The 127098-nt window shown below is 40.0% G+C and overlaps 3 protein-coding genes and 1 long non-coding RNA gene across 4 annotated transcripts; 3 read left to right on the top strand and 1 right to left on the bottom strand.

The window, feature by feature from the left end:
• Positions 1-8179: 8179 nt before the first annotated feature.
• LOC139461878 (retinal homeobox protein Rx1-like) lies at positions 8180-42700 on the top strand. Its single transcript, XM_071243359.1, has 4 exons — positions 8180-8458; positions 10657-10976; positions 36807-36944; positions 41870-42700. The coding sequence occupies exons 1-4, from the start codon at positions 8263-8265 to the stop codon at positions 42179-42181; spliced, it is 966 nt and encodes a 321-aa protein (XP_071099460.1). The 5' UTR covers positions 8180-8262; the 3' UTR covers positions 42182-42700.
• Positions 42701-56296: 13596 nt separating this feature from the next.
• Positions 56297-84904, top strand: LOC139462336 (uncharacterized). The gene is made up of 11 exons (XM_071243987.1): positions 56297-56370; positions 62555-63761; positions 69963-70169; positions 71479-71648; positions 72062-72224; positions 79584-79732; positions 80330-80468; positions 81303-81473; positions 81841-82001; positions 82419-82644; positions 84200-84904. The coding sequence occupies exons 2-11, from the start codon at positions 62724-62726 to the stop codon at positions 84491-84493; spliced, it is 2718 nt and encodes a 905-aa protein (XP_071100088.1). The 5' UTR covers positions 56297-56370; positions 62555-62723; the 3' UTR covers positions 84494-84904.
• A 3448-nt stretch (positions 84905-88352) lies between these two features.
• LOC139461877 (uncharacterized) lies at positions 88353-94641 on the bottom strand. Its single transcript, XR_011653003.1, has 3 exons — positions 94604-94641; positions 91949-92058; positions 88353-88805 (listed from the first exon to the last, which is right to left on the bottom strand). It is a non-coding gene; the product is annotated as an uncharacterized lncRNA (long non-coding RNA).
• Positions 94642-103665: 9024 nt separating this feature from the next.
• LOC139462335 (lipopolysaccharide-induced tumor necrosis factor-alpha factor homolog) lies at positions 103666-117363 on the top strand. The gene is made up of 4 exons (XM_071243986.1): positions 103666-103754; positions 113885-114116; positions 115137-115302; positions 116208-117363. The coding sequence occupies exons 2-4, from the start codon at positions 113906-113908 to the stop codon at positions 116314-116316; spliced, it is 486 nt and encodes a 161-aa protein (XP_071100087.1). The 5' UTR covers positions 103666-103754; positions 113885-113905; the 3' UTR covers positions 116317-117363.
• The last annotated feature ends 9735 nt before the right edge of the window (positions 117364-127098 follow it).

Here is a 127098-nt window from a genome sequence, read left to right as displayed (position 1 = left end):
AATATAATTCATGCGGACATAAATGAATATGCAACAGAAATACAAAGCCACAAAAACATTTCCATAACCACACGAATTATTTGTCCATTGTGCGATTCCTAATATATCATGTGTTTATGAATCACTATCAAATAGTGAGTATACAAGGTGTATCGGAAAATGTGAGCGTATCCTGTCCCACCCGTGGTACCTGTCACAAACACAAGCAGAAGCAAGTCAATTGTTCGCCTAAAAAACAGGATCATATGGTACAAAATAGGGAATTTCATCCAACACAAATTACTGTCCACTACAGACAGAATATATTTTCGGTCACTGCTTTAAGAAATACATGTTTTTTTCTCTGAAAGGACAAGCCGAACAATATATCTTTTTCACAGCAGTAAGTGTGCCCAGCGAACAATTATTTTTGTGTGTGTACATCCTGATGAAAATAATCAAAATTGTTTCCGTACATTCCAGTGAAGCTTAATGCACCAGATTATTTAATGATCTGACCTTAATATGTTCCATCGCAGTATCAATGATAAGGATTCCTGGACGACGATACTTTGACTTACAGTACTTTGTTTTAGATGGCATTCCCTATTTTCCCAATTGTATCTAACAACATTAACAATGATGTATTAACCTGGATTTCATACCTCCTGTTCTTATACGAATTGAAGCCTGCCTGTATATAATATTAAATCTCAGTTCAGACATTGAGTACGAAAGTAAAAGTACGAACGGTATTTTGTTGAGGCCTAGTTCTATGTGGTTCCACTGAGCCCCAACAAAGGCTTATATTAAAAGGCATGTTATACACTTAACGCATGTTGCATTTATTTATAAAATCGCTTTGAATTTATTTTTTATCCCCATAGCATTTTAATTAATGTTTCTGTACTTGTAACATACTTAACAAAAAGTTAGGAATCATGAATATTTGTTTGAATAATATAGTTGTCGTAAAGAGCACACAGTTTCATACCTCATATTTTATTATTCCTATGTTTTGTCCAGAATATATGTGTATATGTAACAACTGAAATGTACACTTTTTTGACATAAATATACCATAGTGTTTCATTGCGCTTGTTGTATAAATGCATGTTTGGTATTCATATTGTAATGTTTTCCATCTGTAAATTACCAATTATCAGAAATGAATCTCCGTACGTACCAATCGTATGTGTTATTATAAAGAAAGAAACTATACAACAATGCCTCCTTGAAATATATGTTGAAGAAATTAATCCCTACCCTAATGTTTGGACGTGTATTGGCAGATCTTACTTGGAAATCGTTTTACAGTTTTATAAACGTAAGCATGTTGTTTACAAACATAACCTTGACATGATTTTGATCAGTTTGCCAACATGATTATAAATTAGATTTAATGTAACTGTTGTTCATTGAAATAAAAAATCAACACTACTCCACTTTTTATTTTTTTGTTGTCTTTCCATGATACACTAAAATGATTCTCAGGAGAATATTTAAATAGAATGACATCACTGATTATCCCCATCAAATGTTGAGAAGTATATTAAACGCCCCGATTAAAGCAGTAATGATATAACAGACGTTAAACAGTAGCGACAGTTGTGGGAACAACTGAACTAGAACTGGAATATAAGTGTATTTCCGTGACAGTTGATGTAAGGCTTGTGCTATATTTCAGTGGGGACGAATGGACGCAGGAATCGAAAAGGTAGTTATAGTAACCAGAAAGTATAAATTGGACCAATATTTTAAGTCGACAGCCGAACCCGTTGCAGTATCGTCTGTTAAAACATCACACGACAATACCCCTTTGTGCTACTGGATACGATTAAGTCCACTTTGGGTAACTCCTGGCCAATTATGAAAACAGGCTATTCATCATAGAACCGTCAAGGAAACATATACATGTCCCCGACTGTTCAAATCCTCACATAGCCCAGTATCGTTTTCAACACTTGAAGAAAAAGATAAATTTAGAAAGCCAATAAAGTTAGAAATCAAACAGAGAGGAAATCGTATAGTAGCATTTGTAAATCAAAGGGTCAGGAAGGCTGGCTTGAGATCTCAGAATTTCTCTCAATTCTTCTGTCGAGGTCGACGCCATGCTGCGAAGATGCAGGGTCGTCCTGGCATAATTGGTTTATCTGGAAGATTTTGCAATAGAAAGTCAGCTTGGGGTCACTGATAAGACAGCCGGGACTTGGAGTCTCAAAACATTGAAAACTATCCTTTGCTTTCGTTTGCCAAACTTTCTCAGGGCTTTGGTGAGTTTCGGTTGTTTTCGGCGAGATATTCGTCATGACGGCAGGCGATACGCGCTTGACCTTGGGGTCAGCACCTCTATTTGATGTCTGGCAACACGAAATATTAATAAAAATCAATAAAATATGATCCCTGTGTACGCATGGCTTGAGATTTTTGTTTTGGTTAATTAGGATGGTTGAGATTTCCCTAGATTTTGTGTATAGCCAGTTGACACTCAGATGACGTTTTCCGAAGCAGCCATGAACGGAAGTCGTCTGCTGCGTAACAAAAGCGGATTGCGCATGCCACGGATTAACCCTTGTTGGCGTAAAGAATATAAGATTGTTATCACGGCGTTCCGGGGGATCAAGAAGTTAATCATCCGGCTGTAAAAAGGGAAAGTAATGCTTGCACATGTTTTCTGGATGTCAAAAACTGCAATACCCGTGTCTGCTTACATGATGTTTGTGTAATTTAGTGAGGAAATGTGAACCTTAAAATGGACGAAAATAGATATAAAAAATAAGATAAAAGTTGAACTAGTTCATTTTGTATATGCATGATAAGCCGAAGCCTTTTTTCAAAATGACACCATTTATTTCAAGTAACATGGGTATCATTTAAGATTTTGGTATGTTAAAAAACGGGTTTTTTAAAAATAAAATGTAACATTAGATACGTTTCAGCGCATACCGATTTAACGGATGTGTATTCTACATATTAGTAAATCAGTAAAATAACAAAGTCGGTGTCATGAACATGACCAGGTTAATATTCCTGTATTGGGAGTCAATATGTACATGTAATATTTCCTTACAAGTGAATGAGTGAATATGGTTTTACGCCACTTTTAGCAATATTCCAGCAATAGCACGGTGGGGGACACCAGAAATGGGCTTCACACATTGTACCCATGTGAGGAATCGAACCCGGGTCTTTGGTGAGACGAGCGAAAGCTTTAGCCACTAGACTACCCCAACGACCCTTGAATGAGCTGTATGTAGTACTCTTTGTGTGCATAAAGCGACAAAAAAACCTTCATACAGTCTCGGATGATTTTTTGTTACTCTGAATCCTTATGCATAGATCTAAATATAACACAGATGAAACTGTCTTTTATTTCTATCTCAGGTAAATCAGTGGAAGGGAATGGGCAATTCGACCATTATTGAACGATACCAGGTCATCTATATTCAATCCTATTGAAATTCTACAAAGACATAGATAAAAGTTTCTTTTATACGAATAATATAATTATGTATGAACTTGAAAATAATTCTTACTAACATAAATGAATATGCAACAGAAATACATGTACAAAGAGACCAAAACATTTCCATAATCACACGAAATATTTGTCAATTGTGTGTTTCCTAATATATCATGTGTTTATCACTATCAAATAGTGATTATACAAGGTGTATCGGAAAATGTGAGCGTATCCTGCCCCACCCGTGGTACCTGTCACAAACACAAGCAAAAGCAAGTCAATTCTTCACACAAAAATACAGGATCATATGGTACAAAATAGGGAATGCCATCTAAAACAAAGTACTTTAACGTCAAACCATCGTTCGTTCAGGAGTCCTGATAATTGATACTGCGAGGGAACATTTTAAGGTCAGATAATTAAATAATCTGGTGCATTAAGCTTCACTGGAATGTCCGAGAACAATTTTGATTATTTTTATCAGAATGTACACACAAAAATAATTGTTCGCTGGGCACACTGACTGCTGTGAAAAAGATATATAGTTCGGCTTGTCTTTTCAGAGAAAAAACATGTATTTCCTAAAGCAGTGACCGAAAATATATTCTGTCTGTAGTGGACAGTAATTTGTGTTGGATGAAATTCCGTATTTTGTACCATATGATCCTGTTTTTTTAGGCGAACAATTGACTTGCTTTTGCTTGTGTTTGTGACAGGTACCACGGGTGGGACAGGGTACGCTCACATTTTCCGATACACCTTGTATAATCACTATTTGATAGTGATTCATAAACACATGATATATTAGGAATCGCACAATGGTCAAATAATTCGTGTGGTTATGGAAATGTTTTTGTGGCTTTGTATTTCTGTTGCATATTCATTTATGTCCGCATGAATTATATTCAAGTTCATACATAAATCTGTCTGTAGCAGACATCCAACCACCTCCCCTGCAAGAATATCCAATGGTCGGCATTCAGTACGCGTTCTGAACCTCGTCCTTGGTTATACCGTTATGTTTGCTTATTTCTTGTGTACTGAACACAGAGGCGGTGATGGTTGTTGATGATTACACGCCAAATGGTGGAAGGTGCAACAGTGAACACGGACACGAAAAGTTTAGTTCACGAAACCAACATAGATGATGTTTTGTTTGTTTGTTTGTTGTTTAACGCCACACTCGGTAACATTCCAGCTATATGACGGCGGTCAGTAAATGATCGAGTCTGGACCGGACAGTCCAGTGATTGACCCCATGAGCATCGATCCACGCAATTGGGATTCGATGACATGCATCAACCAAGTCAGCGAGACTGACCACCCGAGCCCGTTAGTCGCCTCTTACGACAAGCATAGTCGCCTTTCACGGCAAGCCTGGGTTGCTGAAGACCTATTCTACCCCGGATCTTCACGGGTCGCTACATAGATGATAAACCCTGATAGTAATGTACGCTGTTATCATAGAGAGTAAACATACAATAGTCATGTATAGTTATATGTTTTAGTGACACAAATACGAATAAAGTTGTGTACACTCAACTGAAGTTAGGAAGATGGCAATTAATTTGTCTAAACATTAATTTGTTTTGTGCTGAACATCCTACAGTAAACCTCTATATATCTATATATCAGAGTATATAGTATAATACCTCTGTACAAGCTCTGAACAATACCGGGTTTATCTCTATCATGTCATAGGTATATCATTTCTACAGATCACCCGATATCAGTTATTAGGAATTTAGTTTGAAAACAATATAAATATTACTTCAGCATTCTTGAAAAATATTCAAGAATTTCGAAAATCATCCTGCACAATGTGTATGAAAAGTACCAGTAGCACCACTAAATGAGATAGGCACAGACACAACTGTACCTGTAAATGTTACAAGTGACTTTAGAGAAACTACTTACAAATGTTCTGGTAACACTTAATGAATTTAAATCGTACTAACACAAACCCAATCATTTTCGGGATATTTGAAATGACACATTCCTCTTAACATCCACAATACCAGTTTAGAACGAGTACACTATATCTATCATATCATATTTTTCTCTTGGATACCTTTTGTATGCTTGTATTTTGGGCCAGTGGCCTTATACTGAATACATTGTGGTATCTGTCCGTTTGCCTGTCTGTCTGACTGTCAGACATTATATCTCGAGATAGTTTTACGTTGTGTGACCATATATAATATCATGATAACTCATCATGGATTGAAAAAAATGATATATTATACCTTACACAGTGTATGTCTTAATAATATGTCACATTTTCGGAAATATTAACAACAATTATGAACAATCATATGCAAAAAGTATGTATAAGTCTAGATTGATAATTAAACCTCCGAAAAGTTCATTTTCATTCTTAAGCCCTGTACCCATTCCTCGAAAGACTAAAATATCTTCACAATCGGAACATATAAAACCAGAGTAATAATACTTCAATTTCAAAGACAAGTGCCATTATATTCAAGAAAAGTGGATACGAAGAAATACAATATTTCTGAAATAAAATTATATTCATCCCGCAAATCCATCTTTAGCCACTGTTGCCATTTCTTTGTTGATGTAAGGTGGCCATTTGGACTTTTCCTCAGCAAAAGAACAGGATACAACTTCCATTAGTACGGCTTTTAGGAAAGCGCCACATAGCTTAGGGACCACACGTACTGTCCTCCTTGCCTTCTCTGTGGACTTTTAAGTCTCTGACCTTTGTTTGTTTCTCGCATATTTTCCTTTATTAAATGCCTGAGTGTGAATTGAGCGTGCATTAAAAATAATTTCAATACGTCATATACGGTTTTAAGTCAAAATGTTACAAGACTGCAGAAGAATGTCAAATGTTCTTTGAAGCTAGACGACGCGCATGTATAACAATATCAGTTTATGAATTCAGATTTGATGAAATGCGAAGCAAATTATAAATGAATTGTTTCCAAAGCTTTCTTGTGTAAAACGATCTGCAAGATTGTAATTGTAATACCTATGTTATAATTTCATTCAATTATTACATAGTGATGAAAAACGTGAATGTTATTAATATAATCAGAATATATAATGTATATTAAACGTCCCTGCACCACATCATCCTCATCCTCATCCTCATCCTCATCCTCCTCACGCAAATGCCGTTTAAGATTCATTAAAAAATATATTTAAAATATATCAAAATTTTAATAAGTAGAACCAACCAAAACATATCGTTCAGATACATATGTCTTCGAACAATTCATTTGTACGATATCGTAGATAAGCAAGGAATTCTACAAATATTCTGGAAATATTGGTGAGAATTGGATCCCCTTCTCCCTACCCCCGTATCCCCTTGATGGACTCTGACATTTCTCCCGTGTTCCCCTGCGTTCTTGAGGGGGGGATCCATATTGTGAAGTGCCTATGTAAATATCACTGGTTTTACGTTATGTTTACACAGAATAAGTTATGAGAATGGAAATTATACACCATATCCTCAACTTCTGTCTGTCTCGTGTCCTCTTGGAAAGTGTGTTCCCGTCTCTGTACAACTCTGTTAAACATGCTTGTGAATGTGTTAATGTTATTTTTTATCCTATATTTTATTATTTCGCACTGTGGGTTCGTTTAGATACAAGGAAAGGTGTAGGGGTTCGTTACGTTAAAAAAAAATTTTCAGAGCGCACAGGTGTAAGGATAATAATGTAAACATATGTAAAGTGCATTAAAAAAACCACTACCAAGCGTATTGGGTAAAGTGAATGTAATTACTGTTTAAAATGTTTATATGCACGCGTTCATTCGTCCAATCTGGATGGATTGGTGAAAAAGTCGTCAGATAATAATATCATTATTATTATTACTTACGATGTTCTTTAACCCAACGTTTTTTTAATAATTCCAAGCATGAATTCCAGTTTGAAATATGTGCCACTAAAAGCTTTTAAAGTCTTCATTAAACTCAGTTCACATTTTACATCAGAAATCCTCATAATCATACCAGTAATATTTTTAAACATAAATCTAGACACGATGGCCAACTGTTTTAATTTGATAATTCCTTAGCATTCTCATATCACAAAATGTGGAGCATTGTGGCGAGGACATGACTGCATCCTGATATTGGAGACTACGAGACATTTTTTGTGGGAGACGTCAGTGTTTTTTTACAGATTTTCTGGAACTCATTACTTCAAAGGAAATCAATGCCGTTCAGAAATTATGGTTTTTGCAAGTTGTGTGTGGTAGGGCCGAGGGATGTTTGTAAACTTTTCCCCGACCCATACGCGAGCAAAATAAAAATAAAATTATCCCCCAGTTTCAACTTTTACAACCAGGCGTTCCTTTCTCAGGAGTATCAACAAGTTGGAGGCCTCTTCAACTCAATTTAGCCAAAGACAAAACAAGTTATTACCGCCCTATTACGATAAAGGTCCCAGGCGTGTCTGTTTTCAAAACTATAAACCATGTTTTCAAAACATCACAGATTATATGCATAGCACCTTGGAAGAATAACCGACGAAGTCATCGCATCTTTTTATCTTTCGCAGATTCCCAAAATTTCCAAAATCATCTTCAATCAGATGGGAAATGCTGCGAATCAAAACAACACAACGACCGCCCGCTGCCGGGACCTCATTCATATTCATGAGCTAGGGGGCGTGGCTCCGGAAGTGGCGGTAATATGAATGAGCGAGCAAGGGGAGGGTTCAAGCCAGCCGGGAATCTGATAGGTTTAAAGAAGGAGCTCAACCGTACAGCGAATATTATCTTATTAAGAAACGTCCCCAACTTGGAGTAAGTTTAGCTAGTGTTGCTTGCGACGAAAACACGGGATGACTACCGCTCAGAACTTGATCAAACCCGAAAAAGTTTACACTTCTTTCGGAAGCGCTATTGGCACCGACAGTGCAGAGGAGTACTTGGCCTCATCGACCCGACTCGTGGACTCAGCGCAACGTCCTAGTACGTATAACCAACACTCCATTGACGATATACTTGGAAACAGAAGAGGCGAGGATTTAGACCGAGGTATGTGGGTGGTGTTTATGGGAGTTGATATTGCTCTTTTTCCCGTTTTTCTGTCTTTTTCCCGTTTTCCTGTCTTAATTAGAAACCCCTGGATATTTTTTTTCGGGGTTTTCTATCGCCTTTGTACTTCCTGTTTGTCAAAGAATTGCCATTATTACCTAGCAACTAATATTTTAAATAGTATTGGAACTTGAATTTGAATATCATTCGTAGCCATGTCAACAGTGTTCATAAGTCCTTGCAAAGTATTACCTGGTATATATTTATTGACAAAATCAATTATATCGTTAACAAAAGCTAAATCTGTGTTAAATAAAGAATGATATCGGAAATACACAATGTCTTATAGGATAGTATATATATCACATAATGTCCAGATAGTATAAGTGGTTTTAACAGTATTAATTTGCCTACAACAATTGCTTGTATTTGAAGTTCGTCCCTCAAGTTGAATATCGTAAATCAATCCACTATAACAACGTCATTAATGTGACTCAACTATTATATAAATCAATCTAGCAAGTGATGTAATTAGTGTATCTAGAAGTGTACAAATTAACATACTAGGCTTCCGCCAGATGTGGTATGAAGGGGGGTACGACAAGGTTCTCTCCTGGGGGCCTAATTATCATGATCACTTATCAGATGAAGTGGTGTTATTGTGAAGTTATCACTCTCTAAACAGGTCATCCGACCCGCACACTGCTATTTAGGACCATTTTCAACTGTAATGACTTTCTGAACCTTGCATGATATCTTTATTGAAACAAGGCGATGAAATTTCTGAGGGGGATTCCGATAACAACGCTGTCATCGCTTTGTGATGCGGATTTGTTTATGTCTCTATTGGCTTATCACGCTGGTAGTATTTGTCTAATACTGAATAATAGCATTCCCAGGACAAGGACTTACCAATAGAATAATACACATCCCCAAAGTAGTATTTTAAAATTCATATTTTATAGATGCAGACACTTAAGGATGTTAATATCGCTTCAATTATGTTATTTAGAGATGTTTCTGTGGGGAAAATAATGACAAACACAAGAGCAATCATTCACTCAACATTGACCATTGAGTATCTCATGTTAATATTTTCCGAATCATATATAATTATATTTGTTTTGTATTAATGTAATAATAATTTAATACATTGGCATATTAAATAAGTATCTAAGTCATGACAAAGAGTCCATTTACAGAATTAGATGAGCAATTTAACAGTTTATAAGGTTATGTTCAAAACAAAAGTACTAACTCGTGAAATCCAATTGACATACAAATATGTTTTCCAATTAAATATATCCAATCTATTATTTGATTTGTTTTATATAATTATCTTTGTGCTGTCTTATTATATACGCCTTAGAAAAGCGTTAAAAAAATCTATATCAATAATATACATGTCAATAATCCATTAAAAGCAATTACCGCATTGGTGTGAACGCTTTTTTGTTTAACATATTTGCTTCTTAGCGGAATTTAAATTTGAATATAAGGATATTACTTTCGCAATGATGGTATAATAGTAAACATTACAGTACTCAAAAACATTGAACCAAGCAAAACTTGATCGGTGTAGAACTTAAGTTATTCGACATTTCTGAATATGTAAACAGGTAAATGATATTTGAAAATTATTTGTACACATCTACGACAAAATGTAAATACGTGAATAATAAAAACTTGTTGAAATATAAACGATCAATTATTCGTATGGGTACAAATAATTATATAAAAAGCAGTTGTGTTATTGGTATGAACTCTCCGAGATCTGGTCAGGATGTGTTAATGGTATCGTTGCAACCACTCCACCTCAGTATGAATTGACACCGCCAACAAAGTACAGTTAATAATACAGTGATCAAATTTCTAATACAATAAATTGTATCACACGGGGAAACCCATTATTCACGATTTTCTTTACAACATCATAAAATGCTCCTCACATTCTACAGGCTATAAATAAATAACGACAAAGTCATATATAAGTAATTATAAAATGGTGAACAAATGAATCTTATGGTTGAGGCAAGTCTGACAAAACGAAAACAAATAGGTTAAGCCTTATAATCTTCTTTTATGACATTGTCAACTTGACTTAGCAGATAACTAAACGTGAAATATAAATAAATCAGATATCTTTCCAGTGTAAAATCTAGAAATGAATACAAAATTTCTTCTGTTTTTAATTCCAGATATGGACGATTCCGGAGACTTATCAAAACTCCAGAACGGAGATGTGTCTAGTTTAAAGAGCGAGGGCTCTCCGGATTGTTCCAAGGACGATCTGAGCGACAATGACAAGAGTTTGGAAGATAAAGGGGGTCTCTCCAATTCCGAGGATAACCAGGATGATGGCCCGGACTCCAAGCGGAAAAAGCGACGGAACAGGACAACATTCACCAGTTTCCAGTTGGAAGAGATGGAGCGTGTTTTCCAGAAGACCCATTACCCCGATGTGTACGCCCGGGAACAACTCGCCCTTCGCTGCAGCCTCACGGAGGCTAGAGTACAGGTAGGTTTATACTTGTAGATGAAATCAAAAGCCTCAATCGTTTGAAAATACTTAAACAGGTTTAGTCCAAAAGACATTGAAGTGAACGGCTCTTATACGCTTAATTTTTGTTATGTATATTGTGACATTTTAAATCTATTCCCAAAACAATAAAAGCGATCCGGATTTTTTTGGATGAATATGTTTTTAATCGGGGACCAAATTACACAGGTGAGATCGATAAACGATGATATATATATATATATATATATATATATATATATATATATATATATATATATATATATATACATATATACATATATATATATATATATATATATATTTATTTATTTATTTATATACGGTCTGAGTTACCTGTTTAGTCATATCATTTAATTATTAAATTAAAGTCATATTACTAAAATAGGATATTTCAAATGAAAAAAATTAACGCCTTTATATAGGTGTTACAATAATCACGTCCATTAGTTTCGGGTAAGATGTTCCCAGCTGTTGCGCCGAGATAATCGTCAAAGGGTAAAAATTATTTAATAGATAATAATTATTTTTAATGTCTGAAATTTATATTCGGTCAGTGTTTGCCATATTCAATGCAGTTTCACTTCATTTCCAAAACAAAGTACATGAATGCATATCGTAAAAACAATATTAATCATACTGGAAAAGAAAGGAAAACAGCAACAGATATTGGGTGGGTATATTGATTAAAATAATTAGTTTTTTTAACAAATGTTGTGAAAAAAAGGTTTCAGTTCAAATAACTCAGCAACCAATTATTCGGATGACGGAACATTCTTTAGAGTATCAATTAGTTTGTATTATCGATTTGAACACTGTTGTTCCGTCATTCAATACCTTTTACAAAGACACATGACATCATTGAAGGCGTTCTATATATAAACTGTATGTTTTTTAAACAGATTCTTTTATTGTAGTTTTTTTATTTGCATACATGTCTCAATTATATCCAGCTCCAAGAAAACAAAAACTGAATACTGTCAGCATAATATTTTTTTGGTAACGATAAGGAGTAAAACATTTACACATATAAATAATAAGTGAAGCCTAATCTCCCATAAAATCAGTTATACGGACTCAGCTTCTAACAAGCTTCCTAATGGTTATAAACATGTTCTGTAGCTTTTATTCTGTGTCCCTGCAGATGGACTAACGACGTTTTTACATCTGAATCATCTTGTGGAGTATGTTTGGCGCTATGATTGGGAATACACGAGATGGGATACCAAACATAACTGTCGGCATAATCTGCCGTCTTTACCAGCACGTTCTTATCTTATTGCAGACATCAAGTCTTTTCTGTTGTTTTATTTGATCACTTTTTTAATGCAACTCAAGACATAAGAATGTACTAATAGTCATTTTGAAACGCGCCCAAACCAAAATGTCTTGTCCTGTAGAACTGAGTCTAGACGTTTGAACACCTGGTTTTAATTATCACTCACCCCCGGGCCGACAGCCCCACCCCCGCTGCGTTAACCAGGGGGCTAGATGGGTTGCTTTCCCATAAGCCATGCGTGATTCATCAGTGTTAAATACTACATTCATTATACAAGTGACGGTGCTGTATATTTAAAAACTATCTCCAATGCTGATGCCAGAGCATGTGATCATATATCTATACTAGTAATTGTTTATAATTCTAATTTATATGTTGCCAGGATACTTGACGGGGAAGTCGTAATTATTAATATAAATAGACAAAATATATGTTTAAGGCAAAACACTATATTTATGTGAGAAGAGTTCTGTTTAAAATTATATTTACATACAGTGAATAAAAAAGTTAGGAATCATGGATATTTGGGGGGATATTTTTATAGTGAAAACCGCGCACAGAATTTCATAAAAATATTCACAGTCCCCAACTGTCTTTGTTCAGTGTATATAATCCTCATTCATGCAACTTCTGTGTGTTGAAATTGACAAGAAATGTACAGTATAAGTAGCCAGTTTAAAGTTGAATGACAGAGATTCGTATGAGAAATATGTCACCGAAATGTGGGTCAGGCACATATGAACATAGAAATGTGTTATCGTTCACATAAAACGAATATCAGAAAGGCCCACCTTAAACAATACCTACGTAGGAATCATGATTGCAAGTGACAATGTCTCAAATCTCTTTATCCCCGAGTTTGACGTTAATTGAATTAAGATTATTATCAATGAAATTCACAACACATGTGGTCCTATCGAAATCCGCAACTTCCGCTGATTGACATTTGAGCGACAGCCTATGTCACATCAAACAGGGGTGAAATGTACATGGGCTCCGATACCGTCTAAAGATGAAGATGAAAAGTTGCAAAATGTAAAATTATGTGTAAAGCAGCTGAAAGATATTCACCCTGAGACGATGCTATACATGAATAAATATTCATATACTGCGAGTGTTTTCAATATACCTTTACCTTAAATAACACTGTATGTAACATTATTTTAAATTTGATTTTATGTGACATTTTCAGCATAAATACATTTAACAGTGAAAATAATATTCATACAACGATTTATGGATATATTTACCAAAACATTTCAAAACACTAGTGACCGTATATAACATATTGATATTGATGTATTGAAAGACAAACGGCTTTCAGAAACTTTTTTTAATGCAACTCCCATAAATTCCATCAAAGGGACTAACAGTATACGAAGCGTATTCCGAGGTAAATAAACATGGCTTCATAACTGCACTGTAGATACACTTGGGTCACTTTCACCATAACTACGCATCAAAGGTTCCATGAACACAAATGACCCATAAAGTCTGGAGTGAGTGAGTGAGTATGGTTTTACGCCGCTTTTAGAAATATTCCAGCAATATCACGGCGGTGGGCATCAGTCTAGAAGTCTCCATATTGTCGTTCACCAGTAACGTGTGGATGCCCCATACTTACAAAAATGCTTATACAACATAAAAACAGTACAGAAAAAAAGACAGGTGGGGGATTTTGTATTCGGAATTATATTCATATTTCAAAATTTCAATATCGACCCGTCCGGCCAACTTCTATAGAAACTTTCACACAGAAAGGGAACACATTACCTACCTACGTTATTTACCCTATCGTTCTTGTAATATCTACATCAAGGAAATGATTGTTTAATGTAATAGACACTTAGTTAGAGAGGTATCGTGGAGATAACAAGTAGTGGGTAAGAATATAAATAATATACAACTAACGTACGATTCGTGCATAGACCTGCATCTACCCATCAATATAACGCAGACATTCGTGTGTTTTTAACCAAAGGAGCAACTGTGTATTTTAGCGCAAGACTTCTGTATTGACCCTTCGTTATGGAGGCCAGCAAAAGAACCGTAAACCCTTCTTATTGCAAAACTTCGTGTTTTAAAATGTATATATAATCTCTTACATCGCTCTCAGATTATTCTCTCGGGTGTCAAACAACATTCAAAAACGTTTTATCACAATAGCAAGATGGTTAAAACAATAGTCTTGTTTCTTGATTTTTGTTATAAAAAACAATAATTCATGATTTAATAGAATGATGCGATGCAAAGGTACATACGTGTATATAAGGAATGAACAGACACAATAGCTTGTGCATATTAATTAAAAGTACTTCCGATTGTGCATGGTCTGCGTAGACTCGAATACATTATTTTATTTATTTTATTTTATTTTATTTTATTTTATTTTATTTTATTTTATCTTTTTATATTTTATTTCTTTATTCATTTTTTTCGTGAAGCGTCAATTACATATAAGCTGTACACATTGTAAGAATCTAATTATTATTTGAACGCAGAATATCAGCGCTAATAGTGGGTATTCTATTGCAACGGAAAATAAGATCATTTGCAGACAGATCACAATAATAATGAAGAAGGGTAGTCTGCTGAGGGTAGACTCTTATCATGTCTCAATAATCTAATTTGTTCAGATATTGCTCCAAAATAAAGAGCCTGGAGATATTGCCTAGTTTTGAAATACCCCTAATCGAAAACAGTTGAACCGAATACAGTATCCAAGAGGCAAACTCTTTCAAAGTTGCTGACTTTTCCAAATTAGATTAATTTGATAGTTTTATTTTCACATAAAAGATTATTGTGAAAGGCTACCGGGCGTTTTACGACATTCCGAAAGCCGGATCAAGTATCACGGAAATTGCCGAGATGCGAAACGATGGTTGTAAATTTTTCGGGACGCTTTACATTTGATGACTCTGCGCATCATAGGACATCCGGGCCCTTAAAGCAGACGATCGCCATGTCACAGACGATTGCACCCCAAGCAGCCGTAATAACATCAATAAACGACCATACGACGTCATGCGGTTTAATTGTTTCAATGTCTGATTTGACATGTACACCTATTTAAAACACATGTTTCGGGAGCAGTTGATTGAGCAACGAGCATGAACGAAAACAACCGCATGTGACTCAAAAACAGCGTTAACAGTGAACACCTTGCCATAAGTTTAAGACAAGTCTGAGGCTCATTCAGAAACTGTTTATCGCATATTGCTGGTCAAGTAATCGTCTGTTTGTAATCACAGTAACTGCAATCTACATATGTAGACTTTTCAACGAAAAACAGTTGATGCTGATCGAAATGGGGGCTAGGAAAATATTTCAAAACTTTAAATTCATTCGACACTGAATACCATAAAGTGAGAAAACTGTCGTCAGGTATATGAATGGCAGATCATTCCTCCATGGAAATAAACCCTATCTCACCAGTGATTGGTAGTTACGAAACCACAAATCTTATATTCATCACGGTCAGATTGTAAATATGAGTATTTTTTGTCTAATTATTTTTCTTCTCAACTTCTTCTACTTGGGATTCGATGGATAGGGCATCGAACACAGGCCCCAAATTAGGTTGAACAAAAGGGACACATTTAAGGGCAGGACATGCTTCCCCTTTTCACGAACACCCGGTGTCCATGCAGATTTTCAGTGATCCAACTATTATAATTAGCGCCGCTATTTTGCCCTTTGTGCCCTGGCGTTAACGTTTAATGTTTAGAAATAGATAGAATGTCTCAGGAACATACCTGAAAGTTCTTAACTGCAGCATTGTGCACATGCAATAATAAACGTACTCGTCACCCAAAATAACATGGAACATGATCCTACATTGACAATATGCATGTGTCTCAGTCCTATAATGGCACAATGGGGTTGTCTCTAAGCCGAAACAGTAAGCCACCCTACATATACAGTAATGTAAGGGCATGGTGTTCAATCCCAGATAGAAGGCAACAAATATAGTGTATGCATGTGTAGTATTACTGATTTCCTAATATTAACTTCAGTATTTCAACGTCTAGGCAAGAACAACAACGAACAAATGCATCGACATATGTGAACAGTGCATTAGCTGTATAATGACATGTTTTCAAAAGAAGTTTGTTAAAAAAGTGAAAATGTCAATCCAGAAAACGGACACATATTACACCTTATAAAAAAACAACGGAAACGCACACGTATAAAATGACACATTAATTCTCAGAAAAATAAACCTGTGGCTATGGATTAAAGCCGAGGACAATCGATGCCTAAGTTTTCGCCCACCAAAAAAGTCACTTAAAATCGCTTTAGTGTTAGGGAGTCTATTAACCATTTAAAAACCGGAGGAAACTAACATTAACAAAAACAAACAGCGGCGGATCTAGTTCCACGCGGCTCGAGCTTTGTGATAAGCATCGAAAGATAAGATTCAATTAGCGTGTATAAGCGCGGCGCGGCTGGAACGCGCATTCTGTCGGATATGCAATTCTAAAAAGCTGTCTGTCAGTTTTTTTTGTATTGAGGAAATCTATGGATTCTGTGATGTATTTGAACTTATTGGACTATCTACACAAAACTAATTCTAGGAATTATACGCTTTGAATACAAAACTAGATATCGACAATAACCCTCATGTGTGTATGTATGGATGGATGTGTGTTAAGTGGTTTTCTTATGTAATTTCATCACTTGATGTTCCACTGTAGAATAGATGTAGATTTCATTCAGTGGTCCATTCATATAGTTTACACAGCTATTTTGCCCTTTACGCCAAATGGAATTTGTTTCGGCGGGCAATAAGAATGGTTATTCCTTTGCATTGACTTTTTATGTTTACACACCTTTGAGTGAGAAGTCAATTTGAGATAACTCGTTCCAACATACATGTGCTATCGAATTCTAGTTCCGTGATTGGCTACTCCATGGTGATGACCTAAGGTCAGATTATTACGGACTACTTCCTGATTGTAATTCATTGACGCGTTATCCTTGCTTCAGTCGAATTGACGTACGTCTGTGTCGAAACACTTAGAGTTTTAGAGTGTTGATGGATGTTCTTTCATCTTACTTAGTGTGCATTATCGTCATCGCCTTGATAATCCACAGATATAAGGGTAACTTTTTCTTGGCGGGTGACACAAGGTATGAGTAGTAAGTAGTAAACCGAGAGACGTCTCACTTGACTGTTGTATTGTGTATTAATGCGCGACTGCGATACTGAAAATAGACAAAATGTGCATCGATTCGATGCTAAAATGGTGCGATTTAGGGTGTGTAAGAAACAAATTACTGCACATGTTTCTGTTTTATATCGTTTATCTTACAACGAGTTGTTTCAAAACGTATCTAACGAGGGAAGCAATTCGTTGTAAGATAAATGGTATCTGACAGACACTCGTTTAGTAATCTGTATGTATATTATTTTGGAATCGTGCCGGTTTAAAAGAAAAAGACAACGTTAAAAAATACCATTAAATGGAGTGCAATAATATTGTCATTTACCATTCGATAGATTTTAATGAACAGTAATGCATATCAAACTATCAGATAGTTTTTCACCCCGGTGATACAGAAAATGCGAAATAAAACGCCCGCTTTTCAAATATACCTTTATCAGACATATCAAAACATGATTTAAGTACAAAAAGTCCCATTTTGATTGGTTCATGTGAGGAATATTGACCAATCAGAACCATCCATTTTGATATCTGCATTGGGAGAGACTGGTTCCTATCAGTAGCACATGGTAGCTACATGGTGGACTGGAGAAAAACCCAGTTTACATGCCCCTGTGTTTAGGGGAATCTTTGGCTACTGACTGGAACAAGATGTTGCTAATAAGCCCTGCCAGGCTGATATTTTCGAGAGAATTCACCCAAATTTACATTGTTTGCTTTTAATCAAAAATCCTGCCGCGACCATGTTGAAACAGCGTTCGGGTCTTTACGTATGCTCTCGGTGACCTTCGGCTCTAAACAAACACGTAATAGTTTGTTTTCAGGGGAATAGTGCTCGATGACTCACGTGACAACTTATTTTCACACATGAGGAAAATATCCAATTCTTACATGTACAACTGATGGTGTTATGCTTGTTCGGCTGTGACAATGTTAAGACGGTGGGCGGACGCGGGGTTAATACAGATTTTTAAGAAGAAAAACCGAGTAAATTGTTTTCCTGAAAATTCTATTGTGTTAACTTTTGTTTAAAGTCTTTTTTCTATTGTTTGTAAACGAAATAACGAGCTTGATGTATATATTGTTTCCACGATGCCTTCCGAAATAGTATTTATTTTTCAGAATATTTTGTCGAATTGTTCACAAGGATTTGTATGTAAATGTAATTTGATATCTTGTTTTGCATGTGATTTTTTTTTGGAAGTATTAAAAACTAAAATATAATCGAAGAAAGCGTTTTCATTTGAACTTTTTTTACATTTTCATTAAGATAACATAATGTACAAAAGCCCAAAAGATGTGTTACGTTCATTCAAAATAGGTTCATAAAAAAATATATTTTGTGGAATTAAAACAAGAATATCAATATGATATTATTTATCCGCATATATTAATACAAATAGAGACGTGGTGAGTTGTGTGCCTTTCAAACTGTTTACTGAACAACAAGAACATGGCATGTACGCATAGACTTCCATTTTGAAATAAAACTGATATAGGAATAATTCTAGATCTCACAACGCAACATGCGGTTATGATTGAGTGCCGCATTAAACCCGTTCAACTTAAGAAGGTACCCCGACATATTGGTGTGGCGAGCCGAAACCTTTTTACGATCTAATTTTGGTGATTTGTTCAGACATATGGCGACAATGGCTTCAAAGCCCAAACAGGATCATGTGAACTTTCGATCTTTCGCGTATAGTAATCAACGAGCTTCAAAGAAAGTTTGGTTTCATATCAAAACTGAGAGCACGGGCCACGACGTCCATTTGCAGGCCTAAAACCGAACACTTATCTAAATTCCAAACCCCCACGAAGTCTGCCATACAGACGTATATACATATCTGAGTTGAAATGACATATCATATCCATTCCCCTAGTTTTCTGGGCTACATGGGGTGCCGGAAAATTGAAATGACTCCTTTTTCTTTGTAGGATATGTTATGTCTTGGGTGTATTTGGTTTTGCTGTTGCGTTTTATCTGTGGTTTGATACTTGTTATATAGCATGTGATGATTGTTCTCTTATTTGATAAAAAAAACAAGTTTGTATTAACACTATAAAAGTCATCACTGATATCTTGCGATACTGCAAAGGTGGTTATTTACGGCTCTGTGGCACGCACGCGCACACACCAACACACCAACACACACATATACATACATATCTCAATCCTTTATTATTGAATGTTATTGTCTTTTGGAGTAAAGGCATCCTTCTGCAGTATGAGAAAGGATTGTTTCTTAAAAAAGAAGTATCCTGAAGTATTTTGCTCTTATCACTTATGAAATGAGCAAATGCTTTATAAAAATGAGTATTCGTTAATAACGCATCTTTAAAAGATAGTCAAAGATAGACAGACGTAAGTCTGGTGTTTGTTTATCATATTTGAAACCAGTTTTTTCTAAAGTTTACAGTTTGATAAATATTATTTGTGTTGTGTGTTGAGCCATCCACAAGAACTTATATCATTTCTTTTATATGTGACGTATTTATGCAACAACGTTAATACTAAAAGCCTAATCCTGCCCCTATTTGTGGGTGTAAAATGTTTAGATTAAATATAACTCAATGAACAGTATTTCTTTCGCGATGAAAGCCATTCATTCAACATTACTACAGCTAAATCATGCTTGCAACACAGAAAACTATACAGGAAAAAGTATTTTCCTAAAAACAAACGCTTTCCGCGTTAACGAACTCCCGTCTACAGTAAACTGGAGATAATGTAATGCCGATGCCAAAACTTGCTTCATGGAAACTCAAATATTATTTTTTGAATTAACCTGGTGACCATGTGAGCTGGGTCAGCCGTGTGACCCCACCCCTCCCCCTAGACTTCTTCCCCCAGGCCAGATGTGGACCATGTCTAAAGGTGGGACCACCGGCTAACTATAGTCACATGGGCTTCGAACCGAGCCTGTGTTTTTCTTTTGCTGGCAGTGCGGATCAGGCCAGTGTTTAACCCAGGTTCGGGATAATGAACAAACAAAGACAACCCAAATCCAATCACTGGTCCCCCTTTTACAACGTTTAAACACATAGACACATGGGGTTCACACATGTGCACGTGGAAATCGTGTTACGGTGGTTGTAGGGCATTCATATCGAACCAAAGATAAGTGTTGAGTAGGTAAGATAGCGTCAAGATGAAGAGGTTTCTGCATCTATTGGAGTAAATACATACAACGCCATCTGCATCTATTTGAGTAAATACATACAAAGCCATCAGAGAATGAAGTGGAGATTTGAATCAACTGCATTTTTATTATCTCAAAGTCACTAATTAAGAAGCCAAAATTGATGAAAATGCGATGGATATAAGAAGATTGTATTAAATATTGTTCACAATGAAAAGCAATCGGTAAAAAGACAAAGCAGAAGAAATTAATATTTTCATACCTATATTGATATGTTCAAACCCAAAACTATTTGAACTAAATTCTCGGTACAAGAAACACTATCATTTATCGTGTCCTGATAACGTTGGTAAGATGTAAAATATCCTTGGATATTGCTAATGTTTTTCATGATTTGCTTGTCATCTGTGACCTCTTTACCATCAGCTCTATGGGTCGCAACCTTTATAACATTTCTGTCTTGGTGTGTTTCTGAATCTTCTGGGGGGTGGGGGTGGGTGAGTGGGCACGGGTGGCCCAGTCGTCTAAGGCGCTGCGATTTGCTGTGCAGAGTTGCGTCCCTGGGGCACGCCAGAAACCTATGATTGTGGGTTCGAATCCCGGTTCGCCCCGATTATGTTTCTAGGTTTGTCAGCACCATACCCGTGCTCGTGGGTTTCACCGAAGTGGTAAACGTCTGAGACCTGCATCACTTCGGGGTTTCCTCCCACATTAAGCTGACACGCCGTGATATAACTGGAATACTGTTAAAAGCGGCGTTAAACCAAACTCACTCACTCACTCTGAATCGTCTGGTGCACCTTCAGAAAATAACGATACGCATCCACAAAGAATACAGTAGTCAGTGCACACTGAAGTACTTATTTCATAACGATTACCAATGTTAGTTTGATTTTGGTAAGTAAATGTACAATGATACCTTAATCGGAAAATAGCCAAGCTCTGTCAAAACATGGCGTAGCGCTAAATGAAGACGAATTCTCTAATCAACGGAAAGGACACCCCAAGAACAAAGCACAGAAATCCTCGTCACGACTGCCCACTTCATTATCATATTTGCCACTAAGACCAAATTAAAGACATAAATATCAAACATATATAATCCAACAATTTTCTCATTCTCTAACATTTTTCAAACACGTTTCAACCTTTGGAAATGATATATCGTTTTTGCCAAGAGAAACATATTTAACACTCTTCCTGTAATGGGTGTTTTACAGTCTCTGAGAATGCCATAGACCAAGGCTAGTCACCAAAGACGTCGAGTTCTGATTAACCTCTTATGAGGTTACGTACAAGTACATAAAGAGTAGGAAAGAAAATTATCTGGAAATTGAATTAAATAAATTACCTTTTCGCTCGTAAAAAAGCCATATATTACTTAAAGCATGGAGGCTTTCGCGTATGCTTCGCCATTTGGATCTTTAGGGAACTGTTTCTATGTATATTTATAAGGACAATAAGAATTCTGCTAAACATATTCCTCAACATCTGTTTTGTTATTTTAAATGTACAACTGACATGACTGATATAGTGTTCAAAACATTGTTTATGCCCAAACTGTAACTGTTACGTAAATATAAAACGTCAAGGCCAGATACTACCAGTCTCGATTATCCAACGAAGCAGATTCTAATTGGGCGTAACAGGCAAAATAACGGATCACAGAAGATCAGCGAAGACACCAGGTGTTTGCGAAAAGGGAAAGTAAAGTAAACATAATGCTTGTTTCCTATAATTAAGCCATATAAAAGATAGTACGAAATATACGCCTGAAAACACAACGATTTTCAACATCCGTTATCTTGAGGTATGGCAATGCGACAAATATCCTATTTTCTTAAAGCGTGTATAAATATATATTAGCGATTATTAGAGATCTATTAGAGAAAATGCTTTTGTAAATTAGCTCCAAACATGTAGTTTTTTAACATTGCTATAGTCATTGTTTATACCTCGTTCTCATCTGTGACAACACTATCGGCATACTAAGCTCAATATAGCGTCTGTCTACAGCATGTTCCTGCAACGTGCTCAACATGGTAATAATCTGCCCCTATCTCGCAGGCAACGGGGGACTATCACCCCGATCATGCCTATTTACTACGGAAAGTCTCGTTAATGGCTTCAGAATACAGGCCCAACCGGAATGAATGGAAAACATTAGAGATCCGATGCATTTTTCAGAACTTATTTCCTTATATATTGTTTCCTTCGCTTGCCACTTGACGGTGTTTGATGTTGATTTCCAGGGCAATAAATGCGGAGTTGGTTTTGATTTTTAGAATTTGCGTAACATATTAGGAGAGGTGATGCACCGAATGCCATAGAGCACAAGGACTGCCTTTAACGTCATCGACACCGGAAGTCCAGGATACATGTTCACCAATTAGCGCTTGTTTGTTCTTGGAATCCTTTTGTAGACATCTTATATGTACACAGATGTATGTACGTGTGTGTCGGAACTATAAACAGGCAGTATTTGAGGTACACGATACAGACAGTAAGTGTTTAACAGTGTGAACAGTATTTCATTTATGTCAAGGCGTTTCAAGTTTGATATGGGAATAGAGACTGTGATGAAAATGTGGATTGAAAAAGTGGATAATATTACCCAAATACGAAAAATAATTTAAATTAATTTTAGTTGAAATATTGCTTCTTTATTTAAAACTACACATATTTGACATGTAAGATATAGTATATATAAGTTTAAACGTACACGTTTAAGTTTTCTACACCTGAAGAGCTGTTGAACGGCGAAAGATCTTGCGTGTTAAAGAAATTTTGACAAAAACGAATATCTGGACTTTGCTTTTGTATGTTTAATGCGTATACACCTATAGAAATCACTTTATATATTAGAAAATTTACAAGGACAAGTACGTCTCTGGTATTTACGTATCAAACAAGTTGCAGTACAATCCAGCGTGAATTTATGAAGACGTCGACGTTATGCTTCAGATGGTAACATCTTCCAACTCCCGTCTGTAAGAGTAATGTCATTTTGATGAAATCCTTAAGCCAGACAGTTTGTCAGTCATCATCCAGTAATCTGGGGCCACAAACGGGAAACCATAACGCTCCATACTGTGGAGTTGTGTAGTGTTTTTTTCGAGGAGTGTCTTAATAGTCTGGTTTGAAGATTTATGTCATTTTGAGTATTATTACCTTAATGCCTTATGTAGGAGTCGGTTGAATGGGCCTGAACGTCATATTGCCACGACCTGGCTGAACGAAGTAGGGGTTAGGAAGATGGCTCCAGTGGGGTTTAAGGTGTTCTTCTCTGGACTCCACTAAAACCGATCTGTCCTTAAGCATTATTGCTCTAAGTGTCCCATTGATCAGAGGACGCTGAAAGTGAAACACACCATACTCTGTCCACTGTCATTAACCCCTGACAGGTCAACGTTATAAATGCAGAAATAATAAGTGCATGACGACCCGTTACTTTCAACATCAAAGACAACATATATATTTATCAAACTAACTCATTCGTAGAAAGCTTTTTATGCAGGAACGGGCAACACTCCAGTGGAAAAGCTATGTTACGTTTTGACGTATGTGTTGTAGGTGATTCGTTGTTCTGAACAGCACTGAGAGAGATGTAACAAGAATAAATTAGATTAAGGTAGTAATTGGGTGCAATCGACGTGAAATGCAATGTTGTTTTGAGTTTGAAAATTAGATTACATCCCCCCTTGACCGCGCTGTTTCCCCCGTAGAATCCCCCATCTACTGCTGGCGTTCACGAGATTCCATCACTTTGGATCATAGCTGCTTCCAGGTATCGCTATCTGTCGCTCTTTGAAGATTCTGACAACTCTGTTAACGTCTAGCTCTACCGTCTTGCCCCGAATAAAGATTAGTGTTGTTTCACTGGAATTAAATTTAACCCTTTTCGCGAACACCTGGTGTCATCACTGATTTTCAGTGATCCATTCATATAATTTTCACCGCGATTTGGCTGTTTTGTCCAATGGAATCTGTTCTCTTGCTTTCACGTTTTATATTTTCTTCCTGTCCTTAATTTGTTTCTTAAATGTACCTACATTTGAATTTGCTATTTCCTGGTTCATGTTAAGTCGAGAATAACATTAAAAACTTGAACATGCATGCGGGCAATTCATAACATGCACTTTGCGATAGTGTTGAGTATGACATTGTACGCTTACGTTGAGAAAAACATTTTGGGCTGTTGAGCATTATACTCTTAGGTTAGGGTGAGTTGAGTTTAAATTGAGTATAACATTTGGGATATAAGCTGAATCAGACATGGGATGTCTACGTTGATTACGGCGTTCAACAGCAGAGGGAACCCTAACTGGCTTGCTTTTTAGTTCGGCTCTTGTAAATATTAAAACTGCTCATTTGGGTAACACGGCGTAGCGTTTACGTGGATTATAACATTCACGGGTTTCGGTTAAACGTATCAGTCGGATCGGTCTCAGCACTTTCTATAAAATGCAATGTTGACTTATACATCTCATATATGACTGTTCAAGTGAAAGTTCACATACAGTTAGGTTTCTATCTGAACGCAGACCGTCGCAATAAAACACAATCGAAAACAGTGATGATGTTAACGTGACGTGTCCTCCGCGTGGTCACTGGACGTTTATAGCACGTCAGTCAGTTAAACGCTTTAATGACGGTCTTTAAGTGCCACAATTAATCATTACCAGCAAACACACGGATTTTAATTCTTTGCACCGCGTTCACTTCTCATTAAATGATTTTTTAATGATTTATTAGAATAATCAAAAGTCTACTTCATACATGGTTACATAAAGAAAAATCAACCTTCAAATTCAAAAAAATATTCCCAAAACGAATTCTATAAATCTCAAAATATTTAGAAATAAAAAAGTAAAGTACAATCCGGCAAGCACATTCTCAGCCCCACCAAATTACTCATAACATTAAAAGCTACACCCCAACTCCTACAGCAAGTTTTACGGTGTCCGTCAGACCTTCCCTGCAAGTTATGCCTAACCCGGCTTACAGGAAGCTGATATGTTTATTTATATTGTGTTCTGAGAAGGCTCATTGCTTGTGATATTCTGTGCATCTTCCCCCCAGTCAAAGTGTAAATCCCGTTGGTTACACAGAAAACACCATGCAACGCATTCAGAGGCATAATTGTCTGTGTGGTGTTATTAAAGCTGTAAGGAAAATATGCTTGAAATATATTTTGGGAGATTAGTAGATGTTTGGTGCCTCACTAGTACAAACAACGATATGCTTAAGTAGACATCTGTGTTTATATTTGTGTTTATTGGGTGACTTTCAGGCCCGGGTTACAAACAATCTGTACATCAAAGACCAGATAAATTAGGTGAATTTGAGATTCCGAACTCCTAACATCGCAAACGCTTTTTTCTTACTGATTGGGTAAATGAATACATATTTTAGAATATATTTATATACAAATTTATTCGTTTGTTTTTGCATTCACAAATAAAATATCACGCCCAAAGTAGCTAATAATGACAATAGACAGTGAAGGGTATCAAAAACAAATGTTCATTTTAGAACACAAACAAAAACTAAAATAAGTAATATTTAATGAGTCACGAGAAACCACGATCTCCCTTTGCAAAATCACATTGTTCTCTTGAAACATCCCTTACAGATATTTCATACGCCAGTCTCTATTTTCTCAAATAATAAAATTCAAAACCGATGGAATGTAACTTTTTGCTTTAAAAAGCCTTTTACAACGAGGATATATTTCAATTATTCGTATCTTTCTTCCATCCCTTTTCTAAATGTTTCTTAAGCGTCGACGGGACGGTGACGTTGTTTATACAAGCAACTTTCCCCTTCCTGAGACCGAGGGAATTCTCTCCGGGGACGAACCTCTTTGGTACGGGCAAGTCTCATGGCACTACGTAGGGCCTTGCCTTGCGCATGAAGGCCCACGAGGCCAGGGGAGGTCAGGTTTGGAGATTGGGAGACTGTAGGTCCTTAGGACACGTGTGTTATGATCCGGACGTCCGGAAAAGCCTGAGACTCTACCGAAGGAAAATCCAGCACACATGGTTTCTGCTTTGGCTTGAATGTTGGCGATTTTTGGCGTAGATGTTTTCAAAACAGAGGATTCTAGAGCTTACTGTTCATAACGATGTAGATATCGTTTCGCAGCATGACAAGGTTAACAAGAGTGGAAAACGAGCACCAAAAACAGATATCAATTGTGTCTTTATATGTGTCGTTTAAGTATTGATACATGTATAGATCCAAAGAAATAATATTTTTTCTTGCGCCTTCTGTTTGATTTAGTATCTCTCAAAAATCATATTCAATGTTATTATGTTGTATTTCAAGACCATCCCTTTGTTTTAATTAATTTAGCCTATGGTACTGGTAAACGACTCGTTAATGTTAATGTATTCTTTACTTTCAATGTATTAATAACAAATACATTGTATAAAGTATATGACGTTTCGAGAATGAGTTACACTGTTAGCTCATGATAAATATAATCAATTTGTCAAAAGCTAATACTTTAACCATCAGGCTACCCCACCGCCCGCTTCAGCAACAGAGAACAGAGACTTACGTAATATCGGACTTTTCTCCCACATTAAGCTGGCACGTTGTATAACTGAAATACATTAAAGCGGCGTTAAACCCAACTCACTAAATCATTCTTGTTCAACCAGGTTTCCGTGTTTCAAATAACCAAGAACACAAAGGGAGACAACTCTTCTTCATCGACCCTTTTAATGAATTTAAAGTATTTACAGTCTCATCCCGATTAAGAACATAATGGAAAGCCCGGAGTATATTTTCTCTAACACAAAACTCATCATGTGTACTTTCATGTACAGCTACACATTTCGTCAAAACAGGATTATTTAACTTTGTAATGAATTCTTACGCTACATTCAAATATTAAATCATATTTTGATCTAATTAAGTAAACAACATCGAGTTGTAAGGGTTTTCCACACTGCACATTTCGTTTCCAGTTTCAAACCCCTGTGTTGAAAATCTGAATGAAAACATGCTTAAACAAACAAGTCATTCAAGAAGTCTTATTTTCGTTCAGTGACCTTGTGCAGTTTCAACCTAATCGACATATTCTTTCGACCGTTCACATAAGAAAGCCATTTCCTGTACAGCCAAAACCAAGATTGTGCCTCAACCACACACGCGTCAACATAATGTTCCCATTCTTGCCGCTTTCAAATATCCGATTGGCAAACATAAAATATATATCGTTTGACTATGAATCCGCTCCTTTCATCATCTGTGACTATAATTAAGAGTAATTTAATTAAAGAACATCTATCGTTATTTTTGGATGTAATTTTGTAGCTTTTGGCGTCAAGATGGCTGCCTTTTCCGAGTCTCGCCGCCTTTTCTCCGATCTCACGTGGCGTGAGCGAGATTTGTTAGGGAGTGTTCATTTTCGCTGCTGGCACTATCGCCGGTTTTTGCCAAATGGATTGTAGAAAAGCAAATTATGAAACCATGGGGTAGAAGCGAACATTACATAACACTGCGGCGTTTATAGACGCGCGATATGTACACGGATGCTTCAATGTGTGTGTTTCGCTTGCGATATGCCAAACTGTTTAAAGTCCTATGGGGGAATCATTTCTTTCTTTGATGTTTGCAATTTTTTGGCTGTTGTTGACTGTTTAGATTATCTTTAAATGATACGAGCGCATGTTCCTTGGAACCCACAACGAACACCGGGATATATATTGCGCTTAGTGTGTTGGAACAAGCCATCAAATTTGTACTAAGTTCACATCAGCTTGTGCAGATAAACATACACATCCACAGTTATGAATTATTTCATTAATAACATTTATTTACACAGAAATGATCCAGCTGTAATGTATTTTCATTTATTTACTTAATGGATAGATTAAACCTTTTGAATTTGACTAGATCTCAATCAAAGAAACAAAAATAAATTTCATCTATGTAATCTCATTTGGAAAATATGGCTTTTCATTACAAAAACATAAAAATTTAAGGTTATCACTTTTAAGTGCAATTGTGTGGTTTATGAATGGCTTAATACATAATGTTTGATTAAAATCGCGCCAAAGACAAATTAATGTTTTGAACCCATTTTCTTTTTCAAATCACACTTAGTGACGGGTGAATATGCAATGTTATCCCAGTGTAATCGGTATGTGGATTCCCATAACTGACCACGAAAAAACACACTCATTAAGAAAATAACCACACAGACACTTTCAATCTATGAAACAATAAATATGAATGCATACAACTTTGAAGACTGTATACAACACACATACAGAACATCACATTGCAAATTGTTTAAATCATTCCCAAGCGTATGTTTCCCATAATATCAAAGGCTCTCAACTCTGACAGAAGAAATTGTAGAAAATGCAATATTTCTGTTTCAAAAGCAAATATTTTCTTTGATATGAGGAGCTTATAGAAGAGGACGAATTCGCTTCAGAATGCGAATACAGTGAAAGACGCCTTGTTTCGAGTCGAGCAGACGATTTCCTGTTTCTCGCCTCGTCTAGTAGCAGACGAGATGAAACTTCAAGTGGTTGATGTAACCTTCCGCAAGACCTCTTTACAGTAAGAAGATCCCTCCTCGACTTATTACAGGGAAAGTAGTTCCACATGGCTTCGGTAAATGAAGCGAAGCGAGTCTCTCTATAGGCAACTTGAAATCTCCCTACTTCAACGAATGGCTCAGGGAGAACCTTGTTTTAATTAATTGTCGGGATATGTCCACAAGAGGACTTCATGTTTAATTACGAAGATCAAAGGTGCTGCCGTTCTGAGAATATGGCGGTTGGCGGGAAAGCGGCGAAAAAATGGTTCTATTCAGAAAATATGAGCAAGAAGTGGTTTTAGATCGTAAAATATGTATAAAAACTCTCGTTCCGGCTTCGTGGATGGTATTTTCTGACGACACGATATGATGCTGTTCGTTGGGTGCGAGGAAATAAAATAAAACATGTCTGACATTTTCATATGCTGGATTGGCAATGCCGATATTGAGGCTCACGTGCACTTGAAACATTCGAGATGCAAATTGCGTGTTTTGAATGTTCTCAAAACATTACTGGGCTTTAAACATTGTAGAAAGTTTTGCTGTTTTTGCACAGTCGTATAATGGAATGATGATTTTAACAGTTTTGCGCATTAAAGTACTCACCACCATAACATAAATACACGTGTAAAGTGAAGAGGAATACTTAACTTATATTTCTGCATTTTGCAGAATTATATTGTAATGACGCATAGAATGAGGGATGGTATCTAATGACTATGCATAAAAATAACTATGCATAATCAAAATTTCCAAATGCTTGTAAGAAATAGGATATCATCTTGTCTGTATTATAACATTTGGAGTAGCGACATATGAAGCTATCAATATATAACAAAAACATGTGTGTCACGAAAATGTATGTGAATTATTCATTTTTCACTTTTTTCAACAGAATCTAGCAAAAAATGTTTTCAATTTAAAATTCCATGTCTTGATTTAAATATGTTTTAATTTGGTATACAATATAACAATAAAATACTTGAAAGTTTGTGTTATATACATATAAACTGCAATTTTGTCATCCAATAATTCATTTGAAGTTACAAATTAATATTTTACATATTTACAAAATGTTATTTTGTCGTTTTTACAACGTTCACACTCTTAAATCGTTTCTGTTTTATTTCTCTCATATCTCTTTGTCGGTATTTACATTTAATTAGGTCTTGTTACATCTTAAGGGAAGAATACTCCTTCATTTCAATTAACGATAGTGTCTCATTCAAACTCTTATCATAAAAAGATCAGCCAAGGAAATTAACACGTAATTGATTTTCCGTATCTTTACCACTCCGTTTTATAAACATCTCGGTGTTCGTTTCAGTTGTGGATTTCACTTATCGGACCAATCAAACTGTTAATAGACTGACCAGGGCGTCATGCCGTGCGCGTGACAGAAAGGGCCATCCACGCGTCTGCCAAGGGTGGAGATAGAGGCGAAATTTGATAATCTTGTTCCGTTTTGGGGCTCAATTTTCCCGTTTTTGTTGAAACCTACACGTGGTTAGTGGATGTAAATTTCATGTATGTACATAGCTGCCACTCAGACCCCCCTGGCTGATATGTTGTCACATGTGTTAAGACAGATCAGATTAGGGAGATAATCCAACTGAAATATCTAAAAATATAATTAGGTTAGGACCACCTTGGTGTTTAAATGACACACCAATGAAAGTTTTGTAAAATATAAAATTTTCAATCCTTCAGTTGTTTTCTTTCTTTTTTTCATCTACCGGTATAAAACGTGAATTATTGACGCATGAACATACACAGTATGAATTAAACCTTAAACGACGATGTTAATCTATGAATTCACTTTCATTAATCAATTACTGGAATTCTACAAAATTATTTCTATAAAATACGCTAAAGGGGAATTATCACCAATGTCGTTATCGCGGTCTCATTATTTTAGATCAATTTATATATTAACAAGTTGCACCATATTGTATTTTATACTCAATATATGAACCGTTATGCAAATAACGAGCGAACACATGGTGTCATCACCGATCTTCAGTGATCCGTTCGAATACTTTTCACCGCTAATTTTGCCTTTTACGCATGGAACGTTTGGATAATCGAGACTGGTTATTTTCTGGCGTTGGCGTTTGATATTTGTTAGCATAATATGCATATACAGGACTTATCAGTATTTTTTAATAAGCAAAATATCAAGTTAATATATATTCTCCGTGCAGTTGGGCTTGGTGGTTACATGAAGGTTTAAATATGGAAATGTTCTCTATGTCCGTCTATAGATTAGAAATTCTCATATACGTACCATGTGCGTGAAATCATAAGCTTAAACGATATATGTAATATATGCAAACATGCATATAACTGTAACTCACTCACTGATATATGCACACTATGCACAAATGCACTTTGTCTTAATTCCCTGTATAATTAGAACGCGTTCAACAAATATTTTTTAATTTAGATTACGTAGTGAAGAAATAATATGCAAATTAGGACCACATGTGAACATATTTAAAGCCACATTTTCATCTATGAAAATTACATGTTATCATTATGGGGAGGATCCTTTTAAAAAAAATGTATTAATAACATATGCTAAGATCAACTTATTGAGAAGGTTTAAGACTGCTGCATGAGAATATTTCCAGCTTGACGAGGCATAACGGTTTATATTTGAATACATAATTATATTTTTGAATTAACTAAATTATGTCTATTTCACAATTTACCAATGACAACACATTGGGATAAATATAAATCAATTACACACGTAAATATAACCGTTACGTATAATTGATCTATATTCCCCAAGTTTACTTTGAAATGCAATACATTACAAACACGCGTGTGAGTGGAGTGTGTTTTTCGCAACACCTGCTGTCATCACTGTTTTTCAGTGATCTATCTAAAAATTTAATCACTATTTTATCTTTTACGCTAAATGGAATCTGTTTCGGCTGTTATTCTGATTATTCACTAGCGTTTTGTTTTTTAAATATTATTTTTAATATATGCATTACAATAAATTCATACAGAAAGGTGTATGATACGTCATGCTTTCCTACAAAAAAACAAATGAGTCTGATGTACGTACATCATACTTTGTAATAGCCTTGCAATAACCCAAACGTATAAGTAATAGTTAATACATGTGTTCTGTCAATATAACCAGCATGGACTTGATGATGGTTGGTCGGGAGAATCCTATACCGGAGACTTGTTCTTCAGGCTCCGCTATCCCCCTCCCCTGTATCGACGTCCGACCCACCCCACCCCCACAGATAGACCGACTATCTAACCACCACAGGAATTAAATGTTATAAACGCCGGCCACGTGCTTTCCACCCTTCCATATACACTACAGAGTCCGCACATGTAACGGTGACCTTTTAAACGGAAGACAACGCAAAGCCGGCCCGTTAGCACCTCTCTACGTTACGGAATTAGACGGGACACGTGCAAAGTAAATAAATAGCATAAGCGCATTTATTTTAAAAGAAAACAAACGGCTGGTTAGCTGTCAATTATCGTGTTAATTTGATACCTGAGGAGGGAAATCAGTTTCACATGTACATAGCCTTTTATCGCGTGTACTACATCATTGATGACCTGGGTATGAGTAGACAATGATATAGGTTACTGATGTATATAGCATGCAGATAGCTTGTTGATAGCACGACATGAAAAAGAGATGTTACTGGATGTACGTACAAGCCCTCCTTGTTTGTCTTCTATATGGTTTGTACATAACGGGAAACTAGAGACGTTGCATTGCCTTGTTTTTGTGCTTGTTTGTTGTTTAACGCCGCACTCAGCAATATTACAGCTATATTACGGCGGTATGTAAATATTCGAGTCTGGACCAGACATTCCAGTGATTGACATCACCACTCGATCCCGTTAGTCGCCTTTTACGACAAGCATAGTCGCCTTTTGCGGCAAGCATTGGATCTTCACGGGTCTTGCATTGCCTGAATGCATTTATTGATTAATGAAATGTAATATCCTGGAAAAGGTGTTACATACACGTTGAGTTGTATCATGCAGATGCTGAATACAATCCACGAAAGCAGAATGCAATGTCACAATAGCCTACAATAAAATGATCTATTTTATCATTACTAATACATTAATCTTATACCCAATTAGGTCTAATGCAGACGCTATACAATTTCACGAAGCTATGTATATGAACGATACGTATCTATAGTCTCAATAAATACTGTATTCTAACTGTTTCTTGTTGGAATATAGAAAACCGGATTAATGTCTCGGGCATATGTTATTTTCTTATGTCTGACTTATTTCATTTACTTCTAGCAATTAACACTTTTGTCGAATAACTTACTTTGTAAATTTAATTGTTTTGGACTTTATTTCGAAAGTAATTGGGTCGGTTGGGTAGCCCAGATTTCAAAACGATCGCTCGTCACGCCGAAGGCCCGGGTTCGATTCTCCACATGGTTCAATATGTAAAGCCCATTCGTAATATTGCTAAAATATTGCTATAATCGGCGTAAAACCACAATCAACACTCACAAACTCAAAAGAACTTGATGATAGTTGTTGGGTGTAATTGAAAAACTAATCAACGCTACACAAAATGTAGGGAACGATAGCATGCTATACGATAGTCTCTGTACTTTGGTAGATGATGTATGTATGTGTTACTTTTCATATCTGACTCACAAAAAACAACATCAATACGAGTCAGTGTATGTGCTAACGCGTACCGCTCTTAATGCAGTAGATACTCATTAGCACCAAGCGTTTAGGCAAGCTATAAGTAGTTTTAACATATCGCGTCATCTGGACCTATATCACCCTTACCTCTCCTCGACAATTACTTCTACGGATAACCATCATACTATGCAGCCTATTCCCTAATATACAAGTATTTTGATGTATACAAATAGGCATTTGGAAGTTATGAGATCATGAAGACATCACACTTGTATGGATAACAGTTTCTTCATTGTTCGAAACAATGTTTCAGGGCTTCTTTTTGCCCCTTCCTCAGGTGTGTGCATGGACAACAGCCAGACATGCACCTGGTGAGAGGGCAAGAAGTTGACCTGAAACGTTGTTAAAACACCAAAGAAGCTTCCATCTATAGTGGTGTGATATCTTAATGTCCATCCATTAAAACACTGTCTGGTACAATGTACCCCAATGTTTTCCATATCATAAAGTCATACTGACGCATTCAACTAATAAAGAAGAGTAATATATCAAAATGAAATTAGATGTCCATTCATTTAAGCTTTGTATGTGCAATAATTGGGGTTAATTTGGGTTTGCAACACGTTCAAATACTTTTATCTATAGCTACAAAGTTGACACAATTTCTGGATAACAACTTTTTTTATTTACTGTAAAGGCGACGTTTCTGTATATATCGGTTATGTTATCCATAAATTGTGTCTCTTTTGTCATCCGTCAACACCTAAGTAATGCCTACCAAACAATGCTTTCATCTAACTGTTAATATGGAGATCCCGGTTTGGGGAAGCTATTAACGGTACATTTGAACAATGATGAAATGATTGCATGGTCATTAGTTACAGCATCTGCAGCTTGAGAGCAACACTATCTGCGGATGAACATGATGCTGTGTCTATCTAGCCCCTGTATGCTTCATTTCGCTAATAACGTCTCACCAGCATGGCCAGTTTGGGATAATTAGGAACCAGACAGTCCGTAACAAATTTGTCTGAATATTTTTATGTGAGAAAATGTGACTTTGTATCATTTTTAATTCATTGAGTGACTTTATTAAAAAGTTCGTAACATAGTACTCAAACCTGTCCTTTCGTAGAGAAACTCTACACTCCAATAGTGCAGCCGCTGATACGGGGACGCCGAAAATGGGCTTCATACATCCCCACTTCAATGAAAATGTATAATCTACAATTTACAAGTTTCATCAAGTGTTGCAATTGAAGCAAATTAATCTTCAAACTTGTAAACTTACAACGTAATCAAAGAAAGCCTCGGCTTACATTGAACACTATGTACGCAGGGTGGACAAATCAAACGGCCAACCGACCCCTGGTCAATTGACCGGAAGGGATGATAAGCATTGTAATAGGCCACTGCCTGTTGACTGCTCTCATGGACATAACGTGTCTGGAACACGGGTTTAACGTTTCTGGAATGTCAGGAATGGTGAACTGTCTAGACAGTCATATATCCCCCAAAGTATTGAAGAAGACTAACAAGACTGTTTAGCATGTAAAGTTCTGATTATATATATATATATAGTCATAATATAATGTGTTACTGTAATCATTTCTCCCTGAAGATAAAACTGAAACATGTAGGAGAGCAATTCGTGTGATGTGAATATTTTGTGATTTTCTGTATACAAGTGCTACTGTATGTGTGTGTGTGTGTGTGTGTGTGTGTGTGTGTGTGTGTGTGTGTGTGTGTGTGTGTGTGTGTGTGTGCGTGCGTGCGCGCGTGCGCGTTATGAACTGAAGCAGTTTATCTGGCAGCGGGAGTCATAAATAAAACCAAAAACTAAAAATTATAACTACAGTTATGGATATTTATCACAAACTAAAAATATAGGCAGGAATCTATATATGTTATCATTTACGTGAACTGTTTTTAAAGCTTTAAAGATTTCCCATTTTGTGAGACTTCCACCCTCAATGAAATATAATATATACGATATGAAATATAACACATACGATATGAAATATAACACATACGATATGAAATATAACACATACGATATGAAATATAACACATACGATATGAAATTGTTTTTCATTACCCAGCGTACATTAGTTTCATGAGTTGGATGAATTATTTCCATAACAATTTTAAAACTCAAATACAATAAAATATATTTTGTAAATATCTTTTCATTACCGTTTATGGTAACTTGCGATGTATCATAAATAAAGATAAATAAGGGTGAATTAATGTATTATCAAATACATTTTATGTACTTTTCTTGCATATTTTGGTCAGCATTTACTATTAAACATTGTCTCGAAAATATTATTCATAGCTATGTATCTAATAAGTTGTGTTTTCCTTTCGTTTAAGAAATAATATTTTCACTTCACCGCCACAATACTGTTTTAATGACAACACCTTCCCATCTGGTAATTAAGCTATTTATTTCATATCCAGGTTTTCATTTTATCCAGCCTGAGTATCGTTTACGAACAGATTTCCCTTACAAACTCCAGTTAAACATGTACACGTTATTCTACACCTGGTATCATTACTATTTGATAGTGATTCATAAACACATGCTCGTGATATAGACGGAATCGTACAACAGACTCTTATGAGATCTCTTCTGGTTATGTAAAGGGTTTTGTTGCTTTTATTAACAATGGCCCCGAAACCGATTAATTTTTTTTATCTCTGTTCTGGAGGTGGATATTCATATTCCGTACAGAGATAAACCCCGCCATGTGTCAAGATCATACTGTTAAAGTTATGAAGAGACACAAAATCAGTAAGACTTATTGGGTCCGATATTTTTGTATCTCTGTCCACATGGTGTTGCATGTTTATTTTTTAAGAGACTAAATCAATCCATTTTTCGTTCAGATAAATAATTTGAGTACACAATTTCTCATAATCATGGAAATGGTTTTGTTTCTTCTATTTTTTAGAGCATTTCTTAAATGTCTTTTTCTTTTGTAGGTGTGGTTCCAAAACAGGCGAGCCAAATGGCGGAAGCGAGAGAGGTTTGGTCAGTTACAGACTATGCGGGCGATGGCGACTGCAGCTACACATGGCTACGACATGCCTCTCACACCCAGGCACGACACCTACACTCAGGTAGGTCACATGGTAGGAAACTTAACTCTCATTGGATCCTGTCATTACTTCCGTTAGTCACATGTCCAGATCTGAAACACTGATTGGTTGAAAATGAAAGAGGTGACTATCGTTTGTTGAAGAGAAATCCGGAAACGTGACGTGTCTTTGACAAATCTGGCGTGACTTCCGTTTGCGTTTTGTGACGGTCTTGCCCTCTGACACGTAAAGGTCATCCCAAACAGTTTACGTCCGAGACAATGGTTTGTTCGGGCTCACATAAAAAAGACCGTTTGGTTGGTGATACAGTTGTACTCGATCGACAGGGTGATGTAAAAGTGCTACGTTACGAACAGAACACGATATTATATATATATATATATTGGGAAGTTCGGCGGTTAATGCGTTAGGTCATTACGCCTAGTACCCATGTTCGATTCCCCAGATTTGTACAAAGTGCGAAGCCTATCTAGGCATATTAAAGCCTATAAATGCATTCACAGCTGCCTTGACTTAATAGAATCGGCTAATTAACATGTAATGTCGCATTGGTAATATTTTAGCCGCTTGACATAATTCATACTTGTATAAGCAACGGTTACGATCATTCTAGACCACTAGAATAAGTGAGCAAAATATATTTCTAAGAGAGCTCAAAATGTCATTAACAAACAGTTTCATTTAAACTGTCACTACACGAAAAGAATTTACACGATGACACTCGGTGTTCACAAGCTGGAGGTGCATATGCATAGTCCGTGATAAACCCCGCCATGTGTCAAAATCATACTATTAGTAAAGTTATATATATTGGAAGTTGTTTCCGTTTTTGCCCAGCCTGATTATCGTTTACGAACAGATTTAAACATGTACACGTTATTTTACACCTGGTGTCATCACTATTGGATAGTGATTCATAAACACATGCTCGTGATATAGACGGAATCGTACAATGGACTCTTATGTGATCTCTTCTGGTTATGTAAAGGGTTTTGTTGCTTTTTTTAACAATGGCCCCGAAACCGATTTATTTTTTATCTCTGTTCTGGAGGTGGATATTCATATTCCGTACAGAGATAAACCCAGCCATGTGTCAAGATCATACTATTAGTAAAGTTATGAGTAAGTGAGTGAGTGAGTATGGTTTCACGCCGCTTTTAGCAATATTCCAGCAATATCACGGCGGGGGACACCAGAAATGGGCTTCACACATTGTACCCATGTCGGAATTCGAACACGGGTCTTCGGCGTGACGAGCGAACGCTTTAACCACTGGGCTACCCGACCGCCCCCGTAAAGTTATGAAGAGACACAAAATCAATGAGACTTATTGGGTCTCCCATATATATAAATATCGACTTAAGACAGGCACGTATCAACACAATAAACTGCCGGGCGAATAAAGGTATATACATTGACCAAAGTTGAATATGACCGAAAATATAAAACAAAACGTTATTAGGCTTAAAACAGTCGCCGAAACACTGCAAACCTTAGGTCCAAAACGCAACTTTGATACCCGTATCAAATACATCACCATCGAATATCCATTTCTTGTTTGTTTCATTTGAGCTACTATGCAATATGGATGCATACTTTCTTTTCCTGGCAGTTTAGAATCAAGTTCGGCAAGAAGCTTTTTATTTATCACGTACAACGAAAGATTACTTGAAAGTAAAAGCGAGACATATCTTATCTGTATCTGATCGTTTGTCTTCCACGAGCGTTTCGTGCAAGTTGGTGTAGACCGTTCACGTCGATTCAATTAGTCTAGTGGCATTTAGAGATGAAAGTTGTCCAACAACCATTTAATCTTCGTGGGATTACATTTTTTAGACACACTCAGTTATTATTTTACAGTTAGCATGGACATATATTTGTTTATCATCCTCGATGTAATGCGGAATTAATTTATGTATTACTTGAATGTAATACTTGATAAAAAAATGAGGTAAATGAAAGCCACAAACCTTTTTTAATAATCATAAGGAATCTCTGCTAAAAGCTCAGTCCATTGTACGATTCCGACTATATCAAAATTATGTGTTTAGGACTCACGATATAGTTACGCCAGTTAAAGTGATGGCGCATACAAAGTACATACAAAATGCCCAAGGAACTGAAAACCATATATTCCTCCGATACGTTGAATATTTAGGAACTGTGTGACACAGTATGAGTGTTCCATTACCTGCACGGCGTCGTGTTAGCAATAACCTCACGTGTAGAGAACATGGTCCTGAATTGTGGAAAATCTGCCTCCGCTTAATTTTAAAATATTTTTCACATTACAGTCATAATATACACCATCGCACGTGGATCGTGACTTAACCGATATCAAGAGACAAACCTCCAATTCTATTCATGAAATACACACACCAAATCCACGCACCTGTCTCACGATAGGACTTGAAGCACTTGTATAGTCAATTTCACGCCACTTATGTTCAAATGAAAGCAAACAACATCAAATGTATACTGTTTATACTCCCCGTAGCGAAGAATAATAATCAATTTCATATTAAATGAAATATGACAATTTAATTGGCAGAAATAAGCACAATATGTCAATCATCCCCTGACGATTACCGCTCCACCTCCAAATGCAATCCAGACCCCGGGTGTTTGTATACGGCCACTAATTTGAAGCACTTGCAATGAAACATACAACCAATCGACAGGGCCTGCGCGAAATCTGTGTGCATTCCCTGCGGGCCATCATTATGATAAATGTATTGGCATTTCTGACAGATTCCTTGGCTGATCTTTTAGTATTTACTGAATGTAATGTTTTACTTACCGGTGGTTTAAGAACAAGATGGGTAAATAAGCAGGCAGCCGAAAGGACGACGTATTTCCTCAATGAAACTGCGTAACATCATTATGTCGATCTATTTACTTTTCTGTAAGGGTTTGAAATATATCCTAACAGCATCCATGTGTAAAGATACATCTTAGCTTTACGTCCCAAAATATGAATATGAGATTATTTTAAGGTTGAACTATCAAAAGGTACTGCACGCTATGCTCACTGCTTATAGTGTGAATTGCCTGTTGTCATATGTTGCATTGGGCTTATGACCTCCTCATGCATATATCAACCTTGAAGTCTTAATGGAATCGCACAGATGCCTTTATGATTTAATTAAAAGCTTATATGTGTTCAGGCCAGCACTTATAACGTGTTTGCTGATTCTAAAACGAAAGGCGAACTCTAGCGTCAACAATCATGTATTTCATATTAACGAATATTTAACTCTTTAGAAACATCTCTTTCGATAATTACCTGCGTCATTTTTTTAATACGACTCAATCGCGAATGAAAATTAATATTCGGTAGCATCCCGAAATTAAATATTGCTGTATAACTATAAAAATGAACCAAACCGGTACGTCATATGTTTCTAAAAGGATGTTTCTATGTAGTTCTTTGAGGTCTGTAAATGATCAAGTTTGGAGCAGGCAATCGTAAACGGACAAAGAGAAACCTATTACGTTTTTAATGTATTAGTGAATAATACCATAATTCTCTCAAATATCTTTTTTTTAAATTAATGTAAATTAAATATTTTTTTCAATATTGGTCTACCAGGTTTACTCCAAAGGCTGAATTGACTATTTGAATAGTGATGCATAATCAGTTTGACTACCGTGCGTTATATTGCCCTAATTAAAGATGTACATCATACCCAAAATTATTGACATGATAAAATTGACATGAATTTTGCATCTCGAAATTGATATATTTTTAGACTGACTACCGTTTGTAATTGTAAAAACAAAACTCATTGACGGTACTCATTGCGTGGCATATCTTTATTAATATATAACGTTGCTTTATATTTCTGTACGACGTGCTCCCCAATCCATGCCGTATTCCACCGTAACGCTTCCTGACGTCGTCGTTGTGACGGACATGAGCCCTCAGGTCTGTTGTGAAACTCGATTACAATGTTAAATCGAAATGTCCTCGCCATGTAACCTAGATTTCAACAGATTTCCACATCAATCAGCCGCGTGAAACACAAGAGAGTCTGATTGTGCCGCGATGAGCGCTAGAAATTCGTCTGACGGCTTGATTTTCAGTCCATTGTTTTGACAACGCTAGGGAAAAGGAACTGTCGAGAACTTATACCCCTGCCCCCATCCGCTAGCCACATGGCAGCCTGACCCTGGGGCAGTGGGGAACGGTCGTAGGGGAGGGGGAGGAGGGAGGCGGACACTTTGCCCCACCGTTAGAAAACGCTCGATCACAATGCCTTGGCTCCGTGCAAAAACAAACCAAGAATTCTATCAACAATACGTCTCGGTCGGAAAAATGTCAGCAAGATATGGATACAAAGCAACTAAAACTATCTGCACATTTGATATCAGAGCAAACATTGGGAGTAAAAAGGAGTTAGGGTCTTATAATGTGTGTCGACGGGCGGTAAGACCGTAGGCCTTCCGGGACAAGACGGCGTGTAGGGGGGTATCACCTGTATGTACCTAGGTGACTTCTTGCTAAAGAAAATACCTATACATAAAGGTCTGGATGGGACTACTAATCATAAAATACCTGACATGAAACGCAACACCCCTCTGCACCTTCTTGTGGCTTTGCATCTCGGAGTAACAAGCTGCTTGCAGCGGAACGTAGAAAAACCATGGATTTGTGAGAATTTTAAGTGTCATAGTTTGCCATTACCCTTCTCGGGGAAATACTTATTTAGAGCTCCCCTAGAAACACTCCGTCTCCCACTGATGCATCTTCGAGAAAACAATATGCTCTTGGGAAAATTCCCTGCATAAATTGAATGCCAAAATACACATTTACACGGTACGAAAATCATTCACTTGCTCTCAATTACACAGGTCTTGGTTAAACCCAAACAATTGAAACATGCTATATTAGTGTTCAAAATGCCAACACGGTCCTGATGGTGTTTTATTTCTTTTTTTTTCAGTTCCAACCCAACCCCTGGGCTCCTAATGGACCGCCCCAATACCCCATGACAACCATGAACCAGATGGGTGGTAACTCCTGCATGGCTCCGCAGAGTAATCTCCCTTCCTTCATGGGACTGGCTCACCAGAACGCAATGGCTTCCCAGTGTCAGGCACAGCAAGCCCAGATGCCCTTCAACCCTGCTCAAGCCCCAGTTACCCTTGACCCCTCTTTAGACACCGAACGTCGGAGTTCCAGTATTGCGGCTCTCAGACTTAAAGCGAGAGAACACAGTGTTGCATTGGGAATTCTAAGCGCTTACGGTAAATAAACTTGATCCAAGCGCAACCTGGCGCTGATTTATACAAGAAAACTCATTGACTTTTCGTCCGCGGAAACAAGCGGACCGAAACTGGACACCCTGGAAAATTTGTAAATAATATGTTAAGTTAATTCATACCCACCACGACGAACATTAATGCTGTCTGGTCAGTTAGAAGCAGACGAAATGTCGGCCAAAACTGGCGCGGGGCGGATCAAACGTTCACGTGCTGGCAGACGATAATCTTAAGGTCAAGGGTGTTACGTCTCTTCGCTTCTGCCCCATGAACTTCTGCACAAGACGAAGCGGTCAGTTTTAAAAGGGTCAGTTAGTGTCCAATTATCAAGACCTGCTAGTCCGGGTCAAGTTTCCGAGGAAGAAATTGTATCGTCTGTTCGTGGGGATGTGAGAGCGAGACTAAATTGACTTCCGGTGTTTCTGGAAAATGATTGACATGGAAGATGGATCGTGGTCAATTACTGTTTCACGTGCTATGACGTCAGAGTGATAGATATGTAAGTATATTCGTGCGAGAGGTACCCAAGACCAAGTGCAGGCCTGGCCCAACTCGTGGGAAATGTCTGTTCTGATTTGTCGAAATAAATGTCATTTGTTGAAAAACCTGACTGTCATTTCTTTTTCATTGAAGACTAAACGGTAATCCATCAACTTCTTAGGATACCTCCTACAGAGGTTAAAAGCGGGCTTTAATTCTATAAAGCCCCTTCAGTCTTTCATCTTCCCCGTACTTACGCTCACTTGGAATAAGTCTTATTCAAAACGAATCGTTGAGAATTACGGGTGTCTTTGTGCGATGATTCTATTAAGACGTGGCAGATTAAACAAGCATGGCGTTTTCAAAAGGATATTTCGAATACTGCTTGCGTCATCATTTTATTAACTACCAGTATCATGTGTTCTTATTTTTAGAAGGTTTATGAAAAATATACTTTACTGTGAACTTGATGCATTGTGTACACATACACGGAATATCACGGTGAGTGGCTATGATTACTTGTGCCTACGAATGCCACAAAGAGTAAGAAAATGGACACTGTGCATTACAAAGACACATAAGCTTTAACATGAACTATTACAACGTGTTGCAATGACAAGGCAATATTACAAGGTGTTACACTATCGAATGCTACACTGACTATCCCGTGTTACACAGACTTACAACTTGTTTCACCATCACAAGATGTTACAATGACTCACAACTTCTTACATCATCACAAGGTGTTACACTGACTCACAACGTGTTACACAGACTCACAACTTGTTACACCTTCACAAGGTGTTACACTGACTCAAAACGTGTTACACTGACTCACAACTTCTTACACCTTCACAAGTTGTTACACTGACTCACAACGTGTTACACTGACTCACAACTTCTTACACCTTCACAAGGTGTTACACTGACACACAACGTGTTACACAGACTCACAACTTGTTACACCTTCACAAGGTGTTACACTGACTCACAACGTGTTACACTGACTCAGAACTTCTTACACCTTCACAAGGTGTTACACTGACTCACAACGTGTTACACTGACTCACAACGTGCTACACTGACTCACAACGTGCTACACTGACTCACATGCTCCACTGACTCACATTGATATTATAATGACTAACACAGCGTGTTTTTAAAAATGTACCAACGTGGTAATTATCACAACATATTTCAGTTCCACACACAAAAAACGCGTCAAAATTAGTGTGATAACGTTAAAGAAAGAATACCACATTTTCCAGCGAATATACTAACGTGTAGACTGGCATATAGATCCTGAAACAACATAGCCAATGAAGCCCTTGCAAGTGTATAATAATTGGCAAGCCCATTCAGCAAAATTAGTCCATGGGCTCATTTTTATTATATTCTATTAGGAAATTTTATCAACTGATTTTTTTTCTGTAAAGTATTTTCATTTCAGAGACTAGATGTTTAGTCTAACTAACGTGTTCCAAAGAATAATACGAAGTTTTACAAAAAATATCACAACCCGTTTCAGTGCATATTGCAACATGTTACAATAATTATCACAACGTGTTTGAATTAATTCCATGTGTTCAAATGAGTACACCACATTAGCAGTGTATTGAGGTCAATATATGGATGGGTATTAACGTGTAGGTGCGTCCCCTGCCCCTCTCTGCCCTATCAAGGTGAAACTGTTGACAGTGCTGCCTGGCAACAGAAGGGACATAACTCCGGAAACGTTTAGAGCCATGCCATGATTTGTAACACGTGTAATTACGTCTGCAACATATGCAACGATCGTAATTAATTCCAGATGTTCAAATTTTAATTACTTTCCGCCCTTCCAATCCACCGATACCAATTTACCACATATCTGTGCGTGTGAGCAATGGTCAGTACGCAGGTCGACTCTGATAGTGATTTGTGCTGGAGTGAGTGAGTATAGTTTTACGACGCTTTTAGCAATATTCCAGTAGTATCACGGCGGGGGACACCAGAAATGGGCTTCACACATTGTACCCATGTCGGGAATCGAACCCGGGTCTTCGGCGTGACGAGCGAACGCTTTAACCACTTGGCTACCCGACCGCCCCGGTAGTGATTTGTAAATATTTATCCTCTCTAACATACGAATATTTACTATCAACCCACGTGACCATATCCGTGCGCGTGGGTTTTAGCAAAGTGGTATACGTTGACGGTCTGTATCACTTTGGGCCTACTTTACTCATTAAGCTGACATCGCCGTGACATAACTGGGATACTCTTCAAAGCGGCGTCATGTAGTGTATTGTTTGTTGTTAAACACCGCACTCAGCAATATTCCAGCTATATGACGGCGGTCTGTAAATAATCGAGTCTGGATCAGACAATCCAGTGATTGATATCACGAGCATCGATCTACGCAATTGGGAAATAATGACATGCATCAACCACGTCAGCGAGCTTTACCACCCGAACCCGTTAGTCGCCTCTTATGACAAGCATAGTCGCCTTTTACAGCAAGCATCAAAGGTGTTATGACCATCAATTATATTATTATTGTGGAGAGAGAGACAGAGAGAGAGAGAGAGAGAGAGAGAGAGGGAGGTTAAACAGTACATGGCAGACATGCAGGCCAAGAAGGAGAGACAGACATACAAACAGTGAAAACGGACATAGAGAGGGAAACAGTAAGTGACAGATAGACAGTGAACAAGCGAAAGAGACAGTGGGAGGCAGAGCGACAGGCAGACAGTGAGAGGATTGAGAGACAGACAGTGGGAGGGATACCGACAGGTACTAAGGGGGAGAGAACGGCATGCAGGCAGTAAGAGGAAGAGAGTGACAGACAGTGGGAGGGACTGAAAGAGAGAGAGAGACATACAGTAAATTCATAGAGACATACAGAGACAGAGTGAGAAAGAGAGAGAGAGAGGGGGGGGGGAACAGTTAGTTGCAGAGATACATACACAGAGAGAGAGAACAGTAAGTTGCAGAGAGACATACAGAGAGAGAGGGGAAAACAGTAAGTAGCAGAGAGACATACACAGAGAGAGAACAGTAAGTAGCAGAGAGACATACACAAAGAGAGAGGGGGAAAACAGTAAGTAGCAGAGAGACATACACAGAGAGAGAACAGTAAGTAGCAGAGAGACATACACACAGAGAGAGGGGGAAAACAGTAAGTTGCAGAGAGACATACAGAGAGAGAGGGAAAACAGTAAGTTGCAGAGAGAAATACAGAGAGAGAGAGAACAGTAAATTGCAGAGAAACATACAGAGAGAGAGGGAAAACAGTAAGTTGCAGAGAGACATACGGAGAGAGAGGGAAAACAGTAGATTGCAGAGAGACATACAGAGAGAGAGGGAAAACAGTAAGTTGCAGAGAGAAATACAGAGAGAGAGAGAACAGTAAATAGCAGAGAGACATACAGAGAGAGGGGGAAAACAGTAAGTTGCAGAGAAACATACAGAGAGAGAGGGAAAACAGTAAGTTGCAGAGAGAAATACAGAGAGAGAGGGAACAGTAAATTGCAGAGAGACATACAGAGAGAGTGGAAAACAGTAAGTTGCAGAGAGACATACACAGAGAGAGAGAGAGAGAGAGGGGAAACAGTAAGTTGCAGAGAGACATACAGAGAGAGGGGAAAAGAGTAAGTTGCAGAGAGATATACAGAGAGAGGGGAAAAGAGTAAGTTGCAGAGAGACATACACACACACAGAGAGAGGGGGGAAACAGTAAGTTGCAGAGAGACATACAGAGAGAGGGGAAAAGAGTAAGTTGCAGAGAGATATACAGAGAGAGGGGAAAACAGTAAGTTGCAGAGAGATATACAGAGAGAGGGGAAAACAGTAAGTTGCAGAGAGATATACAGAGAGAGGGGAAAAGAGTAAGTTGCAGAGAGAAATACAGAGAGAGGGGAAAAGAGTAAGTTGCAGAGAGATATACAGAGAGAGGGGAAAACAGTAAGTTGCAGAGAGACATACAGAGAGAGAGGGAAAACAGTAAGTTGCAGAGAGAAATACAGAGAGAGAGAGAACAGTAAGTTGCAGAGAGACATACAGAGAGAGAGGGAAAACAGTAAGTTGCAGAGAGACATACACAGAGAGAGGGAAAACAGTAAGTTGCAGAGAGACATACAGAGAGAGAGGGAAAACAGTAAGTTGCAGAGAGACATACAGAGAGAGAGAGGGAAAACAGTAAGTTGCAGAGAGAAATACACAGAGAGAGAACAGTAAATTGCAGAGAGACATACAGAGAGAGGGAGAAAACAGTAAGTTGCAGAGAGACATACAGAGAGAGTGGAAAACAGTAAGTTGCAGAGAGACATACACAGAGAGAGAGAGAGAGAGGGGAAAAGAGTAAGTTGCAGAGAGACATACACAGAGAGAGAGGGGGAAAAGAGTAAGTTGGAGAGAGACATACAGAGAGAGGGGAAAACAGTAAGTTGCAGAGAGACATACACAGAGAGAGAGAGGGGGGAAACAGTAAGTTGCAGAGAGACATGCAGAGAGAGAGAGAGAACAGTAAATTGCAGAGAGACATACAGAGGGAGAGAGAGGGGGGGGAAACAGTAAGATGCAGAGAGACATACAGAAAGAGGGATAAATCAGTAAGTTGCAGACAGAAATACACACAGAGAGAGAACAGTAAGTTGCAGAGAGACATACAGAGAGTGAGATTAGACAGACAGGCAGACAGAGGGAGAAGGCGAGAGACAGACATACACAAACACACGCACGGAAAAGTGCTGATGTAGGACAATAGCCTTGTCAGTGTATGTTCATCTGTATGGCCTTATAAGAGCCTTCAACACATCACCGTCCACAACATACCTTCAGTAAAGCAAGCAAGCCTTCATTTATCCAATGGAGATTCATTTACTAATTACGACAAATTGTAGAAATCTTGCGAAGATTCCAACTGTCGTGATCATGAAGTAACCATTCACTAAGTTATAAGTAGTTCGAGTTTTAGAGTTTCAGATCCCAAGAGGCACTGGTGGAAGATCTAATAACAACGCATGATTGATGGTCACTATCTGACGAAAAACTGAAACTACCCATAACTCTGTCCAGAGACCATATAATAGATATTATCTATTATATGGTCTCTGCTCTGTCCGAATCTTTGTTTTGATGTGAAAAGTGTAAAGAGTTATGTCTTTTACTAATACCAAATACCAATATACAATATATACTAATACCAAAGCATCATTCATACAACAGAAAATACTATTCGACCACGTTGCAAACGTGTGATTGTCATGAAGTAACCATTGACTGAGTTATCTCCCTTTGACAACGAATCTGTCGTTTAGCCTCGGATAGCATTTTGTCGAATCCATATTGAAAGGTCTGTTTTCCTGGGATTTTATTACGTTTTGCGGGAGCCGAGTGAGTTTAAAACACGCAAGCAGACGCATTCATTCATTTTAGTGGTGGGTTTTAAATAAATAAAAATTGAGACAAGTACGTTAACTCCATATCTCTGTTCGGGGAGACAGTATGTTTGAGCGTCATGAACGTGCAAATTGTCAGCGGTTTATTCATGTTTGACATGACACCTGTCGAACGACCATGAACTCACGTGAACACGTGGTAGGGTCAGAAGGTACATCACCTGATGATCGTGCAAGATATATCTCATCTGCCTCTTATGTTTTGTCTTCCACGAGCGTTTCGAGCCGCTTGTCGCAAACCTTTCATGACGATTCAATTAGTCTCGTGGCATTTACAGACGAAAGTTGTCCGAACCATTTTATCTTCGTTGGATTAGATTTTTTTCGACACTCTCAATCATTATTACACATTCAACAAGGACATATAATTATTTAGCATCCTGGGTGTAATGGGGAATTAATTTCATTTATTACTTTAATGTAATATTTGATCAGAAAATGAGGTAAATAAAAGCCACAAAACCCTTTCCATGTTCATAAAGAAATCTCTGCCAAAAGCAGAATTCATTGCACAACTATGTCATGAGCATGTGTTTATGAATCACTATCAAAAAGTAATGACATGAGGGTTCATTATTTGTTATTTTTGTCAGGTTCCTGCGCCGGATTGCTATTGTTATTCTAAATAAGGGTCGTAACTACCGCTGTCATTATCGACATTAACGTACCCACCTGAGCACGTGGAATCAACACACTAAGGACATAAGGGGGTCACGGGTGGCCCAGTCGTCTTAGGCGCTGCGATTCGCTGTGCAGAGTTGCGTCCCTTGGGCACGCAAGAAACGTATGATTGTGGGTTCGAATCCCGGTTCGCCCCGATTATGTTTCTGGGTTTGTCAGCACCATACCCGTGCTCTTGGGTTTCACCGAAGTGGTAAACGTCTGAGACCTGCATCACTTCGGACTTTCCTCAGGTTCAGAATTCTGGTTCTGAATCTCCAAACTCATTGGGGCTCCTTTTCAAATTAAATGGAGTCATTTGTTTCTAGCAGTATTTTTCAGAGACTGAGCTTTTGTATGATAAACTACATAAGAGTAGACAACTGTTTTATCATGTATTTAGAGTTTAAAAACTCCCCTGTACTTTACTTAAAACATGAAATCGATATCTCCCTCGAGTGACACGCAAGTCATTTACACATTCTAACAACATTTCAAAGAGCGTCATACGACTCTTGCTCAGAAGTTGTTTGATCAAGGTTACAACATTCAATGCCTCAGGAAAGCTTTCAAAAAGATTAACGTTAGACATGTGGAGAATATGTCCTAATGTGATGCATCAGTGACAAAAATCATGTCAGATACAATTCCCTATTTTAACCACATGTTCCCCAATAGGCATTTTTTTTTAATTTGAACAATTGATTTGCCTTTACTTGTGTTTATGACGGTGCCACCGTTGGTGCAGGATACGCTCACCTTTTCGCAAACACCTGGTATCATCACTATATGAGAGTGATTCATAAACATGTGATCATGATATGGTCGGAATCCTACAATAGACAAAGATTGGGCAGAGATTGCTTATGGTTATTGAAAGGGTTTGGTCGCTTTTATTTTATATACATAGCACTTTGTGCCGCATGACCGAGGCTCCGCAATTCGCTGTGTAGAGTTTTGCCCCTTCAGCACACAAGAAACCCAAGGGCGGATTCAGATTTTGGGGGTGTCCAAAATATCAAAATCCTTTCTCAGACACTTTTACTGTCTGCAACATGCTACATTTGGTTTTCAAAAGGGGAGGATGGGGTATGCCTGCAAGCGTGCGTGCGTGTGTCTGCTTGTACTAGTCTGGACTAACACCGAGTATATTTGGTACCATGCCGCGGTTTAACATGAACACCCCACTCATACACAGTATACTGACTCCGAGATGGCCAGTCCTTGTTTCGATACCGTCTTTTAACGTCTTTGGTATGATCCGCTCTTCGGCACTCCTATACACAAAGAGCTACATTATTTGCATACAAATATATATAAACATACAATACCGTGCAATGTTGATATATAGATGGGTTTAAAATAATGAGATCGGGATCTTTCGTGATAATGCTTCTTAGGTGTATTTTATAGTAGAATTCCAGTAATATATTTGAATTTAAAAAAAAAATAAAAATTAACATTCTATCTACCGTTAGCGGCCGCCATGTCTTCGAAAACAATTACGTGCGCCCTGTAAATTCGATTTAAATTTATTTTGAAAATTAATTGGCGTCGCCTAAAACTGGCTTATGTAAACCGAGCAGGGGTAGTCCAATAGTTGGTGTGATTGCTAGATGCGAAGATCGGTTCGAGTTTGAATCTTCACATGGTAACATTTTGACCTCAAGAGGACTCGGTATGTGTGTGTGTGTGTGTGTGTGTGTGTGTGTGTGTGTGTGTGTGTGTGTGTGTGTGTGTGTGTGTGTGTGTGTGTGTGTGTGTGTGTGTGTGTGTTTTGGAAGGGGTGTGTGTCTAACAATGAAATGACAGAGTATTGTTTTACGCCGCTTGTAACAAAGGTCCAGTCATACTTATAGGATGATGTGAATCGAACCCGTGAGACTTTAAATGAAATGAAATATATTTAGTATTCGTTCATGGAATAGAAACATTGTAATATGGCAGTATATGTTTCTGTTAAACAAGTATTGTAACTATATTAAACTGTTCCTGTTGAGCTCATTGCATTGTATTTGGACAATGGTAAGTTGTCAGGAAAGTAGTACTATTTAATGTAAGCAGTGGTGAGGAAGTTACTATATTTAGATGCTAGTCTGATGTGTAAGCATCCGGAATAGCATAGAAAAGAAACAGGTGGAATATCCTGTGGTGTGATGGCACTGTGTGGAGAGTTGGACTATATAAGTGGAGCGGGCTCGTGCCTGTCCAACCTCTCACATTCCATCACATCAAGACCAGCTTTCGTGTGAGGACCCCTCATCACACCAGATTCCCAGTCTAGGTCTTTCTCGGAAGCTTGACCACTGTCGCTGCTGGGTGAATATATTATAATCACTGACTTTTCCTGTCACCACTGCTTTTTTTATATATATACTGACCACTGCCATCATATTATATATTGCCATGGAATATTGTACTATCACTCTATTTTGTACAGTCATTGTAATTGCTGTGCAATTATTTGTATTGATTTGTAAACCAAGTTAATTATGTAATACAATTATCATTTGTATTATATCTTTTTTTGTTTATTTGTTGGTTTCACACAAAATTCTTTTACCTCGGATTTCGGGGTTAACATAATTTCTTTGATAGATGTTAATCTATCTAAAATAATGCGTTACATGACTAGGGGCGTAGGGAGGGGGATAATTCACCTACAGCCATCGTTGTAAAAAAAAAAAATTACTGATAGGAATAAATGTGATTTTAATTAAATTGAACATATTCATAGTTGTGTTAAATACATCTTCCAGTCACATGTTACTTACAATATTAATCATTTGTAATACATGCACCCAGAGCCGTACATATGTTTGTACTGACTTAACATCTTGCTGGGTCTGATGTAAAGATCCTCTATCTATAATATCTAATATCTAAAATATCAAAACGTACATACTCTATGTTGTGAGAATTTGATCATTTTCAACTGCTGAAAACTATATTTAGAAAATACTCGACACAAATTTTTATTGATTTGAAAATTTCTGGGAATATGTATCTGTATGATGAAATGAATCTGAAAAACATACCTTAGTTTGGTATTGGTTGTAAGTTGTTGACGAAATCTTCATGAAAAAATAAAATGTCAGAAAAAAATGAAAGCATTACCGATTCAGCAGAAATCATAATCGCACATTATTTTGAGTTTGGTTAAGAAATAGTAAAAAGTATCCGTTATTTGTTAAAGATAAATGCCAAATATTAGCATGCTCTAGTAATAAAAAAAAAGATTAAAATCGAAAACTGACGGTCAAAAGAAAGTTTTTTCACAATTGTGACTAAAAAAGAAACAATAAATAAATATTAAATGTATTCGATGGTGATGAATTTAGTACGGATAACATAGTTGTATTTTGGACCTGAAGTTTGCAGTGTTTTAGCGACAGTCTACAGCCTGGTAACGTTTTGATAACGTTTGTTTGATAAAGTTTTTTGGTCAAATCCAATTTTCAAAAGTATGCTTTCATATTTTGCCTGGCAGTTTACAATAAAAAAAAAACTATAATTAAATGCAAACATCTATGACGAAGAAAATAGAAATGTCTTATTGGTCAGGTCATTTTATTTTCTCCCAAACATCAAGTTTCACGAGAGCACATTCAATGAAATACCACGAGCGCCCTCATCACAAGTTTCTTATACGAAGCATATGCGGTGCCAGTAGTCTAGCTACAACGTGACTCTTGCCCTTGTCCCGGGCTGCTGTGGATAACACAAAGGATTACTATATTTACAAATACATTTCAACAGGATATTCGAACGGCGGCAATTGGTTGCTTTTGAACAAGTATATTTGTATAAGTATATATTACTAACTCGATTGATTTCCTGGTATAACTATGAACAGACATGTCGAAATGATATCTCATTTTAGAATGCGTAATCATTACTATTTTTGACATTACGAAATAATGAATCAAGTCATCAATGTTTGCTAATAAGTTTGATAAATGAATAACTTATATCAAGCGCAGAATGTAGACAGACACGCTGAGCGGTATGTCATATACACATATATTACGAATGAGAACACCTAACTCAAAGGTTTCTGTTATGAAAATCACTCATAATTCTATTCACAGGCCGTGTGACGGAATTTCCTTGGGGTGGGATAATCCTTGTTTGCGGGTGGGTGGTGGAAGAAATCTGACCCAATTCATCACAAGGATTTCCTTTTTGTGTGTATTGAAATACATATAGCTCCTATGATCTTTATGCCAACCAAACAAGAGAGGGACAGTGCCCTTCTAGTGTATCGTTATTCGGGGCATACTGTACACATAAATGGGTTTCTATGACAACGGAACCACGGATGTCCTTTTGACCATAACGTACATCTGCCGTGGACGTCCACTCAATACCCGATCACCTCCAGGATGCTATCTGGGAAAGAGAAACTCCACACTACATCAGGAGGTCCTGCATTGACGGGGTTCGATAGCTGGTTTTAAGTAGCATGTTTGCGAATCTAATGTCCAAAACCGCCTCAAAAATCACACAATTACACAGACCGCATAATTGTTCTCTGTTTCACTAAACTCTCCAAGAATGTTGAACTGTGATATCTCCCATGTAAGCTGTTCTTTTGTTACTTACGTTATCATAATTATTTCCAACATTTGAATAAATTATTCATTCTATTATTATTATTATTATTATTATTATTATCATCATCATCATCATCATCATCATCATCATCATCATCATCATTATTATTATTATTATTATCATCATCATCATCATCATTATTATTATTATGGTGATGATGATGATCATCATCATCATTGTCATTATTATTAGTAGTAGTAGTAGAAGTATTATGGTGCACTGCTTTCCATCCCACAGGGATATAGGTTGGGATAGGTCCCAGCACCCGGTACTGGTCGTACGAGGTGGCGATGTTGGATGGATCAGGTGGTCAGGCTCGGCGATTTGGTTGTTATGGTACATTCGTATATTTACAGGCCGAATAATTTATAGACATGTACATTGGTAAAATATGTGACATTATGACAAAATATCTTTATAAAACACGCAGCGTGATGTAGATGGAATATTGTTGACTGCAGCGTTAAACAACAACACCAGACAAACACTGTTGCCTTCGGATATTCCCTGATCGACATTTTACTTTGATTGTGTAAAGTATGTCCGTGTAAAGGAGTCGTTCATGCTTTGTGACAGTGGTAACGCGCTAACAATGAACATTTCGTTACGCTGTGATAGAACGAACCTCCAGGCGTTTGAGGCACTGAGATCTTAAATAAACAAGACTTATCAACATGATCCGCCCTTGTATCACTGGTTATGATTATTGTTATTATTAGCTTTAATGATTTATTTTATAGATTTGCTTACATTGTACATACCAAACTTGAAGCGTGAGATATTCCAATTGTAAGTTTGATTTGATGACCAATTGTGTGTTGTGTGATCTAGATTGGTTGGTTTGTTGCTTTACGCCGCACTCAGCAATATATCAGCTATATGACGGCGGTCTGCAAATAATCGAGTCTGGGCCAGACAATCCAGTGATTGGCGTCATGCGCATCGATGGGATCGATGACATACATCAACCAAGTCAGCGAGCCTTACCACCCGATCCCGTTAGTCGCCTTTTACGACAAGCATAGTCGCCTTTTACGGCAAGCATGGGTTGCTGAAGACCTATTCTACCGCGGATCCTCACGGGTATGTGTGATCTAGTCGTTACGTAAATGATAACATAACATGCTTTTTCGAGGAAATATTATTTTTGCTGCCAGTAAGGAATCCTACCCCTACTTGATAAACCACACCTGAGATTACATGTCAGTAATTGACTGGTTGCATTTTATTGCGCATAGGTATTGCAAAAACACACTAAACTGAGCCTCGATCTGCGACACACGGCGTAGCTGTTACCTCGAGGCAGAACGAAACCGAGGTAACTCGATGATAAGGCCAAGAATTGTTCATCGATATCAACTCAAACAGATGTTCGTCCATTGTTTAATGTTAAGGTATGTATAAATTCAATTGCAAACTTACCTCCATGGCAATAATGCTACCCACGCAAGATTGACAAGAAGCTAAAGTCTGAGCGTTTATTTTATTTTTATCAACAATAATTCTAGGATAACCAGTATGTCATTTAACCAGAAACTGGTTCACTTTGAAAACGAGAGAAACACAATTGGGTTCTTTAGGCCTAGTAAAATAGTAAAGACAAGATAATTTGTGATTAATTTCATCGGAACTCTTCATATATGAACGCCTTTCCATTTAGAACAGTTTGTGCTTGCGTCCCCGTCAAGTCCCAAAAGGTATGAAGCATGAAAAAGGTGGAAAATTATGAATAATAATTTCAAAAAACAGTTCCATAATCATAAGATTATCCACTAAGAGCAGAGTCGAAAATACGATTCCGACTATATCATGATCATGTGTTTATGGGGGCGGTCGGGTAGCCTAGTTGTTAAAGCGTTCGCTCGTCACGCCGAAGACCCGGGTTCGATTCCCGACATGGGTACAATGTGTGAAGCCCATTTCTGGTGTCCCCCGCCGTGATGTTGCTGGAATATTGCTAAGAGCGGCGTAAAACCATACTCACTCACTCACTCATTCATGTGGTTATGAATCACTTTCATAAAGTAATGATAGTAGGTGTCATAAATATTTACATGATAAAACATAAAACTTATTTCATTATAAATTGTTTAACATTACACGGCAGGAACGGTGACTCAAGGTTCACTTTTTGCAAAAAGAAGTTAGCGAAAAGGTTGTTTGTAACAGAAGCGACATGTCACATACGTTTATCAGTCGAGTATGAGAACATTGTCGTAAGTATATCAGTCTAGACAACATAGGCATCAACATCAACGTGTTCTTTGTAACGCTTCACTTGTCATCCATTCAACCCTACATTATAATATAATTTCACCTTGCGGACCTGCATAGGAATACCTATCATACATCACACACTATCGACACAGCCGTCGACGGCACACCGTTAACACAAAGCTACACTTAACATATCGGGCTGCTCACTGAAGAGAAACGAATGTGTTTAATACTTATCTGATTTAACCCCGAGGTGGGATATTTTCTCCATTGCCACCAAACAATACTAGAAAATAGTTCTGGGGCATGCCAAGTCACATAGTTACATCGTTTGTTCCCGAACGGTTAACACCCAAACTACAAAATGGACGACGTCGTTAAGCGTGCAATTATTGTGATAGCTCATTCGCCGTGGGTTAAAAATGACCCTAGCAGGCTAGATATGTTTCTATATGAGCACAGATGTATTGAGCGTTTCTTCTTTTTGTTGTATTTCTTAACGGGAAATAAAATGAACAACTAACGACTTCCTTTCTATAAAAGATTGAGAGCATGAATGATTTTATCGAGGCGTCGGTCCCATTTCAAACGGTGTTTGTTGGCTTTGAATGGGAAGATATACCCGAGTTTAACCGAGGTGAGATCGATTTTCTTTCTGATGCTATGCTCGGTGCAATGTATTTGACGCGATGACTGTGAACTGTGAACATCATATTGCATTTGGATACTAATAACTGCGGATTTGATGTTATTTGGATCCTTGTGTGGCAAGTAAAACTTTCGTCTTCTTAATCAGTCTAACTGATAGTTGTAACATAATTATACTGTTACAACAAAACAATCTATAATCTACAATATGCAGGTATAGGTATATAACTAAATGTTAAACACAACGTTTAATAGTTATCAACTGTTGTAATTTTCATAATACTGTTTAGGTATTCCCTAGCACGTAAAAGTAATTTTCGCGGGCTTATCTATGTGGTCTTTATTTAAACATTCACATTTAGTTACATTTTCCGCTCGCCTTTTGACATTACCTAAGGGAGGTAACTCCAGTTTACGTTTGCTGGAGTGAAGTCTCAACATCGTTTTATATGTAAACAAAATAAAGTCTCTTTTTGTCTTTTGTTTTCACCAATATTGTATTCAGGTTTCGTTCATATGATTAATGGTATTATGTTTGCGTAAATTGGCCTTCCTTGCCCACGTCGTCCATTATATCTACTACCATTCTTGCACTCCAAGCAGGATAGAATGGCGCGAAGAAGCCTATTTGTGGCCTAAGATCGCCCCGAAACCAGTCATACGAAATTTTCAAAACGAAAGTAAACAAAGCGCCAGTAAAATATGTATTTTAACGATTGTTGCAGTCGTCGTCCAAAATGGAATATTATTTAACCAAAATAAATACCTTCAAACATTTACGACACATCTTGATGTACAGTAAATATATATAGGTTATTATCATGATTGTTGCTTCACGTACGTAAACATATTTTCTTTTCAACGAAATAAAAATCAAATCAACTTGAGAAAGTGGATCGAACCTGACTGCGAGTTATATGAGGTTTACTATAACTTTATAATTATTATTATGATTTACATTAGCAAGCTAGGCAAGTTTCATCAGCGTGTTAATGTTGACGACATGCGTCCGGTTCGGCTTTCCCTCTACACATAGCTGACCGCCGTGATATACACTGTTGGACAAAGGAAAGTATACACTTATGTTAGACTGTAGCTTGAAATGAAACAAAGACCCGTGAAGATTCCGCGGTAGACTAGGTCTTCAGCAACCCATACCTACCGTAAAAGGCGACTATGCTTGTCGTAAAAGGCGACTAACGGGATCGGGTGGTCAGGCTCGCTGACTTGGTTGATACATGTCATCGATCCCAATTGCGTGGATCGATGCTCATGATGTCGATCACTGGATTGTCTGGTCCAGACTCGATTGTTTAAAAAGACCGCCGTCATATAGCTGGAATATTGCTGAGTGCGGCGTTAAACAACAAACAAACAAATAAAATGAAACAAACAAGAACTGTGTATTCGATGGTGATGTATTTGATACTGTTTCATGGTTGTGTTTCTAACATTACGTTTGTTGTGTTTAGACGACTGATTTCAACCTGGCAACGTTTTGCTAATGTCAAATCCAATTTTCAAATGTACAGTTTCTTTTGCCCAGTAGTTTACATTAAACATATTCTCCGTACATATACATGTATTGATCGATGTAAATAATGATTGTGTATCGATCTTTTATAGAGATATAAAACGTCAACGCTAGAGAATAATTTGTCTAGAGTATCTACCGAAACAGATTCCTTAAGGCGTAAAAGGTAGAATAGATAGTGGTTAAAATTATATGAGTGGAAGTGTAAATGACCGTTCATCTGGGCGATGTCGAAACAAATTTCCTGACATGTTTTCTTTGTTTGTTTGTTAGTTTTTTGTATGTTAGTTGTTTAATATCAATATCCAGCTATGTGACGGCGGTCTGTAAATAATCGAGTCTGGAACAGATAATCCAGTGAATGACATCATGAGCATCGATCTACACAACTGGGTTTGTTTGCTTGTTTGTTGTTTAACGCCACACTCAGTTGACAATCAATTACGACGCGGTTTTGTTTTGTTTTGTTTGTTTATTTTGTTATTTAACACCGCGCTCAGCAATATCCCAGCTATATGACCACGGTCTGTAAATAATCGAGTCTTGATCTGACAATCCAGTGACTGACATCATGAGCATCGAGCTGCGCAATTGAGCCAGCGGTGTAAAACGAAACCTCTCTCTTCATATAGATCAATACAAACACAAAGCAATTATTTTTGTATACGTGTACACATTATTTGGATATTTAGAGCCGCATGAAAGGTCGATATGGTGGTTATAACGTATAACGGGCTTCGTTGCTCATACCATCAACCACTGGTTTGATGGCCCAGACTTGCATATTTTTAGCCCATAATGATATGACAGTAATAAAGCACACTCACTATCAATGAAACGCCACAATTGAAATAGAAACCACCCGTCACATATACACGTTGCGAAGCCGGGTTCATATACAAACGGTTTCATTGCACAGGTCCATCTGAAATAGTCACCCCGCTTTGCAATATACACGTGTCTATATACACCGACTCTAGGCAATACAAACCAATAGAAACCGTGTTCATTTCAACATATGTACCACTCGTCACAGATAAGTATTTCAACAGCTGTAACGTATTCATATTTTGTTATGCAGGCGGCTCGGGAGAAATGCATATTGTTGTCGACAGAAAGGCTTTTTGTAAACAGCTCAATATCTTCACGAATTGAAAGCGCGTTTGTGTTACCGATATTACGAACGCCGAGTGTTTGTTTTTTAAAAGTACAAATGTATGTTTGCGCCGTCCCTTGGTACCGCCACCTCCCGGGCCATGTCTGAGGGTTGTGTTACTGAGCGGATTCTATACAAGTTATGGATAACAACTTCTTTATTATACGTTTCGGTATAGATCCTTATACCGTTGTCAATGTAGCGCCCTGAGCAATATACAGACTGTAGATTTGGCGCTTTATTGTGCATTTCATTACCAATATTATTTACTACTACTACTACTACTACTACTACTACTACTACTACTACTGGGTACAATATGTGGAGCCCATTTTCCGGTGTTCCCCGGCGTGATATTGCTGGACTATTGCTAAAAGCGGCGTAAAACCACACTCACTACTACTACTACTACTACTACTACTACTACTACTACTACTACTACTACTGCTACTACTACTATTGATACTATTTTGACTGTGTGGCATTCTTGTATCGGCAACTGTTTGTCAGCATTGACCTGCTGTCCATGCCCTGCTGCCCTGTACAGCCCCGTCAGGTCATTGGCTGATAGCGGGTAGACGGAGGAGATTGCATTCAGACTCCCTCCCAGTTGACAGGCTAGCATTTCCGGGTAATATGAAAATATCAGGGAGACATTCCTGTCACTAATCACACGACATTAACCCCACGTATTGACTGCGACTTATTACCCAACACCATCTATTTAAACCAGGAGCTGATATAGGTGACGGTATTAGCACAAACGCCTAAACACACACGTGCCACAGGGATATATTTAAATCATGATTGATAACGTTTACTATTAACAAGATAAATCCATGACAAGTTTGAAATTCCCCATCTCTCTTAAATATATCTGTTGCATGCATACGCGACCTGTTTGTGTTTCCATGACAACTGAATTTTATCCAGAAAGTATTTGTATTTTACGTCATTTTTTTTATAATAAATGTAAAAACAGGGTTGGTCTTCAAACGATGTGCCTAAAATATCCCCCACGCTCTAAAAAAGAACTTTTGTGAGATGTCATCGTCATTAAACTCTTGATAAGATAAATGAGCCGATTAAAAACTAACAGCTAAACCATTTTGACAATGAGACGAGCCCGGATCTAATGTATAGGTCAATTGCAAATACATGCATGTCTGTCCGGGTGCGCTGTCATTGACATGCCTGCGTACGACTACCCTATTAACACAAGCAATCACCGAGCACATAGCCTTGCTCCAAGCCTATACTGAACTGACTTTATTGGTGTATTATAGGTCATTATAATAGGCAAGTTTAAATAAGTGGACGCAAGTCTATTAAAGGGATAACTTATTCTTATTATTTATATAATCAAGAAAAAACTAGATAAAACTAAAAATTATTGCCTTATAGACTTGTGCAAGTCTACCCAACACACGACACCCACCCTTAGACAGTAGATAATACATGTTTGCACACAATAGATCTCTCTTCATAACCTCACTTACACCCCACCCTTCAGTCTCGCTGTAGTTTGTAATTGCCCATGCGGCCTTGTCCATTTCAGCTCCATTTTACCATCACAAGTGGCATTCCTTCGTGAATGGGAGACCCTAATATTGTACCCCATAGAGATCGATAAGGAAAGATAATCTGTAGATTGATCTGATGAACGCATATAGAAGTTATCACACTCAATATTAAATTCAATTCTGGGTTGATAAGGTCAGTCATGGGTACGATATGTGAATAGACAACTTTGTCGTAGGATATCGCACGTTTTCCTCGCACCTGTCAACAGTTGTGTATTGCGCGTGATAGACACGTGGGGTTATGACAGCTGACGGGCAAGTGTGTTTAGTGAGCCACGTCGATTTCAGCTGACACACGTGTACAAGTGTATTAGTCGTAATGAAGCGCTGTCAATTTCGGTGAGTGTCATGTCCATTATGTGTATGTTTATATTGAACTGAGTGAGTGAGACGGTTGACTTCAATGCGTGTCAGCTTAATGTGGGAGGTAAGCCCGGAGAGATGCAGGTCTCAGACGTTTACCACTTCGATGAAACCCACGAGCATGGGTATAGTTGCCAAACCTAGAAACATAATCGGGGGGAAACCGGGGTTCGAACCCACAATCATAGGTTTCTGGCGTGCCTAAGAGTTGTACAGAGTTGCTTCCCTTCGGCACGTCAGAAATCTTTGATTGTGGATTCGAATACCGAATGGCCCCGATTATGTTTCTAGGTTTGTCAGCACCATACCTGTGCTCGTGGGTTTAAATAAAGTGGTAAACATCTAAGACCTGCATCACATGGGGCTTTCCTCCCACATTAAGCTGACACGGAGTGATATAACAGGACGTTAAATCCTCACTCACTCATTCACTCTTAAAATGATACTAGGCTTCCGAGGACAAGTTACACTATCATATATAAAGCACGGTGAGATGAACTGGGGGTACAATTCCACAAGTCAACATATTGTAAATGGTTTTAGTTATATACTGGACAAAATAAGTTAGGGATCAGTAATATTTGTGGGGATATTTTTATGAAATTGTATGGTCAGTCATTACTGCAAAAAAATATCTCCAAATATATTCATGACCCTGAACTGTTTTTGTTAAGTATATATGGAATAATCAATGTGTACCAGAGGATGCTGATTCTATTAAACAAACTCCTAAAGATATATACTGACAGAAATGTCTTTCATTGATATTCTTTGATTATTGTTAGCCTTATTTGACAACATATAGGCTAGCTCCGGCGCAGTATCGATCGTTGACTGGAATTGAGAAAACACACCTGGCGAAATGAGAATACATTGGAGGATTAATACCACTTTCGTTTAGTTTGTGATAAATATGACTTTACTAAATCCCTTTTTTTAAAACCATACACAACAAAGTCTTGTAAGAATGAATTACTGTATGTCATTAATGACTAAACACGACAACGTACAGGTGCTTACTTGGTTGATGCATGTCATCGTTTCCCAGTTGCGTGGATCGATGCTCATGATGTCAATCAGCTATATTGAAAGAGATATGAGTGGTCCAGTGGTCTTAGGCGCCGTAGCTCCTTGTGCAGAGCTGCGTCCCTTGCGCCAGAAACCTATGATCTGGGTTCGAATCCCGGTTCGACCTGATTATGTTTCTAGGTTTGTAAGCAAAATAACCAAACACGTAACCGACCTGCATTACTAAAGGATGAAATACTGTTGAAAGCCACGTTAAACCAAACTCAATTACTCGACGTCATTAGTTATCTATAGAATAGGAATCGAATCTTCGATTTTGTACGATCAGGTATGCTGTTCTCTTCAAACTTGTAATCTTTCAATGCACGATTCATAAAACAGCCAGAATCGATTTTGTCATTTTATAACAATCAAACTGCGTTTCGTATGACATAAGATCCTTACAGTGATAATGAATATTGAATAAGACTGGAACCATTGAAAACACCAAAGGATAGTCATACCTCAATGAACACGCTATGTAGGGAGCTTGTATTCAGCCCTTTGAGTAACCTGCATACTTTCTCTTGACGACGTGAAGACGGTCGCCGTCTACATCGGATATAATTTGATCATGACATGTACTGTTTATATTTCAGTCATTGGGTCGACCACTATATAAAGGATTCTTAACTGGAGGATAAATAGCCATGCGGTTCCATACACCTTCGATTTCACGTCATGGCCGTACTCTGTATTGACAGAGATATCTATTTGATGTCTCCAACCAGAGATTAAAACTAGCAGCGAACAAATAAATTCAATAACATGGATAATTCATTGACGGAGGTTTGGGAACAAAGAGAGCCATCGGGCTTGACAAACGCTACGACGACGGCTAGAATCCCAGGAGACAGGAACACTGTCGACGAGGGTGGAGGATCTAGGGACAGAATACGGGCGGCTCCTGATCCTGTGGGGTCGGGACAAGGTTACGGTGCCAAGAGGAGTGACGTGATTGAAGAAGAAGACGAATCAGAATCGAAAGAAAACTCGAGACCAAGCAGCGCGGAAATCCGTGGTTTGGAAAACACAAGAGCTGTGGGTCGTCGTGTTAGACCCAAATCCCCCGTCGACGATGGCGTAACGACAGAAACCGACAACGCCATCGCAACTGCCGAGGCTCTGACTGAGCTTATCGAAGAACGCCTCCGAAGCATCCGAGGTAATTCTAATACTGGACAAAAGAGACCATTATCTGGAATAAAATCCCCCAGCAGACCTTTAAGCGGGAACGGTCAAACTGGCCCTCCTTTAAATGGTGATGGCAGGAGGAACAGGCCGTCTAGTGGCCGTCTACGTCAATTAAGTGGGACGCCGGACAACAGCGGGAACAACTCTGGACGTCCGTTAAGTGGAACAAAATCTTCAAGCCGACCTCAGAGCGGAAACTCCCGACCCTCGAGTGCTGTAGGCAGTTCGGGTCGGGTTTTGAGTGGTAGGGAGGCCCGTCTTAATGCTCAGAATGTAACAAGGCCTGCGACTGTTGTTATCAAGAACTACGTCGACTCCGGTCCATCGAGTGGTGTTAACAATCAAGACACAATAACTGCCATCTTGCACACGGGCCCTAGGCCGTCGTTCAGGACCTTCTTTCAGGTTTCCGACACTGTAACCCGGATTCGGAAATGGAGCCAGGCTAAGTACCGTCGTCGCCAGGCCTTGGAATCCAGAGGGTCTTCGGAATCGAGAAGAAGCAAGCGTTCGAGTGACTCGCGGAGATCTCGCCACAGCACTCGACGTCTTCAAGAGATGGCTGATGCTGCTGAAAGTGCTCAGGAGGCGGAGGCGGCTGCAAAGAGAAGGGTAAGAATAATTATATAAATTTTGATTTGTTGTGAGAATGTGAGAATTGTTTTACTTCGCTTTTAGCAATATTCAAGGAACACCATCATCAAAAATGGGCTTCACACGTTGTATCTGAACCGACGGGCAAAAGAAAGTATACATCCATGCTTGATGGTGGTTAAAACTGAAACAAACAGGAAATGATTGATGGTGATGTATGTGATACGGGTCTCATGGTTGTGTTCTGGACTTAAGTTTGCAGTGCTTCGGCGACTGTTTCGAGTTTAGTAACGTTTTGATAACGTTTGTAATGTTTTGGTCAAATCGAGTTTTCATTTGTATGCTTTCTTTGGCTGGATGGGCGGTCGGGTAGCCCAGTGAGTGAGTTTATTTCGGTAAAGAGGCCACCGGCCCATTATACAATATGGATACAGTGGATTACAACAATAGCAGGTCGGGTAGCCCAGTGGTTAAAGCGTTCGCTAGTCACGTCGAAGACCCGGGTTCGATTCCCGACATGGGTACAATGTGTGAAGCCCATTTCTGGTGTCCCCCGCCGTGATATTGCTGGAGTATTGCTAAAAGCGGCGTAAAACCATAATCACTCACTCACTTTTGCTTGGCATTTTATGTTGTGATGGCACTAGGGCCTTGATAAGCACTCGTCCAACCACACCGTTTCGTATATTTGATATATAAACGTCCTTAACTTTAAAATGTCTATTTAAGGCAAAATTTGGAAAATAAATGAACAGATTGTTATAGTAAGGCTGTTGAGTAGGTTACGCCCCTTGTGGTGAGTGAATGTTCCAGCAAGATAACAAGAATGTTTTTCGCACAATGCATACATGCGGGAATCGAACCCCTCTAACTCTATTTGGGTCACGGGTAGATTAGACATCAAAGATCGATCCCAATTTCGTAGATGGAGTCTCATGATGTCAGTCACTGGATTGTCTGGTCCTGACTCGATAATTTACAGACCGCCGTCACATAGCTGGAGTATTGCTGAGTGCGCCGTTAAACAAAAATTTACAAACATATGGGGAATCGTCATGGCATTTAATTACTAACCTTCCTCACCAGGCCCCTACTGAGACTGTTTCGAATTGTTGTAAAAATTATAATATTCTCCTCAAAAGAAATCATGACAGATTAACAGTAGCCATATGAAAAATTCGTGTCTTCTGTAACTTCTTTTGAGCAGTATACTATCCTGACTAATATTCATATCTCATACATAATTCAATATGACATAGCCCACATCATCTTCCCGAGGCAAGAGAGTTAACTGACTTAAAAAGTCCAGTTTCCACCTTTGCCGAACTAGGCTAGAATTCCTTGGCTCGATCGTAGCGCCACCAGTGGCTATTGCGAGTTATTTCCCTCCTAAACCTCTCCTATGGACCAATCAGATTCCACCTCTCGTATCACTTGCATTTGATTCAACCAAAATAGCGGCGCCCACTCAAGACGATCTGATCGATAATCAAGATCTGTGTTGTGATAAAACGGGTCTTACATCACATCAAATCACGTTAGCACCTTGATTAAAATCATGAAAAGATTTGGAAAATATCTGTTGACAACGAGTTTGCGGTGCACATTCTTTGCAAATCCTGCAATCGACCGAAATCAGCACGACAGTCTACGAACCGGATTTCGATTTCGTTGGACTCGTTAGCCCAGCCAAAATGTAACTCCATAATACCAGCCTAGTTCGGCAAGGATGGAAACTGGACTTTCATAGTCAGTTAACTCCCTTGCCTCAGGAAGATGAGCCCACATAATTGTTACACCGTGGTACCGACACTCAGTTGTGACGGACAACTTCTGTTAAGTGAAGGGGGACACGGGTGGCCCAGTCGTCTAAGGCGCCGCGATTCGCTGTGAAGAGTTGCGTCCCTTGGGCACGCCAGAAACCTATGATTGTGGGTTCGAATCCCAGTTCGCCCCGATTATGTTTCTAGGTTTGTCAGCACCATACCCGTGCTCTCGGCTTTCACCGAAGTGGTAAACATCTGAGACCTGCATCACTTCGGGATTTCCTCCCACATTAAGCTGACACGCCGCGATATAACTGGAATACTGTTAAAAGCGGCGTTAAACCCAATTCACTCACTGTTAAGTGAAGAGATTCTTAGAAAGTGCTGCATATCCTCATGCTGGCCACGCCCATTAACACGGTGCACGTGTTAATCTTCCAGCTGACAGACAGAGTGGCAACAAACACGGATATACCTGGTTGGGACATCGTTCATTTCATGACGTAGGCTGCGCGCCTCGTGTGTCCTATCAATCATGGTTGTCTCGCAATGCCATCAGTACGTTCTGATCAATATGTGTCTTAATGATGAATATATCTCTTGTCTTCCCACTTCAATACTGGGAAAATATGCACGTAGTGTGTTCGTTCGTATATACACGGGGCGGTGGGGTAGCCTGCTGGTGAAAGCGTTTACATGTCACGTCGGACGCCCGGATTCGATTCCCCTTATGGGTACTGCGTGAGAAGCCCATTTCTGGTGTCCACTCCACGATGTTGCAAGAATATTTACACTGTGACCTTTGTATTTCTATAATTACCTGTGAGTGAGTATTGTTTCACGCCGATTTTTAGCAATATTAGAGCAATATCACGGCGGGGGACACCAGAAATGGGCTTCACACATTGTACCCATGTGGGGAATCGAACTCGCGTCTTCGGCGTGACGAGCGAACGCTTTAACCACTAGGCTACCCGACCGCCCGTGCAATGAAGAACGTAATCCTTCATCTAATACAGAAATTGACTGGTATAATCCGGAGTACCCTATGTTTCATCTTCCCGAGGCAAGGGAGTTAACTGACAATAAAAGTCCAGATTCCATCCTTGCCGAACTAGGCTGCAATTACGGAGTTACATTTTGGCCGGACTAACGAGTGTCTGTGCATAGTCCAATCAAACTCGCGTAACGAACTGGACATCCGGTTCGTAAACAACATGGATTTCAACGTGCAGGATTTGCAAAGCATGTGTACTGCCAACTGGGCGTCGACAGATATTTTGCAAATTCTTTCGGGCTTTTGATGCACGTGATTTGATGCACTTCGCGGGGTAAGGCCGACAATGTAGACGTTAATTATTGAGCAGAGAATCTTGACTGGGCGCCGCCATTTTGTTTGAAGCAAATGCAAGTGATATGATAGATGGAATTTGATTGGTCAATAGAAGGAACATAGAAGGGACATAACTGGTAATAGCCCCTGGTGGCGCTACGATCGAGTCTAGACATGACATTACAGTGATTGATATCATAAGCATCGATCCACGTAATTGGGATACGATGATATGCATCTACCAAGTCAGACAGCCTGACCACCCAATGCATGCCCAGTCTGGACTGTAGGGTGGGTGATTAAACTGTACAGTCCAGACTTAAGCCCAGTGACTATTTCCTGTTCCGGCAAATGAAATCTGCTCTATGTGGAAGACGCTTCCAGGATAACGAGGACATAAAGGCTGCATCTAGGCATGGTTAGAGGGCCAATCCGCGGAGTTCTATAAAAGTGGTATTAAAAGCTTGAAGGACAAATGGAATAAGTGTATTGAGGTGAATGAAGATTATATTGAAAAATAAAAGTGCAAAAGATAGAATGCGACTTGGTCTTATATTGAAGTTGCAAAACTTATTAAACGCCCCTCGTATGTATTACGGATACCATGGGCGATAGTGCATGCACTTAGGGGCGCTGGGGTAGCCTAGTGGTTAAAGCGTTCGCTCGTCACGCCGAGGACCCGGTTTCGATTCCCAATGGGTTTATTGTGTTAAGCCAATTATTGGTGTTCCCCGCCGTGATATTGCTCGAATATTGCTACAAGCGGCGTAAAACCATACTCACTCACTCGCTCACTCACTCACATGCACCACATCAATGAGTATTTCACAACAGGTCATCATAGTAACGTTTTGGTAACGTTATAATTATATTTTTTGAAATCCAATTTTCAAGTGTACACTTCCTTTTGCCCGGGGGTGTACATTGTTATGATGCAGTCGGAATCGTTAAAAGGTATGATTTCTTATGATCATGGGAAGAGTTTTGTCGCTGTTTTAATAGACGTTCCTCAGTAAGTAAGTACCGGGGTCCGGATTATAGGGGTTAATTGTATCGTAGACCCTGGGTGGCGATCATAAGTTAGGAAAACCAAAGGATTTATGCCAACGTGTTTGCCCTGCCTTTTATAACGCTGTCAGTAGTGCCTGTCACGATACAGTTACAGTGTTGTCGTACAAAGGATGAACTGAACTGACACCGACACTTTCCTAGACTTAGAGAAATCAATGACATATCAAAGGCGATATCGATCTTCCGACGTCGGGCAATGAAATATGTATTCCTATGTCACATTTCACAATATCCTTTTTTTATTCACTGTTCAACATTTTACTCCGACAAAATCATAATGATCATAATGCTGAAAAGATTATCTCGTGCTGGAAAGGGAAATTGAAAAGAACGTCTTGTGTAAGATAGGGAAGTTGTAGATGTAGTGTTACTTTCAATCAAGATATGTCGTTGGGTGAGTGAGTGAGTGAGTGAGTTTGGTTTTAAGCCGCTCTTAGCAATATTCCAGCAATATCACGGCGGGGTACACCGGAAATGGGCTTCACACATTGTACCCATGTCGGGAATCGAACCCGGGTGCTTCGGCGTGACGAGCGAACGCTTTAACCACTAGGCTACCCGACCGCCCCTGGGCAAAAGAAACTATGCATTTCATATTTGATTTTATCATATGTTTGATTTTCAATCGAAAATATCTTACGTTAGCGATGTTATAAAACAAACAGTACTGACACTAAAAGTCAGCATTCAAAGACTACTTCTCATGGTTTGATTTGCTAAAATATAATTTGATTAAAATCAATTTGATTAACAATTAAGCAAAACATTACGCATAACACACAACTGCTAATGGGAATCTTCGAATCTTATCTTTGAAAAATTAAAAAATTAACTTTTTCCGACACAAATTTACAACATTTCAAACATGGTAGGGGTAATGTTGTTGAAAATTCATTCTTTACCCCAGTCTTCATTGAACCAATTTATTTTTACACATCTATTTTGATCTCATGATGAGATGGCCTCGAGATCCAAAGTCCGTTGACAGAATGAGTTTACCAACAACGATCTTCATTGTAATTCGTGTTCATTTCTTTTAACATTCAAATTGATTTGTTCATTTTTACTATCTCACGAGTGATATCAGCATATTTAGTCAATGATTTCAACATTTCGTCACGACCACCATGACAAGTTGAAACGTGGACACTCTTCACGACGACAAACATGTCGTCGATATGGGTTTCTTTGAGTTCTTCAAGTAACACAAAAATATTCGTTCGTGGTCAACAAAAAGGACTTGTTAGCAGACATTTTTTTACAATTGTTCATGAAGCGAAGCTGCCATTGAAGTACGCATTGCAAAAGTTGACAGAGCAAAGTTTATGGTGTCACGGTTCACTTATCTTACAGGTCACAGTCACCCATTGTTTTGACATGTTTTTGTTTGTTTGTTTGTTTGTTGTTTAACGCCGCACTCCAGCTATATGACGGCGGGCTGTAAATAATAGAGTCTGGACCAGACAATCCAGTTATTGGCATCATGAGCATCGATCTACGCATTTGGGATACGATGACATGCATCAACCAAGTCAGCGAGCCTGACCACCCGATCCCGTTAGTCGCCTTTTACGACAAGCATAGTCACCTTTTACGGCAAGCATGGGTTGGTGAAGACCTATTCTACCCCGGATCTTCACGGGTTTCTTGACATGTAACCATTGTAACTATCTGGCTTCTGATCAGGTAATTTGTATCAGATGATGGGTGGAATCTTCTTATGTGAGAGGGTTCGGTACACACATGAACGAAACAGAAACACTACTCTGAATGATTTATTCCCAACCGTTGCCCACTGCTCCACAAACCGCGACATGTCCCGACAATAGCGTCTTCCCGGGGCAAGAGCGTCCTCTAGGCTTTTTATCAAAGTCTCGTTTCCACTAGGCTTTGGTATGGGCTAGTGGACACGCTTGCCTCGGGAAGATGCGGCAACAGAGGCTTCAGTGTTGTAGATATGTTAGAAATAACATAAACATAACACGTATATTGAAATATCACTGATGCGCATAGTAACTCCGTATGATGTGATTTGTGGTCCTGTTTCAGAGGACGAGAACCTTCGCATGGTACTCCCGAGTCATCAAGGCCGTTGTCAAGCTATGCCTGGACATGCAGAAGTTGTCGATGCAGAAGACAGAACAGACGCCCATCTCGGAGATGTACTACATCAACATCAGCGGCCCCAGCACCGGCAACGACGACCCCACGCAACAACTGTTCTTTGACAAGTCCTGGTTTTCCAGGAAGAGAGCGGTGCGCCCCAAAAAAGTTTTCTATCTTTTCGATAGTCTTTATACGATGTCAGTAAATTAGAAACATTTTGAAACGTAAGGGAGGGTAGGTTTTGTAGCTATATTTGGCTGCTATCGGGGATGGTATTCGGCGGTATGGAGGAGGTATAGAGGCGGTATTGGAGCAGTAATGGTGACGTCGAGGTAAGAACGGAGCAAGGTCGGGCAGCATGTGCAAGCATCGAGGTGATATTGGGGCAGTAGGTAGCGAGATCGGGGTAGGGGTGGGTGGGGAGTGTTTTGGGGGTTGAGTAGGGTGGGGAGGATTTTTTAAAACATTTTATGAGGGGAAAGGGTTCCTGCAGTGTATGAAAGAACATTTGACACCAACAAATGTAATGGTACTATATTGCTTGTGCGATGATAACAGGCTCATCTTCCCAGACGTTGGTTCATGATAAACTATGCAATCATATAATTCTAATTTAACGAGAATCATACTCTCAGATCCTCTTCGTAAATAACTTTTCTCTACTCCCCACTATATGATACCATAATGGAATATTACATCTAGCCGCGGCGAGACAGAGATTCAACCAACAGGACATCTTACTGAGGCAAGGGGATGAACTGAACAAGGCTGGAATTTCTAGGCTCGATCGTTGCGCCACTAGTGGCTACTACGAGTTATGTCCCTTCTATGTCCCCACCTACTGACCAATCAGATTCCATCTCTCATATCACTAGCACTTGCTTCAAACAAACTGGCAGACACAGGTCAAGACGATCTCATCGATAATACAGATCTTTATTGTAATAAAACGGGTTTTACCTCGCGAAGTGCATCATATTACTTGAGCACCTTGAAAAGAAACATGAACAGATTTGGAACATATGTGTCGACGTCAAGTTGACGGTAGACATGATCTGCAAATCCTGCAAACGAACGAATTCGATGTCGCCATGTTGTTTATGAACCGGATGTCGATATCATTACAGGATTTTGATTGGGCTATGCATAGAACAGCCAGCCAAACTATACCTCCATAATTCCAGCCTAGTTCGGCAAGGGCGGAAACTGAACTTTTAAAGTCAGTTAACTCCCTTGCGTCAGGAAGATGCCCACAGTACAGGTCGCGTCATGATTCACTCGTGACACGTTTCAATTATTTAGAACTCTAGGCCATTACAAGATTTTGAGATTTTTGTTTGGAGTTTTTAAATAATCGATTTACTTATATATTTACGTTAGTTAATTACTACACCAGCATGAACACGGTCTCTGACAATTAGTGCCAATAATGTCTTTATCTCTTGGTTGCCCTGTCCAGACATCGCGAGTGCCGCTGTGGGCCCAGGCAGTCACCATCAAACACCCCAGGTTCCGGACGGAGGAGGACGTTCAGAGGTTACATACGCTCCTGCTGAACATGCGCAGTTTCAAAGAAAAGTTCACAGAGGACATGCGTCTGAAGATGTGCAAGGTCGTCCGGTACACTCAGTGAGTGCACTATTGTATTGTGTTACAATTGACAGGTCTTTGCATGTGTTTGTGGCAGGTGTCACTGGTGGGGCAGAAAATACGCTCACCTTATCGTAAAACACCTGATCGCGAACACCTTATCGCTTTTTATTTATTTATTTATTTATTTATTTATTTATTTATTTATTTAAATATTTTTTTAATTATTTTTTTTTAATTTTTTTTTTTAATTTATTTATTCATAATGCACAATTATGTATAACGACCCCCGTGGGTCAAATGTATTCATGTTAAACTGTGGCATGGTATCTCAGTGGGCTAGCACTATAAAATCGGGAGTTGTCCGGACTAGTACAAGCAGCCACGCACACAGACGACGTTAAACGCCACCATATCAAATGTAGTCATCAGCAAAACATGGTGTCCTTCAGGTGTGACGCAGGCCGGGTGGTACTGAGACAGGGCCACTATGGACAAGACTTTTACTTCATCTTCACCGGGTCCGTGTTCATCCAGATCGACTTGGAGGACCCCTACACCGGCAACGTCACCACCACCACCGAGAACATCATCAGGAACGGAGAATCCTTTGGGGTAAGGCCACACGATGTGATGGGGGCTCGGGAACGGGGAATCCTTTGGGGTAAGGCCACACGATGTGATGGGGGCTCAGGAATGGGAAATCCTTTGGGGTAAGGCCACATGATGTGATGGGGGCTCGGGAACGGGAAATCCTTTGGGGTAAGGCCACACGATGTGATGGGGGCTCAGGAACGGGGAATCCTTTGGGGTAAGGCCACACGATGTGATTGGGGCTCGGGAACGGGAATCCTTTGGGGTAAGGCCACACGATGTGATGGGGGCTCAGGAACGGGGAATCCTTTGGGGTAAGGCCAACGATGTGATGGGGGCTCGGGAATTGGAATCCATTGCGGTAAGGCCACACGATGTGATGGGGGCTCAGGAACGGGAAATCCTTTGGGGTAAGGCCACACGATGTGATGGGGGCTCGGGAACGGGGAATCATTTGGGGTAAGGCCACACGATGTGATGGGGGCTCGGGAACGGGGAATCCTTTGGGGTAAAGCTACACGATGTGATGGGGGCTCAGGAACGGGGAATCCTTTGGGGTAAGGCTACACGATGTGATGGGGGCTCAGGAACGGGGAATCCTTTGGGGTAAGGCCAACGATGTGATGGGGGCTCAGGAACGGGGAATCCTTTGGGGTAAGGCCAACGATGTGATGGGGGCTCAGGAACGGGAAATCCATTGGGGTAAGGCCACACGATGTGATGGGGGCTCAGGAACGGGAAATCCTTTGGGGTAAGGCCACACGATGTGATGGGGGCTCGGGAACGGGGAATCCTTTGGGGTAAGGCCACACGATGCGATGAGGGCTCGGGAACGGGGAATCCTTTGGGGTAAGGCCACACGATGTGATGGGGGCTCAGGAATGGGAAATCCTTTGGGGTAAGGCCACACGATGTGATGGGGGCTCAGGAATCGGAGAATCCTTTGGGGTAAGGCCACACGATGTGATGGGGGCTCAGGAATGGGAAATCCTTTGGGGTAAGGCCACACGATGTGATGGGGGCTCAGGAATGGGAAATCCTTTGGGGTAAGGCCACACGATGTGATGGGGGCTCAGGAACGGGGAATCCTTTGGGGTAAGGCCACACTATGTGATGGGGGCTCAGGAATGGGAAATCCTTTGGGGTAAGGCTACAAGATGTGATGAGGGCTCAGGAACGGGGAATCCTTTGGGGTAAGGCCACACGATGTGATGGGGGCTCAGGAATGGGGAATCCTTTGGGGTAAGGCCACACGATGTGATGGGGGCTCAGGAACGGGGAATCCTTTGGGGTAAGGCCACACGATGTGATGGAGGCTCAGGAACGGGGAATCCTTTGGGGTAAGGCCACACGATGTGATGGAGGCTCAGGAACGGGGAATCCTTTGGGGTATGGCCACACAATGTGATGGGGGCTCGGGAACGGGGAATCCTTTGGGGTAAGGCCACACGATGTGATGAGGGCTCGGGAATGGAAATAATTTGGGGTAAGACGACACGATGTAATGGGGGCTCAGGAATGGGCGGTGGTGGTCAAGACTCAGACTAGACTCAGCATTCACAACAAAAGAGTGTAGAAATATACAACATTCATGGAGTCATATGCAGGTCCAGTATACTGTTATCACGTGTTCAGCTGAAGCGTTAAGTATCTACAATTTATAAGGTTAAAGCAAAACAAAAAAACAATGTAACGCACAAACGTTTTGACCCAGGTTCCATTGTGATGCACAAACATGACGAGGCACAAACATAATGAAGCGCACATATAACGAGTCACAAACGTCACGATGCACCAACTTAAAATAAACGATAAACAAACAAACTGAAGCCGAAACTTGACGATGTCCAAATATAATGGTGCACTTGCAACATAGCGGTGCCTTAACAGAACGATTTACAAACATAATGGAGAGTAAACAAAATTATTCACAACCATAACGGTGAGTTAACATATTGGTGCGTAAACAACATAATGGTGCCGAAACATAAATTTGGACAAACATAATGATGAACAAACACAACGGCGAGTAAACATAATGATGAACAAACACAACGGCGAGTAAACATAATGATGAACAAACACAACGGCTAGTAAACATCATGATGAACAAACACAACGGCGAGTAATCATCATGATGAACAAACACAACGGCGAGTAAACATCATGATGAACAAACACAACGGCGAGTAAACATCATGATGAACAAACACAACGGCGAGTAAACATATGATTCACAAACAATGGCGAGTAAACATAATGATGAACAAACATAACAGCGAGTAAAAATAATGATTCACAAACCAAACGGCAAATACACATTATGATGAACAAACATAACGGCGAGTTAACATAATGATGAACAAACATAACGGCGTGTAAACATAATGATGAACAAACATAACGGCGAGTAAACATAATGATGAACACACAACGGCGAGTAAACATAATGATGAACAAACACAACGGCGAGTAAACATAATGATGAACAAACATAACGGCGAGTAAACGTAATAATGAACAAACACAACGGCGAGTAAACATAATGATGAACAAACACAACGGCGAGTAAACATAATGATGAACAAACATAACGGCGTGTAAACATAATGATGAACAAACCCAATGGCGAGTAAACATAATAATGAACAAACACAACGGCGAGTAAACATAATGATGAACAAACACAACGGCGAGTAAACATAATGATGAACAAACACAACGGCGAGTAAACATCATGATGAACAGACACAACGGCGAGTAAACATAATGATGAACAGACACAACGGCGAGTAAACATAATGATGAACAAACATAACGGCGAGTAAGCATAATGATGAACAAACATAACGACGAGTAAACATAATGATGAACAAAAATAACGGCGAGTAAACACAATGATTCACAAGCATAACGCCAAGTAAACATTATGATTCACAAGCATAACGGCGAGTAAACATAATGATTCACAAGCATAACGGCGAGTAAACATTATGATTCACAAGCATAACAGCGAGTAAACATTATGATTCACAAGCATAACGGCGAGTAAACATTATGATTCACAAGCATAACGGCGAGTAAACATAATGGTGCCGAAACAAACAATGATTCTCAAACGTAACAGTGACCAAACAAAATGATGCTCACATAAACATAATGGTGGACCAAAGACGTGTACAGATCAAAGTGGACCAAAAACGCATCTATATACGTCTTTTGGTGGACAAACAACATGGCGTATACAGCATTGACGCAGTCGTAGTTCAAAACCCAGTGATGAAAGAAAAACAATTGCCCCATTTGGTGACTTGCATGGTTAAGAACAGTCCGGAATACATTTGATAACAGGGAGGCTTTCTCTCTAATGACAACCAACATAACAATCACTCTACCACCCCTAGTCACTCTCATCCAGCCCAAACTAACAAATTAATCCCCAATCTAGGGGAGATAAGCCTAGCAAGATTAAATCACCGTATCGATAAGTTACAAATCAGATCGAATCGTTACCACGGGCCGCAACACTCTCCCCAGCGTATTAATGTATCAACTCCCATCATTCCCCCCATCCTCTACTTCCGGTGTGCACAAGTCAACTGTTCTTGTATGTCACGAACCTAGGTCACACCTATGTGTTGTAGGTCATAAAAGATTCAGTCACTCATCTCATTTGTGTTTGGATACCATAGTACTTCCAAAAAACGCAATATAAACAAAGTGTTGCTTCCCATGGTCGCTTGAATGAGGTTAGTAAAAATAGAACGTGTGAATGATGTAAATATTTGATGGTCCAGCAATCTTTGTTTCTTGCTGTTGAAGGAAGGACAAACTGAAGTGAAAGCTAATTGTACCTGTATATTTTGTTTCTGTATTGATGGAGGTAGTTGACAAGGTAAGTCTGTATTTTAAGGGATATTATTTGTATTATATACAATAATACAATTACAGGGAGTCCTTGACAACCATTATTGATCACCAGTGTCCAAGACACACAAACAACTCACTGAAAATCGTTGTAAATATTTTATACATGTTACAATTAAATATTCTAAATTGCGTCTAATAAAAATAGTTTCATGTACATACGATGACATGTACAAGATACATGTTTCACGCAAATTTTCTAATACACGAAAACCTTTAATTTTAGCATTTGTATCATCACAAAATGTCATCTACTTAAAAAACCAAGAGCCATATTTAATTTTAGTAATTCATCACTAACCTGTGTTGCTTTTTTAAGGGATTACAGAATTTTAGGGGAACTACGACCATATCAATTTACACAGATGGTATCATTAATTAAGTCCTTCACGTAACACATAGTACTAAAAATATAAGGTGATTGAGATTTGGAAGATATCTCATATTACCTGTAGCATCAGCTCATTCGTCTAGTTGTAGCTCGCAATGGAGATCGTATACAGCGTCCTGGATGTCTTACCGTGTAAACATGGTTGTTTGTTTAGGGAACATATGTCAAAGGTAGGTTTAATTATGTAGACAGGTGTAGGCAGTTTGTTTGTTTGTACTGTTTATTTGTATATTTCTACTGTTTATTTGTTTATTGATGGTTTCTGTGTAATTGATTATGATCACAAACATAATGCCAGTGTTTTCTTCAATTTGGTAATAAGCACAATATATTCCTTCATCTTTATTGATGGGAGCTTATTTTAGGAACGGGATGAGATTGTGGTTTGCTTATCATTATTTGTTTATTGTAAAACATATAAACTGCCGGGCAAAAGAGATAAACACCCATGTTTGATGGTGACTTAAAATGAAACAAACAAGAAAGGGTGTTGTGTTTTATAAGGATATCATAGACGATATCTCACAACAGGGCAGCCTAATAACCTTTTGTTATTAAAGGTTTGTGCTTTTTTGGTCAAATTAAAAAAAAACTCTATTTAAGAGGTGTACGACCATACTATTCTTTCCTGAAATTCAAAAGAAGGGAAAACATTTAAAGTGAGTGAGTATGATTTTACGCCGCTTTTAGAAATATCACGGCGGGGGACACCAGAAATGGGCTTTACACATTGTACCCATGTCGGGAATCGAACCCAGGTCTTCGGGGTGACGAGCTAACGCTTTAACCACTAGGCTACCCGACCGCCCCGAAAACATAAAGAGACTAATATGAATAGTTTATTTTTGTCCATCAGTTTGTCATGTTTGTGGCATAAGCCAAGAGATTGATTTTACTCTTTGAAGGTATTAAATAATTAAATAATAATAATAATAATAATAATAATAATAATAATAATAATCTTATAATATGAAATAAACACGGATGTTTGGGATTCGTTGGACATATTTTAAACAAATAATAATAATAATAATATTTATAAAATGAAAGAGTTCTTATATTTATTGGGGACGGTTTCGTTGTTTATCATTTTAAAATTTCAAACAGCCGACTTTCAGAAATGAATTTCAGGAACATTTGAGGTAGTACAGAAAAACTTATCCCATTGGAAATGTGTTCATTAAATAGTTTATCATAAACTCACGAGTCATCTTTCTTAAATGTAAGATTACATCCTGACCTTTTTCTGAGCTGTCAGTTCAAAGAATTATTTATCAGCGTATAAACATCTGAGATGAAAATTAATGATTATGTTCAAATAATTTTATCTCACTTTTGTGTCCTTTTATTTCAACAAGTTCAAAGAGATCTTTGTCGGTGATTATTTTTTTAGATAAAGATGGCTGTCATTTTCAATTCATATAATCTTACCTATTCGTTATTTGTATATCTATGAGATCAAAAAGCTGTTAATCAATTTAAAACGTTGATTATTTCATTTCACTTTGAGAAATGTTTACGTTCTTGATCTGAAGTTTAAAAAGATTACTCTAAATGTATCCCGTGAAAGAGTCATTGGGTACTTGAGCTTGACTTAAATATCTACTTACCATAGTCGTAATGCTAAGATCGCTTTGTGACTCCGGGTCCAGTGCCGTTTGGTGTTAGAACGATGTACTATACGGATGATGCCGTTTATAAAGTCATGCCTTTTTACGAATGATGCTCAAAATTGTAACAGGACCGGTCTGGTAGCCTAGTGGTTAAAGCGCTCGCTCGTCACGCCGAAAACCCGGGTTCGAATCCCGACATGGGTACAATGTGTGAAGCCCATTTCTGGTGTCCCTTGCCGTGATAATGCTGGAATATTGCTAACAGCGACTCACTCACTCACCCATAAATGTAATGTCAACATGTTAGACGTTTATGATTGTACTATCGATAAGTCATCCCGATATTGTTCGAGCATTTGTAATTCATATGTTGTTCATAAATTCATTTTCTATCATGTTTGACGTTTATAATTTTCTGTCTGTAATGTTTTTACGATTATAAATGATTTGGTTGTGAGTCCGCATGCTGTCCAATACCATGACCTTTCATGGAGTTTTCACACCTCCCTACTCACTGCTACTTCTGTAATCTGTCGGGACCGCCTCCGTGGTCTTGTGGTAGAGCGTCCGCCCGAAGAGCGGAAGGTCCGGGGTTCGATCCCAGGCCGCGTCATACAAAAAGACGTTAAAAGATTGTACTTGTTGTTACCCTGTCTGGCGCTTGTCATTAAGGGGCTAAAACAAGGACTGGTCGGCTCGGAGTCAGTTTACTGTGTCTGAGTGGGGTATTCATGTCAAACTGCGGCATGGTATCTCAGTCGGCTAGCACTATAAATCGGCATCAGTCCGGACTAGTACAAGCAGCTACACACATACACGTACATGCACGTCGCTATATAAGTGCAATAAACTTGGACGTGACGTTAAACCAAATTTCACCTCACCTCACCTGTCGGGTTGTCATGTTTGGTGACTTGGGCTGAAAGTGGGATTTGCTTATGATATTGAACACTGGGTTGTCTGGTCCGGGTTCAATTGTTTAAATGGCGCCGTTTTAAGACAGGAGTATTGCTGGGTGCGGTGTGAAAAAATCAAACAATTATATTTTTCTTTTAAATTGTGTGAGTGGCGGATGTTACCGACAGAACATGCTTACCCTTCTCGCGAACTCTTGGTGTCATCACTGATTTTCAGTGGGGCGGTCGGGTAGCCTAGTGGTTAAAGCGTTCACTCGTCACGCCGAAGACCCGGGTTCGATTCCCGACATGGGTACAATGTGTGAAGCCCATTTCTTGTGTCCCCCACCGTGATATTGCTGGAATATTGCTTAAAGCGGCGTAAAACATACTCACTCACTCACTGATTTTCAGTGATCAATTCATATAATTATCGTCGCTATGTTTTACGCTCAGTAGAAATTGTTTTCGGCAGATAATCGAGACTGGTTATTCTCTGGCGTTGACGTTTTGCATATAGACATAGAGATTATCCTTCTGATGTCGTTCAAAGGAAATCGCTCTGATGGGTGACGGCGAGCGGTCGGCCTGTGTGATCTGTCGGGAGCCCACTGAGTTGTTCCAGATTGACAAGACCACCTTCATGGACGTGTGCCCGGGCATCTTCAAGGTGGAGCTTTCAGAGAAGATGGCATTCGCAAAGTAAGCATCGTTGTCTGTCTACGGTCAATTAAAATTGGGGCGGTCGGGTAGCCTAGTGGTAAAAGCGTTCGCTCGTCACGCCGAAGACACGGGTTCGATTCCCAGCATTGGTATAATGTGTGAAGCCAATTTCTGGTGTCCCCCGCCGTAATATTGCTGGAATATTGCTGAAAGCGGCGTAATAATTCTATACGACGCACATTTGTATAATGATTCCACGTGCTAAATGGCATTGACAATGTTATCCATTGGTCTATAATTGTTGACATCATATTGATACATTATCTTCTCGACAAGCTAATAGACTTCTTACCTACAGCTATATTCCGACCCGCAATCCCTACGTAGTGGACTAACGTAAACGTCACATTCCCTCAAAGTATTTAAAAAATCATCACGGAACAATGTCCCGATGAGAATATTGGTGAGATGAGGCGATTGTCAGAGAGAATGAAATAAAACAATTATAACTTTTTCCAAAATTAAAAAAAAATGTAGTAGAATTCTTTAACGGTAGATGTATCTGTAGTTACTCAACAACAATAATGTACTGAAAGACTCTGACCACTGACAACTCATGTTTGTACTCTACTCAAGGAAGTTCCCAATCTTCAAAGGCTGGGACCCCGAGCAGTTCGAGAGCCTGTGTTTTAACTCCCAGGTGCTCTACATCCCCCACGGCCGCACTATCGAGCAGGACTGGTCCAAGGCCAACTACGTCTACTTCGTCATGACCGTACGTACACTATCAACAACATACTGACCACTGAAAACCTTCAGCAACCCATACTAACGGTTGGTCAGACTCACTGACTTGGTTGATGCATGTCATCAATCCCAATTGTGTGGATGGTGCTCATGATGTCAATCACTGGATTGTCTGGCGAAGACTCGATTATTTACAGACCGACATCATATAGCTGGAATATTGCTGAGTGCGGTGTTAAAAAAACCCAAACAAACAATAACGATACTGTGACGCCATCTTCGGCAACCAGGGCAATTTCATCGGCGGTTGCTATGTTATGGACCAAGCTCAGTTAGTTGTCCTCGCCTTGTTTCACAACGCGATCTTTGCGATACGCCTATCGTAATTCTATGCTGAAGTATTGATGGATGCTATCGTAGGACAGAACGTTTTTTGTTTACGACATTCGTAACGGTAACATTTCAAAACAAAGAGAACTTCTGCATCAATGTGCAAACAGACAATTTCAAATTTTGGGTGTCTTCTGTGTATGATTTTAAACTATAAGGCGCCGTAATTCGCTGTTTAGAGTTACGCCCCTAAGTCGTCATAGAAACCTATGATCGTGGGTTCGAATCCCTTTTCGCCCCGATTACGTTTCTAGGTTTGTCTGTACCATACCCAGGCTCGTGGGTTTCACCAAAGAGGTGGACATCCAAGACTCGCATCACTTCGGGTTTTCCTCCCACATTAAGCAGACACACCCTGATGTAACTGGAATACTGTAAAGAGCGGTGTTAAACCCATCTCACTCACTTATAAGATACTTTCAATCACGTCATGTAACCAATAAATAAATCCTCGTGTTTATTGCGTGTCCAGGGACGGGTGTCACTGCTGAAGCGGTTCAGTGTCAGTGACATGCTGGACCTGACCGCTAAGGGCATGATGGACAAGGAACTGCACTATCGGAAGCCGGACAATGAGGAGGTCGGGGGAGGAAGCAGGACGAAACAGGCGTGTGTAGGCTGCATCAGAGAGGGAGAGAACACGGTGAGGGGTCATTTGTGTGTATGGTGGGGGTGTAAATGAACAAAGTCTAGATTTTCCCATCTCACTGGGGCTCCTTCTCAATGTAAATGGAGTTAATTGTTGCTGAGAAAAGTATATATATATGAGCGTTATTCTTGTCGGGGGGATGGGATGGCCTGTGGATTAGTATAATTTGGGGATAATATGTGGATTGATGGGATGGGCTGGGGGCTGGCGGAGGGGGCTAGGGGAATCAGGAGAAGGGGGTGACCGGGGTGGATGGCGGTCAGGGAAGAGGGTGATGATTCGGGACTATGGTTTTTGCACGTGTATATCACAGTTTGGCTGGGGTGGGTCAGTGGATGAAGTCCTGTGTTCCTCGTTGTAGGACCTGCGACTCCTGTCGCTGGAGCCGTCTACGTCTATTGTCCCCATCACGCTGATGAGCGAAGGCGTGAAGCTGCTCAGGGTTGCTGTGAGGACATTCAAGAGGATGTGTCCTCGCAGACAGGTGGAGGACTACCTGAAAAAGGACTACACGCCTATAGAGTCAGTGTGCTTTGATAATATAAACTTGTAACCGTCGAAACCTAAGTCGAAAAAGTTATTCATATTGAAATACTGAAGAAATATTAATACACGTCCGTCCGTCCATCCGTTCCTTTCCTTCGCAGTTGCTAGCCCAGTAATTAAATCGTTCGCTCCTCACATATAGGCCAGGTTCGATTCCCCACATGGGTACAATGTTGGAGGCCAATTGCTGGTATGCCCCGCCGTAATATTGCTGGAATATTTCTAAGCGCGGCATAAAACTTTACTCAGTCACTCTGATTTGGAATCTCCGTTTTCGGCCTAATGGTATTTCAACAAAGCCTTGCCTGTAAGCTTAAACCCAACTCACTCTCTCACTCACTCACTCACTCCTCCACTCACTCACTCACTCACTCACTCACTCACTTGTTACAGTATCCCGACAAACTCTGAGATCTGCGAGAAGGTATTCAAGGACACAATCTGGACGTCGTACAAGAAGAGCGTGGTGCGGACGGTGGAGTTGGAACAGTCGGGGTTTGCCATCGCTCATCTCCCCGCCACGGTGAAGGGGACGAGTGGATGGGCGCGGTGGCCTGGATTCGATGACGAGGCAGAGGAGAAGACAGGACGCCTTACATGCAAGACTACCAGATCATATGTGAGTAGTCAGCGAAACATCTTCCCGAGCCAAGACTGACTTTAAAAATCCAGTTTCAACCCTTGAAGAACTGGGCTGGAATTATGAAGTAATATTTTGGTTGAACTAACGAGTCTATGCATAGTCCAATCGCGTAACGAAATTGACATCGGCGTCGTAAACTGTCGTGTAGATTTAGGTCGATTGCAGGATTTGTGAAGCAATCTCGATCTCGTTGTCAACAGATATTTTCCAAATCTTTTCATGTTTTTAATCAAGGTGCTCACGTGATTTGATGCACTTCGCGAAGTAAGACCCGTTTTATCACGTTTTATAGATCTTGATTATCGATTAGATCTTCTTGACTGGGCGCCGCCATTTTGTTTGTAGCAAATGCAAGTGATATATGAGAGGTGAAATCTGATTGGTTAATAGAAGGGACATGGAAGGGACATGACTCATGTAATATCCACTGATGACGCTACGTCTGAGCCCAGAAATTGCAACCTAGTTCGGCAAGGGTGGAAACTGGACTTTTATAGTCAGATAATTCCCTCACGTCGGGTAGATGTGAGTGAGTTTGGTTCAATGCTGCTGTGAACAGTATTTCATGTTTGGTTGTTTTTTCTGTCGTGTCAACGTGAGTAAGACAAATCTTATTGACAAGTCGTATTACTACTTTCGGTTAAAACCACGAGCATGGGTATGGTGCTGACAAACCCATGGGTATAGGTTTCTGGCACGCTTAAGGGACGCAACTCTGCACGGCGAATCGCAGCGCCTGGGCCACCCATGCCCCTCATATGTGAGTGTCTTTGTGGTGAACGTCAGAATTACCCCTGTCTTCATAATAGGTTTAACAATCGTATGTTTGGCTAAATTCAAATCCACGCGGGGACGCGGGATAGACTGACGGTACAATGTTGCTTTAAATAATATTTCAGTTGTGTCAGCTTTGACGTTGGACGTATGCAACAAAACTATTAAAGGTGCTCCAATAAATAGACCATGAACTGGGATTCGAACCAACAATCAGATCCTGCTGGTACTAAGCGACGCAACTCAGCCCAGCTTATCGCGAGTCATTTTCCGAACATGGCATGACCTCATTGATATTGCTTATGTGTATGTGAGAATTATTACCCGCGAAAAATTGATCTTCAGCGACCTATGCTTGCAGTAAGAGGCGACCATCGGGGGACATTATGTCAATGTCTGGTCGCACTATAGAGCAGGACTGGTTCAAGACCAACTACGTGTACTTTGTCATGACCGTAGGTACATGTAGACTATCAATAAAGAAAAAGACATGTGAAGATCCGGGTTAGAATTGGCCTTTAGCAACCCATGATTGTCGTAAGAGACGAATAACGAGAAAGAGTGGTCAGGCTCGTGTCTTGGTTGATGCATGTAATCGTATCCCAATTGTATGGATTCATGCTCATGATGTCAGTCACTGTATTGTCTGGTCCAGACTCGATTATTTACAGACCACCGTCATATAGCCGAATGTGCGGCGTTAAACAACAAACAAAACAAAACTTGAAAAGTATACATTTATTATAATATGTTTCAGGTCGATCCTTTCATTATCGTTAAAACACCTAAAGCGAAGATTCGCCCAGAATTACCAGTGCAGAGGAAGGCGAATGAGAGGGGTAGAGAAGTGAAGCGTGATATCATTGTGGAGACGGAAGAGGAACACGGGATTCTCCCTATTGTCATACAAAATGACCGCTCCATGATCAGCAAACCGCGCGGAGTGACCAACGGCATGGAGCTGAGGACAAACGTCAGTCGACTGATCCGGCAGGAGGAGATGAACCCCAGCACCAAGAGCGTGTTCCTGACTGAGCCGGAGAAGGAGTGAACAGTGGTGGCGAATAGCAAAGCGAATAGTGATGTGAATATTGACTGTGAATAATGTACCTGGAGTGATACTCAAGATACAGGTGAGCTATGGTGGTGCCACGTAACATGTTGGGTTATGGGTGAAATGTGGTCGAGCCGGATTAACGGTGTCCGGATTAATGGTGTCCGGAGTAACAGTGTCCGGATCAATAGGGTCTGGATTAACGGTGTCTGGATTAATGGTGTCCGGAGTAACGGTGTCCGGATTAAAAGGGTCTGGATTAACGGTGTCCGGATGGACGGTGTCCGGATTAACGGTGTCAGGATCAACAGGGTCCGGATTAACGGTGTCCGTGCTAACGGGGTTTGACTTTATTACTGATCTCTCTGATGTCTTTTAGGAAGAATGAGATTTCGTTGGAACTTATAACTAGGACGACACTAAACCAGCACTGAAGGTCAGTCAGACTGACGGTGAGACGTTCAACAGACAACAAACAAGGGCAGCTAAGCCAACATTGTGCCTAGGATGTAGACAGTCCTCGATGAATAAGCAACACTTAGTAATTGCTGGAAAGGGGGCACGGGTGGCTCAGTTGCCTAAAGCGCTGCAATTCGCTTTTTGTGCCTTGGACACACCAGAAACCTATGATTGTGGGCTCGAGTCCCGGTTCGCCCCGATTATGTTTCTAGGTTTGTAAGCACCATACCGGTGCTCGTGGGTTTCACCAAAGTGGTAAACGTCTCATGCTGTTATCCAATTTCCTTTTTTTAATTGTTCGTTTTTATTACATTGCCAACCTTGGATCTTCGTAAACATACGTTGTGGACAATACAAATTGGAACATTAATTGCTGAGTATGAGTGCTATGATGCCAGTCTTTTAAAGTACACATATGAGTGAAAGGTTACCGTCATCGCTACGGGACCGCCTCCATGGTCTAGTGGTAGAGCGTCCACCCGGAGAGCGGAAGGTCCGGGGTTCGATCCCAGCCGCGTCTTACCAAAAGACGTTAAAATATGGTACTTGTTGTTACCCTGTCTGGCGCTCGGCATTAAGGGGCTAAAACAAGGACTGGTCGGCTCGGAGTCAGTATACTGTGTCTGAGTGCGATATTCGTGTTAAACTGCGGCTTGGTATCTCAGTGTGCTAGCACTATAAATCGGCATCAGTCCGGGCAAGTACAAGCAGCCACACACACATACACGTGCATGCACGTCGCTATATAAGTGCAATAATCTTGGACGCGACGTTAAACCCAATTTCACTTCACCTCACTCACCGCTATGCTGTAGTAGAAATCGTTTACCATGAAGACTGACAACATTGTTTGACAACAAGAGGGGCAGTGGGGTAGCCTAGTGGTTAAAGCGTTCGCTCGTCACGCCAAAGACCCGGGTTCGATTCCCCACATGGGTACAATGTGTTTCTGGTGTCCCTCGCCGTGATATTGCTGGGATATTACTAAAAGCGGCGTAAAACCGAACTCACTCCGAGTAAATCAATATTTCTGTTACGGCCGCATTGACATACAGCACTGACACGTGGACGATGCAGAAACCAGCAACGGTGCTGATGGAAGTAACATTATTTAGAATTTCAATGTAGATATATTAATATATTTTTATATTAAAGATAAAAAACATTCAGAAAATATTAGACACCCCTTGTTCGCGTATGAATTGTTATACATTATGTTTCTAATAAATGGTTAAATTATTATCTTAGTTATAGTGTCTTTATTCATGAATTGTCACGCCAACACCTGGCATCATCATTGATAGTGATTCATAAACACAAGTTTATTATATTGTCGGAATCGTACGGTCGAGATTTACTATGATTATGGAAATGGATCTGTCGCTGTCCTTTAAAGGATATTCATTGACGAGCACTGAACGCCGAGCTAGTGGCGCTGACACTCAGTTGGTTTTATCCGGCCAGGATTATCCACGCGACCGTCTTCACATTTGAAGCGTTCATAAAATCCTTGAACGTTACCACACTTGTTTTGGAGTCAGTCAGTCCACAATGAGTGTCGGGCCAGAAATACACCAACCACACAGAGCGACCAAATGAGCAAGATGTATGGAAATGTTTACTGAAATTTACCTAGAACCCTGACACAACCCATACCCTGTAACTTCAGGGTTCCGGCGAACATTTTGCTGTCATGAAACTTGTGTTCGCTGGCGGATGCAGATATTTCAGATATTAAAATGTTTTAATATAATTACATGTTAAATGCGCATGTTTCTTTAAACAAGCTACCACATCGCACGTCCGTTCAGTTATCGAATAATAAACTTTACGCAACATACTTATACATCAGGAGATTAACTGTTTGTCTTGTTTAAAATTAAATACTAGTATTCTGCCGTGGTGTGTATGTGTTTGTTGGTGTGTGTGTGTGTGTGTGTGTGTGTGTGTGTGTGTGTGTGTGTGTGTGTGTGTGTCCGTCGTTGTGTGTGTGTGTGTCCGTCGTTGTGTGTGTTTGCGTGCTTGCGTCGTGGTGTTTGTATGTGTGTGTATGTGTGTGTGCATTCGTGGTGTATGTGTGTACGCCGTGGTGTGTAAGTGTTTGGGCTGTTCTGTCTGTCTGTGTGTGTGCGTGTGTGTGTGTTTTTGTTTGTGTATGTGAGTGTGCGTCGTGGAGTTTGTATGTGTGTGTGAGAGAGAGTGTGCGCCGTGGTGTGTTTGTGCCATTCTGTGTGTGTTTCGTGATGTGTGTGTGTGTGTGTGCGCGCGCGCGCGATTGTGTGTGTGTGTGTGTGTGTCTGTCATGTGTGTGTGTTTGTGCCTCTGAAACCTGACGAAGTAGTGCGGTTTAATCCCAATAGTGTACATTCGCTCGTGCCCCCTCTTACTTACCATATTATGTGCGTACACTGAACTTATTGCATATAACTTCACTCGACGTGAAAATAGGAAAAAGGATATTTTCCTGGTATCATAGACACTTCTCTTCAGGCAGCATCGTTGGGACATTTTTCGACATTGCAATGACAATATCATCTCAGACGCAATAACATTTTCAATTCCAATGTGGGGTAGATTTAGAGGTTTGTACAGAGTTGCGTCCCTTAGTCGTGCCACAATCCGCTGTACACGGGATGAAACCAAGATTCACCCTGATTGTGATCGTTTGATGTGCTAGTTTTACGTGTTGTTGTTTTACGATTGCGTCACGCATACTGAGACGCCGTAACATGTCAGAAATGGTGTTCGATGCGGCGTTAAACTCACTCACTCACTCACTCACTACTGCACATAGAATCAATCTCCAATCTAAATAGTTCCTGGTCGTATTTACTTGACGCCATAATTAACAAGGAGCTTGCCAAACTTTGGCAAACCATTCACTCCCACTGTTTCAATACCATCCAGTGGGCAGTGAGGTAGCCAAGTGGATAAAGCGTTAGCCTGTCACACCAAAAGTCCGTGTTCGATTCCCCACAAAAGTACAATGTGTGAATGCTGGTGTCCCACGCCGTAATATTGCTTGAATATTTCTAAAAGCGGCGTAAAACCATACTCACTTACTCATACCATTTGGGGACACGCATGTTGGTTTGGGTTGGTTGGTTTGTTTTTTTAACGCCGCACTCAGCAATATTCCGGCTATATGACGGCGGTCTGTAAATAATCGAGTCTGGACCAGACAATCCAGGATTGATATCATGAGCATCGATCCAAGCAATTGGGATCGATGACATGCATCAACCAAGTCAGCGAGCCTGACCACCCGATCCCGTTAGTCGCCTCTTACGACAAGCATAGTCGCCTTTTAGGACAAGCATGGGTTGCTGAAGACCTATTCTACCCCGGATGTTCACGACGAGGCAATTAAAAGACCAAGGTTAAGCGTATTTTTTTTATTCGAAGTGACAAGGTGTACATGACGGCAGGCGTTCTAACTCGACAAACATCATGTGTAAATCTTGAAGTATTTCTCTGAATGATAATTAGTTGTAATTCCCCCATGATATGCTTTACAGCGTTATTTTTCAGACTTCAAGTATTTACATACAAACATCAATGTGATTCTTAATAAAAATGTATCACCGCCTTTTCACCGTTCTGGGGCGTGCCGTCATCCCGTCAAGACATACCCAGAAAACATGAACGCATTTGTCTCGGCCCTAATAAGGCCTAATGTTCGTGACGTCACATAAAACTATGACGTAGTTAGCTGATAGCCAGTTGACATCCGCGGAATGTCCTAAACGTGATGTCGTTAAGACAGTCGTAGTTGTAGGTGCTGCCGTAGAACATGCCGCACAGCTCGCACGACTGCACGAACCTCTCGACACTCATGCCTGGGGGGACCCTGCAACAAAGGAAGGTCAACTTAATTTTACGACATCATATCAGCATCAGCATCATTATTACCCACGAAGTGAAGATACAGGTGGTGAGACACACGGTGTCGTACAAAGTTGACCTTGTTTTATTCGTTTTGATTGGATAACCGTGACCTGTCACACCGGGACTACTTTTTTCACATTCGTCACCACTCGCCCCTTTCCGTAACCTGCAAGAAGACTCGTCCCCCTATCGATGAATGTTATGTGCGAAAATATGACAAACCAATCAGAATGCGCGTATGATTTCAAGTTTTTCTTCAAAGAATCACTCAGAAATAATTTTTGATTTTACATGTCTTGCATCTAAAAATATACCCAAGATATGGTTAAATGTGTTCAATCATACTGTATAATTCCGCATGTCCAGATGTGCTTTAAACTGCATCTGCAATATATATAATACATAGGGGAAATATATGTGAACCATTACGCAACGAGCGGACAATTGTTTTAGGTATGCCCGTTTGCGCTAAGACGGAACCTGGTCGCAAAAATGGCCATGAGGGGGGCACGAGTCGCTATTCGGCTTGTCCCGGAATAACACGTTGAATGCTTTTTTCAATAACATATTAATCACGAGATGTCTTTCGAATTTACAAAACACTTTGCTACTACGAGACAGAAAATAAGGAATCTAGTGAAAACGAGTGATGTTTACAAACACTTAATTAAAGCAAACAGGATACTCCCAGTTTGCACTCTACATAAGGTAAGCATATATCTACTACATACTTCATAATCGAGCTATATATTTGCCATATACTACCACCGATAGATCGGGGTCCCTATTGACGTGATGCACCGGACCTCTTTCGTGAATTTGATTTAATGTTAAACGTTAAGCGTGGTGAAACGAAGTTAGTTTAAACTATATCTAGGCAGATGTCTGGACTTACGATGAATGGTCCTAAGTGTCACGAGCGTCCCATTCGAGGTGTACTTTGCGGCACTGTTTCCGAAGGCGTTTGTTCATGAATGAGTGAGTGAGTGAGTGAGTTGGGTTTAACGCCGCTTTTAACAGTATTCCAGTTATATCGCGGCGTGTCAGCTTAATGTGGGTGGAAAGTGATGCAGGTCTCAGACGTTTACCACTTCTTTGAAACCCACGAGCACGGGTATGGTGCTGACAAACCTAGAAACATAATCGGGGCGAATCGGGATTCGAACCCAGAATCATAGGTTTCTGGCGTGCCCAAGGGACGCAACTCTTCACAGCGAATCGCGGCGCCTCAGAGGACTGGGCCTCCCGTGCCCCTCTGTTCATGAATGAATGTACAGAATTATGATCACAAAAAGTGAACAGTTCCGATACAAATGATTCGAAACTTCCGTTGAAGTGAGCTTGACTTCTGATTTTGTACAATATATGGCCCAAAACATCCGAAATGTGACGAATAACATTCCTAGTTGAATGTGTGTAGGCGACGGTTGTCTTTTCTTATTCTGATGGCGACCTTGCCCTTCGTTTGTAGCTGTCACTGACAAGAAAGCAGATTCGAGTTTGTTTCTTTTCAATTTTTCAGTGTAGGGTCGTACAGGTAACATGAACGTCTTTGGCGAGCACTCTGATTTCCCTCTACCATTATGGTACCGAACCGAATCACTTTGACTGCACAACCGGGATCCCAGCGGGTCCAGTGACCGACTGTTGGACCGAGATTCAAAGTCTCTCCAGTGAGTTGTTCCCCTTAGATGAAGCTGGACAACGCAGATAAACGCAATGGCTGAACGATCGCATCTAAAAGTGGGAGCGATGTGACAATCGGTATTGGGAGAAAGGGTACAGATAATTGAGAGAATATGCGGACAAGACCAAAGTTAGGACTTCTTGTTCACAAAAAGGACTTGTCTGACAGTGCCGAGGTTGGATTAAATTCAGGGAGTCATGGTTTACTCTACCTACGGTGTTTTCTTCTGAGTTATTATATGGCAGCTTTCGTATCATACCCCATATGAAACCCGAGGTTCCCAAATCAGCGCGAGGGCCTGGGGCCAGAGGGCGGATATGGACGTCATGGGGTATGATATGAAAACTGCGATGTAATATTACCTTTTTAATATACATTAACATACATTTGTTAGATGTATCTGCAAGTGAATTCAATACATTTTCACTTTGTTCGGAAGATTTTGTCACGGGAAAGCTGGCAGAGACGTAACTCTAATTTCTTACCCCGCCGGCTGATATCGATCGCCTATTCAAAATGCTGGTCTAGAGGTATAGCGCCCGCCCGGAGAAGGTAAGGTCCGGGGTTCGATCACCGACCGCGTCATACCAAAAGACGTTAAAAGACGTTAACTTGTTGTTACCCTGTCTGGCGCTCGGCATTAAAGGGCTAAAACAAGGACTGGTCGGCTCGGAGTCAGTATACTGTGTCTGAGTGGGGTAATCATGTTAAACTGCGGCATGGTATCTCAGCGTGCTAGCACTATAAATCGGCATCAGTCCGGACTAGTACAAGCAGCCACACACACACACGCACACACACGTGCATACACGTCGCTATATAAGTGCCATAATCTTGGACGCGACGTTAAACCCAATTTCACCCCACCTCACCTTAAACCTCACCCAGTCTTGTCGCTATTTATAACCAACGAATCGAGCCTTGGCCTTTTTTCTAACGAGAAGGGAACCAGGGAGTGTTCTGACCAATGCGCGCTCAGATTACATCGGCAATATTTCTCGTTCGTCACGCATAACAGCCATGCGGCTCTCGTCTACACATTTCTTCCCTATCAGAGGAAGAGTTGGCACAAAGTTCATAGACGGATTCATTTGACTTCCTTCAGTTAAACTCGGCCGGAAACTCACATCCCCTTACAATAAGCCAAATATCTGTACATAGCATAATTACACCCGTGGGGATCCCGGGTAAGAATACTCACCCCGGCTTGTCGTAAGAGATGACTTAATGGATCGGACTGTCCTGGGTAACTGCATGTCAATGTATTCCAATTTCCTAGCTCGATGCTCATGATATCAATTACTGGATTTTCTGGGCTAAGTCTGAATATTTATAGGCCGCCGTCAAATATCTGGATATTGCTGAGTGCAGGGTTAAACGACTAACAAACAAACAAATAAACAAATAAAACAACTCACACTTTGGGCTTTCCGTCTCCACGTCTCATTCTCTGAAGGATCGGGTCAGAAAACGACATCCCGTACATGGTAACCATTGCCAGGAACAACATTATACACCATTGGCCCATCTGCAACATCGCGACGACAATGCACGTGTGAATAACCATGTGTAACGATTTGCTGCAGAACATATACAGTGACACAGCAGAATCTGCCACATTGTGTATGAGTAAACAATGTACATGAGTAAACAATGTATATGAGTAAACATGTATATGAGTAAACAATGTATTTGAGTAAACACTCATTTTCCCGAGTCAAGGGAGTTAACTGACTGTAAAAAGTTCAGTTTCCACCCTTGCCGAACTACGATGGAATTTCTGGGTTCGACCGTTATGATTATTTTCCTCCTATTGACCAATCAGATTCCACGTCTCATATAACTTATATTTGTTTCAAACAAAATGGCGCCGCCCAGTTAAGACAATCTGATCAATAAACGAGATCTATTTTGTAATAAAACGGGTCTTGGTTCAATTGTTTGAATTGTTTGATAGGCATTACTTAGAAGTTGACGGATGACAAGATAGACACAATTTTTATGGATAACAACTTCTTTAATACTGTAAAAGGCGACGTTTCGGTATAGATCCCACTCATGTATGCCCTTGTTGTTACTGTTAATCCTCTATTGTTAATCCTCCACTTGCTATATATATTCTGCACTATGTCCCTCATTCAGTCTTGCTTGACAACGGTATAAGGATCTATACCGAAACGTCGCCATTTACAGTATTAAAGAAGTTGTTATCCATAAAAATTGTGTCTATCTTGGGGTCTTGGTTCGCGAAGTGTAACAAATCACGTGAGCACCTTGATTAAAAACATGAAAACATTTGGAAATTATCTGTTGACGGCACACATGCTTTGCAAATCCTGCAATCGACCGAAATCTGCACAGCAGTTTACAAACCGGATGTCGATTTCGTTACGCGTTTTGATTGGACTACGCATACTCGTTAGTCCAGCCAAAATATAACTCCATAATTGCAGCCTAGTTCGTCAAGGGTGTGAACTGGACTTATATAGTCAGTCAACTCCCTTGCCTAGGTAAGATGGTTTATACTTGCAACACACAGAGAGGTTTCGGTAAACAGGTATACAGTTTACATGTACTTCACGTGCAACGACAAATGCTTAGTTGTATCTAAAACACATGTGACATTAATACAACGCTGCATATCAGACTCAGTCAGTTTTATCCAGTATAAGGGCAACGCGTTTGTGTTAAAAAAATGTTTTAAAAGTTAAGTGTTAACATTATTGAATTATTTAATATTAATTTAATTATCCATTTTTGTTGACATTGTTTAATAAAATTCGATATTTAAAGCATGCCTAAACTAATCCGGCACACACACATATACATGTATATATATTTATATCTCCCGTTACAGCGGGTACGTCTTTCTGTGGAGGTGGTGTCATAATTAGTGAGTGAATATATGCTGCCGTCCACGTGCAATATTCCTAATATATCATGGGAACCCGTACACAATGTACAATTTCAAAACAAAGAGAGTTTGTCCAGGATGTTTCATTTAAGCTTAAGGTATATCGATGATCTGATATCGTTCAATAATGGTCGAATAGCCCATTCCCTTCCATTGGCTTACCCACCAAAACAATAAGCAACAAAGTGACACCGCCTCGACTGTTTCATTTGGATCTCTACAAAAAGATTCAGAGTGACAATAAATATCCACAAAACTATGACAAGAGGGATGGATGGCTTCAACTTTCCAATGGTCAAATATTCCAGCAGCTGTAGCCTTTGGTGTCTATATTTAACAAATTTTGAGGTACAATCTAGCATGCTGCTTCTGCGAAGATTTCAACGTGCGTTATACGACTCCTCAAAAGTTGTCAAGCAAGACAACGGTTCAAGGATCTATACCGAAACGTCGCTTTTTACAGTATTAAAGAAGTTGTTATCCATAAAATTGTGTCTACCTTGATCTTCATAGATGCTATATGGTTTCTTTAAACTTTTATGCAAGGATCAAATGTATTGATGCACGGGATAGGAGTGGGAGCAATGCTGTGGTCAGTTATCTGGTAAGTTTGAAACACGTTTTATTGTAAACTCCAATTTGACTCGTGGTCGTTGATATTGTATATAATCATATCTAAATGTATGACAGAGATTTTTCGTGACCCTAAATAGCTTTTGTTACTTTTGTTTGTATTGTCAAAGATTTTGCAAACACGAAGCTACTTTTTAAAGTCGCAAACACAACCGTCCCCGTGTTTTAGGGAGAATTTACATTTCAAGGTTTCACGTATTTAATGAAATAATTTAATTTACACAAAAAGTATATAATATATAAAATATTTCATATGTCTCGTGAAATATTATGTTTCTCTCATCTCGCGACGGGGGGAAAGATATACATGTATCTTCTTCCACTCAGTCACTCGATGAGAGAAACATGATATTTCACTCGACACATGTTATATACTCTATATATTATATTTTATAAACTTATACACCTTGACTAGAATTTGTCACCATACCAACACAGTTCTGGCCAATAACACACATGGACAATTCCTGTTCATCTATCTAAACACACTGCTATAGTCATATAAAAGAGACAATCAAATCCTTACCTCTAAGATTCTCTATGTATGGAACTCGGCTGTTGCTCAAAAGGACCGATATCATCGTTCCTTCGGCAACTTATATATTCCTCGCGACTAATCTCAAAAGATTATCCCCCGTGTGACAGCCTCAAACGCACGGTCTTCGAGTACCTGCTCTGAAGTGTGACAATACGGGGCGGAATTAACGGAAATATTCTTGTTGATTTCCGGCGCGTCCACGGATTGTAACTCGGCCCCCGAAGACGATAGGGATGTTGTCCATCATTGTATTGTCTGTGTCTTAATACCCCACACGGTCGCAGGGACATGATTGGAGCTAGTTGTTTGGCAAGCATGACAAATCTCAACAGACACTCGTGCAAGTGACAATATTAATGTAAAGCGTCCCACACAAAAACTGGAGGCTGGCTGATAACGGAACACAACTAATCATATAAAAATACTTTGTTTTGGAAACACGGGAAATGTGCATGGAACAACAATGTTGAATAATAATATTGCGGTTTCATGAAAAATATTTCAGGCTAAAGACGCCAATATCGCCAACCTATTCATCATAGCACCTCTGATATAAGAGTGAGTGAGTAGTAGTAAGCGTTGCTAAAAAAAATTGAGTCTATTCGAGGCGATGACCCATTGATCCTGGCACTGCTGGGGCGTTCGGGGTTTGGGTGGGACAACTATATGGAGTGAGTGAGTGTGTCACTTTAAATAGTATTTCAACAAGGAGAAAAACCCGACTTGGTGCAGATATTTTACTCACGAGGTCAGATATGATGCTGAGACACTTATAAACATAATGAGGTTAAACTGGTATTCGAACCAACGATCATACATATAAGTTTCTGGCCTAAGGAACGCAACCCCAACGTCAAAACGAGACGAGTGCAAATACATGAACAGAGTGAGTGAGTATGGTTTTATGCCGCGGGGGACACCAGAAATGGGCTTCACATATTGTACAACTAAGCTACCCGACCGCCACCCCCCCCCCCCCCCCCCCCCCCCTGATATAAGAACAATATACGTATGCACATACATATGAAATGGGGATGATACCAGGTGTTCTCGAAATGGTGAGCTCCAATGGCGCCACCTGCACATGCAAAGGCAAGTATAGTCGTCACATGGAAAACACGGTGCACGTGATGCAAGTCAAAACAGTGAATTGCATCAGACACCATCTTTTGTCACTGATACGTCAAATTAGAAAACATGTCTCACGTGAAAGTTGAGGCCTTGAATGTTGTTACCTTGATCAAACAACATTTGAGCAAGAGTTGAACAGCGCTCTTTGAAATCTTTGTAGAAAGGGCATGTCCAACTGTACTTCAAAAGTTGAGAAATGTAGACACGAAGGTTCAGGACCTGCAAGAATATTATTCGACATAAAGGAACACAGTAGAATAACGTACACAATGATAACATATATTATTTCATTTTATTCCATATAGTGTTCTTTTTTAAATAATCCGAAAACATACACGGACCGCAAAATCATTCAAAATATTTGCCTTTCAACCTGAATAAAGTTATAGAAATTCATATGAAACGACACTTCGTCACAGCTAAGACTATTTTCTGTGCTTTCGAAGGAGCTGCCGTTATATTGGGACGAACGATGTTCTACTCTCTCAGTGCTCATTCTGTAGATAGTAAAGATAGTCATCGAGTTCTATTAAAAGGCTGGAAGACCTAAAGTGACACGTGGCCTAAATGCAGCACACCACAATTAAATTCCCCTTCTGCACATGTCAGCAGTGCATGATCTTGAAACAGTATCTCGGAAAACAACTGAATTAACATTACTTTGTGACCCGGTTCGCCCCGATTATGTTTCTAGTTTTGTCAGCACCATACCCGTGCTCATGGGTTTCACCGAAGCAGTAAACGTCTGAGACCTGCATCACTTCGGGCTTTCCTCCCACATTAAGCTGACACGCCGTGATATAACTTGAATACTGTTAAAAGCAGCGTTAAACCCAACTCACTCACTACTTTGTGCCCTGTGTTTCGTTCAACATATCAAAGATTTCTTTTAATGGCTGCCTTAACACTGTCAGTGTATCCTTAGGGCATTGTAGTTCTCTCGCTGTGATGAACCTACGTATAATTGCAACAATACACTAACATACTGCTGGTGGAGACTGCAGTCCGTTGTCGAATCAGGAAGGCGATTCCAACTTGATAACGGTGCAAGAACCTACTGACTTCAAAACGTCGCTAAATGTGGGGCACGGGTGGCCCAGTCGTCTCAGGCGCCGCAATTCGCTGTACAGAGTTGCGTCCCTTGGGCACGCCAGAAACCTATGATTGTGGGTTCGAATCCCTGTTCGCCCCGATTATGTTTCCAGGTTTGTCAGCACCATATCCGTGCTCGTGGGTTTCACCGAAGTGGTAAACGTCTGAGACCTGCATCACTTCGGGCTTTCCTCCCACATTAAGCTGACACGCCGTGATACTCGTAACTGCAATACTGTTAAAAGCGGCGGTAAACCCAACTCACTCACTCACTCATTCACACGCTAAATGCAATAAACCAGAAGTTGTTGTCCCGTTATTAATGTTACGAGTCATTGAACTTGAGCGTTTTTTAGATGTGTGTGCCCTTTATCCATGACGTTAAAATGGCTACGCTTGTCTTCTGCTACCCAACTTCAATTCGGGCAACCAATATCGGATGCTGCGTGACTGACATTTTCACTGTTGATTTCGTTGAGATTTTGATCTTTTCAATACATTTTACTTGATGCATCTATCCTTTGTGGCTTTTAAACGAGAGTGATTTTAAACTATGTTTTTCTTTTCTTTGGTCGTCAGTTTATTTAAGAAATTAACGTCGAGCTAATTTCTTATGTGACATATCAACATTATGTACATCCTCTTTAAGGATGTTGATTAAAATGTGCAAGGTTAATTTCAATAAGGTTGACTCCCTAAATAGAATCTGACCTTCGAAATGAAGGACAGATCCATTTTATGAACAGGTGGGTTACGTTTGGTATTTCACAATCCTCGGGTCGATTATCTGTACCTTTTCTCCTAATACCCATTGACATGTCTCTCCTCTGCTACATCTATGGGGAACAATTCTCCAGACACTTCCCTCTAAAAAATAATGGTTAAGCGTTCGCTCGTCACGCCGAAGACCCGGGTTCGATTCCCGATAAGGGTACAAATGTGTAAAACCCATTGCTGGTGTCCCCTGTCGTGATATTGCTGGAATATTGCTTAAAATAACGTCGTCGAAAATATGACGTCATCAAGTTGCGAGCGCATATCCAAATATCCAGAAAAGACCTCATGATAGAACAATGTTTTATCATCCAAAACTGGCTCCCACAGGACATATCGCTTGGGTGAGATCAAGCGATATCTACACTGTAGATATCGCTGCAATGAAATTGCATCACAATGCTTTGCAGACCATTGTGACGTCATTGGTTACCACTTTAGACACTGCTTATTACTGTCTACAAACTGAAAAAGTTGGAAGAATGATGTTGGATGATTAATAAAATCTCACCCTCGTGTCTGTTGATATCAAATATATCAACACTCGTTGATAAAAATGGAAAAAATCCTCGGCAAGCCTCGGAGTTTTCCCACTTTTATCAACTCGTGTTGATATATTTGATATCAAAAGACACTTGGGTGAGATTCTCTATTTATCGTGAAATATACCACGCTTCGTTCTTCATTGCTCTTTCTGATTTACCGCGTAGCTGTCTTATATGTAGCAATACTTTCATGGTTTCCCACAGAAATGTGGAGGTAGTTTTCTGATGTTAATGGTGTGGTGGCTGACATCTACAGTGGCCTGTTCTACTGTTCAATGCTGGTCCCTAAACAGACCCGCGGTAAGATAGTAGCGATGGAGCTAATCTCTTTTCAGGATTTCATAGCGTACAACAATGGTAAACACTCATTCCGTTGGAGGGGGATGTCGGATGCAAGTCGGACCCCACTAATTACTATGGAGGAAACACAAGAACGGCCATTGGTCACCTGGGGTCAACTAATCTAGAGAATTTCCGCTCGACTAAAGGGTCCAGTCTACCGGGGGAGGAGGGGGGGGGGGGGGGGGGGGGGGTTAAGCATAATAATGACAGGATCAGGGCGTCTCCATGTACAATCAGGGAATATATGCGGGATAGTCTAGTGATTCAGGCCTTAGTTCAAGTCGAATAGCGGGTTCGAATCTCCCTATGGATTTATTACTGGTACTGCCACGGGCTGTTACTAGACTATTGCTGAACGGGACCAGATGCACGTTCTCTCTGATAAAATCAAGAATTGGAATGCTTATAATCGTGAAATGTTGTTTATGTGGAAGTATCGTTATTACACGATTAAACAGTACGGCATCATTAGAGTTGTGTATCTGGCTCGTGCCATTTTAACAGTCGGCGTTGCTCATTAATAGATAAAAGTTTATTTTGTTGAATATGTGTGTGGTATTTTGTTATTAGTTCTCTGGAAATATTCTGGAACACAATATATAACATCTATCACTAACTGTTGTGCATTTTTTTGGCGTTTCTCAAAAGTCAGTCACTACCACAAGCGGGTTCCCCCAAGAAACGTCCACACATTGCACCTGCATTAGGAATAGAACCCTGGTCTTCGCCTTTTTCAGCGAACTCATTAATCACTGGGCTGCGCCACCTTTTTGTTTGTTATTTAATTTGCTATACGCTTTAAATATTAGGCGACACCATCGTTATGTTTCTTTACGTGTTATACGCTTTAAATATTAGGCGACACCATCGTTATGTTTCTTTACGTGTTATACGCTTTAAATATTAGGCGACATCATCGTTATGTTTCTTTACGTGTTATACGCTTTAAATATTAGGCGACACCATCGTTATGTTTCTTTACGTGTTATACGCTTTAAATATTAGGCGACATCATCGTTATGTTTCTTTACGTGTTATACGCTTTAAATATTAGGCGACACCATCGTTATGTTTCTTTACGTGTTATACGCTTTAAATATTAGGCGACACCATCGTTATGTTTCTTTACGTGTTATACGCTTTAAATATTAGGCGACATCATCGTTATGTTTCTTTACGTGTTATACGCTTTAAATATTAGGCGACATCATCGTTATGTTTCTTTACGTGTTATACGCTTTAAATATTAGGCGACACCATCGTTATGTTTCTTTACGTGTTATACGCTTTAAATATTAGGCGACATCATCGTTATGTTTCTTTACGTGTTATACGCTTTAAATATTAGGCGACATCATCGTTATGTTTCTTTACGTGTTATACGCTTTAAATATTAGGCGACATCATCGTTATGTTTCTTTACGTGTTATACGCTTTAAATATTAGGCGACATCATCGTTATGTTTCTTTACGTGTTATACGCTTTAAATATTAGGCGACATCATCGTTATGTTTCTTTACGTGTTATACGCTTTAAATATTAGGCGACATCATCGTTATGTTTCTTTACGTGTTATACGCTTTAAATATTAGGCGACATCATCGTTATGTTTCTTTACGTGTTATACGCTTTAAATATTAGGCGACATCATCGTTATGTTTCTTTACGTGTTATACGCTTTAAATATTAGGCGACACCATCGTTATGTTTCTTTACGTGTTATACGCTTTAAATATTAGGCGACATCATCGTTATGTTTCTTTACGTGTTATACGCTTTAAATATTAGGCGACATCATCGTTATGTTTCTTTACGTGTTATACGCTTTAAATATTAGGCGACATCATCGTTATGTTTCTTTACGTGTTATACGCTTTAAATATTAGGCGACATCATCGTTATGTTTCTTTACGTGTTATACGCTTTAAATATTAGGCGACATCATCGTTATGTTTCTTTACGTGTTATACGCTTTAACAATAAAGGCGACATCATCGTTATGTTTCTTTACGTGTTATACGCTTTAACAATAAAGGCTACACCATCGTTATGTTTCTTTACGTGTTATACGCTTTAAATATTAGGCGACATCATCGTTATGTTTCTTTACGTGTTATACGCTTTAACAATAAAGGCTACACCATCGTTATGTTTCTTTACGTGTTATACGCTTTAACAATAAAGGCGACACCATCGTTATGTTTCTTTACGTGTTATACGCTTTAACAATAAAGGCGACACCATCGTTATGTTTCTTTACGTGTTATACGCTTTAACAATAAAGGCGACACCATCGTTATGTTTCTTTACGTGTTATACGCTTTAAATATTAGGCGACACCATCGTTATGTTTCTTTACGTGTTATACGCTTTAACAATAAAGGCGACACCATCGTTATGTTTCTTTACGTGTTATACGCTTTAACAATAAAGGCTACACAATCCTTGCGTTTATTTTAAAATGTGTTATACAATTTATTTATCTAAGAAACCCATCGGCCACGTTAAATGATGACTAATTATCAGCTGAGATAACTGATGTACCGACGCAAGTTTTGAAAATGTTACGCAATTGTTGTGGTTCAACCAGAGATTGACTTCCCATTCTGCCTGCAGCCCCAATTTGGCTACAGCACTAAAACAACATAATACGGTCTGATGATGCTCAAACATGGATACACGAGTGACGTGTTCGGCTTGTGTCCGGCTGAAGTAATGTGAAATTCGGTTGGCAATGGGATAGGGGGTCGTTCTCATCTGGAAAACACCAAGCAATTGGACACGGTGTTATTCGGGTCATAATAGGGTCACGTCACAAGGGAGCTGTTATCTGGGAGTGATATATATCAGATCAGGGTCGCAGCGCCCAGTGAGGTGAGGTGAGGTGAAATGGGGTTTAACGTCGCGTCCACGATTATTGCACTTATATAGCGACGTGCATGTACGTGTGTGTGTGGCTGCTTGTACTAGTCCGGACTGATGCCGATTTATAGTGCTAGCACACTGAGATACCATGCCGCAGTTTAACATGAATACCCCACTCAGACACAGCCCACGGTATACTGACTCCGAGCCGACCAGTCCTTGTTTTAGCCTGTTAATGCCGAGCGCCAGACAGGGTAACAACAAGTACAATCTTGTAACGTCTTTTGGTGTGACGCGGCCGGGGATCGAACCCCGGACATTCGCTCTCCGGGCGGACGCTCTACCACTAGACCACGGAGGCGGTCCGCAGCGCCCAGTGCTACCGCTGATTACCGTAGCTACATGTGTGATTGTCACTCATGGCATGTCGGCTCATCACAGGAGGGCGGTGTTAGGTCAAGGTGACATATGCCTTAAGGGCACTGTTGATAAGATGTCGGCATCGGAGCATGGTATAACATCAGAATGGCGTTGCAATGTCGGGCTTATCGTCACTAATCTGGATTATATTGCAGTATTTCATGCCTACATTATTAAATTACCTCTCTCCATATCTATGCTTTCTTTTTCTTTCGTTGTTGAATCGAGGATCCGGAGTTTGTTATTGTTTCCTGTGTGTCTTTTGAATTCGTAGCTACATTTCCCACCTCTCACATTATATATATTATGTATATATTTTGTTTATATTGTATATAGTGTGTCTGGCTGGACGTACTCCATACACCTTTTGTCTTATGTGCATCGATTTTATATAGTACATGTTGTGCGTGTGACACTTTAATAAACATTTTACAACAACAACTACTACTACAACTACTACTACTACTACTACTACTACTACTACTACTACTACTACTACTACTACGTACCCGTGCTCGTGGGTTTCACCGAAGTGGTAAACGTCTGTGACCTTCATCACTTCGGGCTTTCCTCCCACATTAAGCTGACACGCCGCGATATAACTGGAATACTGTTAAAAGCGGCGTTAAACCCAACTCACTCACTCACTCACTATACGGGTATTTTTAGCTGATTGTTGCGTAATTCCTCAGAAACCTTAAGCCTCGATTCGTGTATCGTTGTTGCCAACTATCTCGGATTGGCCCAACTCAGATCGTGCCAGTACACCCGCAAGTACGTCTGCACTGCCCGTGGGATACTGACGTTAGGAAAGATTGAGTGAGTTTGGTTTAAAGCCGCTTTTAACAGTATACCATTTATATCACGACGTGTCAGCTAAATGTGGGAGGAAAACCCGAAGTAACGCAAGTCTCAGACGTTTACCACTTCGGTGAAACCCGAGAGCACGGGTATGGTGCTGACAAACCTAGAAACACATGATCGGGGGGAGAACCGGGATTCGAACCCACAATCATAGGTTTCTAGCATGCCCAGTGGACACAACGCCATTAGTAAAGAAGTGAGGATGGCGATAATTTGATGCTCACAATATTATTGTTTATTATTGAACTGTTTTAATAGTCAATAGTATTTTGTAGATAGATTTACGTTCTTTTTGTATTTTTGTAACCTTTGACCCTTGTATTTTGCGAAGCATGAACCGTGTGTTATAAATGGTTGTTGTCATTTGAATAGTAATATTTACGTCTATGTTTAGAAATATTGTACTTGCAAAGAGATAGAAGATGAATACCATTTTTTGCTAGTCTGTCCATTGTATGCAAATATCAGAAAAGAATACATACATAACTATTTTTATCTGAATCCTAGAATAGACAAATTTTATATCCTCATGTCATCCCAAAATGAAACAGTCACAAAATATCTTTCAATGTATATATATCATGCAATGAACATCAGATCCTCTGCATTATAGGTGTGATATTTTGTTACGATATATGTAATTCCTATTGCACCCATTGCTATTGTATGTATATATGTACTATAGGCCTATGGCCTTTTCAGTACTTGAAATAAAGATTGATTGATAGTGTACATTTATGTAAACATTTTCTAGATTACAACATCAATACTACTACTACTACTACTGACGACGACGATGATGATGATGATGATGATGATAAGGTAAAACACAAACGATGATATTATTGTTGTTGTTGTATTATTTATATTATTTTCAAGTTGCTGTGTAGTTGTTGCTTTTGTTGTTGAAATCCAGTGTCGTAAAACAACAGAAACGAGTTGCCCCACCCGCCCGAGAGGTTGTTGCCTTACTCTACGTCATCACCGCACGGACTGACATTGCTCAATCCTTTGCACACGGCCCGCAACCTGTCAAGCGACTTCGCAGAAGAGTCACACTTGCACGCAGCTTTCATTGGACCGTACGCTAAACTTGACTATCCAGGTAAGCTAAACTTGACGAGACTTTTAAATCAGTTGACAGCTTAAACAGAAACTAACATTTTGTCATAATCGTTTCGAACATCGACAACACACGCTCCCGGAGCTGAGAAATAGTTTGTACAAGACGGTACACAGCCAAGCCCCAGCTGCTTCGCGTATACCGTCAACCCGTTATTACACGGATCTAACCACCTCGGAGAATATGCCTTCCGGGCGCAGTCAGACTGTATCCTATTGTTGTTTAGCTGTATCCAGGCAAGTCTTCCTGGTCAGACATCGCCATTGTACATCCATCTCCATGTCGTGTTCACGCGTAGTTGTAGCAGGGCGTACATCGCCAGGTTTTAACATAGAGTATACGCTCGTGATTATATCTAGATGAAGGATGTGTGTTCGGTACATTTCCCCTTTGCATAGACATATTGATTTAGATTATTTTACATTAATATTGCATTACGCAATGTCATAGAATTTGTTCGAGTTGGATAACATCAGTAATAATTAATGTATAACACATATTAGTCGTGTGTTATTGTGACATATCCTTGCCTTACGCATAGCTTGATTTTCATCGAACTCTATACAGCCGTTGATTCACATCCTAGCGGTGTAAATGGTATGATGTTTGTTATCTGTATAGTCGTTTGTTCTTCAAATGTAAGTCTCACTAATTTAATGTTCACGAAAATGTCTGACACAGTTCCCAATGTTTACATACTTGTTACCCAGACCCTATGACAAGCCGGACACCTCAGCCATCAGCCATGAATCATCATCGCTACTAAAAATAGCAATTGCTTCAAATCGTGTTAGCAGTAAATTTCGACGAGACACAGACATACGTAATTTGTCTCCGCCTGAGCGACATTACGACAAAGTCAAAACATTCTTAAACAATTTCGTGTGTCGGCAATTTTCATGTGGACTTCACGTTTGTCGAATCACCTACTGATAAGCCGATTTACGAAAATCCACCCAAACACGTAACGACCACAACAGGTTTAAGCCTTGATGAATCGATGTGGAATTATTACTAAGTTGTCCCGTCGCTTTATGGCTGAAATAATGCCGATGCGACGACACATTTTATCATTACCAGTAGTAGTAGTAGTAGTAGTAGTAGTAGTAGTACCTGGGAGAATGCACGGGACGGTGTGAGGTCATCACCTCGGGACAGGTATTAGGTAATTATCTCGGGACAGGTGGTAGGTAATAACCTCGGGATAAGCCATTTCACACATGGTCAAGAATATTTTCTAAGTTGATCATCATTTTACCTGTAAAAGTACATTCTAAGGGTAACGCATTCCCGACAGTGCTTTAGTATTATTGTTATCGTTATATATATAGATATAGATAGATATACACAAAAATGAGGTAAATGTTCACTCGGTGTACATGTAATATGTAATAAAATAATAAAGTCCACGTTGGTCCATCATCTTCTTATATATATATATATATATATATATATATATATATATATATATATATATATATATTTACATGTGATGATATATTAGTATATTAGCATCATGTATGATATGTTCCGGTGATAGTTAAGGTGTAGTTGACTTGCCTTTGTGTTTGTGACCGGTGACACCGGCGGAGCAGGATACGTTCACCTCTTCGCGAACACCTTGTATCATCACAATTTGATAGTGAGTCATAAACACATGCTCGTGATATAGTCAGAATTGCACAACCGACTCTGCTTTCATCACAGATTTCCTATGATTATTGCAACATGGGTCGAAATATATTTACTTACTGTGCGAGTGTTGGGAATTTAACAAGCAGTGTTTTTTTAAAAAAGAGTATCACATAATATAATTAAGAGTATTAGCTTCAAGAAGCTGTCATTCTCCGTTGTTTTATCGATGTTAATATTCGCTGTAGCAGTTTTTAAAATACCCGCCTGGCCGACAGTCCGAGACGGTCTATTTTGCTGACGGGCGATTAATTTTGAAAAGTTGCACGCCCGATTGTCTGTCTGTTATTGTATTCCCTAAATTCCCTAAGATTTTATTCAGTTTTTATAAGAGGTAATTAACTGTAAACGTTTAACACATCATTGATGAATAAAAATTCAACGAGTTAAAGTTACGACGTTGACATTACAGTCCACCAGTTTATCGTCATTTCCAGAGAACTGACATTAAACAGTACTGTTTTTATGTTTACCCTTTTGTTATGTTTTGTTTGTTTGTCTTGAACCTTCTGGACTGGCAACATTGTATCTGGTCTGGTAACTTTGCCAAGTTGCCAGTCCGGCTGTCTACCTGACTGAACTTTTAGGTAATCTTATACACTGCACTGTAGGCTATGTTACACGCCCGTGATATCTTCGTTAGTAAACTCTGTTAAGCAGGAAACCTATAAGTCGAGATGTGTTTTCTGCTGAAGATGACAGGCATATGTACGTGATGCAAACACGCTCAGACTATCGATTATATAATATTTTCAAGCGTGTCGTGTCATGGCTCACTGATTCTCAAACGCCCTTTGAAACCACTCACGAGAACGAGACTTTCGAAGACGTTTAGAGTGACGTCTTAAAGGAAACGAGAGTGGGAAAGCGGCCAAAAACTCTTTATACGACCATTTATGGAAACACGATACTTAATCTTTTTATGTGTCTAACTGCTATGTCAGACTACACGCTCAGTGCCTGTAGAGGCGTCTTGAACAGTACGTAGCTGTGAAGATATAGGAAGGAGTTTAAGTAGGAGTGAGTGAGTGTGTGAGTTGGGTTTAACGCCGCTTTTAACAGTATTACAGTTATATCACGGCGTGTCAGTTTAATGTGGGAGGAAAGCCCGAAATGATGCATGTTTCAGGCGTTTACTACTTCGGTGAAACCCATGAGCACGGGTATGTTGTGACAAACTTAGAAACATAATCGGGGCGAACCGGGATTCGTACTCCAATCATAGGTTACTGGCGTGTCCAAGGGACGCAACTCTGCACAGCGAATTGCAGCGCCTGAGACGACTGGGTCACCCATGCCGGTATGCTACAGACAGCTCTTCTAAAGAAGAATACATGTTTCCTGTGCTTGGTACTGTGTATGTGAGTGAGTATGGTTTTACGCCGCTTTTAGCAATATTCCAGAAATGTCAAGGCGAGGACACTAGAAATGACTATCACACATTGTACCAATTTGGGAATTCGAACCCGGGGTGAAGAGCGAACGCTTAACCACAACTTTACCCACTGCTCATAATGTAGGATGATAGCGCGAAGTGATGCAACTCCAGCCTTTGGTGTTGACATTTCACAACTTTTGATATACAATCGAGCATGCTCTTTCTACCAAGATTTCAAAGAGCGTCGGGGGGCACAGGTGGCCCAGTCGTCTGAGGCGACGCGATTCGCTATGCAGAGTTGCGTACCTTGGGCACGCCAGAAACCTATGATTGTGGGTTCGAATCCCGGTTCGCCCCAATTATGTTTCTAGGTTTGTCGGCACCATACCCGTGCTCGTGGGTTTCACCGAAGTGGTAAACGTCTGAGACCTGCATCACTTCGGGCTTTCCACCCACATTAAGCTGACACGCCGCGATATAACTGTAATACTGTTAAAAGTGGCGTTAAAACCAACTCACTCACTCACTCAAAGAGCGTCATACTCTTGCTCAGAAGTTGTATGATCAAGGTTACATCATTCAAGGCCTCAGCAAAACAGTTTAAAACAGTTTTATTGTAGACGTGTGGAGGATATGTGTAAATGTGACGTATCACTGACAAAAATGATGTCCGATGCAATTCCCTATTTTGACTTGTACCATATGTTCCCGTGTTTTTTCAGGTGTACAATTGACTTGCATTTGCATGTGTTTGTAACGGGTGCCACCGATATTTTACCAGCAGGATACGCTCACCTTCATCACTGTTTGATAGTGATTCATAAACACATGCTCATGATACAGTCGGAATCGTACACTCGACTCTGCCTTTAGCCGAGATTTCTATTAAATAGGAAAAGGGTTTTGTTAGAAGTATACCGTGCAATTTTCAATTTGTTTCTTTTTCGGAAAAACCGTTTAGTTGAACACGTTAAAAAATATTTTATTTTCAACAAACATCACTATTATTCCTGAAAAATGTACGTTCAGGAAATAATCGTAATCAATACGTTTTATAAAGAATAAGCTATATCTAGTTAATGATTGAAGGAGATTTTAGTTGCTAAATATCTAATCTAAATGAAATAAGGCTTAATAATGTTACGCGGAAGTTATATTATACAACAGCAAAATTATCTTTATTGATTTTGTTGAATGACAATGGCTCAGTAACAGTAACATGGCAGCAATCGTTGTCCACTCTCGTGTCTCAGTAAGCCCCGAAATCGATATCAACAAGGTGCATGGCAACGTCAATAATAACATTTTGTGTAATTTCCTGGCTCGTCATTGTGCTACGTGTCATGTAATAGGCATGTACACATATTAATTACAGCACCGAGAGCACGCACACTGAAACACTAATAGCGATTTCACTGCCGTACAGCAGACCCGTGAAGATCCGGGGTAGAATAGGTCTACAGCAGCCCGCGCTTGCCGTAAAAGGCGACTAGGCTTGTCGTAAGAGATCTAGACGACTAACGGGATCGGGTGGTCAGGCTCGCTGACTTTGTTGATGCATGTCATCGTACCCCATGCTTGGATCGATGTTGGATCGATGTCCATGATGTCAATCACTGGATTGTCTTGTCCAGACTTGATTATATACAGACCGCCGTCATGTAGGTGGGAATGCTGCGTTATACAACAATAATATACAAACTAGCATGTCCACAACTTAATGTCTGACACCACCAATTATTGCGATGTAACTAGGTTCCATTATTGCGGTACCAGTGTTAAACGTCTACGACCTGTATCACCTCGGGCTTTCCTCGGCTATTATCGGCGTTAAACCCAACTCACTCACTCACTCACTCATTTCATTTTTACAAGCAAGTGAATAAAGGTTTACATCGCTTTTAGCAACATTCAAGCCGTATCTTTGCGTAGGGGGCGGCGGTCGGGTAGCCTAGTGGTTAAAGCGTTCGCTCGTCACGACGAAGACCCGCGTTTGATTCCCGACAGGGGTACAATATGTGAAGCCCATTTCTGGTGTCCCCCGCTGTGATATTGCTGGAATATTGCTAAAAGCGGCATAAAACCATACTCACTCACTTTGCGTAGGAGGGGAGGAAATGGTTCTCACATCGTACCCCCGTGGGGACTCCAAGCTCAATGGCCACAATTGTGTCAGCGAAAACCCAACCCTTATCATGTTTAAAGGCTTTTGTCGAATGCCAGTGCCGCCCTGATTATTTTTCTAGGTTTTCAGTTCAATAGCCGCGCTCTTGGGTCTCGCGTATAAACCTGCACTACTTCGGCCTTTCTTGAGTGAGTGAGTGAGTATGGTGAGCCGCCTTTAGCAATATACCTGCTATGATACGCCGGAGGGACACCAGAAATAGGCTACCCATGATAGGAATAGAACCCGCGTCTTCGGCGTGACGAGCGAACGCTTTAACCACCAGGCTACCCTCACCGCAAGCTTCCACAATGCGCTGTCACGCCCTGATATAACTGAAATACTGGCTCAAAACCGAGTTATCTTAACCTCACCCACTCACTCACTTGATGTCGGACACATGACGATGGGAAACGCACGTAATAATCATGGATCGGGGCCCTAAGGAATGTGCAGAGTTGCATCCCTTCGCTGCGTTATGGATCCGATTCATACATTTTGTCTGATTATGGACCCGTAAAGATCCGGGTAAAGATTATATCTTTAGCTACCCGTGTTTGCCGGAAGAGGCGACTATGCTTGTCATGAGAGGCGATTAACGGGATCAGGTGGTCAGGCTTGTTTGATGCATCTCATCGAATCCCATTGTCAATTGTCCGGACCAGACTCGATAATTTTCAGACCGCTGTCACATACAGTAAACTACGGTTATAACGAACACGCTTATAACGAACTTACGGATATAACGAACTTACTTTTTTGGTCCCGACTATTTGCTGTAGTTATGCTGTATATATGCTTATAACGAACTACGGTTATAACGAACTAAAATTAGTAGTCCCTTTGAGTTCGTTATAACCGTACTTTACTGTAGCTGGAAATGGCGTTAAACAAGAAACAAACAAACAAACAAAACCATATGGTAAATTTCACCAAACTGGCAACTGTTGACCACAGGGGCACCGTTTCACAAAGTGATATTGGCGCTATGATTGTCATAAGTCTGTGTTAAGTATGGGAGTAAATTATATATAACGATTGTCGTTGAGCTACGGTCGCTTTGTTATACGGGGCCTAGGTAGAGCGACGACTGTTAGTAGTCTTGTTTAAAAGTCTTGTATAGTTACGATAAAAAAAGCGCTACGGTCTCTTTTGTGGAACGTGTATTTAGGTATTTTCCTTTCACATACAAGTGACCGAGAAAGTGTTCAAAGTAGAGTTCCGAACTCACTCACCTGACGTAATCTATATTTATCTGAATTCATACTTGGCATTGAACACACACACAAAATTAATGACGAAAACAACAGTTGACTCGGTGGCTGTAGTTTTCTTAGATATAGTCAAGGGTAAACACTGATTGCGGACACGTGTTCAGTTTTCCATCGTTTGCGTTTTGGCGCTGTAACCGGATATTTAGAAAAATATGAATACACAATGCCATTTAGAAAGTGGTCAAATGTAACTAATGTTATATTTGGGATAACACTTTCTTAGTAAAGTACATATTCTAGTACTTTTTTGGATTGAGTCCCGTCCGGGATTCGAACCCACACCTGCCAGGGTGAGGCACCTAATCGCCAGCACACAAAGTCAGCGATCTAACCCACTCAGCCACCGAGCCTTCCACAAAAATGTAAGTCCGACAACTGGTTATCCCAAATATAACATTAGTTACATTTGACCACTTTCTAAATGGCATTGTGTATTCATAGCTTTCGGCCATGGGAGCCGTGCCAATTTACACTTGTCAGGGGGGTACTCAAAGTACGTGATCTAGACCACCAGTTGTCGGACTTTCATTTTTGTGGAAGGCTCGGTGGCTGAGTGGGTTAGATCGCTGACTTCGTGTGCTGGCGATTAGGTGCCTCACCCTGGCAGGTGTGGGTTCGAATCCCGGACGGGACTCAATCCAAAAAAGTACTAGAATCTGTACTTTACTAAGAAAGTGTTATCCCAAATATAACATTAGAAATAATAACCCGCTATTATCCATCGTTTTGGGACATGGTGGGGATTATTCTATCTTGGGTTCGAATCTCATATTCGCGTTGATTATTGTTACTGCTCCATCCCCATGCTAATGATTTTCACCAAAAAAGTGGACGCCTTAGACCTACATCACTGCAGTATTTCTCCCAATAACGCGCAGTGATATAATACTGTTCAAAGTGGCGTTAAACCCAACTCAATCAAATAATTATTAGTTCAACAATTAAGGTTTGTGAGTCACGCTATTCTGCAAACTGAGTTCTAAAATTAGAATAAATTCATGAACATCGTCAACTGTCAACTTCGCCCAAACGCAGCTCTTCGTAATGTGGTTCACATGCCGACGATCTCTCTATATGTCTTGGTTGCCGTGCGATATTGATTGACAATATTGACTATGGTAGGGTAGGATAGGTTGGGGATAGATACCGATGTAGTGAAAGAAATGTAGATAAAGGTTAACTTGATTATAGATTGAAAGGTCCAGACATGCATTCACCGCCCGGCGTTCACAGTCCGGGAATAGCCCACAAGGTGGTGTGACCCCGATACCTGCTCCTGTAAACATACGGTGTGGCATCTCTACAGAAGGCAGTAATCAAGTATTGATTGTCGGCAACGAGTTGATATATCTTTAATATCTTCCCGTTGTGTAAATCTAATAGGGCAAAGCAATCTGATAACGAAGCTGTTCAACGTAACCGTCGCTTCCTTTCTAAAAACTTAAAAAATATTATTTGTGATTTTGATTTTAGTAAAATACCCTCTATACACGCTCCTGGTACACTTGTAGATTTGTTCTCCAAATTCTATACGAAACACAGTAACCTTTTCTTATATGAAACCAAAGAATGATACCGATTATTTATTTAACAGCGTTTGTCCTACATTATCTCGTGGAAGACTCCAAAGGCGCTTATCAAATATGAATGACCAGTCGTATTCGAAATTCTTTACCTATGGAGTTGTCTCCCCTGGCTTAAGTAGGATACGCTGGTTGAGCATTACAAGTTGTATAAACTCTCTCAGTATCTTTGACATTAAGTGGACGCATTCCTGTTCTTACTGAAACATAAGATTATCATGCAATTGAAAAAAGGCAGTGTCTATTTAGTCACTAAGTCGTCTCTTAAGACAAGAATGGGTTGGTGAAGACCTATTCTAGCCCTGATCTTCAAGGCTATTATGTCAGTGTAAGCACATAGACTTCTCGCCATGAAAAGGCGGTATGCTTCGTTATCTTCTCTCCATCCTCAGCTGCTCCCGCGTCCGTTCTCACTACAGAGCCCTAGGCCTTTATCTACGTAGAATTGTATTTCGTTAAGACCTTGCTAAATGACACCACTCAGGCGACCCAGATACAGTGTAGATTTGAAAAGACATTTTTAAACTTTATTAATGAATGACGTACAACTTCATCTGTCACGTAAATAACACGCGGTTGTCGGGGCAACGTGTGTGGTCTACAGATCTATATTTAGCATTCGTCACCACTCGCCCCTTTCCGTAACCTGCAAGAAGATCGGCTTGTACCGGAATAACAGGAGTTGGTCACGAATGCTCTATTTCGGTAATGTCATTTAAATTTAATTTCATCGCTTTGGAAACGCAAGGAAATAAGTCAAGAAGCATCATTCAAAGCATCGTCCTGAGGCAAGAGTATTCACTAGCCTGTATGAAAGTCTAGTTTTCACCAGAATTTGACCCTTAAAGATCCCGGTTCGAATTGATTTTCAGCAACCCATGTTTATCGTAAGAGGCGACTATCGGGATCTAATGGCCGGGCTCGGTGACTTGGTTGATGCATGTCATCGTATCCCAATTGCGTGGATTGATGCTCATGATCACTGGATTGTCAGGTCGAGACTCGATTATTTGCAGACCGCCGTAGTACAGCTAGAATATTGCTGAGTGCGGCGTTAAACAACAAACAAAAACAAGACTGATATAGGCTAGTGACACTTTTTGCTCGGGAAGATGCATTCGGATGCTTATGTGACAATTCGTTACCTCAACGGTATAAAAGAACAGAAAGACATCGAGTTAACGACCCCCATCAGTTTTGTTGCCTCTGTTGTATTACTGTATTCAAATATAATCAACAACGTAGATCAAAGAAGCAAAACTACCTTAGAAACCTGTTTTTTATCTTTCCGTTGTTCTTTGTTTAGACAAGGCACACATCACCCTGCTACCGTCTTGTTGACGCCATGAATAAACAAAGATTGTCTGAATGGTTACCTGGCAACCACCACAATGGGAAATATGCATGTATATTTCCCCAACGTGTATACTCCCAAGTGTACATTCTACTTAAATAGACCATCAGTGGAATCAATACTGCTTTAATAATATACGCGAGATATCGAACGTTTGGAAATTATAGCACTGTTTCTGTATCTGGTCTAGAAAGAGGTTCCTGGTAATGTGTACTCGGTTTGGTTTACAATGAATATATTCTTACAAAGGTTGTTTTGAATATTAGGTTACAGAGGGCAAGTTGGGTTTAAGGTCGCCTTTGAGAGTATTCCAGTTGCGGGAGGAAAGCCCGAAGTGATGCAGGTCTAAGACGTTTAACTTCTTTTGAAGATCCACGAGCTCGGATGTGGAGTGACAAATCTATAAACATGATCAGGGCGAATCGGGATTCGTACTCACAATCATAGGTTACTGGCGTGCCCAAGGGACGCAACTCTGCAACGCGATTTGCAGCGCCTCAGACGCTTGGGTCACCACCCCCTTATATTTATCGAGGGGGCAAAACATGGCGTGTGATTAACTTAACAAGCGTTACTAAGGTAGGAGCTCGTGCATATCACACAATGACGGAAACTATCCGGTATTAAGTCCATAATGGTCCATATAAAGTATCATCCTTGTTTTCAGTTGCCAACACTTTAAGCAAGAATGGAGAACAAATCTGCTCAAGGGCCACTTCCCGGCTATTCGGACCCCGCCCACCCCACGGCTGGGTACGGCCCTGCTCAACCTGGGTACGCTCCTGCTCAACCGGGATACGGCGCTCCCCAACCCGGGTACGGCGCTCCCCAACCTGGGTACGGAGCCCCACCCCCCGCGTACGGCGCCCCACCCCCCGGGTATGCACAGACAAACACCAGTGAGTATAGTATTACTTATAGTTTCCTTGGTTGACTTGCAAGACCATGTGATGTTTGACTTTGAATATATGGGAAAATTGTACAATTACATGCATTAATGTTGGTTGAAAGATCATATTTTGTTTGACTTTGAATACATGAATACTAATTACATGCATTATGATAGTTGAAATACCATGTGCCGTCTGCCTTTATATATGAATATAAGTTATTACTTCTACATGTAGTTGAAGGATTTGGGATATTTTCTTTGAAAATATGAATACTGGTTGCTTGAGTTAGTATCAGTTGAAAGACCATGTGTTGTTTGACTTTGAAAATATGATTACTGGTCTCTTTAATAAATATCAGTTGAATGACTAGGTGCTGTTTGACTCAGAAAATATGAATACTAGTTGCTTGAGTTAATATCAGTTGAAAGTCTTAGACTATGTGCTTGAATATATGTATACATACTAGTTATTTGAATTTACAGTAATATGAAGACGTTCTTTTCCATAAATTGGGTCTTGATTTTTCATCCGTCAACATCAAGAAATGCCTATCAAACAAATAATCTCCACTTTACGGTATAACAAATTGGAGTATGACCAAAGGGTGTGTAACTTATGGGGCATAACCGATTCCTTATAATATGTATATATACTCAGCAAATGAAGTTAGGGATCATGTTTATTTTGGGGTATGACTAATGGGGTATGACCGATTATTTATAATCTGTATTTATACTCAGCAAAAGAAGTTAGGGATCATGTATATTTTGGGGTATGACTAATGGGGTATGCCTGATTATTTATAATCTGTATATATACTCAGCAAAATGAGTTTTTATACTCATGTTTATTGCGGGGATATGTTGTGGTGAAGACACAATTTCATAAGAATATCCCCAAAAATATTCATGATCCCTGGCGTTGTTTGTTCAATATATAAACAGTATGAGATATCTCAGTACCCCTAAGAAACGGCGAGCAGAGAGCCACATGATATGACACTGATCGCCTTTCTCCCTACCCCAGCCGTGGTGATGGCCCAGCCGTCAACGGTGTTGCTGCATCCAGCCCGACTGGGCGAGGCTCCCGTCCAGTTGCAGTGTCCCCGTTGTAACGCTCAGGTCGTTTCATCCACCTATTACGAGACGGGTTCCCTCACATGGCTGGCTGCTGGGATCATCTGTATTGTGGGGTAAGTCTTGTCACATCATCCTCGGTCGTCCAGGGAACATTGTACAAAGGTACCCCATCGTGTTTGACAGCAATAATTTCCAAGCATGTCAAACCCGATGCTACCCAATTTAGGCTTAAGCAATATTGTAATGTAATCACTGTCGTGTCTCCGAGTCTACAGCGAACAGTCGGATGTAACAAACACTTGGATGTAACGAACAGCCGCATATATAGAACAATTGTTTGTAACTAACAGTATTTAACCAACACTCTACTATAACAAACAGCTGGATGTTAGGAACAGTTGGATATAAAGAATGTTTGGACGTACCAAACAAACACACAATGGTAACAAACAGTTGTTTGATAGAAGCGGTCGTTTATATCAAACAGTTGGTTGTAGCGAACAATCCGATGTAACGAGCAGTCGCATATAATGAACGGTTGGATGTAACAAACTGTGGGAGTAAACGGATGGATGTAACGGGCAAATATAACTTACCGGTTTAAAGTTGGTACTATTCTTCTCTTTTTGGGGGGGGGGGGCGGTCGGGTAGCCTAGTGGTTAAAGCGTTGGCTCATGACGCCGAAGACCCAGGTTCGATTCCCCATATGGGTACAATGTGTGAAGCCCATTTCTGTCCCCGGCCGTGATATTCCTGGATTATTGATAAAAGCGGCGTAAAATCTCACTCACTCACCCACCCACCCACCCACCCACTCACTCACTCACTCACTCACTCACTCACTCACTCACTCACTCACTCTTCCATGATATTCCTGGGATATTGATAAAAGCAGCGTAAAAATCTCACTCACTCACTCACTCACTCACTCAATCTTCCATGATATTCCTGGGATATTGATAAAAGCGGCGTAAAATCTCACTCACTCACTCACTCTTCTTTGTTTTTGCCTTTGCAGATGCTGGGCTGGTTGTTGCCTCATCCCTTTCTGCGTTGATGGAACCAAGGACGTCATTCACCAGTGTCCAAACTGCAAGAGCCAAATCGGAGCCTACCGGCGATTGTAAACCAACGGAAATGCCGCCCCCCGAACAGAAAGACAACTTCACCGTACCACTGAATGTGCCTAAGTCAACTTGCTGCTTTTCGGGGACAGGATGAGAGACACAAACTTGCACTATCTCCGAAATAATCCTAGATATTGATTCGCTGTGGAAGCCACCTGTCATATGGTCCCTACTTAAATTATATACATTTTGAAACAAAGTATAAATTCTACCTTTGCAGTTTCTTAAATACATATTCGGCAACACCCAAGGACCAAACTTGGTACACACGTGTTACCAATGAGGATTGTACTTATCACGCATGTAGATCTGATTTATACATGATGAGGGCCTCTTGTTATATAACGTACGCCCTGAATATGAATCTGTCTCATTTGAAATTTATTCAATGAGAGACTTGTAAATATCATACGGAAAGTACGTCTTATGTATAAAACGTCTTGCTCTTTATGCAGTACTTTTAATATGCTGAAGTAACCTGTGATAAAAAACACACTCACTATTCGTTATATTTGCAGTTTTTGTCACTGACTGTTTGCATACTGTTTGCAAATACTGAAAAAGCACCTGTTGTAACGCATTGTGTTAGTTTTATTCACTAATGTACTTTTGACAGGTTACCAAGTTGGTGGTAATCAAACGATATTATTCAGATTCTTTTTAGACTTCGCCTTCGTTTTGTTTCGATCTGTTATTATAGGTTCTTATATGTTTATATGCTACAATATACCCTTGGCGTGAGTTTTACACTATGGTCTTATTTTTTAGAACACATTTTATCTGGTTCTTAAGTATCCCAAAACACACCATGAGGAAATGGGCCTTTTAATAAAAACTTGAAATATTATACACTGAAGAAAAAGGTTGATGAATATGAATATTCATATGTTTTCGGAAATATGTTTCCGGTTTTTACCACAAAAATGTTCACGAGCTATAACTGTTCTTGCTCAATAGATAATCATGTCAATTTCAGAAAAGACGCATTTACTCAGATTTCGTCATACCTGACTTTTCTTTTCATTCAGATATTGCTCCTTTGGGGGGGGGGGGGGGGGGGGGGGGGGGGGTACTAAGTTGGAGTACTAAGTAAGGATAAGATATATGGATGAACAATTGTTATAAAGAAGATGTTCATCCATATATCTTGTCCTCACTTATATATTGCTCCTCAAGATATTTGCTGTAATGGACGACATTGGTAATAAACTTCAAGCACAGAGCACTTTAAGTAAAGAACATGGCATGTTAATTTCTAGGTGCAAATGTCCTAGTTATGATGACGTTGGCCGTCGTGAAGACTCCTCCCACCCCAGAGCGTTCGTGGGGAGACTACGTGCATTATGAATTGTTTCTTTGTTATACTAAAAGCGACAGAACCCTTTCAACATTCGTAAGAAATCTCTCTTATAAAGCAGAGTCGATTGTTCGATTCCGACTATATCATGATCATGTGTTTATGAATCACTGTCAAATAATAATGATACCAGGTGTTCGCGAAAATTATCAACCATTCCCCTGTTTATGCAAGGGATTTTGTTTGAAAGACATCCCTCCCAAAGGGCCCTCACAGTTACAAACTCCATGTTGATTGCCTTGACAGGATGCCGGGGGCAATTCCTACACTTTGCCCGTCATTTGCGAGAAAACCATATCCGGAGCTGAGAGGGTGCGGGTCAACAGTACCGTGACCTTCACCCTCACCTTGACCTTCACACACGACGGGGACTTCCGGTAGAACAGGAAATGTTCACGATGCTCGCTTGTTTCCCCGAACACATGGTGTCATTGTTACATTACAGTGATTCACAAGAGTAGGTTTCTGTGAAGTTTAGGGGCGGTCGGGTAGCCTAGTGGTTAAAGCGTTCGCTCGTCACGCCGAAGACCCGGGTTCGGTTCCCGTAATGGGTACAATGTGTAACGCCCATTTCTGGTGTCCCCCGCCGTGATATTGCTGGAACATTGCTAAAAGCGGTGTAAAACCATACTCACTCATTTTTTTAAGTTTAAAACAGGACCCTGCGCTGTGTTGTGCTACAAAGATAAGAATATAAATACCCCACACTTTGACGTTTTAAATGTGCGACTTTTCACATCGTTTTACCCAATAGTTTCTTGGTCTAAGTCACTATTTTCCTTATACACATGATCTCGTATGGTCTAATTACGGTTGATATAATAATCAATAGCTGCTTATTGCAAAATTTATTTCCCAATAGTCTTAATGTATTTTGTGCCTTTGCACTATTTGCGATTATACGTCGTATGGAAATTGTGTTCAGACAAATTGTTTTCAAGTTTGTTTCATGAATGTGTAAACGAATGACGAGTTGTTTTTGCTCTCACCACATATCAAACCAAAGCCAGAACCTTGACCATGAACCCTTACCCGTTTCGAAATTGTTTAAAATCACTATATTACAGTGTATTAAAGTTCCAAAATGAGTGTATGGATTGTATGTAGATATTTTGCCTAGAACAGATTGTATTTGTTCTGATGTATACTCTATTTTGCTTATAACATATCAATTATTTGAATACTTCTGTGTATCTTGGGTCTCGGATATTTAGAGTTGGTGAGTGAGTTGGGTTTATCGCCGCTTTTATCAGTATTCCAGTTATATCGCGGCGTGTCAGCATAATATGGGAGGAAAGCCTGAAGTGATGCAGGTCTCAGACGTTTACATCTTCGGTGAAACCCACGAGCACGGGTATGGTGCTGACAAACCTAGAAACATAATCGGAGTGAACCGGGATTCGAACATACGATCATAGGTTTCTGGCGTGCCCAAGAGACGCAACTCTGCACAGCGAATCGCAGCGCCTTAGACGACTGGGCCACCCGTGCCCCCCGGATATTTAGAGCACAGCTGAAGACTCTGATCCATTGGATGTTTGGGTCACGAGTAGTACATATCTACCGCGATAATGTACACAAACCAGTGTGTCCCAGTCGTCTGTGCAGAGTAGCGGCCCTTGTGCATGTCAGGAACCCTGGTTCGAATCCCGGTTCAACCCGATTATGTTTCTAGGTTTGTCAGCACCTAAACCATTGTTTTACTGAAGTGGTAAACGTCCGAGACCTGCATCACTTCGGGCTTTCCTCTCACATCTTGATGACACGCCGTGGTATAACTGTAATACTGTTCAAAGCGGCGTAAACTCAACTCAATCACTCACAACTCAAACCAATACACTGTATATACATGTAGAGCTGCAAGCACCTCGCGATTCAGACAGAGGACTGGGCCTGAGGTTGAACATTAAAATTGCCATTGTACAGGCATGTGCTATTCATTTGACAAGTATTTGGACGTGCTCTTAGACAGAAGACGGGTGACAGTACTTTTACCAGACAAAAACGGAACATTTTCTCATTCGCCTTTGTTCTCTCACCTGTACATTCATATCCGGATCTTTCAGTATGTAGTATGTAGTCCATGAGACCTTTTGGATGAAAAATCACATTCTGACTTCTTGATATATTTTAAAACTACGGTATCTAGGAACCATAAAAAATACAATTCGTAAGCTTCAATTCTCACTTATTACAGAGAAGCATGACATCAAACATTTGGACTTATTTTCTGCAAAGTCCCATTTTCAGACTTATAACTTCATGTAATGGTTGCCGTTTTTAAATATATGATCTGCTTAATTGAAAGTAGACATGTAAGCTGAAATGTTTTGAAATGGTTTTATTCATTACGCACTAACGAGAGAGAAATGGGATACTTTTGTACAGTCCGCATCGATGGCAGTTTTTACGTTGACATCAAACGTCTGTCTTTGTGACGTGCCGTGCACAATTGTATCTTAGCACCGATGAGGTCCCTTCTCTCCTGGTGGGTCATATATAGAAATCGGTTATGCTGATTTTCCAAAATCATAATATGATTCAAAATAGCTATCATATTTTTTTAAATCTCCTAATGAAATAGTTTTATGTTTCAGCTAAAAGATACGATACTACTTTTTTAAGGGATTCATTTTTTTAAACTTGATGTACATGTGTATCCTGATGCTGACATATATTTTCTCTCGTTGACTTGTTTCTGCACTGTCTTGTACTGTGTGTCTGATAATAAATGTACGACTGATGTTTGTAAAAAATCGTTATAGTTCACAATAAATGACTTAAATTAAATATAAGTTGTTTGTCATATCCTCTGTTCATGTGGGGGCGGTCGGGTAGCCTAGTGGTTAAAGCGTTCGCTCGTCACGTTCGTTCAATTCCCCACATGGGTACCACGTGTGAAGCCCATTTCTGGTGTCTCCCGCAGTGGTATTGCTGGAATATTGCTAAAAGCGGCATAAAACCATACTCACTCACTCTGTTCATGTATTGGCACTCGTCTCGTATTGACGTTGGGAAGGGGGGGGGGGGGGGGGGGGGGGGGCGTCTAAGGCGCCGAAATTGACTGATCAGGTTGCGTTCCTTAGGCCAGGAAACTTAAGTGTATGATCGTTGGTTCGAATACCAGTTTAACCTGAATATGTTTATACGTTTCTCAGCATCATATCTGACCTCGTGGGTATAAAATCTGCACCAAGTCGGGTTTTTATCCCTGCTGAAATACTATTTAAAGTGACACAGTCACTCACTCCATATAGTTGTCCCACCTCTACCCCGAACGCCCCAGGCGTGCCAGGATCAATAGGTCGTCGCCTCGAATAGACGCATTGTTTTAACAATGCTTACTAGTTCAGCCAGATCTATTGGTCGTATATATATGTTGACAAGCACTTAAGATAGTATGGTAGTCTAGTGGTAAAGACGTTAGCTGGTCACGCGATTGACCCGGGTTTGAGTCCTATAAAATTGTATAATGTGCAAAGCCCACTCTTAGTATCCTTTGCCGTGACTGTGTACAAGTATTGGCAAACGAGGCGTTAAAATTACACACAATCACACAATGCTGAATATTTCTTAATTATTTCGGTGGATCTATTTATTGAAGATGTTATCGACATAGTGGGTCGTTATATGACTGAGATCATTTGTCAGCTTATAGTGGGACAGATCATAGGTTAACAGCAGGACTCACATTAGAAGCCCTGGAGGTGATGTACGGTCCATTAGAAGTGATGGCAGTACTAAGCCTTGTCATGGCCAGATGTGACTGCAACTTAACCGGAAGTGACATCATAAAAAGGAAGTGATGTCAGGAGACCAGAAGTGACATCATAGGAACCTGAGATCATCCACAGAAATGGAGGTGATGTCATTTGACCCAGAAGAGATGTCATATCAGGAGAGGAGATGTAATAGAAGTGGCATTAAAACAGTATTGTCAGTGGAAGTATCAGATATTGTGCATTTTCCCAATGTTTCTAAATAGAGAATACTACACTGTTGAAGTTAAATGTCGTACAATGACGTTTGTTTGTGATGAAGATATTTTACACCACCTTCATTTTATTTGGTGACATTTGACGACGACGGTTTCCCGAGTTACTTCCCCTAATTAGAGCAAGCGATTTATATTAAGTAGTTTATCCATCGAAGTCATTTGAACCGAATATATTTGCCGGTAATTTGAAATATAATATATTTGGCCCTTTACAAATCTTGTTATGGATATTTGGAATTTTAGTGCATCATAATACATGCCTCTTTGGTATGTAGACTATAAGTACATATGAATAAATTCAGCCTAGCGTCAGCTATGGTAATATTTCATTACCGCCGCCATCACCCACCACACCCCACACCCCACACCCTACACCCCCACACCCTACACCCCCACATCCACATCCACACCCCACACCCACATCCACAACCCAGACCCCTACAAAAACAAAACAAAACACATCGTTACAAGGCACACACACACACCATGCATCAGACACATCATGGCACCTACACCCCACACCCACACCCACACACCACACACCCACACACCCACACAAAAACAAAACAAAACAAAAAACATCGTCACACAAGCACACGCACACACACCATGCTTGTCACACATCGTCACACGCACACGCACGAACCATAGCCATGCTCGTTGATCTACGGCCTTGTTCATTTCGGGAAATACAGTCACTGTGATATCATGGACAGACATGTGGAAATACATACAACTACAACACTAGCATCTGCCTTATCACCAACGTCCCGTGAGGTCTCCGGGTAAACAATATTGGCCACCGACACCCTTTGCTTGTCGTAAGACACGGGACGAAAATCCGGATTTTACATCTATTAAACAAACGCAAATACAATAGGAAATGCATGCACTGACCGGATTTGCGTAGTTCACGATATGAACTTACTTTGGGTGTATATTTGATATGAAGCTACAGCTTTGAAATGCATGACCATCATGCACTGCCGTATGCACAAGCATGTTAGTCATGAATGCTGTGTCCGACTTGCAGAAAATTCCAAGCATGGCTTTCGAAGATGATACCCCGGTAAATACTTGCTTGTAGCACATTTCTAACGCATTTCTGATGATTGTCATGGGTTCGAAAATGTTTGACTACTTTCAAAATTTACAAGGGTTTGCGGCGACTACATGGACGGGGTGGTAAGTCTCCGTGACGTGCATGTCATCGTATCCGTAGTTCGTGGATCCATGCTCCTGGTCCAGACTCGATTACTTAGAGACCGATGTCATATAGCTGGAATATTGTTGAGTGTGATGTTAAACGACTTGAACACACTATTAAACATGTGGTACCCAATGCAAATGTTGACATAAACCAAACACTAGCGTGATTTAAGGCTGAGTGAGTGAGTTTGGTTGAACAGTATTCCAGTTATATCGCGGCGTGTCAGCTTAATGTGGGAGGAAGGCCTGACGTGATGCAGGTCTCAGACGTTTACCACTTCGGTGAAACCCAGGAGCACGGGTATGGTGCTGACAAACCTGGAAACATAATCGGGGCGAACCGGGATTCGAACTCTGCACAGCGAATCGCAGCGCCATAGACGACTGGGCCACCCGTGCCCCCTTTAAGGCTGGGAGTTATCTACATCAGACTTTGAAACTATTAATAAGACACTGATGCCGCTATCTAAATGCAGATTGTATTTACTTAAGACGTTATATTAAAAGTTCAATCCCTATTTCCAAAAAAAAGAAGAAGAAAATGAATAGGGTCACACACGTGCATTCATATACACATCGTTATAAGACCGCCTCCGTGGTCTAGTGGTAAAGCGTCCGCTCGGAGAGCGGAAGGTCCGGGGTTCGATATCCGGCCTCGTCATGCACGTGTGTGTGTGTGGCTGCTGGGAGGGACTGATGCCAGTTTTATGGTGCTGAGATACCAGTTTTGATACAGTTCTTCATGGATACCCTCTCCATCATCGGGATACCCCACTCAAACACAACATACTGACTCCCAGCCTACCAGTCCTTGTTTTACCTGCTTACTCAGGCAGGGTTACAACAAGTGCCATCTTTTTACGTCTTGTGGTATGACACGGATGGAGATCGAACTCCCGACCTGCCGCTATGTATACTGCGACACAGTAAATACAACCACCATCACAGTGGGCATTGTGTTAGTAGATATATATTACATACGGTCGACGTCTCCAGTCTTTGAACCGATCTTGCGCAATTCCTAACCTTTTATTCACAAATATTGCAAGACCTGTGAGAACTATATGTACACCGACTTTCAATTAAGCTGTTTTAGTTATAGAACGACCGCCTCCGTGGTCTAGTGGTCGAGCGTCCGCCCGGAGAGTGGAAGGTCAGGGGTTTGATTCCCGACCGCGTCATATCAAAAGACGTTAAAAGATGGTACTTGTTGTTAGCCTGTCTGGCGCTCGGCATTAAGGGGCTAAAACAAGGACTGGTCGGCTCGGAGTCAGTATACTGAGTGGGGTATTCATGTTAAACTGCGGCATGGTATCTCAGTGAGCTAGCACTATAAATCGGCATCAGTCCGGACTAGTACAAGCAGCCACACAAACACACACACGTACATGTACATGCACGTCGCTATATAAGTGCAATAATGTTGGACGCGACGTTAAACCCCACCTCACCTCACCTCACCTCACCTTAGTTATAGAACGATTGAAATGGCTTCCATAGATCGCCTGGGACGTCAGCTTGTGTCTTGTGCGTGTGCCCTTGCCTTTAGCTGGCTACACGCCGTGTTGGTGTCGCCTAATGACACAGTAGTGTTGTAGTTGGACTGTGGGGTATGTTGAAATAATCCCGGGGAATTGCGTTAGATCAGTGCCCCTTTAAGTTATTTGCTTCATGTATGTAAATTCACAACCATGAATTATCGTTTAACGTCGCGTTCACAATTATTTCACTTATGTAGCGACACGAGTATTGGTTGCTAGTCCGACTAATGCCGGTTTTAGTGTCAGCCCACTGTGATTCTATGCCGCAGTTTAACATAAATACCCCACTCAGACACAGTATACTGACTCTGAGCCGACCAGTCCTTGTGTGATCACCTTCCACATACAATGACTTTATGGAGATACAGTTCAAACCGGCGTTAAACCAACTTCAAACACTTACATTTCACTTAACTCGAGGGGGCGCTGGTGGCCCAGTCGTCTAAGGCGCTGCGATTCGCTGTGCAGAGTTGCGTCCCTTGGGCACGCCAGAAATCTATGATTGTGGGTTCGATTCCCGTTTCGCCCCAATTATGTTTCTAGGTTTGTCAGCACCATAGGCGTGCTCCTGGGTTTCACCGAAGTGGTAAACGTCTTAGACCTGCATCACTTCGGGCTTTCCTCCCACATTAAGCTGACACGGCGTGTTATAACTGGAATAATGTTAAAAGCAGCGTTAAACCCAATTCACTCACTCACTCACTTAACTTGAACATAGTTCCCGGTCCCCACGAGTTCGACACAACGGGCTTCGAGTGTATTTCGCTTATATAGCGTAGTGTGTGTGTGTGCTTGTGCGTGAGCGTGAGCGTGTGCGTGTGCGCGTGCGTGCTAGCCTGGACATGTATTGATTCCATGCCGCAGTTTCAAATGGATACCCGACTCAAACACAATGTATCGACTCAGAAACAGCCGGTCGTTGTTTTATCACCTTTATGCTGAGCACCAGGCAGGGTAGTTACAAGTACCATCTTTTGGTGTGATGCGGCCGAGGACCGTGCCACGGACTTTCAGGACAGACGCTGTATCCATTAGACCACGGAGGCTGCGAAGATGAAGAAACACTGCATGATAATCATTTACTTTTGTTTTATTCAAACATATAGAATAATTTTCTTGAAAGAAGAAGACAAACATTTGGCTGAAATTGGCAAAATCAAAATAAGGCAAATGTCCAAGAAGTTTAACTTAAGCTTCTGGTATATCGATGATGTCGTTCAATAATGGTCAATTAGACAATCCCACCCCACTGGTATACCCACTTGAGCTTTTGAACACTGAAACCGCCTCAACTGTTCCATATTTAGACATACGCATGAAGATTCAACTAATAACCCTGTTGTACCCCAGATCAAACAGCGGTTTGTTGTACCCCTGATCAAACAGCGGTTTGTTGTACCCCTGATCAAACAGCGGTTTGTTGTACCCTAGATCAAACAGCGGTTTGTTGTACCCCATATCAAAAAACGATTTGTTGTAACCCTGATTTGTAGTCCTGATCAAACAACGATTTGTTGTAATCATGATCAAACAACGTTTTGTTGCAACCCTGATCAAACAACGGTTCGTTGTAACCCTGATTAAACAACTTTTGAGCAAGAGTAGTTTGGAGCTCTTTGAAATCTCGCTGACAGATCATGCAAGCGTTGTGAAATGTAGACACGAAAGCCTGGAGCTGCTGGAATATTGCAATTGAACGCATAGAAAACGGCCCGGACCAGTGTATAAACTGTCTAGCAATGCCGAGCCAGCAACTGTTGCTAGGGAGGTGAGTTGTGCTTTGTCTGAAAGAGAATCTATGAAGAAATTATTCCGTTGAATGGCTTTAAATAGATACAGTGGCGAGCGTCAAACGTACCAGGTACCAGTTTCCTGTCATATTTACCTGAATGCTTACCCATGTTGTGTAGACTGGTCCACGCACACGCTTACTCCGCTGTCTGATCTACGCTACGTCTGTCTCTACTGACGCACCAGTTCATACGCTGGACAGAACCAGGTATGAAGAATTGATCTTCACCAGCTATGTGATTATAGGTTACAGTTTTGGTATAATTACATGTATAATTATTGTAGACGTAACAGCAGATTTAATGGTTAACATAAAGTTCAAAGTAGCATTAGATATAATTATAATTATCGTAGACGTAGCAGTGGACTTAATATATACATAGTGTTCAAAGTAGCATTAGATAAAATTATTATTATCGTAGACGTAGCAGCAGAGTTAATATATACATAGTGTTCAAAGTAGCATGAGACATAATTATAATTATCGTAGACGTAGCAGCAGAGTTAATATATACATAGTGTTCAAAGTAGCATTAGGTATAATTATAATTATAGTAGACGTAGCAGCAGATTTGATACATACATAGCGTTCAAAGTAGCATTAGATATAATTATAATCATCGTAGACGTAGCAGCAGACTTAATATATACATACTGTTCAAAGTAGCATTAGATATTATTATAATTATCGATGATGTAGCAGCAGACTTAATATATACATAGTGTTCAAAGTAGCATTAGATATAATTATAATTATCGTAGACGTAGCAGCAGAATTAATGTAAACATAGTGTTCAAAGTAGCATTAGCTATAATTATAATTATCGTAGACGTAGCAGCAGACGTAATGTATGCACAGTGTTCAAAGTAACATTAGGTATAATTAT

The sequence above is a fragment of the Haliotis cracherodii genome, unplaced genomic scaffold (assembly GCF_022045235.1).
Source record: "Haliotis cracherodii isolate W230 unplaced genomic scaffold, xgHalCrac1.p SCAF_15, whole genome shotgun sequence".
Lineage (NCBI taxonomy): Eukaryota > Metazoa > Mollusca > Gastropoda > Lepetellida > Haliotidae > Haliotis > Haliotis cracherodii.
Note: the sequence above shows the minus strand (reverse complement) of the source record. Positions and strands in the feature narration are given on the sequence as shown.

Bases quoted from the DNA above. Each gene is read 5' to 3' on its own strand.
- LOC139462336 (XM_071243987.1), top strand. From the start codon at position 62,724: ATGGATAATTCATTGACGGAGGTTTGGGAACAAAGAGAGCCATCGGGC. The intron at 79,733-80,329 runs GTAAGCATCGTT...ACTCTACTCAAG, and splicing joins GAGAAGATGGCATTCGCAAA to GAAGTTCCCAATCTTCAAAG. The intron at 81,474-81,840 runs GTGAGGGGTCAT...TCCTCGTTGTAG, and splicing joins TCAGAGAGGGAGAGAACACG to GACCTGCGACTCCTGTCGCT.
- LOC139462335 (XM_071243986.1), top strand. From the start codon at position 113,906: ATGGAGAACAAATCTGCTCAAGGGCCACTTCCCGGCTATTCGGACCCC. The intron at 114,117-115,136 runs GTGAGTATAGTA...TCCCTACCCCAG, and splicing joins GTATGCACAGACAAACACCA to CCGTGGTGATGGCCCAGCCG. The intron at 115,303-116,207 runs GTAAGTCTTGTC...TTGCCTTTGCAG, and splicing joins GGGATCATCTGTATTGTGGG to ATGCTGGGCTGGTTGTTGCC.
- LOC139461878 (XM_071243359.1), top strand. From the start codon at position 8,263: ATGACTACCGCTCAGAACTTGATCAAACCCGAAAAAGTTTACACTTCT. The intron at 8,459-10,656 runs GTATGTGGGTGG...TTTTAATTCCAG, and splicing joins AGGCGAGGATTTAGACCGAG to ATATGGACGATTCCGGAGAC. The intron at 10,977-36,806 runs GTAGGTTTATAC...TTTCTTTTGTAG, and splicing joins TCACGGAGGCTAGAGTACAG to GTGTGGTTCCAAAACAGGCG.